Raw genomic sequence first — 144,179 nt, 5'->3', positions numbered from 1 at the left:
AAATTCAGTTCCCTCAGCCTCTCTTCACATGTCCTGTGCTAAAGCCCCCTGATCATATGGTGGCCTTCTGCCAGGCTTGCTCCAGGTTGTCAGTGTTTTCCTTGTACTGTTTTCCTTATTCTTTTCATTGCTGTCATTAAAAATAAAAGACCTTCTTGCACCAAATTGTCTATTAGCTTTACCGTAGGAGTATTTCAACAATAAATTACAAAGAACTCTAGCTTTATTAATAACCAAATAGCTTGACATGATAAATGAATCACTAAGGGAAGAAGAGAAGGAAAGAAAATCCTCAGTTAGTGGATTTCCAATTTCAGTTTTAGTTCTAATATTATCTGAGGCTGTAACAAAGCTCTGACATTTATATTGGCTGAGGACTTAACCCCAAGACAGATCTAATGTGAGTCAGAAGACTGCTTTTCAAAGCCAGAAAAGGATCTGATAGCCAAGCAACCAGTTCATTTTATATTACAGAAGAGATTTGTGGTCTTTTGCTGGATGCTTCCATCATAGCACTGTTACATTTCCTTAAGTTCCTACTGAATACAGTGTATTTTTTTCCAGAAACTAGACTAGTACAATAAATTGAAAAATACAGTTTTTCTTGCATCTTGTTACAGAGATTCCAGTCTGAATTGAAGCTCAAATACTTCTTGAACAGAAATTGTAAATGAACCTAACAAAAACCAGAAAAGTTACTGCTCAAAGATTTTAGTGAAACAAATATGATTTGATGATGTTATTTTAAAATCGTCAATAAGTAACAAAAAAGAAAATTAAATTTTGACAAAGTAAAAATTAAATTATATAGGTTGTAATTTGTTTCCTTTAGAAAAAAATACAGCCATTCACTGCAGTAGAGCATGTTACTGCCACTTCTTGATGTACAAAATATTCTGAATTTCTCCCTGTAAGGGGCTTAAGGCAGCCTCGTCAAATTGTAGGTTTGGGATACAGAATAACAGCAGAGTAACACATACAAACAAGTAGTACAATTATCTGGGTTGAGAAGAGAGTAAGTCCAGTAGATTCAGCAGTACTGGGCTGAAATTAATATCTGGGCACAGAAAGACTTACGCAGCCATGGTTACCAGGCAGGCTGGCAGGAAACAGGCAGGGCTGCTTCTCTGGACCAGAGACTCAGACCAGCAGGTGCAACCGGGGAATCCCAAGTTCCCCAAGCAGACTGTCCTCTGTTATGGCTGAGTCGCAGAAGCATGATCTGGGCTTATCAACTAGTCATCCCATCCCACCTCTGCTCCCATGCTGGCTTCACTCCTCTGTACACGGTGGTTGGATGCTACCTTTAGTGGTGTGCCATCACCATATGGGGCTATAAGCGTGCGCTCCATCACATATGGAGCGTGCGCTCACCAAGTGGAGCTATAGATGTGAAAGGTATGGAGTCACAATGTGGAGAACTGTGAAGCAATACTAGCCCCACACTCCATGTAGAGAAAAAAAAAATGTTTCTGAAGATGACAAAATGTGCAGCTGCCAAAAATTGTCTTTATTTTCAACAGCTTAAAATGAATTTATGAGAATTTAATAGTTTATCATTTTGATTTTTAAAGCATTTTCTATTGGACATGATGGAAGATTTTTGTAACGTGCCTTCTTACTTTCAGTGGCCAGCTGGAAGAAGGAACTGATCAATTTTTCTGGAGAAAAATAAAAGACTTGTAACAGTCTTGAGGCAGAGCCTGAACTTTCACACTTCCGTTTGAAGTTTTACATAAACCAACAGTTTAAAACCACTGTTTAAATGCAACTTCAGAAGACAGGCACCTGAATGTAGACATTTCTCCAAGGCTGGCCAAAAGCCCAGTTTCATAGCTCATGCACAGAGAAGTCCATTTATTCCCATCAACAGTGGTTACGGTTACATGTGCTCAGGAACAATGATACACGTCCCTTCTCCTCTTCAGAGCATTCACACACAAACTTCCCATTCTGCCTGTGTCTCAAAGGAGAAAAATAGTACACAGTTTCCTTTTAAAATTGTAACTATCACAAGAAGATTATGGGGTCTTCACAGCAGGAGGACTCTAGACCAGAGAGGTAGATCTGCTGATTGATCCTGGGTCTGGCCCTTTCTCAGCCCTTCAGCAGAAGACTACTTATTTTTTCCCATCTGGTCTTTTTAAGACAGAGGACCAGCATATAACGTGTCTCCAAATGCCAGACTGAGAACTCCAACCAAAAGGATACTGCAGAGAGATGAGTTGACCTAATCCCCAGATCACTTTTCAGTGTATATGAAACCATCAGCTTCATGTGGTGAGGAGTCTATTCCCATTTGCACATGAAATGACTGAAGAATACCTATGTGCTCCAGCTGGATAAGGGTCCTCATTCTTTTGGACCCTGAACTACCCATGCGAGGATTATGAGCTAGGCTGCTCAATTCTTTTTTGACCAGTGTGTTTCTAAGCAAGCACAGAGGCACAGCTATAAACACCTAGCAGACTTACAAATTACTATATACATACCACTTGAGTGAATCTCCAGCACTAACCACCATAGAAGGCTTCAGGCCAAGACAGAACAGATGCCTTGATATGTGATTTTCAGGCTATTTAAAATGTGTTCATTTTATATGACAGAAGCCCAGATTATTTAAAGAAGCTTTTAAAGTGTCAAAATAGTTTTGAATTCTACATTTAAATGCATATAACTTTTGAAAAAAGAATACCTAGCTTACTAATTCATAGGAATACAGGGCAAACTAGAAAGAACCTCTAACATCTAGTCCATAGCTATTAGAACAATTACTGGGGGTGGTGGAATAGTACAGAAAATGGACCACAAAGTGATGAGGTTCACTTGTTTTCCCTGAATATCGCTTCCTATCAGAGACAAAATAGCAGGCACAGTGGACCACTGCTGACAAAATTTTCAAAATGTGAAGTGACTCATTTCATTTTCTTGTTCTTAGCTCTCCTGAAAAGTTATCTAAAAAGTCCCATCAATGTTTTTGTGACATTTAAGTAGTTCTTCATGCTAGGTACCATTCACTTTCCATTATTTGGAAACCGTATCTTGGTACCTACATTTCAGCAACTTAAGCACAACACTTTCCTTTCATAACAGGCTCTCTATTCCTCAGATCAGCCCAGAAGTCCTTTCCAGCTCCAATTGAGCAATGTGTGACAGAAACACACCCAAAATTCCTGATGGAGCCTCACCAGTTTCTTTACTACAGCCTTAAGAGTTCCCAGCCTTCACTAGAAGCTCCTCACCTGATACACACTAAAACTACACTTGCCTTTTTCTTTACCATATCATTTGGTTTCTCATTCATTCTATCATTGCCTCATACTTCTTAAGTCCTTCTCCTCCCGCAGATATTTTTGTCCTTAAAGACTAATAACAGGAACAACACAACCTTGGGACCTTGCCCTAGTGAATATCATTATACTTCTATTACTGTCTCCTCTAGGTGACCCTATTCTGCTATATGTTATTCTGATCCTCCTCTCTACTGAGGAGCACTCAAAGCTTTGTGTTATAAATAATGCTCTCTTACTTTGTGCTCCAAGGTCCTTAATGAAATTAAATATTAAATTAAAACTCTCTTCAGATTCATCTCTTCCTTTTCAAATAATTGCCAAGATGCTTTTGAAGATTTCATCCAAGGATGTAAACAAGTATTGATTTGGCACACATTCATTTTAAGAAGAACTACAAAAGATTGTGCCATTTTAGAGTAGCACCATAAATGCTGTAGAAAAAAAATTACATCACTGGAAAGGCACTTTTAAAAGACGCAATTAAATTCCTTATCCAGTCTATCACTATCACAGTCACTTTTAAGTACAGGAATTAGGGGACTAGGGCTAGGTGTGAGTCAAAATCCCTTGGAATTTGATGACCAGACCTTCACATACACAAAAGGTGGAGCAATGCTGAGGTGTCATCCAAATAATACCATGAGAAAAAGAAAACAATTGCAAGTTCTTACCTTTGTAGGACTGGAAGGAACCACTAGGCTTTATTTCTGGCAGAGGTCACATATTAGGAGACATGGAAACTTATTCAAGCCCCAAATATTTCCCTCTGCATGAGCATTAACTTGAAGAGAGTTTGTCTATGACATCGGATTCACCTCTAATGTCACTCTTAGAGATGCTGAAATATGAGAGCAATCACTCCCCAGTCGCTTCACTACCGCAAGATACTGACCCCAGTAATAGAGCGCGAGGGATTTCCAGCTTCCCTGATTAGCACAAGCAGAGCATTGCTCCCCTTTCTCTCTGTCAGCACCATGTCCTCCCACGTCCTTGCGCACCTCACAGCCACATAATTATTGTGCTAACAAGCAATATAATCACTTGCATGTCCCAGGGTTGTAGGGACTGCTTGCATGCCCTACATAGACTTCTTTCCCATGCCATACAACAGGCAAGTTTGTCAACTGAAATCAGAGGCAAGCAAAGAAACAGAAAAGAACCCTGCACCAGGATTCTCTTTTCTATTAATGCTTGCAAGAGAATCAGCCACCCACTTCCATGCAGTCTCCAGGGCTGTACGAGCTCTCTCCAGTGAGGCCAGTCACAGGCAGACAGAGGCAATCAGGCAAGGAGCACCAGGGGGGAGCCAAAGGATTCCCCCCACCTCCCCTTGGAGGTTGACATGGTTTAGACATTATCTTTAATGTAAAAATCTCAGTTCTTCACTTCCCAAGGATGACTTACCCCTAGTTACCAATGAAAGGAAGAGAACAACAAAAAAAAATACCAACCCCGCCCTTACCCCCACCAAAAGGGACAGGGCAATTAGATGGTTGCTTGGATACACCAATTAAGGGATGAAATACAGATTTTCTCTCAAGATGGCAAACAGACATGGTTGTTTCTCCACAGAGAGATCACGATATATCTGACCAACTTTAATCTTCAGTCATGATTTTATTCCATGTGCTCTGCAGAGCAGCTTGTTAAAAGAAAAGTTAAAAATAACTGAACTCTGCATTATGTCCTTATCATCTATTAATACCGACTCTCTCATGAAAACGTTTCTTCCCATTGCAATCAGACTAAAAGAGAGATTGACGTGTCTTGCATTCCATTTAGTGTGCATAATCAGTATGGTATTAAATTGATAAATCATTCTATTAGGCACAGAAAAATTCTAATGTAGATTTTTGAAATATAAATACCTAGAATGAGGAAGAACACTTTTCAAGGAGTTTCAATCCATACAAGCTTACATGCCTGCAAAATGTAATAAAAAAATATGTTCGCAAGTGAAAAAAACTGCTGGATCATCCTCTGTCTCCCATACCACAACAGACAGAAAAATGGACATATGATTCAGGAACAGTGATTTTCCCCCTCCCCCTCTCCCTCTTTTTTCCTGATCTTAAATAAACCATATGAAGGGACTCTAATACTGATGACCATAGAAATACACAATTATAATTATGCAAGGACCATAGATCAAGTAAATAACCAGTTGTTTAAAGAGAAATAAAGGTGAGCACAAAAGCCATAGCAATAACAAGGTAAGCGGAGGCAAGGGAGCTGGTAAGAGGATGGCAATTCTGAAGACAAATATGCCTGACGCTCACTGGCTGCCTACCACCACAAAAAACAAGTGGTAAAACAAGGATGAGGTAAGCAGGAAGTGGGGAAATTCATAGCTAGCTACAAGGATTTAATCACAGATATAGAGCTTTAGAGGAAAAAATAAATGAATAAAACGCAAGTTAAATTAACAAGTTTATTTGAAATTCACAGTAACAGAAAGAATCCTTAGGAAAAGGAAGAATTCAGACATAGATACTGTGCAAACAACAACCATTACAGTTCTGAAAAAATTCTTGTTTCTACCATCATTTCATAAGTGTCCATTACCCTTATATTTAAGCCACAAGATAAGACACAAATTACGGAGCAAAACAGGAGGTAGGAATGAAAGCAAAGAATATTGCCCTGCCCTAAAAGATTAAATAATTCTGACAGGAAACACCATTTCAATATATTATCTCTCACAGTGCAAGATTTAGAAAACTACCAGGAAGACATTTTCTAGCTTTCATCCCTGACAAGTCAGAAAGAAATAAAACAGAAAAAAATACCACCCACTTTAACACACATTTCAACTGGGTAAATTAAACTGCATTACACGTGATGGGAGGGTGTCCCCCAGCCTCCGTTCTATGTATGCATTTCAAGATAAAAATAGTAGGTTTGCGCTATCATTAATCTGAGAATAAATCAGGCACAGCAGCAGATTAGACAGCTAAATTGTATTGAAACCAATTACAGATATGTGGTAGTGTAAATCTGCAACATTAAGAGTACAGATAAGATCTATTCATATCAAAAGAAATCACAGTAGAAATTTTTAAGGAAACTTTTTTCCTTTTTCTTTTCTTTTTTTTCCTTTTTTGTTTTAAAGATGAATTTTAATTTTCTTCTCCAAACTCTTGTGCCATGAGAGGACAAGAAATCATGATGCTCAAGACTGAAATAAGAGTGCACTCTATTTCCAAGGAGCCTGATGCACAAGAGAGACAAGGGTCTGACCCTTCTCTCGTTCTTCGTGCCCTGCTGTAAAGCGCTAATGTCAAACGAATGAGGCAAAGCTTTTGGATGCCTAACTAAAAATACATCAATCAGAGACAGGTCAAAGCAGCCATGTGTCAATCTGAATCCAAATTTTCCCATGTTCACCATTTACGTTTTGAGTGCAGGCCTCTGTCAGCTTTACATAACATGGAACTGCTCAGATCCACTGCTGGCTTCTGCGTCCTACTGGGCATCCTTGAAGCACATTGACAGTGCTACTGGTGGGATCTCCTTTGCATAAAAAGTTTAAGTGAAACAAAATAAAGCTGCGGAATCAATTGCACTTCACCAGTGAGTCAGTACAAATTCTCCTGTGATTCCAGCTGGTCATTAAATGAAGGATCAACCAACCAAACATCTACAAAAATTACTGGCACCAACAGGAGTTGCAGCAACTTCACCTCTTCGGAATTGTCCCAGAGACGATAATTTATGGTCAAGTAGCTAGATTATGAAACCAGGCATCTGGAGACCTATAGCCTCTATTTCTGGGTCTTGCACTGACTCACAGCCTGACAGCCGGTGGGTCACATCACCTCACTGTGTCCTGAGAACAAAGGAAAACTTATTTCCCCAACTTCCCACCATTTTCTGAAAATGAACGGGCACCACGAATGAAATTTTGAAGTACAAGAGTCCGGATACTTCTGACATAGTCAATTAATACAAAAGAACATTGCTAGAGTAGGTATCCGTCTTATAATCACATAATTAGAAACATTAATGGAAAGAGAGACTGGAGGTGAAATTAAATAGCATTTCTCGGTTAAAATAAATGCATAAAACTACATAACCAGAATTTACATTATCAAGTTTACTAAAAAATCATATCTTTTTTTCTCCCTGACAATATTTGCTTTCCAAACTCCTCTCTCCCCTTTTTCATTCTTGCTGTTGCAAAACAGATTTAGATTCTAGAGCTAGGGTCATTGCATCATTGCAGTTACTTAAAAGAACTTCCTACCAGGCCAACTTGAGGGACTTTTTTAAAAAATGAATTAACATATGTGCAGTTGCCTGCTGCTCCCAGGCTTTTATTCATGTACTCATACCTCAGGTCTTGTGGGGACAAAATCTGTCACTATGTGCACCTCAAGCGTGCAGATAGTGATAAACACAGAATATGAATCACCAATTAAGTAGAGCTGACATTATTCCCCTGTAAAGCATTGTTAGGCCAAGCAGATGTGAGAACTCACTGGATGATCTTAACCATTTTGGATTACACTTTTTTTAATTAACGAAACAAGACATAACTGATTTCTTACATTCCACATTAGGTTAAAAATAAAACCATGAAGCAAGAAAACACAATTCAGGGAACTGTAAAAAAAAAAAGTCAAAGTAAATGCTGTTGCCTGTAAACTTACTGCTCTTTTACAGGAATTAATTTTATTCTGGTTTTGAATTTTTTTGTGTGTGCCTGATGTCATTTATAACAGTATTCAAGTTATGTGATTTGCAGAGGAAAAGCTTTCTGATTGATGCGTCTGGAAATGATGACTTAAATTGATGTCAGTCAAATATCTGATCCCCAATCACACTCAGATTTCAAAAGTCTAAGTTCAGATTCAGCTTCTACAAGAACTGAAATGATGGATCTCTTTGGCAGCACCTCCAATTCTGTTTCATGAGCCAATGTAAGAAATGAGATAGCTTTGATTATGTGCAAGGGGAGAGGAGTTGGACAAAGACACTTAAAGGAACTAGCCAGATAGAAATGGTCTGGCATAATTACCTAAAAATAAACCTAGTATTAATAAAAGTGAAAATAACCAGAAGATCCACACACATATTTTTAATACTTATTAAAATCCTCTGGCAACACATTAACTCTCTTCTTTAATTTTAGTAATAGCCTGTCTTGACTGGAAGATGAAAGCACTTCTCTAAGAGACTTAGAGGTTTCCCAGTTCTGTTGTAATTCAGAGAGCATCTATCTAACCTCTGCTGAACTCCTGTCTGCCTAACTGACTGGAGATCAAGAGTGAAGCCCTGGTGTTCTGTGCTAAACCTTGAAGTTCAAAAATTTTCTGTGCCATAAAAACAAGAGAGGCTGATGTTTTCTCTCTTGTTGTCTACTCTGATAGGTGTGATCTCACTACTCATTCAACAGGAGCAGAAAGGTAGTGAAGAGAAGTGAGCATCTCTGGGGCTCAGCTTGCATGATCTTTAATTTTTGCTCTCAAAAATCCAAATTTGTCTTTTTCCTGAACTGACAAAGACTGAAATACTCTCTGTAGGCTGTGATGTAAGGTTCTCCCCAAAGACAAACATTAGCCCAGCAAAAATACATTCACTCCCTTTGAAAAGGTCTCCCCTGAAGAGCCTGGTGGTATGTTCCTTGGCTCTAGGAATACAGCATCTTTTTCAACACAAAGGGAAGAATAGCAATAAAGTTTTTTTCAGTTAAATCTTGACTAGCACACTTAAAAGTTAGCTGATGGAGAGCAGCATAACTCACTTGTGGTGAGCACAGTCCTATACTATTTGCCCTTCCGGTGAGCCAGTCTCCAGGGTCTCTCTCTACTCTGGATACTTCAGAATCACCACCTACCCAGCTTCTTTTAGTATCTTGCCTCTTACGTTGCTTCTGAGTTGTTTGTGTTTGTGTATGTGTGTTTGTTTTGTTTCAAATGTTCCTCTCTAGATGGGAACATCTTTGATGTCAGACTCTTCAACCTACCAAGTCTTTCCATCTTGAAAATCAATAGCAGTTTGTTAAGCACTGCTTAATGACATCTTTGGACGGAGATCTCAATTCTCTATAACAAAGTTTCATTACATACTGTTGGGAACCTGGGAGCATTTTCACTACAGCTAAGAAGTCATGACAGTAAATAACATGTTAGACCGAGTTGTGTTGGCTACTATAAATTCAACTCAACTCCCACCTACAAAGCAGAAGTAAAGGGGATAAAAGGATTATCAGCAATTTCTGCTATGAAACACTGTAACTGCTAAGTAAAAGGTCTGCTTAAACTTATTACTTTCTCCTCCTGCCTTTCATTTTTTCCCATCCTACGCCCTCTGTCATCACCTTACTGAAGTTCTGTTTTCAACTTGATTTTAAAAGGCCCCTCAGGAAAGTTCTGCAAAAGTGAGTTTTAGTGGAAATGATAGAGATAGCTGTCATTAGAAGCAATTTTTTTCCGAGAGGTACAACCAGTCTGGTTGGCTGGGCTGGATGAGCACAACTTCACCCCCATGTCAATAACAACAGAAAAGCCCATATGGGAGCAGCGGGCTCCTGCCTTCCAGGGACCCTGTTACCATCCACTGCACCACAATCATCAACCTGACAACAGAAAGCCAAAAGTAAAGAAGGCAAAAGCCCCTATAACAGCAGTCCTTTGGACAGGTGAAGTATTTGCCCACCGGCCTGATGGCAGGGCCCTGCTTTGCTGGGCTGTCAGCCAGCCCAGGGATGCGAGAGCCAGGTCTGCTCCAAGGGTAAAGAGCACCGAGAGGCAGGAGTTAGAGTTGGCACCAAGACTTCATGGTAATGTGGGACCAAGGAAGCTGCGGAGTCTGGGTTAGACCTACCCTACACGTTACGGACTCCTCGGTATAAGTCAGACTTTCAAGGCAATGGCTCTGTAGCGTTACTGTGCTGCAGAGACTGCCCTGCACTGTTGATTAATGCTCCGCGCGGCTGCGCTGGAAGGCTACAGCTTTGTACCATGCCTCACCAAGCACCTGAGAGGTGATTAAGCAGCGGTGGCACACAGTCTGTCATGTCTTACTGATTAATTACAATAGCGCACCTAAAACTTGATTGTTCCCACACAGTTGCTGTTTCTTTCTTTCCGTACGTTGCTACTTCTGGGGGTGCGATACACAACAACTTGATTTCGTACAGAGGGTGCACTGTTTATCATGAGAACATCATGAACTACATACATCAGCACTGCTCATAAGAGAAAACATAGCAGTGAAATGCTTTTTTAAACAACATCATCATTTCTTGCAGCTTCCCTACCTGACAGCTACTATTATTTTATAAGGGAGGTGGCTGGCAGATAGAAACTTACATTTATATTATTTGCGATGGCAATAGGCTTCAGTCCTTTTCTCATTACTTTGTCATTCTCAATTCACCTTGCCATTTCTCAAACAGCAGATTTTTCATCACACGACGAATCTATCCAAAGACACATAACTAGAGTGCCCGGACAAGTCAACGCTCTGCCCACTCAATTTCTCAGTGAAAAATTGTGGGTGAGATCGTGAAAAGCACGTCATGATGACAGTGACTGAACAGGTGCCTTTAAAAGTTAAAATAGAAGACAATGCCAAGCATTCACCTTTTGAGAATCCTGTTCTGTTTAGGAGTCTACAAGGCCAGCCTCCCTCGGCACAAGTACTGCTAGCCTAGTTTTGTAACCTCAACAGCTTTGTGTTTCTCCCTACATTGACACAAAAAAAAAAAAAAAAAAAAAAAAAAAGGCAGCTAGGCTGCGTCCAAGTTAGAAGACAACTTTGGCCTGCTTTGTGAAATATCTGACCAGCTGGCTTTATGACCAAGAATCTCTTTCTGTAAGTTTAAATTAGATGCCATGTACATATTTCCATAGGCCTTGGACCTTACCGGGCATTTTGTAAATGTAATTTAAAAATCAATATGGGCTTTGGAATGATAACACAATTAACGTTAAATTGCTGAGTTATCCATGTCTATTTTATACAAGATTGATCATTATAATTTTTTATGCTTAAATTAGTCAGATAGAGCAAATTACTTTTTATTATAATGGGCAATCCATATGCTTCATTCAACTTGCATCTCTAATAGCTGAATAATGCACCTGCTGTTTAGCTAAACCTAAAAATTAATGTATTTTCTGTGTTCATTTCGAGTTTGTGTCTCAAGAAAAATTATTCTTTTTCAAATACTTCAAGATGGAAATATAACTCTATTGATCATAGAGAAGAATATTTTCCTTCTCTATTTTCTTTAAAACGGGCTATTTTTTTAAAAAAAAAAATTTTAACAATTAGCCTGACAACCTAACATTGAAAAGAATTTATATTTTTAGTGTCATATTGAATTGCAGTTTTCTTAATAGCTTGAGGGGCAGAGGAGGAGATGGGGAGTAAAAGTTAAAGACAAACTACTTCTTTTCCTTTTTAAAGTTTTTGTAAGTTTTCTTTACATCTTCCTTCATTTGGTGTTCTGTTTTCTAGGTGAAAATTGGAGAATTGATTTACTGAAAAGAACTGAGGTGTTTCAAATTGGGAGTTTCTGTCAAAACTACATATTTTCCATAAAAGCAATACCTGATGTTATTTTTTTTTCGTTTTCTTAATCAAAAATGTATTGAAAGTGATTCTATTGACACTTGTGTTTGACAAAAGTCAAACATCTTCCTGGAGTACAGAATGAAAAGTTTCAACCAAATTTGCTAGTAATACGGTGAAAAATCTGGGGCAAAGGAGTAAAAAAAAAAATATTTATTTTGCATACAGCCGACCAGGGCTTCACAGATACTGAGCCCAAAATGGAAATTTTGGCTGCAGCACGGGTAACTGCATTCACATGATTTTTTTCTTGCTCAGCTTAGGAACAATATCAACGAAGATGTCTCAGAATACCACCAGCCTTGCCCTGCACAGAGCCCAGTGAAACACCTCCTGCCCTATTTCCATGGCTATTATCCTTGTGCTAGCTACAGCAAATGCTATTCTTGACTAGGCTTACATGTACAGTAACACCATCTTTAATTGAAAGGCTAGTTAAATCATTTCCTATATGAAAGATAGCCCTTTTCCCCCTGTGTATTGAGAAGAGACTGAGTTGAAGACATTTAAAAATATATCCACGAAGAATCCATTCAGAGTTTTTCTGCTCCTAGAGCGTACAGCACTGACTGCACACTGAGGGCCTGGCATGGATATTCAAGACTTTCTACCTTCAGCACCCTACCTGACGCAGGATCATCAGCTACAGGATGCAAATTCCTGGTCACCAAGTGGGGACGCTAGTTGGATGGGGAAGGAGGAGCTGGCAGAGTGAATAATCACCCAGAGCTGCAGCTGAGAACATCCTGCAAGGGAGCAGTTCTCAAAGCTCCCTGGAGTGTCCAAGGATCCCCAAGGCAAGTGAGCGCTGCAGTTTAGCTACAGAATTTATCCTCACTCAGGATTAGGTCCCAGGGTAATTCTAAGGATCAGAAAACAAGTAAGGGACTTGCAACAAAAAAAGATGGGGCACATATTCTAACATTTATGAATTATTAGCTGAGCAATGCAACACTGTGAAGAACATAATACTGAATGGTTCTGAAATTATTTTCATTATAGATGTGATGATAATATTCTAGGAACCCTTATTATTTTCTTTAATAGAAGAGATCCAAGCAAAATCCAAGGAACTGCTAATTTTGAATGGCGACCCCAAATTTTAGTGAGACTAAAATACAACACGGAAATGATGTATCCCTGATTTTGAGTTCCATAGAGAGCTGAAGTATCTTCCAATTGCATCTGTAACTAGTAAGATATGAAATAAGTTTTGTTTTAAATTCATTCAATTTCCTTTCAATACATTCATTTTGCTCTATGGTCCCCAAACATCTCAGTTTCCACAATTACTTCTTTCCACTTGGAAACCTTGTTTTTGGTAAATTTGAGAGCTCTGACGAAGACGTCAGGTGTTGCTGTGCAGTTACTGCCAGACAACAGTCTCTGTCCAAGCAGGCTGCCAGATATCCAGAAATCCCAAGAAAATGCCCACTATAAATGTTTAAATAAATGGCAACTGTAAGTGTTTAAATTGTACATTGTTATACAAACGAAACCAGCACTTCTGGTCTAATTTAGCCCATGTACAGCTGATCCATGGATATTCTATATGAATCAATCATTTTTAGTGCACCTGCAGCCACAGGTAATCTCAGTACATTCACATAGCACAGATACATATGTTTGTATCTGAGAAATCTTTCCCACTGCTCCACTTCATTTCATAGCCTACATATCTGCTTTTGCCTTGCCTGGAAAAAATCTGTAAGAGAAACTGAGACAAAACCGAGAAAGAAAGACAGAAAGAAAGAAAGACAGAAAGAAAGAAAGACAGAAAGAAAGAAAGACAGAAAGAAAGAAAGACAGACAAGAAAGAAAAGAAAAGAAAAGAAAAGAAAAGAAAAGAAAAGAAAAGAAAAGAAAAGAAAAGAAAAGAAAAGAAAAGAAAAGAAAAGAAAAGAAAAGAAAAGAAAAGAAAAGAAAAGAAAAGAAAAGAAAAGAAAAGAAACCTCTAAGCATGACAATGCTTCCTAATATGCAACTCTATTTCCTTAAAACATTAAAAATTAAATACATGCATATTCTGTATTGCTACTGAGACCAGCAACATTGCCAGTTTATATCAAAGATCTGCTGATGCTCTCAAACATAGCCTAGCTGTTTTCATTCCATCTCACCTCATGTTCATTCAAAGATTGAAGGTAAATAAAAAGGAAAACAGAGGTGCTGACCATTTATTTCAGTTTTCAGGTAGATTTTCCTTCCCGGGGGCAGGGGGACAGACTTTGAAAACACTACAGTTCTCAACTCTCAGATGCATCCATTTCCAATAATAGCACTTTTCAAGAAGTTCAGCTAAGGAACAGTGTTTATGCCTCATGAAGCATGCATCCTCAGTCTCATAGCAGCTTCAGAAAAAAACCAGCTGCATTGTATTAACCAAAAAGGGAACAGGATGGAGTCTTCTCATACGACTAGGGAGAGTTGCCCAATATTCCTACAAAACAACCCTTTATCAAGCAAATACAGCATGACTAGTCCCACAGTAAGTTTTCTGTCAGGTTTTAAAGTGTTCTGTAATAGTGATGAAAGAGAAAGAATTTAGATAAGTCATCCCCCTTTTATTTTTATTAATAAAACCGGGTAACTGCTATCAAAGTAACCATCCAAATTGCATTAAAAAGCTTTCATGTGCAATCATGTTTTGAATGTTAAACATCACAAAGAATTCCAGCAGTGGCAGTAAAGCAGCTATGTACAAAGCTGTCGTGGTTTAGGCTGGGCTGGCCACTAAAGGAACGACAGATGCTCTCTGTTAACCCCTCTCCCTTCCCAGAAGAGAAGGGAGAGAAAATAAGGGAGAGAGACTTACAGGTTGAAAAGAAACTAGAACTACTCCAATGAAATATGAAATTAAAACTATTAACAATAAAAAGGAAATACAATATTAATAAGAAAATAACGAAATATATACAATATATGCAAATAGGTACAAATCCAGTATTGAGCTCCCAGGATGACGATCACGTCACCAGCAGGCACTGGGGAAGTCCCAGACTGGACTCAGCAACAGATGGGAACTGGATTAAGGAACACACAGATTGGGATAAAAGGCAGACGAACAGACAGAGTCCTCCTCGGATGCCGGCCATTGAAGAAAGAGGCTGACCCTTTGATCCCTCAGCTTTTATACTGAGCATGGGGCAGATGGGATGGAATACCCTGTTGGTCAGTTTCAGGTCACCTGTCCCGTCCGCTCCTCCCCGCAGGTGGGACCCCACTACGCTCTTCCACATCCAACCCTCCAACAAAGGTTGCTGACCCAGGTTGCTATAGCAATAAGTATAAGCAAGAGCCTCTCTGCGTACCATTCCTTGGTATTAACTATAAACATCAGGCGTTATCGCTGCCAGAAGCACTGCCTTAAAAAACATACCACTGATTTCAGAGAGTACAGTTAGTTAGAAGGGACGTAACTGAAAAGTAAAATTACTGAAAAGAAAATTGGTTTTGTTCTACCTCAAACGAGGACAAAAACATAGAAAAGATCAGCAGCTGCTGAAAGGACAGAATAAGACTGTAGGAAAAGACTATCACAACTGGACAAGGTCCTGAACTTAGTGTTTGATGAGATAACATCTTAAATTAGTACTAATTTCAAGGAACAGATTATTCGATGATTTTCTTTTTCGTATTTACCCAGTTTGTAGAAGTGGGGAAGAAAGTTTACAGGTATGCAAAATATTTTAAAACAGTAAAATATTAATGAATTATTACCTTTATTTGACATTTTGATTTCTTTTCTTCCTTGAGATAAAAGCAGATTTCAAGAGATTATGAGATTTAGATCTAATTTCTATACCAAATAACCCATTATTCTTTTTAGCACAGGTGCATGCTAGAGGTCAGAGTGAAAGATTTCTTTTGGGCCAACATTTTTACTATGGACCGCTCACTTCTCACAGTGCTTATGGGATTCCAAGTTTGCCGCCAGACCCAAGTTAAAAGAAATTAGATATTAATGTACAAGATACCCAACAACAACCACTAGACAACCAATCCTGCTAATGCCTCTCACAATAATAAATTTCCATTTTTATCAGATTTATTGCCCTGGGAGACTGACACATAAATTGCTACGTCCTCAAAAAAATGTCATCCCCTCCTGCAGAGCACTCATGAAGTCATTTCTCATCCCACCCACACAATCACAACACTGGAAATTTGTCTGCAACCATTAGTGTTACCTCCTAACTGCTCTTACTTCTTCCTTGCAATGCTCACAACTCTCTCCAGATGAGAAAACTGCTGACCCCTTTAAGACCAGCTTCCTACCCATAAGCAAACAAATCAAAGGGCTATTGTGTCAGCATTAGGCACGGTCCCCAAACACGGACACACATCGTGCACTTCTGCTTCCTCCAGAGCTTCTTTTTCTGGCAGGCTGAAAGAACAGCTCATTTGCTCAACGACCTCCAGGTTGCATCCCCTGCAAGAGTTATTCAAGCTCACCATACTTTAAAAATTCCAAGTGCTTACAACGCACACAGAGTTATCACCCTACTGCACTGGAAAGGGTGTGCAGAGTTTTTATTTCAGTAATAATTGAATAATTTCAAACGGCATGGATTTGCTTCTTGGACCTACCAACCAACAGACTATCTTTATGCTTCAAAGGCCATATTTTCTGTTAGTAAGAACTTCCAATCAGGACTTAGAAATCCTTTCTGAATTGCGAAAGAAAATTCTAGAACATCTTCTGCCGGAGGCTCAAATCAGATTTCTTCTTTATTCAAATAAATCAAATACAACCAATTCTAAAGAAACAGACTTATTTCTAATAGATGTCTAACACCTAAGCAGGCTCAGAAAAAGGCTACAAAAGGTAGCATACAGGATTTGAAACACAGACAGCCTGGATTCAGGCTTCAGAACTCCTCCAATGACCAACAGAAGGCAGAAACTCATCCTTATCTTCCTGGGTCCTGGGGCAGCATCCATAGTGCTGAAAAATAATACATTGCTGTCCCATCTGAGATGGTTCCTCACTCAGAAGGGCAAGCAGGTGGCCAAAGAAAGAAGAGGAAAGTACTGGTGTATGTAATGACCTTATTGAGTCCCCGAAGCTACATTTTCTCTCCATGTACACAGCTATTTGCTGAATTAGTCCAATAAGTACCAAACAACAGTAGCATGAGGACAATCATCTTTGCTTTTACTACATAAAATTATGCAGTTCTCATGCTGAATTGCTCAGAATTTGGGCAAAATGTGTTCTTATGAAATGGTTGAAACAACCTAAGGAAAACTCAAATGACACTGGCAAGAGGTGGAAAGTTCAAAATGCACATGAAGAAATTCTGGTGCAGATTCCTTCTCCTGCAAATACATGATGCAAATAGCTAACACAATTAGTAAGCACGGGTCAGTTTTGAATTTCTGATGTGAAGGTGGGATACAGAAGTAACCTTCAGCACTGCATATTCACTCCTGGTCACCAGGAGAATTCTCCCAGTTTGCAAATAATTGCTCAAATATCTACAGTTAAGCTCAACCTCAAGTTGGGCCCTTGCAATATAAAAGAAAAAAAAAAATAAAAAAAAGGGAGTTGTCCAAGCATCCATTCAAATTTTCAGCCATTACAGAATGAAACGTTTGCCTGAAGTACTGAGGCAGGCTCAAACATTCCAGTCCCCAACATCATCTGCACCAATATGCAGAACTTAGGCACTGAGTCACATCCTGTATATAGCAGACAGTCCTTGTTTTTAATTACATATAGGCCTTTTAAGTACAGGCTGTAGTTACTTGGTCAACACTGCCCAGAATTTGTAATAACTACAAAAGCAGTTTCCCAAATTATGAGAGACATGGAATCCCCCTCTTAATTACAGTGCCAGTTGCTGAAGAACTTGCACCCTGAGGAGCATACAGACATCTTAGTGTGCCCACGTTTTGCTCCAGTTTTTTTTAATAAATATTCACACAGTGACTTCCGTATAATTGAGTTTAGATGAATATGATTATGGTATTAATTATGAAAGGTAAGATAACAGGTTAGGAAGCCTAATTAACTCATCAAACTTCAGGTCTAGTCTACAGCAAATTGGCTGCGTCTCTTAAAATTAAACGCTACTGTGGATTGATGCAATAATTGTAAGACTTTATTTACGTGAGGCCTGAAATTAATTGTGCTAAAACTTCCCGGTCACTACAAACAGCAGATCTCCAATGGAACACCTCAAAACTACTGCTGCAGTTGGTCTTTCCAACAAGCCATAGACATAAGGCCTTTAAAATGGAAATGAAATGCAAGCAAATTAACATTAAATATAACGTAACAAATCAATTCTGAGGTCACCATGGCAACTTCCATAACATTAAGCATAACTAACGTGACAAAATAATAAAATATTGCTTTCATTGTAGTCATTCAATTTACTTTATGCTGAATTGTGACCATACTCCTTCCCCAGAAAATTTCAATGAAAATTACTTCTAGAATATAATTTTAAAATCTCTAATTTCAGAAAGGCAAATTGAATTAATGGTCAAAACGAAAAAAATGGATCAGTGTAAAATTATTTTAGGGTGCATACTAACAGCTAGGTAATGTCTAGTTCTGAAAAAAAACCAAAGTAAAAGAGAAACAGAGCCCCTACTCTTCTTTCCCTGTCCTCCTCCAGCAATCTGAACAATAACAATTAAAACCACCAATAACAACACCACATTTATAAGCTAAACTACTTGAATACATCCTATCTGGTTAAAAGACACCTTTTTTGTTCTGATGGACATTTTCCCCTTTGAAGCTCTGCCTGGAGTGGTAGGTAGTGACAGATGCATAGCTGACTGATTTTGCTCCGCACCATTCCTACCTTATCAAAAATGCTTCACACGTTGCTCACACAAGAGGTGAACACAGTGTTTTAGACATTAAAACACCACCAGATATAATCTTACTGCTCTGTCTGAAGTTACCCGATGAGCATCAAATGACCTGATTAGTCCCTTTGATCCCTGCGTCACACTGGGAGCTACTGAGAATTGTGTCTTTTCTAGAGTAACCCTTTCTCTGAGTACAGAATAGGAACTCCTACCCATGGACTAATGTCTATTACTGCATAGCCAACCTCATATTCAGCTGTGGTAGAACATCTTCTGTTTTCCCAAATCCCCAGGTTATCTAGTTCACATTTCTTTTTCACTATTTACCATTCTTCCAATGGCCAAAATTTCTCCATCTGTCATTGGCTTCTCTTTCAGTCACAGGTGAAAGTCTCAGCTTGCTCTCAAAGGTCTTTATAAATTTAGTCCTCAAGTATTTTAATATTCTACATTTTGAATAGAGGCTACATATTTTTACTATTCCTTTTATGTAAAGAGCACAACTGGCAGACCATTAGAAAAAAGACTTCCTAAAAGCAAAGCATAGAAGTGCTTCAATCCATTTCTTTGCTCTTGATAACTTCTCAAGTAGTTACAGATTCCCATTTGGGAAAAGCTGGCAATACAGCTCCTCCAACAGAAGCCGTCTGTCTCTGGGAATGATCTTACAAATGACTAAAAATTCAGAGGAACAGAGAAACCTTCTAGTCATTCAGTGTTTCTTATCCTTAGCACTTTCCTATCAACCACCAAAAGAAAAAAAAAAAAAAAAGGCAGTGAAGGAATAAGGTTTTCATCCAAAGAAGAGTTGGTAGTATAAGAGAAAAAACGTTGAAAGCTTTAAGAGAGCTTAAGAGAAACGTCTTATGCGTATGAATTCACAACTTCTGCAGATATTCCCCAGCTCCTCCCATCACACAGTTTGTGACTGGTATTTCCTTCATGTGATTACATAAAACAGAGCAACTTCGACTGTTCCATTATTTTTCTAAGATCTACTTTAGACTAACAGCCCTATCATCTTATTTTTAAGGATTTACATTCATGCCTAATATTTGCTTAGTATTTCACACACTGATGAAAAACCATATTAATCATTTAGAGCTCTGCTATTTTCAACTCTTCTACTACTTCCAGAATGAAATCAAGAAGGGGATTACTGATTAAAGTGAGTCCAACTTAGTTGGTTTTCCGTCAATTTTTTTTTCATAAATCCTTAGCTCCTGATTTATAGCTGTCAGCATAAGCACCATGTTTATTTCATTTAATATGCAGTTCTCATATACATCTGGCTACACGACTTCTAACAAGGCTGCACTCTTGCTAGACAGTTAACAGTTTACAATTAAAAAAATACTTACAACTTTTACAACTATTTTGCCCTTTTTGTCAGCTGCAAGACTGGGGCTTTTTGGCTATCTAAAAAGCATTCTTAAATATTTATTTTTAAAGCATTACTCACACTTTTTCCTTATTAAATAGTCTGGCCGAAGTGATTAGCCTCTATTGTTTTCAGATTTAGGTGAGAAGCTCTTTGAAATTCCAAGTACATAAACTGTTTGGATTTTATTCTGCTTACCAAAGCCATCTGAGGTCAAGTCTTGATGATTTCTACTAACTTATCTGTGATTCTCTGTTCTGAAAATCAATTTCTCCTTATCTGCTAAGATCGGGTCTCTGTAGCTTTATGCCATGTTAGATACAAAATGGAAATAGAAAGTGTGCTTCAGAGCACTTAAAAACGTCAAGCACGTTTTGGTATTAGCTGTATGAAGTTTCTAACATTATCACCTGAAGAGAAGCCCTGTAGTTATGTAGCTTTTTTTCCTCTCACCCAATTTAATCTGTGATTATAAGGCAGACTGGAGGCCTGAAGCAGTCCCTAAATCATAATCCATCTTGCACATTATCTGTTATGACATTTTTCCATAAGCAGTTAAAGATTGTTTATGCTTCTGACTTGTCAGTTCCTTGAATGTGGTAACGTCTTTTTTGGAAGAAAATATGTACTTCCTAAAACACAATGCAACACTAACACAGGTTTAGGGGTTTTTGAGGTGTTTCAGTCCGCTAGCCCTCCAACCAGACTAACACCAAAGTGATAACACCAAAGTCAAATTTTTGGTTACAAATGGAAAATTAATATTTCTCTCATTTGTAACACAGACTCCTAGTATTGTTGCACAACTATTAAAAAATATTCTCCTCCTCCTCCTCCTTTTTTTTTTTCCATGTAGCCATTCTTATTCCCCACCTCACAATTTTTTTACACTCCATTACATTCCTGCTACCCCCGTAGATACACATTTTTCATAAAAATATAATGTGCTCTGGCACTCTTAATATGGGAGATGGGAGACCATCCCAAAACAGATGGGAGATGGGAGACCATCCCAAAACAACAGCAATTGCCTCTGAAGAGCGTACAGCACCGTCTCGCAGGGCCGCATGGTCTCGTATCGCACGAGTTACTCTGCAACTTGCTTCTGAGATAGCCTGCCCTCTGCCTTTCTTTAAACCACACCTTCACAACTTCACAGGTCTTTGGACCTTCCAGGAGCAGTACCAAGTGGACCTCAGGGAACCGACCTGACGTCTCCACCATCTCTAAACCAGTTTCTGATCACTGCGTTACAGCAACAATTTTGGAAAGGCCACATTGCGTCTAACACTGCAGCAGCAACGACACTTGCCTAGCATCCATCGCCTTGACTTCTTCACAAATTTTAGGAAGTTTTCTCCCTTACACTATCTAGACCTGCTCTGAAATTCTGCATCCTGGAGGCGGCGTGCGCGCCTGGGGTGCCGTGCCTGTAGGAACTCTTGCTTTGACAACATGCCTCTGTGCCAAGCTACAGGCACGTCTCAGCCCAGTATGTGTTTACAAGGTGTATTACAGACATTGCTAGGTGTCACACAGATACAGCATTATGATAAAACATGTTAGAAGACAGACCTACAGAAAAGATATCTTTTTCTTCAATTTATACATTGATCTTTGTGCACCAGATAACTATTATCTGTCTATTCTAGAAATAATAAATGTGAGGTATAATCAAATGTTTTACATATTTATCCACAGAACTCTAATCGACTTTGATCCCTGCCAAGAAGGAGCTGAGGAAAAAAAAAAATTCCATGAAATATCCTAAATTGTGAAAATTTTTTTTTTTTCCCTGTAAAAATAAACTGAGCAATACCACGTTCCTTCAGACCCTGACTATAGGGAGAATCCTAAGAAATCTCTCTTATAGTAGAACAGTTTTTCCTTTCCTTGGGAATACCTACTTTGACATTAGAAGCTAACTTCACTGTACTAGTATGAGCAAAGTGAGGCTTACTCTCTTTTCTGATATGCACTGAAAAATAAGCTACCATGGAGTGATCACCACATTTTTCAAGACCAAGAAATTATTAAAGCTTTCAAAATTTCTGAAGGTCACATCATACACTGACCAAATTTAACTTACGAGTTTGTACTTCACAGTGTTTCGCACACACTATTCACTCAACACTTCGAAAGCATTCTAATATCTAGAAAACAGAAACAACAGCTACATAAAAAAGCCACAAAACCTCAGTGTAGTAACAGGGTTTGCAGCAGTGTAGTAATAGGGTTTGCCCCTATTCTTTGAATCATCTATATTCAAATAATCTATGGAGACAAAAGCATTCCCTTGCCCTGACTAACAATTCTCTCTAGCAGTCTCAACACTATTTCTTTATGATGTGGTTTTCTTATTTCATTCAGAAGACATTATGAAGAGGTATCTGATTTCTTTACCGTTATTTTCTTTATTGTTGATGTATTGTCAATGGACCCAATGTTCAATTCCTTCCATACAGCCACATTTTCCATTGGGGTCCCCCCTTTTCTTTGAGATCACAGTTCTACATTCCAGCTGATTTAAACTTCCACTCTTTCTGCTTAATGATCCAGAAAATAGCTTCTCATTGCAAAAAAAAAAAAAGCTTCTGTGTAGTGTTCACCTGAGGTGCAACTCTTGCACCCTTTTAAATGGTCCGCTGACAGTCCAGTGTTCTTTATAAAAGCAGTATTCACAATTTATACAGTTATTGTGCAAGAAAGAAAAATGAGTACTAAAACTTCATAAAAAAAAAATTTATATGTATGAAGTCAGCATAGAGACATTTGACCCAGTCCTCTCATACTGGACGGTGCTGCCACCTGCCTTCCTGCCTGCAGGAAGTTCTGTTCAGTCAGTATTGATGGATTTTAATAGTTGGTTTTAAATCCTCTTAAAACTGATTGTTCTACTGAGTAGATATTTCAGGCACACTGGACAGCTGTATTAAATGTTTTTCTTTGGGATTTGATTACTTACAGTACATTGGGCTTTAATGCATCATCCACTGTTAACTCTGGTTTGATAGTATCTTGGCTGGTTACAATCCAGTGTTATTACAACATGATTTGCAGGCAGCTGAGAGTAAGCTCTGGATTCTGCTGTGTATTCTATCGGAAATTCAATGTTCCTACGTATCATAGAAGAACAGAAAAATTCCATATAACATACAGCTTTATCATACAACTCAGCTGTCAATAGGAAATATTACCTGAAAATAACGAATAAACATGATACATGCTAAAGTATGGATGTATGAAAAAAAACACATTCCAGCTATAAAAGTCTTTGTCTGTATACAGACTGTTCCAGTGCAGATAACCAAGACAAATTTTATTGCATTAATCCCCCTATTGAAAGTCATTTGCTTGGTTCTAACATTATTAATAATACTGATTATATCTACTGCAGCACGAGGACACTCTGGAGGGAGGGCACCACCACAGTTCACCACTTTCTGATTAAGAGTGCTTCTCCTTACCATAAATATTTTTATCCTGCCAACTATCCCTTTATTTCTCCAGTTCAGTATTAATGTCCAATCTTGAAAATGTTCAGATTTTTTGAAATTTTTTATAAAAGAAAATACTTTTACACTAATTGTTTTCTTTCTGGATACCTGAACTTATGAGAGGTCTAGCATGTTCATGCAGCATTTACTTACGAAGCCTGTTTCTAATTAGCTACCTTTACTCTCAAGTACCGCTACTGTCATATCAAAGGGAAGATAAAATTGATCTCTATTCCTGAGGAGGAACGGCTGAATTTTTATTAAAAAAAAAAAATAATCGTAAAACTTTTATATGTAAGCACATCCAGTTCTGGTTATACCATTTCATTAGATATTGGGCTGCTAATAACATCTGAAAGTCAGATTGACATCATTTTCAAAAATTCTTGTAAAAATACTTTAATCGGGGAAATAATAAACAGGGAAACACCTGTTTCGTTGATAAACTATCATAAAAGTTAACCAATTATGTTCTGTGGGGTTTTACTTAAACTGAAATGATGCTTTACCTCCTAATTTCCAAGAGCACGTTCTCTCCTGTGCGACAGGAGAGAGATTTCTGTGTTCAGGCATCTTGACTGCAGCGCTGCACTGATACGCCACAACTCTCACCATTCCCCAAAGAATAAAACTTCAGATTATTTATATTAAGCTATTTTCAGTGATCATTGATTAAAAATACTTGGTCAGCTTTCTATGATGAGCAAAATCGTAATAAGAACCTATTTCAGGCAAAAATCAATAAAATGTACAGGCAATGAGAAGAGAATAAAGGTGTTCAAGTCCATTTCCATGACAGCTTCCCTGCCTCCCTCCCAATATGATAACAATAAATGATATTATGCAGTTGCCTTTAATTCACTTTAATTTTCAAATGTATTTTACATCTTTAAATTTAAGGACGTTGATAATCTCCTGCCTCCTAACTTGGAAAATTTGTGCTGCAAGAGACATGAAATGGCATTTACCTGGAGTGATATTTCTTGGCTCATACCCTGAGCCATTAAGCTATTGCACCAAAAAAAGGATATAATTGATTTCCTCTGGTTTCATTTTTAAGGAGTCGAATGAACCCTAATTATTTCTCTTAAATAAAAAGCCCGGGCCTTTGAGAAGCTTGAAGTGTAGCTTTTGAGCTGGGAAAAAAGCATCTCAAAACTCCAGGCTGAGGTTTGGGGGACTCGGAAGCTCTTTCAGGGGATTACAAGCCTCTTCTATCTCATTATTTTCCTTTTTGACTAGTTCTGTACAACCACATACCTAAATGTAGCAATGAAATACATCTCAGTATTCAACGATCTGTTTTAAACCCTACCCTGTGATGCCAATGCCCTCCAAGAGCCATGTAGGGAATATAGGAGCTTTAATTAAACACTCTGTCTGTCTATATTGTATGTTGAGATCCTGAAAACTCAGTTTTCCACCCCATTGCGGAAAACGTATGGAATTGCTGCCTGTCTGCTCAGGCTTTGCAGTTCCATGGCCGAATCACTTGCCAGGCATGCGACCACTTAGGAAATAAAATGCTATGCTCAGTGAGTCCCCACAGAAAGCAAAAAGCTTTCTGGGAAGCAAACCAAAAATGTTTCCCTTACTAAAACAATTACACTTCACTCAGAAATATAAAGTAAAAGGAAACCGATAGATGATTTTACATATTCTTTGTCTTACTTCATCACACATGCCTGTCCTGGATAAACAAGGTGGTGGGGGTTCTGTTATAAACTCCTAGACTCAACTACTGGGGAAAAAAAAAAAAAAAAAGGGAATGGGTTTTCTCACAAATTACCACAGCAGGAATCAGCAAAGTAGTAAGGTCTAAAGGTGCTTAAAAGTCACAGCCAAGAGTTTCACTTTAAGTAGGACTTCACGTGAACTTTGAAAAACCAGATTTTTCTGAAACAAACAGTACAGAAAGAAGCTACTCATTCTTCATTCTCTGGGGGATTTACCACCTCTGCAGTTTTAGCAAGCTCCATTCACACTGCATCAACGGAATATTTACAAAAAACAAGGTTGCTAGGTGGTGAAGAGAAAACATTACAATCTTCATAAAACTAGACTTTTTTAATGCAAAATTACTTTGCAGCACTAAAAGCTGTCTACAAGCAGTAGTGCACATGCTCAAATGCAAAATAACTAACCACCCAGTTTTCAGTGTAGATTTCACAAGACAGCGCATCAAAGGAGTGTGTGCGCTTCAAAAAAACAGTGGGAACCTGATATCACCAAAACCCTCCCTCTATGTATGCAGAAAATTTTGCAGAAACACTCACTAAAAAATTCTTTGCCAGCAAATAGCTCCAAATCAGTATTTCCACAAACAGTCTACCTTAAGTGCATGTCAATATTTGATTCCTTTTTCCCTAAAAAAAATAATAAAAATTAACACTTACAGAAATAATAGTTTTCTTTCAACAATCTAGTTTTTCAGAGCAAAGAAATTTCTATGGAGTGAGTGCATCCAAGCCTTAGGGATTGTCACGACTAAACTGCCCCATCCCTTGTGAACCCTGTATTGGTATTAATGAGATGCAGAGGGAGTTATATTAAGATTTCTTCCAGCCAAAAGGGCCTATCAAGCTGCTTTATTGCTCTTGAAGGAGGAATAAGACATATTTCATCGATTCCCCAAAAAGATACATGTGAAACCTATGCGTATTGGAAGTACCGGCTATACTTTATGACTAGGGTAGTATATTAACACCTTGCAGCCCTAAAGAATGACTGCAAGAGGAAGCAGATCTTAGTGTAAATAACGTACTTTCATATTTGTCATTGAAAAGGTCTTCTCCCCTTCTTAGAGCCCCTTCTCCTGACCTTTAAATTTTCATCTGAATGCTAAGTGTTCTGCCTTAACTCACGTTGACACAAACATGCTCAAGTCAGTAAGAGCCGTCTTGGACAAAAATGAAACTTCTCAGTTTCTAGACCACTAGCTTCACAGTGATTTACTGCAAAGAAAACAGTCCAAGAATCTGAATGCGTACAAAACAGCTGACCTGGAGGCCAAAGCAAACAATAAAGATTTTCCATTGAACAGTTTGGCTTTAGCCACCTGTCAGATGTCAGGATCTGCTGAAATTATGAGTCAAATAGCTGCCTATTCAACTGAAAATAGCTAGCTCCTCAGTTACTTTGTTTTCTCCAGAAGGAATGGAATAACTCTTCCGTCTTTCACCTTCCACATTCCTTACAGTGGATTTCCTAGCAAAGGAGGGCCATTGTCTTTTCCTCACAAGTACTGGCATGGAAGTACTTTGAAGTGGGATTTAACTCTGGAGCTGCCCCAACTTGAACAAGCAATTTGTACAATTTGTACCAAATCGTTTCCAGAATTGCCTTCTAGCCTGCGTCGTTCTATGCTTCTACTTAGATTTACAGGTAGTAGCTGTATCAAACATTACATAAATCTTTCACTTGGAATCTTTCTAGACTCTGCTATCACCTATATAACCTTACAGATACATATCTTACCCTACCTATAGTATCCTTATAGTGTATGTACTATATGACCTCATATGGTAGAAAAGATTTCAAATATTTTTCATGTCATTTATGGGACTCTTCCTGTCTTCACGTGACAGTAAAACTACCTGATTTGTCAGAGAGACGGAGCTCAAGGCCAAGAAAGCACATTCCTCCACAATCCAGTCATACTTCGCTCATTTGTTTGCTAACAGTTTACACTTGCCTTCCATATTTCATCCAGAATAATTTGATACTAGCTGGCTACAAAAGAAAAAAAAACAAAAACCACACCAAAAAAACCCACCCACATTATTACCACTCTGATAGTACTGCTCTCATCATCTCTAACTTACACAAAAATTCACAGGTAAATCCAATGCTCCTAAACAATTTGGCTTTGATGGTGGAGACTTCAAATACTGTTCACTTGACTCTCTGAAAGTGAGATTTGCATGACAACAGTTGTCAGCCCCTTTATTAAAACTTGGCAATTTACACCAAATTTGAAAAAGGAGCAGAAATTAAAGTTTAAGGTTTCCACTGGGAGGAAAAGCGATGATGTGATTCATTCTAGCTAGCCTTCGTGGTTGAAGACAGCAGAGAGACCAGGTGATCAACCAGCAACTACACTGCTTCGAAAAGCCACAGCATTTACTGCCTTTTGCAGTCAGCAGCTCACATGAGGGTAGGTAAGGGAAAGAGCTGAAAATACTGTAACAAGGAAACAGAGGACACGGAAGGTAATTGGGGGATTAGACGATATAAATGAAGACCACAGAGATTTGTGAAGAGGTGAACATAAGGTGGTGCACAGAGAGAGGAAGAAATTGTAAACGAGATTAGATGGCTGCAGCTAGTGTGCATAGGATAAACTGTAAAAGAAAGCATTCGTTTCATTACTCTAAGATTTATTCATCAACTTTTTGTCTAATTAAATGCAGAAACCAATACGAAGTTTCTGCATCTAAGATGTGTAAAAATATATTTATATACATACACGTGTGTTTGCACGTAGATGTGGTAAATTCCTCCCACTGTTGGCAACATGGAAATGACAGCATATTTGATGATCTTTAGGGATATATGCATGTGTAAGATTTTTCCCCAAAAAAACCCAATCTATAAATACACTACAAACAGTGTAAAACAGGTCTGAGCCGAGATACAGAGCCTGCATCACAATGCAGGAGATTTAAAGTCACAGTGGAGGTAGCAGTTTGTTCTCATTCCTTCCGCTCGGAGTCGAAAAGAAAGATTTAGAAGCCTAGTAACTTTGTAGGATGCTAGGTAAAGAACTACAAAGTGGGGTGTTAAATAGGTAGTAAACATGAAGGAAGAATAGTTAGGGCCATTCCATAGCATGTCTATGCATTATTTTGGAAAAAAAAAATAAAATAGCGTATTGTCAAGACATTTTCTTGCCAGGGCTGAGGAGGCTGTAGGTGCATTGGTCTTCTGTAAGAGCACACTGCATTTCCTACAGTTGTTGGTTAGTGAAGAAATACTCTAGATAATAAGAGCATAGATAACAGCTGTGTTAGACGACTTCTGTCAAAAACCTTGTTCTTAGTAAGTTAACACAACTTTTAACGTGTCTATTAAAGTCTTAAAAAGTCTTTAAAAAAAAAAAAAAGAGTATTTCCTGAACAGCAGAAACACTAAGATAATGCTGTATGGCAAGGATCACTTTAAAGGAATAATATCTCAACATTCTTGTAATTACACCAAGGAAGGAAGGAAAGGCAATCGTACAAATAAATGAGCACCTTCAAATTATTAAGCAATTAAAGCAGCAGCAACGTGCTCAGCTTCATGGAAACAAGTACTACAAACAAAGACAGCTTTACAAATGTGGAGTTCAAGTCACAATTTTTAGCTGGGATGTAATTGCACATACATTATTGCAGTTAGATTTGTTTAATCATTCCTCTTTTCTGCACAAGGTATCAGCGGGATTAGTTATTCTTGCACCGAGCTTCTTGTTATCGTGATGGCAGATGCAAACACCTAGAAATTTGGCTTTGTATAAATCCTGTCAAGCAGCTATTGCTGCTATCTCTGCATTCCAGGACACACAGCACAACCAGCGAGTGAGCACTTTACAGTCACACTGGAGCTATTTCACAGAGAAGAACTAAATAAAGAACCTCCCAGCTCCAGATTCTGGGCCTCAGGTCTGACCTCTCTGCCTCCTTCTCCTGTGAATTCTAGGCTGTCCCCGCTATTCATCAGGATAACAGCCTGGAGAGGTGATCAATCCAAATGATACTGTATTTTACAAACATTCTCCTTTGATCAAATTGTTACGACCTACAGGTATCTTCTCTTCCTACAACAGCAGGATATCCTGACTTTAATCCTTCATTTCTGGTCAAAAACTACTGTTCCAGGAAAATAAATCATCACGGGAAGACAGCTGACTATTTAAAAGCATTAGATCTGTTTGTTCCTGAAGACTGATGCGAGGTCTTCTGCGCTGCCACCCACAATCCATAAGGCTGGGTGTACAGTGCTTTGCAGCATCGGCGTGACTTTGCAGTCTCTCCCTTCGAGTCACCTTGACTTTGTTTTAAACACATTGTTTTACTTTTTGCTTCCCTATCACCAGTATAAACAGCATTTAGAAAAAAAATGATGAGCTAAGGTAACTGAGCAGCATAAATAATAGCACTGAACACTTCTATTGTATAAAGAGATTCCAACCACACAGTCCAAATATTTACAAGCCAGGATGAGTCAAAGTTAACTTTTCACAGATACCTCTATAAAAGGGCAGTTTACAGGAAAGATTTGAATACTAAAAAAGTTCCATCCTTGCCAATTGTGTTTGGAACAGACTGTGCATGGGGAAAGTAAAACTCTTGGAAAAAACAGAAAGGTACTCACAGCATAATGCAAAGATGTACAGCAATTAAAAGTCACATTGGTATTTGAGAGGGTGAGACAGATTAGACACCTGGAAATATACTTAATAAACTGAAATTCCAAGCAGAATTGTTTGACCCGTTTTCTGGCTACCAAAACAAGCCACCTTTCCTTGTGTTTCATCAAAACTGGAACCATTTCCAACTGAGCTTTACATAAACAAAATTTTATCAGAATAACTCTGAATGATTACAACGAATGTTCTCACATGTACATTTTGCAATTGATTTAGCATCCTCCTTCCTTCCTCTGAATGCTATAGCTAGCACCATAGCAATCAAGACTGCTTGCTATAAAATTTACCAGGAGTAGGGCATCATCTTTGTTGGCATATAGAAAGGAGTTCTTCCAGTCATTATTGAAAGACAAAGCCATAGCTGTTGCCACACAAAGAAAGGAAAACAAGCAAGAAATAAGAAACAGGACTGAATACCTTTCAGGGGTGAAAAAGTCTTGTGGGAAAGCAGAAGGGAAACTTGCTAATCAAAGCCCATTCAGAACACCAGCGGGAGCAAGCAATGTTTCATTTAATTGAAGAAATAACTTTGTTATTTCTTACCCAAATAAAAAAAAAAAAACAACAATGCAAGTGACTCAAGACTTGGGGTTCTCCTAGGACCTGCTACTTGCTTTGGTTTAAGCAGCAAAATCACTCACCGAACAGCTCCATGGGAAATTTCTTGAATTTCATAATGAGCAGGAGACAGGCAATGAGGTGGCACAAGGTGAGACTGTAAGGCAATTTTAATAAATAAATTATTGCCAGGATTACACAGCAATTACTGAAAATAGAAATTTAGGAGGCCAGACTTACAGGTGTGGAATCATCAAAGCAATGCAGGAAGTCACGGGTTTGAGTTTTGCATCAGGCATACAGATGACCCTTTTGCCTTACTTGGGAAGTAAGACACAGTAAAAATAAAAAAAATCTCACCCATGTCATGGGTTTCACGACATGTGCTCCATTTAGAGCTTGAATGATGAAGGAAGTACATAGGCAAGTAGAGAAATGACATAAAAGTTCATAAAGGTAGCTCAGCTTTCAAGTTTAATTTCATGAGTCTTTTTCTTTCCTGGACACTACTGATGTCAATACTTTCAAATATGTAACTCAAAAACCATATATCTATGCTGCCCATGCAACCATTGAACTGCTGATGAATTACCCTCAGGCACCAGATGCCTTTATCAACTTTTTTTTTTTTTATCTTTTTTTAATAACCTGCAGGAATGTACTTGTGTCTCAATATCTTCTTGTACAGTCTGCGTTAATAACCCTGTCATCTGTTTGTTGAGAGGTATTGTATGATTTTGATATATAACTATATATCATTATTCCATATCACAACTTTAGTGAAATATTAAGTTTTTAAGATAGAGTGTATAAACCAAAAGTCATGTAATCCTTTCATTCGTGTCTCTATAACATGAAAATAGCAGTCAACTTAAGACATATGCTTTTCAGTTTTCGTGTTAAGTATACAGCAGTAACTCTTCGTTCAAAATACTATTTTTAATCGTTCTTAAAGATAAAATGCAGTTGTCCACCTTGTACTTAGCACAGAACAAACACATGGTTAAACTGAATAGTATGAAAATAATCTGTTTTTAACGAATTATTTCACTCTGGCCAGGAAAGATCACTGAAATATGACTGACTGGAGAAATTAGGTATGGCAGCAGATGATGGCAGACACAAGTCTTCACAAGCACTGACTTGCTCAGAAGGTTTTAGCACAGGGCTTCAGTTATCCACTCTCCTAAGAAAAAGAGGCATCGGTGGTTCTCAAGTTGTCCACTAGATATTTTAAACAGAAGACCCAGATGATTTTTACTGACTGCAAAACATCAACCAATTAAATGCGTTCTTCCTTGGTTACCGGCAGAAGGCATCACTTTTGAAACACCATCACACACAGCTCCTTCGCACACAGGGCAGAGCAACATAAAACATTGCTAACATTAACTTGCATTCACTCTGCCTACTATTTCTCATGCATTTTTTCCTGGCATAAAAAAAAAAAAAACTTAATTAAAATCTGAAAACATACCTAGGTAATTGGTAGTATGCATCTGTGCAAATGAATCTGGAACGGCCTTGTCTTTTCATATGTCATCTACTCTGTGGAATATTTTGTAAGTACATCCCCACAAGTTTCCTTTCCTATTTAATGATCCACTCCTTGCTTTACACATGGGAGCTGGGAGATTGTCCTTCCCTGAACTCCTAGATCACATGTGCTCACTCAGTACTTCACATCTGTTCTGAGGACTTTTTTTTTTTTTTTTAAACTTTAGTTTTAAGGTCATAAAGCCAAAGATAAGACAGTTTGAGTAGGAATTTCTATAAATCTTTCAAAAATTTCTCAAGGTTCCCTCACACTAAATTAGCTTTCTTCTCCCCAATGATTTAATCTGTCGATTCAGTATCCTTTGAAAGAACTAGGTCAGGGATACCCTGAGTCCAAACCACAAACAGCAGATATTCTTAATGAAACAGTTTGCTGAAGAATAAAAGTAATGGGCAGAGCTCTTCTGTCGTAAGTTCATTTTCTCCTTTCTAAAAAAAACAAAAATCATCCAATTTGTCAATAATGCATGACAATCACTTACACATTTTGTACATATCTTATGGGGTGGAGCTGTAGGGATGTGAGGAATTTTGAGCATACGCCCCTCTCGTTAAAGTCACTGGAAAACCAAACTCACTCATCTTAAACATAATTTCACACCACAGTGAGAAACAAACAATGCAGTTATTCACAAAAGACTTCTCCTCTCTTTTCTAAATTGTGTTCTGTAAGATAAGTAAGTTTATTAAAATGCCAGTCCCAGAGGAACTACAGCCTACGTTAATACTTAAAGACCAAAGTTTTTCTTTTTAAAACCGGAAGAAATCTGTTTATCTCAAACTCAGTTATACAAAAGCCATTAACATTTGAAAGTAAGAGGTTATTTAAGAAGTTGCATCTCACATGAATGTGGAAAACCTAACTTCCTAACTTTCCATGTCAATTTACCAGATCAGCTATTTCAATTTATTGTTATTTATACTGAGAAATCTGTTTTTAATCCTTTACTATTGTTGGCTATCCAAGAACAATACTAACAACAAAAAGAGCTTCCACCAAATCAGTGAGGATTCTCTATTAAATTAGCCTCAGACTAAGAATCATATTCAAAAACCACATCTTGTTAAATATATTTTACTCTGACTTTATTCAGCAGGGAAAAAGCCATGCCTGGCATGGAAAACACGACAGAAGACCGATGCAAGTAAAATTGTCACTTTTAAGCTGTTCATTTAAATTTCATCATCTTCTGTCTACTGTGCCCACAGACGACAGTGGCGTTGCCACCTAGGAAAAAGTTGAAAGGCAGCAAATTACTCTCTGTAGTACTTCACGGGATGCTTTGTCAGGTTGAAGCATGGAAGAGAAGACCATAGCAGAGGGGCAGATACCCCCAGGAAAGCATTCTCAGCCTTACAAACTACAATCAGTACCATCATTTCACTTGAACTCTGCTACAGAAAATATCTTGCTCTTCGTATCAGGCCCCCCAGTGAGTTTTACAACACCAGAACAGATTGTAAATATCAAATTATTACTTGTTGCACCAACTGGCATTATATTTGATTAGTTCCAGTTTTAATTGCTTTCTCTCACGTAGTTTCTCTTTTGGGGCACATCCCACTTGCTGTAGGATTATTCCAAAAGTAGTTCCTGCACATCAAGGCTTTCCCCAGGCGTTTTCTTTCATTTGCAAGCTCTGTCTACGCTGTCAAACTCTGAACTCTTTGGTTACCAGAGCTTCCAGGTGCTGCAGCTCCAGTTTGTCCACCACGTTATCTCAGTAGCAACCGTGACACATGCCAGGTCGAAGCTGTAACAGATCTGGTCTGTCGCAAACGCATGACAGAGCCCAAATGGGGACAGGCAAGCCCAGCGCGTTCAGGACACACCTCACACCACGCGGCGCACCTCTGCCATGCATAAGCAGCGTCCACACGTGAACACACCTGGTTCATGGGCAGAAGGAACAAACGACTCTCTTTGCTACAAGTCACTCAGGGCACAGAAGTGTCAAATGTGCAAACTGAAAAAAAAACCCACTATTACACTGATTGTCCCTACCCTCCCTCCCAATATGCCATAATAATTATCAAAGGAGCATTTCAAATTGCCTATAACTTTAGGAGAAGGAAAGAGGGGGGGAAAAAATGAAGAAAAAACAAAAGTAAAAAAAAAAAGTATGCACAATAGCTTAACAAGTGCATCAAAAGGCCCAAAGCAGTGGTCCCAACCTAATATAAGATCGGCAATATTTAGCAGAGAAGCTGTATTTCAGCTCCCAGCACAAGGTAATGATACACTTATGATACCTACGCTTGAAAATCAGGTATTTTCTCCTTTACAGTTTCACTCACTGATACAGTTTCCTGCAACTTTACAACCTTTACAACCCTTATTAGGCAAAGGAAGGGACATTTAGCTTCCTTTTTGAAGAAAGCAATGATGATTCCCATGTAAGATGAGTCAGTCCCCAGGCTGCATAAATGAGTTAGTCCCTTAAAGCAGTCATGGGACAGGACCCAAGATTCAAGATCATTTACTGCATCGATCGTAATTTTTAAACTGCAAGCCTTGCAGAGTTAAAAACTAAATAATCCTCTGCTCCGCAGTGTAAGCACTCATTGCCTTCTGTAACTGTTAGACAAATCCATTGTGCTCATTCCCTTCTGCAGGTTGTTCACATCAGGAGATGGGCACACGCTTCTCCAAATGAAATACTCTGACTCCAGACAGAAAGTGTTATGACTGTAAAATTGTTTAGAATGAGAATAACGGATCAAGATGTACGTATGGTGTGCGTGAAGGAAACAGTCCAAGTAAATTGACAGTAATTCAGACTATGTATTTCAGAAAATCACTGTTATTTTAAACTTGAAGGTTGATCATTTTGAATACAAACCAATCCAAGTCAATTCATTAGGAATAAAATGAGGTTTCCTATCACCTGGAGGAAATGTGCCTGTCCGTACAGAAGATGTGTGCAGGCCGGATGATTTCTGACACCCATGGCACGTGTTCCGGTAACGCACTGTAAAACTCAGCCTCAGGAACTATGTTCCTGTATACGTCTACAACTGGTTAAAAAAAAAAATAGCAATAATCACCCAGATTAGGATTGCCAGGCTTTATCTTGGACAATAACTGGCCTCCGATGCACAGCCAGCCATCGGGGAGGAGCTGTACAGAATTGGAGAGATTTTGCTGAGACAGAGAGGGAACCTTTTACATCCACTGGGTCCCCTGTAGGGCTCAAGGTATTTTCGTGACCTGTGTTCTTAAAAACGGGTGTAACTCAGTTCAGATCCCCTTCATTCATAAATGATGATCCAATTAAATACGTAATCCTTTTCCAGCAGGATTCTACAGAAGATTTCAGCTTGTGGGGTATTTACTCTATCCTAGTAATGCAGTATCTAGATGCTTTTTTTTATGAATCTTAAATACAGAGTCTTAAATACTTTTAATTTTAAACTGAAAGTAATACTCATGTCAGAAGGAAAGCAAATCGTAACTTGGATAACACTGAATTAAAAAAAAAAAAACAACAACTCCATTTTCAACACTAATATCTGTAAATGAATACTTTAAGGAGGCTGAGTCAGCTTGACTACCATGCTTGGGTTTGGTAGGTTTGGGGTATTTTGTGGAGGAGCTGTGACCTTCCTTCTCCTCCACCTGTGACCCCACAAACATCTGAATGATTAACATGAAAGATTCTCTCCCAGCACGCTGCAGTACAGCACAGAATACTCCTATGGTAACTCAGGCTCCACAAAACTAACGGGAGTTAAGTGCCCATCAGGGAATAATACATAAACAAATACAAAATACTATCTGAGTATTTTGAAGACTTCAGCTTTGAAGCGTCCTTTTCTTTTCACAGGTCAAACTCAGAGGAAGTATAAGCAACTTTAACCTGCTAATTTAAACAGCGTTACAGGACAAGCGTGTACTACATGCAAACTACTCTGATAAAGTTTGGTCTATATACCCTACACAGGATTCTGTCCTGCAAAGCTAATCCTAATTAAATTAAGCATCTACTTCTAATCACACCAGAATCCACTTGACCATTTTACTTTCCAAGAGAAAGGGCTACAGCATCAGAGGAAATAATTGCCAACTTTTTTAGTGATAGCTCTGAGACATGTTGATTGTCACTAGCATCGCCAACAAGAAACTTTCCAGAGCTGAAAACTTTTAATTTCCGCCAGTCTTCCCTGAAATTCCTCCCTTCAGCAGGCACACTAAGATCATTCAGAGATGCATTTATCACACCTAATGATCTTCTTCCTGGCATTCAAACTTTCTTTCAGCTTGAATTGGCTTTCTTTGAGGAATACAGATGTGACTAAAAAACAATATATCTGTTCTCCACAAGAGATAAATTAATGTGAAATCAAATACTATTGTTGTTAAGCTGTCACATTTACCAGCATCCTCATTTCATACTTTCAGGATCTGGGTTGGATAATAATCTGAATATAATGTAGTATCTCTCATCCCGTTCTTGCAGAATACTAACGCGCCCCATTCACAGAGCAGCGCAGGGCATATGTAAGTGCATGCTTTGTGGTTCTTGCAATTTCCAAAGGCTACCGAAGAAAAGAGACATTCCACTGGGAAATGTCTTTGTGTGGACAATATCCTATAAATTTCTGTAGAAGCAGTCAGGGAGCAACCCTTTTTATTGCTTTTAAAGGGCTTTGTTCACTGCAGCCAGAAGTCTCCAAGTGATGGTATAGAAAGAGATTAATTGCCTCATCCGCTCAGGGGGTAATTCCCTTTTGGGTAGTACCATAAAGCTTGGAAAGTTTATTGATGGAGTCTGTGTTTTTCCATGGAAACACTGCTAGTTTCTTTGCGATGGACTTAATCAGCTGAACAGGGTAATTTCAGACTGGCATTTTACTAGTTGGAGGAGTTACAAGCTGCAGCAATCTTTCTACATCAGGAATTAAATTTCCCTATTAATCTACATATGACTGTGTAGTCAAGTCTTTCATCAGTGAGTTAGGTGAACTTAGAGGAAGTTTCAGGGGTTTAATGAAAAGGTAGTTTTCCTTTCACTCTAGACAGGGTTTGGGATTTTGGTTTGGTTATTGTATTTGGTTGGGTGTTTTGGTGGTTTTTTTGTGGGGAGAGGGGGATTTAGGAGGGTACTTTGGCCTTATAGCTGGTCTATAGCTATAATTTTGTTAACTTTGAAAAAGAAATGGAAAATGGTATATAGTATCTGTAGCAGAGTTGAATCAAATAATACAATCCCTTTTTTAAATTTTTTTTGAGCAGAGTATTGAAAGATCTGAGAATCGGTGCAAACCTCACCAGCCTCATAAGCGAAATACCCCACCCCTCTCTCATTCCATGGGTCTGATCAGCTACCACAGCTCAGCAGCTTTGCACACATCGCCATCAAGAAATTGGAACCAGAGGTCATTGCACCAGCTCAAAACTAAATAAAAAACGAAAACAATAAGTCTAAGTATTTCTCTGTAAATCCTTTATCTTCAAGCAAATATATTTTAAATATGTTAACCAATTTCCTTGTGCAATGCAACAAATTACTGCAAGTTCACATTAGAGAAACAAGAGTTAAACACCATTCCCGATAACTAGAGAGCAACTGATCTGTTCAGGACAGGATAAAAAAATGACAACATTATGTATTACATGATCAAGTCATCTTCATTTATGGTACTATCAAACTGCTGCGTAGGTTTTCCTGCACTGTTGGACATGTACCGCAAATGATGATTTCTGAAGAGATCGCTACCTGCAGGTAGCAAGCCAAATGTATTCAAGATTCAGGCCCCTTCTTTAGCCTGAAAGTAGCATCATGGCCTAATAACCTCCACCTAAATGGCTTCAAAAGGGCCCAGTGGCGCTAGACTAGCTCCATAGCAAACATTCTGACTGCTAGGTAAAAGAAAAACTTGGAAAAATTTGCATTTTACAGAAACCAAGCAAAGCATATTCGTCCTTAAGCACCAGGAAACACCTTAAGATACCACATATGGGTCTGTTGTTCAAGATTATTTTTGAAACTATGTAAAGTACAATGGCTTTGCAGCCTGACTAGAGATCAGCATTTACTTTTGTAACGGGCTATAAGTATTCAGGCTTCATAATCAGGGGTAAGATTGACTCCTGCTTTCTAAGCTGCTACTCTTCGACTGATGAAACGTATCAACAAAATCAGCATACATCAGGAGGTCTTATACTCCAACTAAGCTCCCCTGGCCAAGTTCTCCTTCATTCACCACTGAACATGTTATAACGATAGACCAGTGAATAGTTAATAGAGTTACATAAAGGACAACAGCAAGGGAAAGCCTTGGACTTTCACCCTTTACTAAACTCATTACAACTCTCTGAAGTGGATTAAAATAGCACAGAAAGCACCTTTGATCTTCTTTCAGTCACAGAAATGACCTTTGAATTTTATTGTGTTTACAATAATCTTCTATGCAGATGGGTGTGAACTTTAGCTAAATTAGTTTGACCTATTGCAAATAAAGAAAAATGATTTGCATTTAATGTTTCTTCCTGGAAACTAAGGGCAAAAATGAAACCATAGAGCAGCATACCTAGAAAACACTTAAACGCTTTCTCTTATTCTACAATAGGAATACGCAAAATTCACCACAGGAGAAGAAAGTGGGAGTTTAAATCTATCTATCCTATTTGTAATAGCAAACAGGATACAAACTGGCAACTTTAGAGCTAGAGCTTTCCTAAAGCTTCCAAGCCCCAGAAAGGGAAGAAACACTTTTCTTGCATGAACTCTGCTATGTAGGTAGAGAAGGTAAGGGGAAGAATCGAGCCAATGAAAAAACCACTGCGGTTTCCTTGCCGATCACATCAACCAACAGAAACTTCAGTTGCAAGGAAAGACAGAAGTCATTCACTTCCTTACTTTTTTTTTTCTTATGCAAAATTCCAAATTAAAGGCCTGCTTTTTAAATTAACATATCCTATTAATACACAGTAAAGCCTTTTCTTAGCCAATATAACAGGAATGGTACACCACTGCAGCCGTACAGAGCAAATCTCTTCTGAAGTGCACTCAAAACCTCTAAAACAGCGATTTTGGAAGTGGGATGGGCAGCACCCCAAGCACTTTATTTTTCATGTTTTTCATCCCCTGACAGAGTTCCACTACCCCAGTGCAAACTACAGTGCGAAAATAATTTCTCCTTATTTCTTTAAAATACCATTCACTGCACCCATACACTCACATACAGGCTACCATCCAAAGACACAGGTTGGCAGAAGCTAGATGTATTTATTAGGAGAAGGATTTCTCTCTACCTGCCCTGCTCCCACATCCTTCCCTGAACGATCTTCTTTTGTCAGAGACCTGCTATTAGGTTTAGACAGAGCTTTGGTCTCCTAAACCAGCGTATGCATATTCCAGCCCACATTCCATCCATCCCTCGCATCTCTTTGCCTGTCATCACATATCCCTCAGGGGGGAAGCCCCTGTCTGGATGCAGACAATACTTCCTCCTCCTGCTGCAAACCTGTCACCATCATCATAATGTACCATTTTAATGAGGCCAAGGGCTTCTCTGTAAGTCTAAAAGCTTTACAAACTTTATAAAAGAGAGTAATTATGCAGTCTAATCTAATGCTTATAGATGCAAATGAATAAAAACTTTATTGACACTCAAACTGCCCTCTATAAACTATCCAGAATTCTTTAGCACTGAACACTTTTGGGAAATCCATGCAGGAGCTGAGATTTTTCACAGTCATTATTTCAAACTGCATTTACGCACCCAGGAGTCCATAAATATTTGGATGAGAATTTACTTCTCTATAAACAGGTCTACAAATTCCTATCACAGCAATCCACTTACACATAAGTAAGACTTTATGCAGCTCACTGCGACCACATCTGAGCACCTTTCCCAAGTGATTCATTTGCTTACTATTAAGAAAGAATAATAACAACCTGTAAAATTCCTCATATTCTGTATGAGAATACAAAACTTACAGATGTGGACTAACTGATTACAGAAGTATCTATCTCATGAAATACACAAAAAAAAAATCAAGAGGAAATAGTGTACTATTATTATCAAAATATGCAGCTCAACTGCTAAAAATATGCCTGCCTTCGGAGCTGAGAAACACAACTGTCAAATCAAACCACATGAAATACATACAAAGTACAAACGGCAGCTTGATCATGTTGTTCCATACTATAAAGCATTCTGAAAGTTGAAGGGGGAAGAAAGAGCATATTATTGGTACTATATTGCTACTATAGCTTAAGTGATTGGTGTAAGCACTAAATACCGCCTTGTCGCACATTGTACTCATACGTTCCTCAGCACCAGGTGCTTTAACTCTGCTCTGAAAAGTCTGAACTATTGTTGGACGTGCAGGTTACTCTTCTCTGTTATTTGCAGCGTTCGCAAACATTCTCAAAGTGAGAAGAGAGAAACGGAACACAGGTCTCCGCATGTCCAGCAGTATCAACAGATATGAGAAAAACTTTTGCAAGGCTGGATGTTTTCTCCCCTGCACAACAGATTAGCGTGCATTTACATGTATGCAGAAAGTTGTATTTGCTCAGGTGAAGTTTAATTAACAGGTATTTTTCCAAGCCTAGTGCTACAAAAGACAAGTTTCTAATGCAACTTCACTTTCATTGCAGGATTGGAAAAAATCCAAACAAACACAGAGGGAGGTAAAACAAGTCCAGGTAGAATTACAGTCATTGCACAGGATTAAAACAAAATTTTCCTACTATTTTCCCCCTTACTTCCTCATAATTATTAACTATGACTATTGAGAGTGCTGCACATTCACTGAACAGTTTCCTAACTTTAGGATTCCTTCACTTTAAACCATAGCGTTGTCTTAGCACTGACAGATGCCCTGTGGGAAAATTAGATTGTTACCATGAACCTCCTGACTCTGTCAAAGAGCCATCAGACACTGCTGAGTTACACAGCATTTGGACAGGAGCCAAAAGATGATCATGTACCTACAAGAAAAATAATCAGAACATGTGAAACTATCCACCCGCTGCCGTGGACAAGGAGCTTGTACTGCAATTCTTCTCTCGCTGGAGCAGAAGGGATGGCGGAAACCTTAACTACAGCAGGGCATTGCAGGTAACTAATCAAAGCAGAGAAAACCAGACATATTTTTTTTTGTGAAAAGGAAAGGAACAAGACGGACAAAGATGTATTTTTTAAAAAAAAAATAATAAAATGTATTCTTTAATCGCACTCTTGTATTGGGCCTGGCTTGGATGGAATTAACCTTCTTTATAGCTGCTCACAGAGTGCGTGTTTCGGATCTGTGACTAAAACAGCGTTGATGACACACCAGTGCTTTGGCTGGTGCTGAGCACTGTTTCCACAGCATCAAGGCTTTCTCTTTTTCTCACTCTGCCACCATTCCCATCCCTCAGCCTGCAGACGGATGAACTGAACTGGCCAAAGGAATCTTCCATACCATGTGACATTGCTTTGCAATAAAAAACAACCTCAGGGCTTTGGTCTTCCAAGGTAGCCATTACTCGTAGACTGGCTGGGCATCAATCTGCTTATGGGAGATGATCAGTGATTGCCTTTGCATCATGTCTTTTTTCCTCTCTCCTCTTTCCTTCACAAATTAAACTGTCTTTATCTTGACCGTGATTTTTCTTGCTCTTTATCTTCCAGTCCTCCCTCCTGTCCTGCTTGGGGTGGGAAATGAGCAAGCGGCTGGGTGGGTGCTTAGCTGCCGGCCAGGGGCAACCCACCACAACTCATTTCTAGGGGAATAACAGCTGGGGTATAGTGTGGGTGAGAGAGGAAGATGGAAGGGGAAAGAAGAAAAAAAATAGCGGATTGTTGCAAAGCCCCCGGGGTTTTGAGCAGTAAGAAGTAATAGTGTCAAGAGAGAGATCAATGTTAGTGGCATTACCTTCACTCCACTGAGCTTGACATTCTTTAAACATTTCTTCTCAAGTACCTTAGTTTTATTCCTGATTTACATTATGCATTAGATTATAAGATTAAGTTCTCCTCCTCCTTTACTTCCTGAACATGAGAAGAGGGAGTATATGAAAGTAAACTGATTATCTTATCGTATTTCCATGCATTGAAAAATTTATCATCGGGAACATTTAAGTTCCATTAGTCTTTTTTCTACTACACAGTAATATGTTAATATTGTGTTTATAAAGGGAGAGATTCATCATTAAGATACACCAATTAATGCCATGAAATGAAAGATTTGCAGTTGAAGGAAGTCCAACACTTGGTTCCAGTTTGCATGGGCAGAAACTGCACCGGTCATACATATTTTTATGCTTAAAAAATTAATTATGAATGGCTAACCAAGTACTTCATTGTACAGGCACAAATGAGGTATTTTTTTAAATAAAATTACAAAAAAGGAAGCATGCATTTTGTGGTTAAAAGGTGCTCCAAAGACAAATAGAAAATTTGCGAGAAGCAGTGCCAAAGAGGAAGTCATTGTCTCAAAAATTTATGAGCCTTCCTGGGTCCGTAATAAGTCCAAATTTGAAACTGTCAACTATCAGACGTGTATCAAGCACATGCAGCTCTCATGAGGCCCGTAAATTTTATTAGTTTTTACTGATCACAATATAACATACAAAGACAGCACAAAGTACAGCATACTCCAAGTTTAAAGCAAGACTGAGGAAGCCAGTAAAATCCCTCAGTAAGTAGAAAAAATGAAGTCCATATTTCTTGCAAGGATTTTGGAAAATGCATTTTGGAAAACTGGTTTTCCAGTATAATGGCTTCCTTTTATTCTGAATAAATTAATCACTGTAAGCGGGAAAGGGATGTCTTTTTAAGCATGCCAAAACTGTGCCGACTGAATAAGCAGAAAAAATTGCATTATGTTTGCAGAAAAAGTAACTGACATCTTAAGTCTGATTAAATATATAAATGAGCTAGATTTCTCTGAAGGTACATGGACAGCTGCATCTTTTCTGCATTTCATAATGATAACAAGCTAATATGATAAAAAAGTTATATTTATACCACTATTTGCAAAATAAAGCCCCTTGTTACAACTTCTTCCAATGCACTATGACACTTACACCCAAAAATGGCTAATGATAACAGTTTTCAGAGACAGATAAATATAAAAACCTTTATTATTTTATGCTGCATGGAGATGTCTATAAATACTTCCTGATCAATAGTTACAAAAATGAAGCATTATTTTTGTTAAAGCTTATTATTTTTGTTAAAGCTTTGTTAAACCATTGTGTTTCAAAGCACATAACCCTATATAAGCTTTGATTGCAACTACAGCGTAGAGCGCGAGACTTGCAGAAAGCATAGTCGGTAACCTCTTGCTACTCAAGTCAGTCTTACTCAATAGTTTCGTTTTCAAGGCCTTAGTTTAATCTGCTTATGGCTTAGCCAAATGTAGCCATTTGGATATTCCAGTTAAATTTCCAAAGGTAAGATTTTTTAAACTGAATTACAAAGAAAAAATAGTCCAAGTATTGTCAACAGGGATTTAACATAACATGGGTTTGCCTTCACAACAGAAAACTCCTTGCCTCCTCATCTAGTGGAAAACATTTCTTCAGTTTTTGGGCAAGTTATACATCTCAGATTTCAATCTTATAAGGGTTTAGCAGATACTTACAGCCGTATCGTTCAAAAATTCTGCACGTTATACTAGGTATGTTTTAGAGCTGCAGCATCCCACGACAACTGTATCTGAACCATACCTGCAGCAAACAAAATTGGACACGGGGCTTTGGGGTTCATCTCCCTCTGGAGAAGACTCCATCCTACACCCCAGATAAAAAGGAGGCAAGGAGAGAGACAGCCTGCCCTGAACTATCAATGCTCCCCCCTGCAGGAGCTCGGGCAGCGTGGAAGCAGCAGTTTGGTGGCATGGCTCAAAGGCAGAGGAAGAATGGGAACGGATATAAGGCTCTAACAGGCACTTAGGGATCTATATCAAAAGGGGGTTTGAGGGTAAGGTAGGGCAGATGAGAGAAAGAAGGAAAGAGCAGGAAGAAAATAAAAATCAAGCAGTACTTTCTCTGCAGCTAAAAGGGTCATTTAGTTTATGGCTAACTCTCTCCAGATGTTAAACAGCTCTAGAAATAAGCAGCCGCCAATGCTCTCGCTGCACAGGCCTGGGCACGTGCCCTCTCTGCGGGAGCGAGCGCAGCTCTGCTCGGCTCCAGAGCAGGTGGGACCATCACTGCACTGCTGCTCTCTTACCACTTGTCACCCCGTCACTTACCTGGCCGCTCAGCTGCATCAGTCACACACCTTTAGCGCAGCAAGGCTGACAGAAGTGCAGTGAGCCATACAGATAACGTAATGGCAGATAAACCTGAAGATAAGCCTCAAAAAACATCCAAAAAGTGACGACTACCTTATAGTCACAGCTGCACAGTATATACAAAACAAGAGACGGAGGCAAGATAAGAAATGTTAAAAAAAAGGATCACTAAAACTTAATTGGCAGACTGAGATATAGAAGGCTCTAATTTTTCCTTCCTCTGAAGGCATGTTTGCCTTATTAGCTGTATTGCATTCCCTTCCCATTTCACTGCAAACCCAGCCAGATGGATAAAGATACAATTGCTCATATAGTTGCTCATTTTTGCAAAGAGATTTGAAAAAAAAAATTCAAAAATCCCACACCCTTCGTAAATTGATTTGAAGCGTTAAGGGTTACATCACCCTGGCATCTTCACATTTTCTCTGCAGCAGAACGGGCAGGATAAAAAAAGATGGATTCCATAGGATATTTACAACGTATTAGTCTATGGCAGACTCAAATTTCCTGAGATTTATACAGAGTGATGGCTCTTACTTTATGAAGGTACTGTATTTTTAGAAAGTATTAATGAAATGTTTTGATCAGTTTAACACCCTTTCCATCTGCCAGAAAAAATGTCAGTTCATTATAAAAGTAGCTGCCAAAACATGTCTTTATGGAAAAATATTTGCCAACACCTCCCTGCAATGGATGTAACCTTCCTCCCTCTGTAATGGTTATCTCCACATTGGTTAAAAAACAGAAGACAATCTGGGTAATGAAGAAATCTGAGAAGGAGCTGTCTAAATTCTAGCAGATACACCAGATATCTAAAAGTGGTCTTTACATTTCTATTGTTTTACAAGTTAATCAGTTTTCTTGAAGGACTTTTTTTTTTTTTCCTCACCTTTCCAAAAATCCACTCAAATATAACAGACCCCAGTCCTCCCAGTCTTATCTGCCTTCTGTATGAAAAGCATCTGTTGACACTGGGGAATGATAACATTTAAGATAATAAATCACACTGGTCAATAACCAAACCCTGAAAAATCAGCACAGTAAAAAGGCACCCAAACTATTAGCCCTTGTTTTGCCTGCATTTCTGCAGACAGGTCTTTGCAACTTGTGATGCCAGATCTTGGGGAACTGTGAACCAGCTGAGGATCAGAATTTAGGGATCACAAATGGGAAACTGAAACCAGGTAGCTTCACCTCCCAAGAGACTAGCAAGCTGCTAAGCAAGGCCTTTCTCAATCAATTTGGGATTTACGCACCCCAAATCTGCTTAAGTTCATTTAAAATTCTCCACATGATCATCGTCAGGCTACCTGAGCAGAGTTTAGATTGGTCCTCATCTCCACTTAACTGAACTTTAAAAAACAAAAGCCAAAACCAACAAACAACAAAAAAAACCCACAAAACACCACCCCCTCCAACCCCCCAAAAAAGACCCAAATGAAAACCAACTACACAAAAAAGCAACAACTAACCCCTGCCTCCTCCAACGTAATCTCGATACACCACCAAAACTGTACCTTGCTAATAAACAGGCAGACCCCTGAATAAGAAAGCAGAAAGATGGGCTGGGGTTCACGCTCCTTCCTTTTTGAAATAAAAACATTGCTGCAACCCCTACAAAAGCCACAGTTTCACCGCAGCGTTTGCATTCCTTCTGGACATTTGATGAGTAGGAACTTGGTTTCAGCCATCACTTACAATTTGCTCCAACGGGTTTACAAGTGTTTTAAGTACACCCCTTTCAAAAGACAGTGGGGAAGAAAGGCACCCTTCCAGATGAACCTGCAGCGCATTCTCACACCACCCAGAATTAGACACACAAGGTCGGGACGGGGCACGACTGCCAAAATAGCTCAGCCATCTTTAAACATGCACAGGTCAATTAGTAATTTTCTTTTCCCAGTCACAGACCCAGCACTAGAGTCCTGTGTCCACATGTGGGGTCTCCCTTACCTTATCTATAAAAGATACCTCCTGCAGCTTTTATCCATTGTGCCCATGCAGCAGTGCTGGCACCTGACAGACCCTGCGCTACCCCCAGCAACCATCACAGGTTAACGAGAGGCAGACTGAACGCTTGATACAGCATTTGCAAATAAAGACGGGGGTCCAATTACTGGTTTCCACTGATGCGGCTTGGACTTTAAAGTACCGTTGTTGTCTGCAGACCAGCTGGGAGTGTCAAGCTTGCAAACAGAGAAGCTATAAAGGCATAAAAGAGAATAAAGACACAAGCAATACTGCACTCACCAAAATTGCAGTTCTCGGAAAACACGAGGTGGGGGGGGGGGAATAAATCTCAAAAATAATGTTTCATTTTGACATTTTATTTCAGAACTGGCCTCATTAGTCTTCAGTAGCTCTCAAACATTTCAAACTTTGGACAGAAACATTATTTTTTTTATTCCTTTTAAGATTTTTCTTATTCAGGAAAGCTGAGGTTAGCATATTCAGCTAACTAGCCCCCTCCACCCCCCTTTTTATTTTTTAGGTTTTATTTATTCTGTTAGCAGTAGTTGCAAGCTCAACCTTTCCTTACCCTTTCCAGATGAACCTTCTGTTACAAGATGCTCTAACCCCACAATGATGCCCAGCACCTGAGATTGCTTGAGGTACTTGCACAATTCCAAATACCTCCGATAGCCCTCCCAATAAAATAGCCTACACCAATTATTTACTCTTAATATATTATTTTCTCATTTCTTGTAATTACCGTAGTTGTACAGTAAACTTGTGAGTTTACTGTATTATTATTGTGTGAGTTCACCACAATAATCTCACCAGAATTATAGCAAAAAGTACAGCTCCACAGCCACATCCTTCTGCCTCTTCCACTTATTTCATCGGCTACGCACTCAAAACCAACTCCACATTACTTCTTGGATTCACCCCATACCAGGGGGACCCCAGGTATCACCCCCCAAGGTGCAATTAAATACATTAAGCGATCCTCACTAGTTTTCCTTATTTGTAGGTGGAAAGGCATGAAAAACAGTCAATATTCCATTTTAATTGGAAAGACTGGATTTCAATTGGAAGTTACAAAAGACCACCAAAGACTGGAAGTCTAAATTGCATGAGAGAAACTGAAAGTATAGTATCTTCCCAATGCATACTCGTCACTGATATTGCAGTACCTGCCATCCACCACACACTTTCATACTTTCGGACATTCAGGATCAATTTCTAACAATTTAAACTACTAACAGCCTTATGAAAAGCACTGTTACCAAATATCAGGTATCTTAAATGTAACAGTATACTAGTAAGTTATACAAAATGACTGTAACATAACGTGGAGAGTTTATAAGTCAATATGCAGAAGTATTCTTTTCCGAGTGATTGGAAATTCACCATATAATTACATTTACGCCATATAATGCTTACAGAAAAATAACACAAAATCCAAAGTGTAGAAATATCTTGCTCCTGAAATAGACACTAAATTTTTGGTGTGCTTTTATTTATATGTATACACAGACATAAAAGGAAGTAAAACTATGAAATTAAGATACTGACTTTGTATCTTCGGTGACTTCAGATAAAAACCACAAGGCCAACAGACTCTCACATACAACCTCCCTGAAATATATTTGCACAGAGACTATCTCACTAAGAAAGAGAGGACATAAAACGACCTCATATTCATTGATACCATAAAATCACCATGAGCCTGTTGTAGGAACTTCTCTTTAAATGCAAGAGAGAGTTGTGGATGACCTGATTGTTTCTTTGGAGTTTCCCTTTCATCATCTTTTTGTTGCTGATCTTTGTTGCCTGCAAAGATGAGAAGCATAGACTATAATGAAAATAACAAGAGCAAAATACTGCACAAAAGGATAAAACAGGAAACATACGGGGTAAATAAGAGAAGCAAAGGAACAAGAGTGATACGCTCCAGAAACAATCTTAACTCTCTATATTCTACTTTACAAGGGACAACAGGCCCCACAGAGGGATTTAGCTGCCGATGCCCCAGTACAACCTTTGGGTTTCTTTAGTTCAGTACTTTTTGCAGTGAAACACTGTCCCCTGTGCACGGATATCGAGCCACTGATACTGACAGCAGGGTTGTAATACAGTGGGTTTATGGCCTGTGATATAACCTTTTTCCTTCAATACTTTTATTTCATCCAGGTTTTAATAGTTGAAATTCTGAATCAAGAGAGTCCACACCTTCCTTTTTTTTTGCAAATGTAGCCTTCTGACTCTTTAAATAGGCTCTTAAAAATTACTTGATTCCTATTAAGCCTTGAAACTTACAATGCTCATCAAGAAAGTATTGTTTTTCTTAATCTTTGAAGAGATAGTTCTTATCCTCCTGACTTTGGTGAAGAACTGCTTAATCATTACTAAGAAATTAATATCCCAGATAGTTTCAATATTTAATTTCAAACAACTTTGCTCTTAATACAGAAAAGCACCTCATTAAAATGGCATCAAGCAGTCAGTATATGCCATACAGCCTATTTATGAACATATACCTCTGACATTTGAACTGTGGACAAAATCTTTCACCCTGCAGTTTAATCACCAAGTATCTTCCTTCAAGAAAGGACTAGCCATGTTTAAAAATTCTTATTTTCATATATGTTTTGGACAATGATCACAGCCCATCAGATCGCCCTTTCTAACAGACTACCTTCCAGTAATTTCACTTCCAATTTAAAGCAAAACTTCCTATAGATCATTTCATTGCCAAAAAGGCACAGCATCTGAAGATCATTCATATCTGGAAAAAACATTACAAGAGAACTGGAGTAAAATTTGGACCTGGAGTTACCTGCAGGTACAGATGCAGCGCCTGGTTCAGAAGAAACTTAAATCATAGCAGCCTGATGAATACTGAAAGGTTACGATGGGGAAAATCTTGCTCCACTCTTAGCTGTCTACTGAACCTTTTATTTGATCCAAATATATTTTATGTTATGATACTTAGAATGTTTATAGATACAGGTTGGAGCATTCATATAGGCTCCAAAATAACAAAGGCAAATGACCACCAAATAAGAAACTCGTAGTAAAAGAACATACAACCTGTACGTAGGCTAAGCCAGTATGAACATAGACCAGAGTAGGTCAATTTGAAAGCTGCAGAAAACCATCTGCTCCTTTGCTCTGCTATACTGGTCAAAACGCAGAAAGAGCTAGAAACAGGGATCGGGATGGGCAGCATGCTAGGCTTGTCAAAGCACCTGACCGAACAAAGGACTGATTGCATGCAGCAATTAGGAACCTATAAAAAAGCAAGTGGTGAGGATGGGAGAAGATAAAACAGAAGAAAGAGGGGTCCTAAAGACAACAAGAAATACCACAAGGACCTGGAGAGCCACCAAAGAATCAGCCTCTCCAGGTTACGACCCGCTTGCTTTCATCGCACTTTGCTCATTTTACTAAATGCTAAGACTATGCCGTGTATCCTGCTGGCTTTGACAATGAAGTCAGCGGGGGAGGCTGACAAAGCAATACGTAACTCTATTCAATTGCTTAAAATTTTTGCAGCGAGCCGGGCAGGTTGCACCCGCGCTATAGGGATTGCTTTGCCAGCTTCCTTCAGGCCGCAGCCGGTGAGCAGCCCAGGAGCGGTCCCCGGGGGCTGCGGAGACCCAGGCTGGGGAGCGCTCCCGCAGTTGCCAACCAGGGCTATCAGTCCTCACTCTGTCCACACCCTTGTAACTTGAGTGTTGGTCTTGACGCTTTTTTAACAAAAAAAAAAACCACCAGCTGTCCCCAATGTCGTCTACAGAAATAAGCTGCAAGCAGGCAGTTTCTCCAAGCACAGACATAAAAATAATAAAATCTCTGCTTTAAATAGGAGCATGAGCAAATCTGCAGTTATTATTTTAAAAAAATAACTTTGTTAGCTTTTGTGAAGACTATTAGGACTTCCTTTAGTTATAGATGATGATAAATACACCTAGGTGTGTCTGCAAGCAAGCGTACACAAGACATAATATAGCTTGAAATATAATTCAACATCAGAGCAGCATGTCTTTTTCTAAAGAAAAATTGCCCTGGATTTCATGAATGTGAGATTTAAAAGAAAGCATTTTCCAGCAAAATATTCTTGTTATAATCAAAAATGATTGATTTTACTACACAAAAGGTACTGCTGTTTCCCTTGGGGGGGTTTGAGCAGTAGGAAGACTATAGTCTCTTTGAAATGAAGCAGTTGTTTAGGTTTTCAGGGTGTTGGTTTTGTGTTGTTGGTTTCTGGGTTGGGGTGTTTTTTTGCGGAAGCAAGTACAGGTTTCTCTGAACAGGGTGGCATGACTGCAGAGTCAGACCAACTGTAATCTGCCTGATCCAAGATCGTGCATGATTAGGTTGGATAGACATTTTAATTTTGCCTTCATCTATTTCTAGAAGCAGCATACAAACCTTTTTTTTTTTTTTTGTTAGGACAAGGATGTATAAGATGTCATCATGAAGAAGATAGATGGCCCTCGGATTTTTGTGTTTGATTTTAATAACAGGGCTAAGGGCTGCGAGTTACATTGTTTAAGTGCTACACTATTGAACACGGAGAATTAGACACAGGTCTGTCTAGAAATCAAGGTTATGTTAGGAAGCAAAGTCATACAACTCAAAGTTGACTTCCTCCTTTAGACACCCTTTTCCTTGCAGCAGCTCCTCCTCCTCCAACTTGGTTCTCACAGCCTCTTCCACAAGTGTTCTGCATCTTCTGGTTGGTGGTGTCTGAATCGGGACCAGCCCCAGTAGATCATCTCAGGGTGCAAACGCATCACCTCCTTGTCTTGACACAAAGGATAACATAAACGTTTATACCAGAATTTTAAGCCATAGTTTAACCCACAGATCATTCTCAGTCGTAAGCACAGGGGACGTCAAAAAGAGGCAGACTTCCCTCTTCCCGTAGCAGTCCCTATTTCATCAGACTGTAGGACATTTATGGGCTGAATTTATAATACCTCCGTCTTCATAAGAAAAAAAGTTTTCCAGGAGGAAAATCCAGAATACACAGATCCAAATAAACTCATTAAAAAGTTACAGTTGTTCTTTAAAGTCTAAATAACTAACAGATGAGTTCTTCATTGCTTAATACAGATACTTTATCTTTTTCAGTTAAAACTCCTCAGCTCCTCTATTCAGGTTAGATTTCAAAATTTACTTCTCTCTGGGGTAGCCTGGCTCAAGAGTGGCTGGTACCTCAGTAGAGTAGACATTATAGGAAAAGACAAAGCAACAAGCCATAATCTTATATTTGATTGTAGTGAAACCAATTAAGCAGTAAGTCACTACAACCTATGCCACTTCTGTGGAAAGAGAAGTGCATCAAAACATGTACATGAAAGTAAAATCTAGCAGCAGATCAGACTGTGAAACTGGTATTTACTCTAACTGCAGGTGGTTTAAAATTACAGGTTTTAAAGCTATCATTTGGAAACAAAGCAAAGACTACTATCATTGTTTTGCATCAGAGTTTTATAGGACTGACACGTCACCAGCAAGTGAAGAATGTTTGCTTTAAAGCATATCAAATTATAAATGCAAAGCAGCCTACAAATCATGAGAGGGAGGGGGAGAGGACACAAAAAGCACATGAAGCCACATTTGGCACCTCATTATCTTGTATTTTAAATACAACTGCAGGTCCTAAGAACTGTATTTCTTTTAGGAAGCTAAAACTTCACTGCAGAACTGTAGCTTCCTCAAGGAACCTAAGACTAAGATGGGCCCAACTGAACACTTGTAGATTGCCAGATTGACCTTTTTTTTCCTGGAGGTAAAAACCCAGACCCCAAACAAGAGCAAAATGTATCTCATTGGACAGTCCAGACTATGAGACATTCAAAAGCATGACTGAAATGGAAAGAGTTAGATGATTTCTAGCATTACAGTTTGCAGATAGATTAACAGTTGCCCCATTTTCCTCCGAGTACGCTGAATACTTTCTATTGGGGAATAACAGGTCCAAACAGAAAAGCAATTCTTGCCACATTAACAACCACCAGTAGGAACGGTGGCTCTGTGTTGGCACTTAAAAGACCAGAACTCAACTGAGTTTATTAGCTGTTGGGAGTAAGAGACTGTAACTCTCCAGAAGAACCTGTGAGAAAAAAAGCTACCAAAAAAAAATTATCTTAGAATATGACTGCACAATACTTTATGAATATATATTGCTCTCTTAATTTCCATACTGACAGTGAAAGTGAAATGCATAAGTAAGATATGCCGGTAGTAAGAAATTACTGCTTTAATTATATTCATATTTCTTGATTATGGCATTTGCAAGTCTTCCCATGCCAGTTGCATTCCAGTTTTAAAGGTTAGACTTGGGAAATTTGAGAAACATTGGCACAAAATCGCAACGACACAACACAATGAATGACAAAAATGCATAACTAATTCAGATTTAGTCTCTGCTTAATTCTAAATATTCCCAAGTGAGAAACTGTTTTCCTCAAAACCAACAACAAAAAGAAATATTAGGGTCCTAAGTTAAGATCACTGTCTGTAGTAAAGATCAGGATCACATGCGGATTCCTGTTTGCATTCTGTGTTTGTGGCTTGGCAAACGAGTAGATTTCATTTTTTAATTTCAAATCCAGATTCTCCTCTCAAATAGCATCCTTTCTGAGTAGCGCCATCAAGAATATTTTAGGTGCCACTTGAGCATTTCTGTAACTATCAAAATTATCTTGAGAATACAGTGGGGAGAATTAATCAGAATTCAGCTTAAACTTCATTATCAATGGAAAAAAAAAAGCAATTCAGCTGTAAATAGATAACATTGAGAAGTCATTGCTTGCGTATCAGGAGAGGACCCATTTGTCTGTTCTTCTGGGACTTGTGGAAAGGAATCAGTATTAACTTTTTTTTTTTTAATCTGAAAAGTTTACTTTATCGAAAAATAAAGATCTCTATACAGCTCTGATATCAAAGGCTCCTGTCTATATATCCTGTTATTCTCCTTTTACAGATCAAGACATGCGCCATCTATGTAACAGGACACTGTTAACGTTAGCCATTAATAGTATACAATACAAATATCTGCCCTATGTGGCAGGACAGCAGCTCAGAATGAATTCTCATACCACACTGCCCTTCTGCAACAAACCTAGAGGAAAGCAAGCCTTGGGAGCTGCCAGGGTTGCATTTAAGCACTGTTAGTGGCAGGCAATGTTCTTTCGGTTACCAGACACTCAGCGTTTGCAGCTCCACCAGGTACCCCCTCATTAACTTGCTTGGGAGAAAAGGAGGAAGCAAAAGCTCAAACACAACTTTTGTCCCTTAGTGTGCATCTTTAAGTAAAGTTTGTTAAAAACGTACTATAGCCTGAGTACTGGCCTTCTACTTTGAATCCAAGGCCATTTCAGGTAACTTCTACATCAATCTGCTGAGCATTTTATAGTTGAGTATAAACTACTGTAGAACAAGGCCGAGAAGGCCAAAGGTTAGCATTCCTCTGCCTGCCTTCATTAGACAGGTAACTTGCAATGAGACAGCTAACTCAATACCAGGGACAAAGGGATAAGACCGATAGCTAAAATAGCAGAAGGATGTCTTGGAGAGTTCTTTTAAATGTCTTTAACGCTGTTTGGGTGAGATATAATCCATTGTTGAACATTCTGAGATTGTTTGAGTAAATTCTCCAAGTTATTCACAATAAAAATTAGTGAACGTGGTGGGAGATGACCAGAAAGATAACCAGATCATAGAATCATAGAATCTTCATGATCGGAAAGGACCTTTGAGATCATCGAGTCCAACCATACACACACACAAAAAAACCAACCAACCAAAAAAAAAAAAAACCCACCAACTACAATCTCTGCCCTTCAGAGCATGCCCTGAAGTGCCAAATCTAGGCGTTTCTTAAATACCTCTAGGGATGGTGACTCAACCACCTCCCTGGGCAGGCTGTTCAGATGACAAGAAAGATGACCGTCCAGACGAATGAAAACCAATAAACATTTCCTCCTTTTAAAAGAAAGGTTTAGGAGCAATACAGGTATTGGAGACCAGCCATATAAACTTAAATCCATAAAACAGATGGAAGAATTTTGAAGAACAATAAAGTTTAGAGAATGTGGTTTTATCAAGAACAGTCATTCTAGATTAGCCTAGTTTACTTCCACAAAACAAGCAACATATCTTTAGAATGTGGGAAAACCAACTTAAATCCTGTCTCTATCTTAGCAAAGTCTTGGTGTGGTCACATTTTAAGACCTGCTCAAAATTCAGTCATGACAGTATGTCCTCCATGAGGCTATCAGAAAGAACACGCATAACAGACTGCAAAAATACGCTAAGTATCTACCTATAGCACAGATAAAACACAATGATTTATCACAGATGGATCTGAAGAGGTCTGTCCTACATCCAACAGCAGTTAGTATTTTCATTAGTGACATTAAGGGTTGAAAGTACATGGGAAAACAGAACAATATTAAAATGCAAAAGGATCTTAAGTTGAAGTGTCTAGGAAAAAAACAAAAAACAAAAAAAAACCCAAACAAACAAACAAACAAAAAACCTCTGTGCCTTTACTAAATTGCAAGTGCAAGGAAGTTTTAGTCTCAAAAGCAATAACTCAGAACTATTGGCTAGGCGAAAGCCCCTTAGGATCAAAGGTTATAATGGATCCCAAGATAAACCTAAAGTAATGTGTCCTATGACTAAAGAAGTGAATCAGCTTGACAGGATACACGAAGTGAAATACAGTCTAGAGGACACTTAAGTTAATCTTTCCTTTTCAACAGGTATTATAAAGCTTCCAGAATGGTAATATCCAGTTTGAGGTGTCACATCTCAAATAAAAGGAGTAGTTGGAAAGAGCTTAACCCAGTGGAGCAAGACTGTTGAAAGGATTTCAGGGACATACTCTGTAAGGAAAGAGAATATACATCACAGCCTGGGAAAAAAAGGAAGTCTTTCATACATCTCTGCAAGAGAATGCATTTTCCAGTCTCAAACACAAAAGAAGGGAAACCTGAATTTGAACTGGAAGAAGGGAAATTTAGGTTAACTCACTAGCTGAACAATTAAATATTGGAACAGCTTTTCCAAGACTGTTCTTGTAATATAATCTTTGGGGCTAACTAAAGCAATGAGACAAGCATTTAGCTCAGACGAAGTTTGTTTTCTATTTTGGTAACAGCTGAATGCAGGCTTGCAATAAAGACAGCAATACACATCTTAAGAGCTCCTTTTAACAGAGTCTACAACCTTGGCAAAACAGTTTATTACGTCTTTGTAGCAACAAGGTTGTTGAGCACAGCATAAGACTTTCTTGGGCTTAAAAATCTCAGTGAATTTTTTTTTTTTAATGAACTCAGTTTTCTGTAGAATCTGGAGTTAAATATAAAATGTATCTAGAAAGGGTATGTTTCTCCTGCTTTTTGTCAAAACGGCATACCCAAATACCACCCAAATCTCTGCTGCCTACAGCAGAAGACATTTTTGAAGTTTTCTCCTGCCATGCTGTCCCCAGCAGTCTAGCTGTGCGTGAAGCTCACCACAGTCATGACAACTTCCCCTGCTTATCCATCCTTAAAAAATGAAAAAATATTACAGCATCAACAGAAAAAACTCGTCCCCCATAGCTTGACAAAACTCCCCATGAGTTCAGATCATTTTTTAGCCTGTGACTGACGCTTTCCTTAGTACAATTCACATAGACCTTTACAGGAATACTGTGATAAAATTTCTGCAATACTCTTAATGGGAACAGCTGCTCCAGTGAGCAGACAATAACAACATACAAGGCCCAGGATGCCTGATCTCTGCCGTGCCTCTGACTTGCCCCCTAGGGATGCTGAGCAGCTGGACATCCATAGATCTAAACAGCCACTGCAGCTTTTAAAGAAAGGAATATATGGCGCCTCTCTGAAAAGACCTCTCCTCCCCCAATCAAGATATTCTGTTGCCGTCGAAAGTGATAGCATCCCCTCCCTACTCTCACACTGTACCACCTCACTAATATTTGTATTTCTAACAACTGGATTTTTTTGCTAATGTGTTTTCCATTTTTTGAGACAAAACCCAACAATCACAGTTTTTATTTTACAGTTTTGTTTTGTTTTTTTTTTTTTTACTCGCAGATCTGCTTGTTCATAGATGCCATGCTCAAGATCCATGAATTTAAAAAATAAATAAAAAATAATTATTTTTTTTTAACTATAAGCTTTAACATCCGGACCAAGAAGCCCAGAACATATTCAGAACTGTAACAGCAGCAGCTGAGAAACTGGTATGCAAAAGGCATACCATAGGGAAAGGCTTCAAAGCAGCTACATAAAATAAAGAGACAACTGTAAAACTTCAATGCCATTTTGCAAAGTCAAATAATAGCATTTACAAAAAAATAGTATGTGTTCTTACGGACTTCTCGTTCAGGTTGCATACTTTGGGTTAAACTATCCTTATGCACATCTTCACAACATACTCTTACATCCAACATCTATTCTGCATATTGCAACAATCTATTAGAAACAAGCAGGACAAACATACCAACTTAAAGTTTTGTCTGTTTTTTAAAGTCAAATGATTGCTTTCCGATAGTACTTTCACACCAAGAAGTCTGGGAGAGAGCCTCAGTTTGGTTTTATTTTAAATAAGGGCTTTGCTTCTCTCAATTTTATGATTTGTATTAAACTTCAGAGTTTTAATACTCCCAGACCATTTTCTCGGGAACTTTATCCCCAGCAATTCTAGTGATAACTTAATGACAATAAAGTTATCTTGAGCACTGCAAAAGCAAGTGGAAACTCATGGCCAATTCAAGAAAATAAAGTGTTATCAAATGCATATTTTAGCCTCCATCTACCAAATAGCTTAAAGACCTCTGAATGCCAAGCAAGAGGCTGAGATTTAGCATAAAAGACTGATGTTTCATTCATACCACGCAGAATCTTATACGAACAGAAATATCCAACAGCAAAAAGCTCATCAATTGTGCCGTGCTAATAGAACACTGTACCTTATTAAGCAGAGCAATTTAAATCAAAACTTTTAGGAATGAGATGAAATATTAAATAAAGATTTAAATTCCCAGTCACTATGTATGCTTTTTTAGCCAGTGAGCAGCTACAAAAATACGGATTAGTAATAAAGAAAGAAAAAAGACAGACATGCGAGTAGGCAGCCACTTGAAAATGAACTATATACTTCAGAAGTAGCAGATGAAATATATACTCTGGATTTCAAAGTATGCATCTATTTCAAATCTTGCAGCAACTTTAGTTACTGCAAACATTTTAGTGCATATCAGTGTAATATTTAGAAGAATTCTGATATTATGTAAACAAATGTACACACGTTTATGTGACTTTACACATTTTTCAAAGCACAGACTGTCTTATGAAGGTCTGATACAATTTGATATACACACAATTCTGTATTACATCTACATTAAAATAAAAACTGCTGCCCACTGAGCAATGTGAGCCAACTATAAAATATATTCTTCTATAAAATGGAAGTGCTTTCTATCCTAAATAAAGAAGCGCAGGAATTAAGTCAAACAGACAAACGCCTTAGTGGAAGTGGCCCAGCACAGAACGCTGTGCCTACACCACCCACGGAGCTGAACGGATCCCCTGGAGCTGAACGGATCCCCCGGATACTCTGCCATGCGGACTCTTCTGCGGGGCAGGTGGAAGCAGCACAATCAAAAGCCCCATACTGTCAGGGTGAGCACTTTCGTACTTAATTTTTTTTCTACACGCTATCAGAAACTATTTTCAAAAGGCTTTTTTGAAGTTCCAGCTTGCTTGCGAGCAACAAATCCTCAGAGAACAGGATTGCAATCATGTTCTATGGGGTACCATGTCTTTGAAAGCCCTTTCTGAGGGGAAAAAAAGGAAAGTTTAGCTTACTTGTTTAGAGGAAGGCATGCTTATTCCAGGTGCCACACAATTTCTATTGTCTATGGAGACAGTTTTTCCTTTGACTGACACCTGACGTGATAATCTACAAGTGTTTTGCCCCCCACCCCCTAAAATTGAGAGTCAATGTGTGAAACAAATAACAAGATATAATAATCCCAATACAGTTTACAGTTTAGTCCACTCATTCATATCTCATAGCTGTAGTAACCTTCTGCACAGCACCAACCGAGAAACGTCATCTGTCATCCAGAGTGACAAACCATTCTTTAAACATATTTATTATTAACAGGCAACATCATACACATTTTTCAAAGCATGGTCACTCTATATATCTTACTCAGTTGAGTTCACACTTCTTTATCAATTACCCTTGCACTAGACATTGCATGACAAGTAGAAGATGAATGGAAGTAGTAAAGCCAAATTCTATAAGCTAGACACAGCACAATGCCCTGATGAATACATAGAGAAAGATAAAGACATTATTTACTTTGGAAGTTAACAGTAACATTAGAGTAACATAGCAGAATAGCCACGTGCCCTGAATATACCTTTAATACAAGCCAGCTGTGGCATCCTTCTGGAGCTCAGTGGATTGTTTTTGCGGATTAATTGATATTCATTGCAAGTTCAAATGCTTCCTACAGGGCTGTATTGCTGCAGGATATACTTGAAGTGAAGCCTTTATAATCTCAGAATGAAGTTTTTAAAAAAGCACTGTTTTGTCAGAAATAAATTATAACATGAATTGAAAGTTTATTCCTAGGAGGTTATGGTACCTCTAAGACATTAGAAAGACATTAAATGACACTTTAAGAACGCAGGTTTACTACGGAAAGGCTCTGTGTTTTCTTTTTTTAATCTTATTAAAACATTATGTACTATACGGGTCAAACTTGCCTTGATAATTACTAATGTCACTATGCACCCTACAATCTTTAAGTAAGTAATTTCTATACCTATTATACAAAAGAATATGGTGGGAATGGGAATGGGGTTACTGACAAAGCAACAGCAGTTGAAAATAAAAGAAGTCCTGAAAACGAGGCATTTAAATCTTCTGGAAGGTTAGCCCAGATGTAATACAGTGAATATACCAGAATCCAATGTTCATAAGATAAAATAATGGAAATAAAGAAAACTATTGATTCTGTTCACAAGATAAGCGTTACACACACTCATCTACCACCCACACTCTTCAGTGGGAACACTGCCAGACACAGAGTGATAATATATGAATATTGAGTTTAATAAAACAGAGTATTTCTGTTCTTTTGAGAATGCATGTACACAAAGGGTTGGAAAGATGGGGGAGACAGCGGGCAGAGGGCAAGTCCACATGCAACTAGGCATAGGGGAACAATCAAAATGACCAAAAAAATTTCTCTGCTAAGTCATCTGTTTTTATTACACAATTACCATATTCAGAAATGAGCTTAAAATCTTCCCCACCTGTTTCAAATAAGCTCTTTAAGCCTGTCTAAATCATGGCAAAATCATCTTCATGTACATGTAAAATGAGAGGGATGGCATCTTTCTTTGGTACACTGAGGACAAGCTGATCTTCGATAGTCTCACTGCCACCCAGCTGTTCTCTGTTTCCAAGCCAGAACATGCCACCGGGACATGCTGTTGGTCTCACACCTACCTAGCTCTATGCACTGTACAACTGCTCCCAGCACCTCCATCAGCATCTTCTAGCACTCTCCTATCACTGAGTGCTCCTAACTTCCAAGACTCTGAATTCATTTTTGCAAACACTGCACGGTGTACGGAGCTTTCCTAACAATGACATAACAATTACAAGCATAATAAAGTCATATTTTCATTCTATAAAAGCCTCTTTGTTCATCCCTAGCCTTTGCCTTCTTAGTAAAATTCAGAAAACTAATCAAAAGTACTGAGAACAGTATTAAGCTATGAAGCATGAGTTAAAGAAGATACATCAAGATAGCAGGAAAGTGAAACTGTTTTAAAATAATGCCTCTGGTCTAACTCTCTGGTAGTGTTTCAGCACAGCTCACCGCTCTATTGTTTCAGTGGATCTCCACACTAGTAAGACACCAAGTTCCACAGTACCAGAAGCCATTTAAATCAGCTATCTACAGAAATGCTAATGACGTCTTAAGCAAGAAGGTCTAGACAGCCAGACAGCCTAGACATCTTAGATCACTAAGATGTGATCAGGTCCAGGTAGGTATTTGAGTAGGTGGTAGCCTTCCCTTCTACTTATTCCACCTTTAGCACCTCAACAGCACTCCGACACCTTTCAGCTTATACGTGAAAGACAGGAACATAGTGATTGATTAGCATTAGTATTACCCTGGGAAGCTATTTTAGGACGTTCTCCCAAACAAGCACATTGTCATTCATCTGAAAGTCAAGAGCAAATGTTATTAGCATACTTCCGAGGCACTATTTCCTTGCTGTTACAAGCTCTCCAAAACTTAGAACGCTATTTGGGTAGGACTTCGAGGAAGTTTGATATATAAGTGACTGTTAGAGCATATTCCTCTCTTGTTACTCCAGACAACAACCCAATACTTTGTGATACGAAAACACAAGCACCATATTTTCTGAATCATTTAACCTCTACATCAAAATAGTCACACACAGCCTCCTAAATAGTTGTTAAAGCCTCATTTAACAAGAGACAGAAAAAACAGAGTGACCTTGTTCTGAATTACTGTTAAGTACAAATTTTTACTGTGCTTCCATCTTCTCACGGTATTAAGTTGTGGCACACAAGTGATGAAAGCACAAGGTTTTGAACTGAAGTTTTTAAAATGAAGATGAACCAATAGTTGAGCAAAAAAGCTGGACAGTGTTAGTTTACAAACAGAAAGAAATAACCAAAAATTCAGCTCATTGGAACATTATGCAAGCTTTCTTCCTAAAGGCTGTATTGTCTCCACTGGAGACACCTAGTACACTAAGAACCAGTGGTTTACTGAGCACATGAGATACGTTGCGCCCATGAACAAAGCATTTCTAATAGTATTCCTATGCTCCAGCAGAAAAGCTGAAGTACTTTATTTTGTGTAAAGCCAAATGCCAGTGTAGTAAATATCACTCTTGCATCAGCATAATTCTTACAGTTCTCGCTTCCCAAATTACTTGCTGTCTTTTGAACAATCCTAGAAAAACCTTCTGGAATGAGCACCGTGTCAGCCAGCTACTGTCACCAACACTAGTTAATGGCACAGCTGGTACAAAACTTTGTCTTGTATCTTGCATACCTTGAGCAAGCCGTGACAGCCTGCTTGGCTGACCTGAGCAGCCAATTGCTGTGCTCAGTCTAACCCCTTCAGTAGTTTTGACAGAACAGCTCTGCAAGATGGAAAGGGAAACTGGATTAAAATCCAGGCACAGCTGTAGGCAAACAGTGCTACACCTAAACATCACCGTCTGGCACAAGTCTTATTACAGCACCAAAAATAACAGATTTCAGAGGAGAGCCTGTACATTTAGGCGACAAAAAAAAAATCTGTTTATACAAATATTTCGCTGTTGAGAGTACTTATTTTGCAATTCTCTTCAGACAAAGTACAAGTTGTGTCTTGCATGTATGTTCCGTGCATTCAGTATCTTATGGTCCTTTACCATTCCAAGGTGATACAGTAATAATTTACTACATAACACTGCCTTCGCACACTTGTTGTACTATAGGAGGTGTAAGCACAGCATTTCTATGTGAATTTCCATCTTAAGTTAACAAACCCTTCACCGCATTCATTTTCATTTTACCGGAAGATTAATGTAGTAACATACTGCATGACAGACAGTCTAAAATTAAAGCATTACAGTTACTAAACTGCCTTGTGTGATAAGAAAATCTCCATGGTGACAGGAAAATCCCCTTTGCAGTATTATAGCTAGGCATTAAATTTAGCACTACTTATAATGTGACAGCCATTTAAGCAACAATAAACCATACAAATACATGTACCTATTACACATGGGGGAGGCAGGCACAGTCACAAACACTACGGAGCTTCAACTATACAGTCTACAAATCCTCTCATTTTGCTAGATGCTCGGTTGTTTTCATTTTATACTCGGTGTCCCAGTAAGCCTGAAAAACACTAAGTTCGTAAATACCACCAAACTCTGTTCAACTTTGAACGGGATAAAACCCCTCTGTAATGCCGAGGGAGATCTTCACTCCCCGGTGTTTGCTCAAACAGCTCCACTCTCATAGCCAGCGCTTCTGAAGGGCAGAGCCAAATTATTTCTGCCCAGCTTCACATTTCATAAGAACTTTGTTTTATACTCCCAATTTAAACATGATTATATTTGGTGTTTGGCTGGATGTACCTCACTGAAAATTGACTTTTGATTTAGCGCAATCATTTTAACTAAGCACAACACTAAACGCAACCTGTGGTTCACACGCAGGTGGATTAAGTGCAATACCACATCAGCTAGTAATATGATGTTAAGCCTAAATTTAACTTTCCATGTTGGAACTTTAAACACATTAATTTCTCCATGCACACAAAATCATATACGTAGCTACGTTTGGCTTTTTCTTGCCATCACAATCAATCCTGAACTTCTGCAGAAAAGCAAGCAACTTGTTCAGGAAAGATTACCATTTGTAAGCAGCACACAGAGTACAGGTTCTTCAGTTGGCAGCTAGAAAGAAATAAATTCTATGAGTCGCACTAAAAGTAGAAGACTACCTTCTAAGTTACCAATTGTCTTTCATTTTTAAATAATCCTACTTAATGTTTGGGTTTGGTTTGTTTGTTGGTTTTTTTAATGCATATTACTCATTAGAGGAACAACATTCCTTTTGCTGTGTTGTCATAAATACTGCAAAGATACTTAAAATTATACCACTCCGCCCTGCCAAATGGAAATGCTAAGAGTTGTATGCGTGTTTACTGAGGTTACAAACCAAAGCAAGCATTCATCTACCTTAAGCCGATATTACAAGCACAGAAATGCCTCAACATCGGAAGTTCAGACACTAGCTTCAAGATTAGTGTTTCCAAACCTTTACATTGAAGACCCGCTGTCATGAATAGGTCTTGGTTAATGTTGGCTTTGCACTGAACAAACCAACCAGCATCCTTGTCCTAAAGATCTCACAACCTGCATTTCCTCCTCATTCACAATGTCCTAAAAAACAGCTGTCAAAAAATCATAATTGGCATTGCTTTTTTTAATCAGCTCTTCATTTTTACCCCATCATGATTCAACTAGAACCACACAAATTAGCGGTTCCCTACATCGCAGTGTAATTATCACAACTAAGAAACGGTTTTGAAAGGTAAAGGGATTGAAGTTCCAAGTTCTCGGCTCCACGAAGGTAACTTTTAGGATGATTTGTTTCAAAGATACAGTTAAAAGTAGGGTATGGAATCCTCAAACGCATTCATACATCTTCAACCCTCAACGTGATCATAGCTATAATTAATCTTTCTATATTCAGAATTAATTCCCTATGTTCTGTGTGTCTATTAAAGCTTGTCTTTAGTTTTATATATTATACTTGCCTCCCTCTCAAAGTGAGGAGATTTATTATGCTCACTTGTTGAAAGACTTTCATTGTTCAGGCTATTAGTTTGATTCATCCTCAAGTTTTTAAAGGTCAGCTGCAAACCCACAAACAGCTTGACAAACAACCAACCTTTGTAGATGAATATCAAATTTACATGATATTATATCATTCTCATACTCTTGTAATTTGCAGCAATCTAGTTCATGGCATGTCATTTAAAGATACGTAGGTCCTGAATTATTCATGGCTTCAAACCACCAATAAATTGTTCAGAACTATCCTCCTTCCTTGGATACCTGTTCCCATTTAAATAATTCCAATTTCAAATCATCTATTCAGAATTTAAACTGATAACCAAGATCACATCTGAATTTGAATCTGTATTTCTCAATTACAAAGTCTCCAATAAAGTAGTCCAATAAAAGATACTCAAGTTATCTAGATATTGATCATGTAGCATAAGCTACTTATATATTGATCATGTTTTATTTAGATTTGGGAGAAATAAGAGTGTAGAATTACTGCAGCATTATAGTGGATATAATTGTCTTTTACATTTGTGTGTACGCACATATACACCCTAAAAGCAAAGACACTGTTTTCCAGTTGATAGCCATTTAACGTAACTGTCGGGCTCTTGGTACCAGTGGTGATTAGCAGATCACAGGAAGTGGTGTCAAAGACCCCATGAGAATGTTCAGCTTACATTTCATGACAACTGGAGTTTAATTTAGGAAGAAAGGGATGTGACGATAGTGAAAAAGTTAGCCCCGTGCCAGGTTTGCATCTCTGATCCCAACATGAGTCATATGCTTTACCTTGCGTACTCTACAATAAGTAACTCATTCTATCTTTTCTAGCATTTTCAATGGGAAAGCAATAATCTTTTCTCCACATATATTGTCTGTGAAAAACAAAACAAGATTTTACTTCTTTGATATGTGGCAGAAATCACACAACACCTGTATATGTGCTTGCTACAAAGGCCCCAGGTAAGAGTAAACGGAAATTACTCATCGAAAGGTATCTTTACCTCTTCCATGAGGATGGAATCAGTTGACTGATATTCAGAACATTTACAACTGTTTATTTTTGAAAATGAAGGGCCTTGCATCTGTACAGTGATTAGTATTGCTCATAGTACTTGCTTTTTGTTTTCAGAAGTCACTTGACTAGTTTCTCAGCATTGCTGAATGCATTATTGATGTCAGCTATTGTACGTTTGTGGTTGACATCGATCACTTCAGAATCCTTTGAAACTGCTGTATTTCTTCAGTATATAATTGATTTCTTTAGACATTGCAGTGTTTAAAAAAAAATAATGAAACTGCCTGAAATATCCACAAAGGTTCTACCAGCAACATCATCAGAATGGTTTTTGGAAGTCACGTAACAGAAATAAATGCATGAGCAGCCCTGAACTCTATCCAATGAAGATTTTAAACACTAAAATAAGCCACGGGGGCAAATATACGGCAATAAACGGCACCTTTTCAACCATCCTTCACATTACCTTTATATGAAGAAACTCATTACTTCCAAAAGAAATATCACTATGGAATTTCCTTGAAGATTCATTAAAACCATTGTACTTGTCATTGACCTTCTTTTAGGTTTGTAAGTGTTTGCAAGTGCTCTATCACACCCCTAAAAGCTAGGTTGTTACGAAACAGAAGGAGAGGGGCTGGAGAAAAGACTATAACACATTGATACTGCCATAGTTCATGTGCTATCATTTGGGGAGAAGCCTATTTTTGTGCAGAGAAATTGATTTCCATCCCACTTTTGGGTCTCTCAGGAGCATACAGATGACTTGAATTTATAAATTTACTAATGCACATTATCTCATGTCTCCCCTTTAAACTGCATGTTTTAATCCTATTCATTTTGAAGCAATCCTGGCACATAGTTTCCATGCACGATAACTGCATAGCAGCTTTTATGGAAAGCAGAAACTCGTTCTCATTTGCACTAGGAATATTTCCTAACATAAAAGGTAAGCTCAAAGTTCTTTAATTTCTTCCATAGCAAGCATTATCTTCCAAAATTGATTAAGTTTATAGGAAATACTTGGCACTCTACCACTTTTTTTCCCAATAATACAAATTGCTTCAGTTACTGTTAATTAAAAACAATAATAATGTAGTGTCATGGGGTTTTGAGTTGTCAGTTTTCTAATTGTCAGAAAGAGACCAAATTACTCTACCATTACCAAGTTAGCACTGATACCAATTATAGGCAAAGATTACAGCATCTAGCTACTAGATGATGCCTTTAATATCTGGTAACAAGATGCCAAAGTCGAGCTGGGGCTTCTAAATGATGTCACTTGCCTACAGTTTTCTTTCCGCGTAAATTCCAACCACAGAAGAGCTGGCTGTCAAAAACAAAAATACAAGGGTACCAAAAAAAAAAAATGTGATGCCATTAAAGAAGCAAAGCTGTGATCCTATTTTCATTCACATGCTAGGCTTCCCACCTGGAATATCTGTCTGCAACTCCAGCTTGAGAGGAGATCAGCATCTCAAGGGAGATGCAGCATGGCCATGGAGCCAAAACAGTAAGAAGCACCAGAATTAGCCTTCAAGACAATATGTAACATTTTCAGAAATGAAAACTTTGGGGTTGTGATATTATTTGTTTTATTCTTTTGCAGTAAGAAGTAAAAAATAGAGAAAAGCGGGCAAAAGGACAAATTTTCTAATAACCTCCTCAGGTAGGTCAGCTGGTCAAGGATACTTTTATTGTTCCTTTATTACAGGAGAAAAACCTTGAGTTGGCCTTTCAAATCTAGCAAATGTTGGCAGAATACTCTTGGCTAGGTACTAAGGTTATTAATGATAAAAATGTATCCTGAGGCTCGGGCAAGTATGTGCATATATTTCAAGCTTACTGCTGTTACAGAAATTGGCAGCTCTCAGATCCAGCTGAATAAAGACTATCACTCTCCTCCAGTTCTTTCATTACGAGACTCTCCAGTTCCATTCCTTCAAGGCTTTTAAACCGTCTGTTCTCCACACAACATTTTGATATGCTCCTTTGACAGCTGCATTATTATTGTAACTGCCCCATGTACCCCTCCCTTCTTCCTTTAAAAATAAAATAAAATAAAAAATAATCAGAAGTGCAAAGAACACAACTTTAAGGAAAGAGGTCGCCTTGGAGCTCTGTACAGAGAAAGAAGACATTTCTGGAAAGCCCCATCATACTGTCTGTCTGCAGGCTGCTGCCACACCACTGTCCTACCCGCTGTTCCAATTCCACATCCCGCTTGCTTTTTTTTTTTCCCCAGCAGCGGTAGAACTAATAGAGAGAGCACTCCTGGCTCAGACACAAGCAAGTTATCATGATCTTAATGGGTTACACTGCCAAGCTGAAGTAGCCATCTGCCTGCATGCTTTTAGCCCACTTCAATTACGAGATAACACAATTTAGCTTAATCTTCAACGTAAGAGCAAAATGTGAGATAACATGACTTAGCTCAAATCTGAAACTAAACTACATTATCTCTCAATTTGACAGGCAAAGCATGCACCCAACTAATGGATAGCAAAGGTTAGCTGAAGGGAGGAAACTTGTTAAGCCATTACAACTCAATCATGCTAATGAAAGGTTTAATCTAATGTGCTTTACAGCGTATCTGCAGCCCTAAGTGCAGTTAAGGATGCATTCGCCAACAGTTACTCCAGCTCAGATGAGGCACAATAATTCACAAAGCTGTGTAGTTCATTTGTGATGCTTGATAGATCATATAACATTTGTATAAGTAAACTGGCCAGATTTTGTTCTAGAGTAAGTTACACCAACCTGAACATTCAACCACAGACAACCCTCCTTTTTTGAGGAAGCTACTAACCTATGGTTAGTAGACTTAGACCTAGCTTGCAGAAGATTAATTTCGTCTTTAAATCTGGAGATATTGTTTACAAAGCAAACAAAAAATACATCCAGTTTTAGTGTACTTAGTACATGGTTCCAGAGTCAAACCCAGCGTCCACTAAGATTGTTGTGGATCTCCATCACATGCTGAGACCATACAAAATCAGCTATATATGAAAGACACGGGTGACTATTCAATTTTGAAAAGAAAGTGGTACCTGTAAAAAATTACCATTTTTATTTTACACATATCCACATTTAGTAAATTCATGCCTCAGCACACAATGATGCGTAACACACTTTGTTCCAAGCAAAATGATCCTTTAAGAGTTTTTAATCTGAATTTTAAAATATAACAAAAAAGGCAGCTCCTCTAGTATTAAGCTGCTGTGCCTGAGAAACAATTACATTTCTTTCAAACGGCTGCTATTTGCTCAGATACATTCTCTGTGCTTACACACCTGAAACTTTCCAACAATACTACATCCATCTTCTTGCAGTGAAAAACACCACAACCTATTCTAGCTTTCTGATTGCTTAATAATAGGGCAAGACTTTCTTTATTTTTAAATAAATGGTAGTGTTCTTGACCAGGCTTACCCTATACTTACCCTACTGACTTCAGCAGAGGTACAACAAAGATAACTTTGGTCCATTATGCCAAAGTGATTTGGAGCCAAATTATGATGAATTATCAGGCAATGGGAGTTAAAAGAGAGCCAAGGCTTCTGTTCAGAATGCATACTAAGGCCAGAAACCACCAACACGAATTACTACACTTGCTCAAAATTCCACTGATTGAGGATCCAGATAACCATATAAAATAATGCATCTGTGTACTAACATCTTTCCATAAGAACATGTAGCTACCACTTACAATAGTAGCATTAGCATCACATTTTCCCCCAATTTTTATTTAAAACAAACAAATGAACAGAACAAAAAACTGTGTAAAAAAAAAAAACCCAAACACCAAACTTAAATATGTATGGGTAACCAGGAACATTCCCTTTTCCACCACAAGGGGTTTGCTTTAATCAACTGTTTTCATTCTAATTTTGAAGTAGATATATGCAACTGTACCAACCTTGTAATGTCACTTATTCTAACCTGCTGACTCTTGTTGGACCAAAACACATTTCCTAAGCATGAAATATTCAGATTCCTTCCCCCTGCCCCCCTTTTCTGCTCAGGGTGCCTCAGCACAAGCTCTTCTGCCATTCCTCTTCCTTCTCCCACATATAATAATCCTGCAACTTTATTCCATTGTTTTCTCTTCGCCTTTCAATTGAAATTGTAATGGTGTAGTGCAACTCTCTTAGCAAAAGCTCTCCTCTTCTTCCTGTTTTCCTAAGTGTTTTCTTTCTGCATAAAACTTACAAGTTTTGGAGTCAGCTCACTAAGCACTCCTAACAATTAAGGCATAACAAATGAAAACTGTGCAAAGAAAGATGCTGTTATAGAGTAATTATTCTGTATTAGCAGTGTGTGTGAAAGCATAAGCAGCCTTTTGTGTTATTTATTCTTTTATTTACAAAATACAACTTGTATGCTGTATTGTTCCATACCATAAAATTTAAATTTATAGCCTCCATTTCTCATATTAATCGCCCAATTAAGAGCTCACAGGCTGGCTTGGTATTACCTGATCTACAGTGAAGACCAGACTGTTTCATATCGTGTTCAGCACTGGAAACACCACTTGGGCAACTGCACAGGCAAGGAAGCTGCTCTGCTTTCGAAAAGAAAGCAGCCCCCAAAGAGGACAAAAGTACATCATGAAATTTCAGGATCTTTTTCAGCTAACAAGGAGCACACCCAGGGACAAATTTTTTTTCCCCAGTGGGTATGAAAACACTTCCATGCCCAGCGTTAATTGTAAACTATTATAAGTCTGACACTAGGCAGTACATCTAGACTTTTCCAGTTAATTGATTAAAACTCTACCATTTGTCTACATGACTACCTTCTCTTTGCCTAATAATGTGAAACATTTTACAGTGTAGTACTCTTCCCAAGGCTGAAAGCTTAATCCAAGTAATGAGCAGCATTCATCACACTCCAGCAGGGACAGTCAAGTTTCAGACAATGGAACCAATTTAAGTTTGTTTAATAAGCATTTCTGGTGAACATGAGTGATTTTCTTCTTAGGTACAAAATGACCAGGTATGAGCATCCACTAGATATAATAGATACATATTTTGCTGCCAGACTTCCTCAATTAACTCAAGGGAGGTGAAAAAAAGCGGCCTTCAAATATAGCTGTCATGCACCAAATGCATTTGCATAACTTACAATTTTAATATACAACAATTGGCCAAATTAAGTTCCATCTTGTCAAAAATCATTTTGGTTTACAAAAGCATGGCTGACCTTGGGCTAAGTAGAGCAGCTGCATTTCTTATTGAATGCTCCAGCCAGAACGGATGTCCTGGCAGAAGCAGCACTAGCTTGGGATTCAGTAAAGTCATTAAAATAGACCGCATCTCAAATAGTTTACAAACATCCAACATCCATCTCAAAGACCACATCTTTGTAACGACAGTCTGCTTTTTCCCCTTTACATACTCCACAAGCTTTATGGAACTTACCAGTAAATTTGCCTCTTCTTGCTTCTGTTTCTACACACAGCAACATGTTTACACCCAAAGCTTTACGTAGTATTTGCAGTAACAAAGCTTAAAAGCACATACGAACAGAGAGGGAAGAACCCTCTTGAACACATCCCAGACAAGGAGTATCTTTATCCCTTAAATGGTTAACACTCACCATTCCACAACGCATTACAGTCACTTTAGAAAAGTTCCTTTTATCCCAAAACAAAATCTTCAACGTATGTTCATGCATATGTACCTTTGCAAGCATTATGAAGATCTTCAGAATTCTACCGCTTATACCTGTATTCACAGGTTGCAGAACATGTGGCTTGACCTATCCAAATATTTGATTACCCAAACTCTTCAGTGATAGCTGCTAGATACCCAAGAGTTTAGTGGAGGAAAGCAAGTCACCCATCTCCAACAACTAAATACAAATTAAAGTCAGGGTTTGAAGGTAGTCGTAACCCTTACTATAAAGGTCTCTTAAATCCTGGAGGGTTGAGCGGACATTAAGAAAGAAACCATCTCACACACATTTGAGATGAATAAAACCAAGCAGAGGCTTGTCCTCCTAAAGGACAAAATATATATTCCAAAGGAAAGACTATAGAGTAAACTACAACACTTGTTTTGGTAGCATTAAAATAAAGAGACGTAAAACTGGCACAATCCAATTCTAAATTAATTATTTGACTGTCTTACAGAAAAAATGATTAAAAAAAGCAGTATGCAATCAATACATGCTTCTATAAAGCACAAGCAATCACAGTAAGAGCCAAAGTATTTTCACAAGAGGCAAAACTTTGGTGCAAAGCTGATACAGGAATGCTACATAAGTAAAATGTGGTAACATGGATTCACCAATAGCTTCCATGAAAAGGAAGTTTGCAGCAAATCTGGAAACTAATCCTCATGCTCTTAAACACAGAAACAACATCTCTTTGGTCGCAATCATTTTTAAAGGGACTAAAAACACTTGAAAACACCAAAGACTAGTTCTGCTTCGTTTGTCCAAAAGACAGAACTCAGGCCAAATTTACTGCATTGTTGTGTTACAATCGATGTTGTCCCTTAATTTTTCTATATTACCCCTTAAAGATCTTCCAGTCCCTCTAAACTGAGGAAAGTTTCTAGTAAAGATACAAAGTTCCTTAAACAGTTAGCACATTTGTTGGTTTTAAGCTATAAGACCCACAACACTATTCTTTCAGAATGCCTTTTCAATTAAATCCCTCATGCCAAATAAATCACATTATTTGTGATCATTCTACAGAATGATCAATGACATACTTAATGATGACATTTAAAGTTGATTTCACTTGAAAACAGTTGTCACATTTTATATTTATTGTCTACAGATGATTTCCACATCATGTGTCCTCAGTTTTCAAGTGTAATTACTTTTCCCTTACTGCTCATAACAATAAGCTACCAAATTCAAAATTAATCTTAAAGGATAGCTTCTACTGGATTTGAAGATACAGACATGTAACACTTAAGGCCTTGGAAAATAATACAGCATCTTATTTTTTCAAATTTATAGTTGTTTGCTAGATAGGACACCAGTGTTTAGGAGATTTACAGTTGAAGAAATTTACAGGGGACGGACAAAAATTTACTTCTTCCTTTAAGTGAACTGATGAATCAGAATTTTTGTTTCACCCTTGATTTTATGCTGGTGGTTTATCCATTCTATAATATAGCCTACAAAACAAGAAAAGTTTAAATATATACATACGCTAATCACCCTTTTAGCCAGGTCTAAAGAGAACTAGGGCTGCTCTAAAAAGCACATCGAATTACAGCATGGATTTAAAGGGTAAGATTCTCTCAGTCTAGCCATAACTAGCTTTCTGAAACTTGATCATAGAATACAATATGCTTTTTTCAATGCTTTGCAAATATTACACAAACACCATGCATTTTATGCATCCAGTTTTTCCACTAGGTCTTCTGCAGCTGGATACCAAGTCAACAAGAGCTTTGAATTATATCTGCCTAGACCTTTTCTCCCCGACGCTAAGTTCCTAGAAACAATCAAAAGGCTTTAAAAAAATATAAATTAAAAGCCAGATTTCACTAGATTAGGCTAGAATAAATAGCATTGCAAAACAATCTAAGCAACTAAGATAGACAGCAATAGTAAGGTTTTAAATGCAAGTCTTCCCTCTATACATTGTACCTAGGGCCTTGCTAGTAATGACTTGAGTTACAAGAGAACCTCATGAGGTCCCTCTGCTTTTATCACCCCTGAGGGTCCCTCATCTATTCCCAGTCCCTGAGCTGGCTGGCTGGCTCCGTTTGTCCCTCTCCCCTCAGACCTTGAGCTCACAGATCTTTGAAGTCTCTGTCCCATTCCCTGCCAGCATCCAACAGGCTTTCCCACAGCATACACAACTGCTTCCCACTCTCCCAGAAAGGTCACCTGGCCCAGTTACTCCAAAGTAAGCCAACATACAGACCAAGACCAAATCCCATCCCTCCAGAGGTGCACAGTGACCTACAGAAAGCTCTCTGTACAGCCTGTGCTGGAAATTCTCGTAGGGTGAGATTCAGGACTTTATCCACATCACTTAATGTTTTAAATATGAAAGCCTGTCATTCACTGCCAACAAGCGTTTCATATAAAACCAGAGTTAACTACCTAGAGACAGAGGAAATTGCTCAGCTCTCAAGGGAAAAATGCGTTTCCCTTCCCAGCACCACCAATAGAGCTAAACACTTGCAATATTTCTATTGATCTCAACAAGACTTACTTTCCTTCATTTACTCAGAGCAATTATATCTTCTCCTTTAGGAATGTAATATCTGACTGTAGATACTGAGGTGCTGATATTTTGACCAGATACTTTAATTAAAATCCCTCAAAGCTTATAGGTAAGTATTAAAGCACATCAGCTTATGTGAATTTTTTATCTACTCACAACCTATATGCTGCAGGTAGCTATGTTCAGCCTGAACCAACTCTGCATCAAAACCTAACTGCCTCTTTACTGTGTTATCTCACAATTCAATGAATTAACACGTAAAGCAGAGACAAAACTAGTCATTTTTGCAGATATACAAGTATGAAGGCAGAGGACCTATAACATAGGTCAGGCCCAGGCAGGTCCCCCAACAGGAGCTGAAATGAGGCCCCGAGTCTCATGGGTGGAGTGGAGGTCCCAGGTGAGGCTGTTCAGGGCCGTTAATGCCCATTAGTGCTCTCAAGGCACTGATCTTCAGCTGCGTATCTATCAATCAAGTAGGGTTTCTTTTCACCAGAGAGTTTTTATAAAGCATACTTTTGGGTTACTTTTTCACAAAATTGTTTTCCTTAATTCATAATTTCCTATCTTTGTTCAAGGGGAAGAAGGAGCTTCTGCTAAAGTAAAAAGGTGTACTACCTCTTTATCATCCACAGAATGATAGAAACCTTATTGCTTTCAAAAAAAACCCTGTAACTAACACAGAAATTAAATCCACCACAGCAGTTATAATGTAATGACACAGTGTAATAAATTTCAGGTGCTACACAAAGCAGCTCAGGTCATTAGAATCATTTTTCATAGCTTTAATTGCATTTTTTCATTTAGTCCAGGTCATCAGTATATCTATCCACGTTTTTCTCAAATGAACTGCTTCTACTGAAAATAGATAGCTCAGAGTTGAGCTTAGACTTTATTCACCTTTTGTATGGATCAGCTGTTCCTCCATGTATGCCTGAGTCACTGCAGACACCTGCCTCTCCCTCCATAGGCATTTCCAAACGAAATGAAAGAGAAGCAAACACCAAGAAATCAAAGGTTGATGAGCCTTTTGGTTAGCCCAAAAACCATTACTGAGCTTCCTCTTCTGTTGGTTCCTGCTCAATCGGGGTTAGTGCTGTACAGCTGGTGAATAATGACTCATTTATGAATAACAACCTTGCTGTTCTTCACAACTGTTAGTAAAAAGTCACTTGAGCTTTGAAAATGTTGCTGTTTCCTTTTCCTCTCTTGTACTTTAACGTTTAACTGATGCAAAATGCAATTCAAAAAGGTGTTTTATTTTTTGGTACGTAGTGGAAATCAAAATGGTATTTGGTTTACAATGTAATTACTAGATAAGAGAAGGTTATTCTACCTGTTTTCCTATAAGCGATGAACATGCTGTCTGTCATAGTTTATGTAGTGCATTTTAATTGTGCGTATTTTCAAACAAAGAAGAAAAGAACAAGCAGCAGTTAAGAGGTGAACTTGTAATCAGTAGAACTGTGACAGTGTAGTCTCTGTATATATAATATTGAGTTTATTGCACGAGGATGGTATGCTATTGTAAGTCTTCTATGTCTTTATTTTATCTGCCTTTGAACATGGCAGATATTCACCCCTACAAGGGGGTCTACAAGCAAGAAAACGGGCCAACGGTCATGAGTATGTCATGGTTTTAGCTTATTTGGTGTGTTTTTGCAAGAGTAATTCAGAGTTTCTAGCTCTTTTCACGTGAACTAGAGATACTAACAAGCATTTTTCCTGTACAGAAATCCCTACTCTGAGTGAACGGTAGGCACATCTCATTTTGGCACAAATGAATTCTACATTTCAAAAGAATGGACTCTTGAAATGGAGGTGTCCTCCAAAATGCGGAACTTTAAAAATATACCAGGGATAAAATAAATTTAGGATCAAAATGATTAAGGTTACTTATTTCTGAGGTGAATGTAATTAGAGCTAAAATAGATAATTAGGCATAAACATCTCTACACAGCTTTCAGAAACAGAGTGATTTTGGCATTTATTTTAACCCCCCCAAAAAATAATACCACATGCTATAAGACTGTGTTCCAAAGCACGCTTACACTTGAGTAAAATTACTCATAGTAATATGTAGGTCACCATAATAGCAGACATAATAAAGGTTAACAGCATAGAAGCTCAGCATCACCCAAACCAGCACACTTAGAAAAGGCATTGCAGTGTGCTGTATGTAAAGTAAGGACATTTCTGTGTGATCTGCTTAATTTCCATGCTTTGTATTGGTCTTCACCTACACAACTGGCTTCCTATCTCATGCGTTATGTTTGATACAGGGGCCTTCTACAAAATGTCAATAAAAATTAATTGCTCAATAAAACATAACCGTTTATCTGTTCATGTTCTTCAACACAAGGCTTTGCCTACAAAGACAGACAATTACAGGCAAAACAGTATGCTAGAACTACTAGGAAAGGCACACATCTTGCATGTGGTACATATAAAAAAAAATAAAGTTCATTATTTTATGTTTATTAGCCCTGATTATAAAATCAGGCATTCGTGTTTGAAATGAGTCTCTGTAAGGATACATGTGGCTGTAACACCTTCATAAGCAAAAAAGAGGGTGTCAAAGTCTTGTTAGGCCTGGTTGTTATTGCTTCTGACTTGAAAAGGAATCTGAGTCGGGTTTCTAAATGTTCATGAATTCTCTCCCATGCCACCCACTTTGCCCTTCCTCTACAGCAATGCCCCTACTGTAGTAAGAATGTAAGTAAAGGTAATAACGCTTCCCCTAGTCTCCTGAGATAGAAAAGCACTCTTTTCATTTGCTACCCATAGTTTGTTATAACTGTATAGAAGTATTTTGGGAAAGACTTCATAATCCTCATGCAATCCGCACCAACCCAGGTTATCTCCACTCTCTGAAAGTACCTCAATGAAAATGCACGGAGCCCTCATGTTTCCCTTTACAGGAGCAAACTCATCAAGACCTCATGCTCCCAGTCCTCACTGAACCTATGAATCAGTTGTGCTTACTGAGGACACCAGGAACACTTAATTAGCCCAGGATTTTAGAGACACAGTATGAGGGGACCGACCCAACCTTGAGGAGAGAGCATCCCAGGCAGGAAGCGTGTCTCTCGGCAGGCAGCTCTTTCCACCTTTAGTGCACCGACCTTAATTCCGAGTAATAAGTCTGAATTATTTTTTTTTATGAGACACTCAATATAGCTTAACATAGGCACATGTTCGCATAGCCTGTCTTCATTAACCTAAATCTCCTTTCCCCTCTAAGAGGTGGCTGTGTTTTCTGCAACATCAAAATGCCACAATTTCTCAGAGAGCCTGTGAAAGTTAAACTAGGTAGTCTCATGACAAAGCTGTCAGTATCTGGCTGTGTTAGTGAGACTGCCATCCTTCTTGCATCCTCCCTGAAATACAACCTTACCTTTTTTCAGTCTTTTGATACAGTTTTAAACCATATCAGAAAGATAATTCTTTATAATTCCAAATGTTTTAATTGCACTGTCACAGACAGACCAGGTTCATAAATTCCTTCTATCGGAATATTAAAAAATAGCTTTCTCCCTTTCAAACGGCAGCAGAAACAAGATAACAAGAGTGAATTAATTCCTACTGCAAAAGACAAACATAAGTCTTCCTTTTCCCACTGGAATTTTGAACACATTAGTTTGCTATTCACCCAGGAATGCCCCCCGGTTTTGCACTCTCCATCCTATTCTTTCAACTAGAAATGATGAAACATTTGTAATAAATACATCCCAAAAAGGCAGTTTATTGTTGTTAAAATAATTGGAAATCTACATTTCATCACTCATTGACATGTTTCTTATTATCTGTCATAGAATGCAGAAAGTTACATATTTATGACCAAACCTGGCAGTGCTCTCCAGATTTATACACCAAACACAATCTCCTCCAATTTACAGCTTCAGTCAACACATTTAATACAGTGCATACATTTCCAATTATTCTTCCACTGTAGCAAGGCAAATACCAGCTAAGATGCAAATTGGCTGCTAAACATACAACCCAATCCCGCACCCAGAGCTTTCGTTAGATCACTCTAGAGAGGAATTTATAGATCAAGTTAGCTGACTAGTAATTGACTTATTTTAATTTTTTATAGGTACATTTTGCCAAAACCAGCAACACATCTGTTTCAGCTAATTCAAGGTAATTCACTTTAATTATTATTCAGTCTGAAATGACTCAGCTGTTTCAAGGAGTGCTCCTTATGTACACTGTCTGTGGGACTAATCTCATAATCAACATCAGAAAACTCAGCAATTCAACAACCAAACTGTTCAGGCATTGACAGTTTCTGAAGGTCTGGTCTTAGAAATAACCAAAACCTATTGGGAGTGGGGGGATCTTCACTGTATCAAAACGTTAATATTAGAATATTTTCTGTAAAACACATATGACAGTATCAACACACCAATTAACATGACCACTTAAGAAAACTTTTGTCCTAAATATTAAGATGTGTATTACCCAGATAGCTGAACTGCTCCACAATTGTCTCTGGCTTTCCTCACCCAGAGCAATATTTTATCACTTCTGTCTACTATATTCAAAAAGCATGGTTTCCTGAAGAATACCTGAACCCTGTTCACTTCAGTATCAATTCATAGTATTGCCAGTATGACTAGAAATATGGGAGCAAGGTAGGGAGAACAGAAGAAGCACTGAAGTTACCTGGAGATTTCGGTTCATTATATCATAATTCAATTACACTTTGCTTAGATTCAAACGATTGTTTTAAGAGCAAAATAAATAATGAAGAGTTAATAAGATGAAAGGAATACAAGACCCTGAGTGGCAACCAATCAGGAAAGATTCCTACTCTCAAAGCAAAAGTGGATTTTTGTGCTTCAGAACAAAACAAAAATAAAACTTACAAGTGTGCTTTTTCCAATTGTTGCTTTTCTCAGTTATCTCTTCTCCAATATACAAATATTTTTGAACTTCTTTTGAACCAGAACATCTAGGCCCTTCAGCAGATCAGATGTTAATTTCAGCAGCCTGAAGACATATTCTTAACATACAAGAGGTACTCGTTAACACCATTAAAACCTGAAAGATGCTTTTATTTGCCAGATATTTCAAGATACATTTCCATTGATAGACTGTAATCCTCATGTAAGAGTCAAAGCACGTCAAACTGATACAACTGCCTTGCACTTAAACCTTCCGATTCATACAATTCCCTTCAAAGAACTTGGCTATATTGCAAGGCAAATCCTTCATAAATCTAGCTGAATCTTTTTTAGCATTTGTATGATAATCTGCCTTTTCTTACTTAGGAATGTTTTGTCTCTCCTGTTTCACTGACAACGAAAATGATATTTTGAGGTAGCTACAAAAACAGTTACAAGTGCAGCAACCTGTGACTCAAAACAGTTGTGTTTTATTCCCAATTCTTTCAGTGACCTTCATGCAAACTAGGGCAAGTCACATCAAATCTCTCTTTTCTTTTGTGTGCTCTCTTGATTTATGCTTCTGGAAGCTCCTCTGAGAACAGACTTTCCATGTACCTACCAGGGTCCCAATGATGCCTCACTCTCACTAAGGTCTTCTGGGTCTTTTATGTTAGATTCTACGCATTAAATAATGAAGAGGAAATACTATTTGTTTGTGGTTTACTAATACACATGGGTGAAAAGTGTTAACTTTTCTCCCCAAAACAGCCATAATTTTCAGAATCTGATCATGCAGGACTGCCACAGTCAAAGAGAGTGCTCAATGTGGAGGAAAGATACTTAAACCCAAGCAGTTAATGTCACTGCCCTGAAGAAGATGTCATTGTATGAAATTTAGAAATACAGATTAGGAAAAAAAGTAAACTTGTTTACATCTCTTCTTCCTGCCCTTGAGGGTGCAAGTAAATATTACAGCGTAAAGACACAGTCTGAGATTCTGTTTTTACTCTGGCACCAGAAAAAAAATCTAGCTTTAATTTTTTTGTCACAATGCAGTGGAGTTAAATAGTTTCCAAAAAATAGGAATGCAACCATTCCTTTTTAAAACGATGTGGACTGCTGTACAAATGTTTTGATCTCAGTTAGGGAATATCATGATTGTTCCCTAAAATTGTAACAACTTCAATTTTTCCTTTACTCAACCCTCAGACTACAATTTCCAAGGAAATTCTCAGCTCATCTTCATTAAAGCAAACTATGTTGCTCTTTGTTTTCCCCATTTCTTTGTCTTACTCAGGCTGAATATAATTTAAGGCATCTCTTGAGATAGCAGTAGCAGGGGGAGAAGAAACACAGGCAGAGAAATCAGAGAAGAAATGAGAGAGAAATCTTGCTAAATTAACTCTGTCCACGGAAAAGCTCTGCAAACAGTTATATTCTCATCTAGGCTGGGAAGGGAATATTACTTTTTGTACATAACACAATAAAGCAGTAAAATTTTAAAATGCACTCGACACCTCGGTACTGAATTTTCTGTTATCAGGTACAATTCAAGGAGCTGAACTGTTTGCCTAAGGGACATATCAGGTTTTTCTGTACCAGTGTTTGATGTATTCTTTCCACTACCTGTGGGAGACCTGGTTCAGAAGTAGCCTCAGAATCCTCTCTAATTCTTAGGCTCAAAATAAGCAAACTCTTACAGATATGTTTAATTAATGGGTCCAAGAACACTGAGTCTAGATTAATATAATAAAAAGAAACTACTGAAAGCAAGATGTAAAGACAACTGTGTTAAGGTAATTTAAGCTTAGTGAAAAGCTTGGGTATTTTCTGAACAAAAGAAAGCAGTTGAAAGCCATTTTCAGTGAACAGCTTAAGCATCAAAATTGAGAGACAATTTCAAATAGCATCACTTCCTCCACCGATATAAGTTCAGTGGCTCAAGCTTTAAAAAAGTGAGCTCCTCCCAGAGAAAATAAATGGTAATCAGCTGACATCTGATGTACGGAAGGATTTGTAAAAAAGACACAACCAGGCAGGCCTAAAACATTTTAAAATGTTATTTCAACAGAGTCATTTTTGTTAACAAAGGAGTCGTGATACAAAATGGAGGATATTTCACAACTGTGAAGATTTTTTACAAGTCTGGGGCAACAAAAAGTGATGAAATTTGGCTCAGGCAACTGCTCAAAGTAAAAAGACAGGAACCCAGGAAAAGGGACCCGGAAAGACTGCTTCAGGAGTGCCTTGTTAGCAAGGAACTATGTACAGGGTTTTGCTCAGATAGCAGAAATACCAAATGAAGAGGCAGCCACAAAGCTCATCCAGGGCAGCCAAGAGCTGGGACGGCGAGGTGGAGCAGCACAAGGACGCCGCGGGCAGGATGAAGCAGAGTCAGGCTGCCTGTGGGAGAGGTGGCCAAAGAGCTTGAACTGCAGAGCCAGCTGCTGCCAGGATCTGGCCTGGGGTAGGAGACACCACAGGGACATGAAATTCACAAACTGAGAGAAGGCTGGGGCCAAAGCAGTGGGAAGCAAAGAGCAGCCCCACTAATAGCCTTGCCAAGAAGATTGTACCTAGTTTTAGATTTCAGGAAAGCAATTTTAGGGATGGCAAATCATCTCATTGCACTGTAAACTATCCTGTTGCCCTTCCCCCTCGATAAATTACTTTTCATCAAATCAATCGATTCATGTCTGAAAGTGGAAAAAAGATAGCTAGCTTACTGATCTCCAGACAGCCCAGTTTAATTTCCCCAAGCTTCTGGGGAAGGCTGAAGCTGGCATTTATTAGTGATCCATAAAATTTCAATTGGGTATTTTTGCTGCCAATCAAGTCCTAGACTAACTTTCTTTATTCCCAAATTCACGCAGTGAAAAGAGATATTTGATTCTTTCTTCAAACTAAAAATAAGGCCCTTTCACTGAAAAACAAATATTGCGACAATCTAGACAGAATTTGAGCATTTTTACTTTTAAACCTTATTGCTCCTGGTCACTTAAAATTCCTCTTCTTTACTTGCTCCTATGCCCCTTGGGGTTGAACAGCCCATGGTGCAGTCTTGCATTCAAGCTTGACTGAGATCTAAAATAATACAGCGGGAGGGTTGTTTTCTTTTGTTTTCTTTTGTTTTCCTTTAACCAAAATGCTCTTGTGCATAGAAGCCCTGGTAAGCATTTTCAGACTAAGACTAAAATACCTGTTCAAGACTAAATACAGCATAGGAGAACCTGCTGCTGTTTCTCAGCACACGGTGTTACATTCCCTGCTTTTGGCAACCACCCTGGAAGCGAGGAGAAATAGGTTCTCTCTTCAGCTCATTGGGATTGAACACCTCATACTTCCCCGGTGATCACCCAGCACCCTCACCTGACCTAGGCAGGCACTTTCCACTCTTCTTTTTAAGTATTTCCACTGTGCCAATGAGAAGTTGGTGCCTAGCTGGGAGCAGGTCCAGTTCTCCAGCCCTTATGATCAAGAACAGAGAATTTGCAGCTCCAGATCCCTGCATAAAATCACAGAATCACAGAATAGTTCGGGTTGGAAGGGGTCTTAAAGATCATCTAGTTCCAACCCCCTGCCCTGGGCAGGGACACCTCCCACTAGACCAGGCTGCTCAAAGCCCCATCCAGCCTGGCCTTCAACACTTCCAGGGATGGGGCATCCACGGCTTCTCTGGGCAACCTGTTCCAGTGCCTCACCACCCTCACAGGAAAGAATTTCTTCCTGATATCCAATCTAAATCTACCCTCTTACAGTTTGAGGCTGTTACCCCATGTCCTATCATTACACTCTACCATTAAATGAAACTAAAGCAAAGTACAGTAACTTCAACAGGTGAAATGGAAGTTGCCTCCAAAATAGTCTATATTTCTGAACAGACGAGGAGGGAGATTCTGCAGCAAAAGAAATTGATCTTGGATCTCTTTCTCTTGCTTGAGAAACTTTTTAATCCAGAGGACCTGGAAAGGAGAGAAACGGCAGTCTGGCATTTGCCCCTCTAGTCATGTTTTAGAAGACAATATATTCTTTTATTAAGATAATGGTGATGGTTGCTTACTTTATGGAGATATTCACAGGTTGTGAACTCTTAATGTTGTGAAAATACATCTTCTTGCAATCTTAAGTGAGTTTTCAAAGCCTTAAAGAGCGAGCCTCAAAAGTAGTTCAAGGAAGTTCACGTGCATTGTCCTATGGACCTTAGGCACCTCAGGGCACTCGAAAACTTAGCTTTAGTTTCTACCTCAGATACCTATCAACTAAAGTCTGCAGTTTTTACCTTTCATAGTGCTAAACCTTTGTTTGTTTTAGGGTTTGCTTAAGTGTGCCAGGAAGCAGTGTGATCAGGCTACTCCACAACAGGGGTTGAGCTGGGAGCTGAGGGTGACCCAAGCGCAGGCCATGCCTTCCCTGATGGGGCAATGCCTGGGCCAGCAATGGTGGCAGACTCTACCAACAGCTCAAGGATCATCAAATTAGGTTTGTCCTATCTCTGCCAGTACTAGCTTTCTTAACAGAAATCTCTGAAGCCAGAGTTGGGTCTCCATACCCCTTATTACCATCATTTAGGAATGAGAGAGAGAAGAAATTGTGTAAGACCCCGTTCCCCAACCCAACTCTGCTAAACTAGCAACAGGGTGATAAACATGTATGTGTACAAAACCTATCCAAGCTCTTCATACTTATTGGATCTGTATTGCTAGAGTACCTCCACGGGAATACAGAAACAAAGTCTGCTAAGCACTCAGAAGGAGGAGCAGAAGTGGATCTTTGGTTGGCTGACTGTACTGGATATAAGGAGCTTCCAACATCTTGTCCAACACCCAAAGGCTTGCGTAGAAAATTAAGGCAGAATAGGTAATAACAATAGAATTTATTTTTTTTAATAGTCTTTAGTAAGCAACTTGCTCATCTAACCACCAAAATAATCTTTTTTCACAGGTGTTATTCATAATCCTCTGTGAGTCTTTAAAGGCATTTCAACATCTTTCATTATTTACACAATGGTTCTTGTTACAGTCGGGTATAGGAATAAACTACAGATAAAATGGAAGCCTACGGAGTAGTTTTCAGACTCAGGCTTCTTCTACCATCTCCACAGAGCACTGGTAAACTACTATAGTGGAGAAAACAGGTCCCTTCCAGTCATTTAAAATTGCTCATATTTTAGGTAACAATATTGGCCCTGAAAAACAGGAGGCAAAATAAAAAAACATAAAATAGAGACAAAACACAGAATAAAGAGACAATCGTGAAGAAGTAACAAATGTTCTCGCATTTGTATTCATTTGCAGAGGAATGAGATGTAGGAGTGGTCTCTACTGAAAAAGAAAACCAACAGTGAAAGTCATAATTGTAGTGGTTCTCTTGCTGAAGTTGTGGGAAGAAAAAGGCTTTCAACAGAACAGTCAAGCTTTACAAATTACATAGTTCAAATGATAAACAGGAGACAGTAACTCCAAGAGAAATCATCCTGGGCTGATGTACCACAATCTGTTTAATATATACTAGATAAACAGATACAATCACCAAAAGAAAAGACTACTTTTCCACTCCACCATTTCATAGCCCTTTTGCAGATGTCTACATCAAAGAACTGTGAAAATGGCTTAAAATTTTCTTAGTACAAATGACACAGTAGGTATGTGTGATTCCTCACTGTAGAAAGGCATTCAGTGCCTGCATGACTGCTTTTCAATGGCATCCAGTTGACTTGCAGCTGTCACTATTTCAGCTGGGAAAGAGTTCATTTTCTTTCTAGTGATTGCTGTGAAAGGAATGTCAAGAGTGCATATTGTTTTAGTTGTTGCTAGATGATGTTTATATTTTTCAAGGCCTGTTTTCAGCTTCCCATACAAGCTGAGAAGGCGCATAGACAGAACAAAGAAATAGCCAAATGGAATGTTTCATACCACAGATGTCATGCGCAGTATATAAATGGGGGTTGGCTGAGGGAAAGGGCCGGGGGGGTGGGAAATCTGCGATCACTGCTTGGGAAGGTATCAATTCACAACGTGGTGAGAGTGACTTGCGTCATCGTTAGTATTGTTGTTGCTGCTGCTGCTGTTATTTTCCTTTTCTATTATTTTTCTGTTAAAATGTCTTTATCTTAACCCACAAGGTTTTTTCCCTTGACCTTTCTCCTATATTTCTCCCTCTTCTCCCTGCCCTTCTGGGGTAAGAGGGAGAACTGCACGAGCGTCTGCATGGTCCTAGCTGCTGGCTGGGATTAAACCACGACAACTATCTATTCATTTGTAGGAAATACTTATCCTAACTTTAAAAACCTGTAAAGATAATAAAGATGCATTTTAAAATATTTTATTGGCAAGCCAACAAAACGAACACTGAAAAAAATATGGGTTTTTTATATGCAAAGACAATGACTTGAAAATAGAGGTAAAGGATTGCAAAACTTGTGTATTTTTTTAACTGAAAACACAAATAGTTCGTATTTCAGCTTGCTCAGTTGAAACTTAAATGACTGTATGTTTTGGCTGTAATAAAAACCCTTCCTATATTTTTTTGTTATGATCACTACTGTCTGAATAAAATTTGTACACAACCTCTTACTGGTCTTTGAGAGGACAGTCATGCTTAAGGGTATTTTGTAAATCATACAGTGGCTAAAACATTATGTGTCAAAGCTCATGGGCTATGAAAACCAGAAATACCTCAAAAAGTTTTTATATGTCCGTATAGAGAGATTGGTAAAGAGATTTGCAGGTTAAAAATACATCCTTAAATGAAAAATAAGTATTGAGTTCTTTATGTAGGTGTTAGCAACAAGGAGGCTTTGCATAACTGACTGTACTTTGGAGGTTATCTGTACGCAAACAGCATCAGTAACATTTCTGCCTTCTTGTATAGCCTGTGAGGGGAAGTTTGCTGACATGTCTTTCTTTAGATCAGCCACGTGCCGAGGCACACACAGACAGCCTGGTGGTTGCAACGCTGTTAGCCATTTTTACAACAGAACAGTTCTGATATAAAATCATTTCTATAACATTAATGGATAACAGTCCTGGGAACTAACAATAATAAAATGAAGCTATACTCCAGTAAAGATCTCTAATCTTTACGAAATCCACCCCCCAAAAAAAACCCCAAATGCCTATTCTTTTTAAATGACATTTTTTTCTTTTTTTTTTACTGATTATTATTGTAGTTATTATAATAACTATATTATTAGTTGACATCACAATAACTTATGTCAATTCCTATATCAGTATAAACTACCAAGCTAACTTAAAATTACATTTAAGCACTTCCCACTTACCACCTATATTGCCTGTATTTTAATGAAAGAATAGCAAAATGAGGGATATTTTTTTAAAAGTACCAGAATTTGTTGAAATAAATTTATAGCCACTTTTTAAGGTTCAGAATGATTTTTTTTTTCCTAGCTTAGGTAGTTTATTTCCAGTCAATAAATGCTTTAAAGTTAAAACAACAATTGGAAACTGAAGAACTGAGAGCATGTTTTTTTTCAATAAAAAGGTATTTATGAGGTAGATGTGACAAGCTGAATTCTACTAGTTTTAAGATCTTGAATTACACAGAATATTCACAGCTTTACGGCTTAATAAAACACTGTCTTTTCAGTGCAAAACACTTTCAACTCTTCATTTTTTCTTGCATATTCATCTTTATCTTTCATTAATTTTTTTGTTCAAGTAGTTGCTTACTGATATTTTTATTTCCATTCTCCTCTTAAAGCAATTCAGTGCGAAGTAAGAATGAAATAAAACTTCTGAAAATTAGAAGAAGCAGGGTTCATTCATAATATAAACCTATCAATAAAAAAAAAAAAAATGTTGGTTTTAGCCTTGTATATAAGATGTCTGTAGATATGCGGAGAAAAACTGTACCACATTCATTTAAACTTTATATGCAACTATTCAGCAATTTAGCAATAAACCCTAATGTTTCCTTGAGGGAGGAGAGGGGAGCAAAAAGTAAAAACTAAAAAGTTGATACGTAATCAAAACTTGTGCGTGTTCCTCAATCTGTGGGTAAAGTAGGTGGTTTAAGCTGCTTGGGCTAAGTCAGTCCTCACTAGTGATCTATCTATGCTTGGAGTTATGCTTTGATAGTGGCACATATTTCAGCCTCTGTAAGGTAAACTCCAGGTACCTTTCTTGACATACGTAACATAATGTGCTGTGTTGCTCATTTTTTACTAATTTATTTCATATGGTAGATAAAAATATTTTTTTTAAATATAAAAAAAATTGTTTAGTCTTAGTTTTCCAACAACTACAAACAATTCAAATTCCATGAACAGGCAGAACATGCAGCTACATATGACATTCAAAGAACTCAATTTTTTTAGCAATCATTCAAATATTCCTCTGACACAAGGGACTCTGCACGCTCAGTTGCAAGGCTCTGTGGAGAGACAATGTTGCTTAGAGGAGGATACACATGAGCAGCAGGGTCGCCTTCCTCAACTGTGATTAAAATCAGTTCCTTAGAATGAATTACTCCTTGGGCTTAAGACATCTGAAATGAAAGCTTCTGTGTATGCTGCCTGTTTCCCTGCACGATATGTTCTCTGCCTTGTTTCTATAATGAAAGCAACCAGTTACGTCTGCTGCCATAGACAGCCCAGATCTCTCTGAAAGGCTGTTTGGATTATATTTGCAAAAGCATGTCTCAAACCAGCCACACAAGGTAGAAGGCACAAATGCTCTTTCTACCTTCACCCCACTAAGTTTCAGCCACTTTGTCAAGCACCTTTTTTCCTTATCATTGTCATGTGGGAAAATGCAGATGTACAGAAGTATCTGCCAGTAAGTTTTACAAAAACCAAAGATTGACCAGATGGTTACTCAGTAAAGAACTGTAAATATCATTAATTTTGAAAGATTTAGTGTACTCACAGACTGGAGTATAAACGCATTAGGATCCTAATGATATTTTATTAATATAAAAATAAATCTCCTTGGCAGCCCCACGCAACTTTACACTGTCTACCTGTATTCTGTGAATGCAGGGGAAAATACAGTGCAAGTAAAGTGGAATGGAAGGGACTCTAGTTTTATACAGTGCCTTTCATATGTGCGTTTTTAGCTAATGACATCCAAATGTGCACCTGAGAGCATCATCTGACATCCTTTGCCAGTCTCCTAAACCATTTGCCTGCAAGTATTTTTCATTGTGTCATTTATATGCAATTCTATTAAATAAAATACATTTAATGGCCTGCTGACCGTTTTACTTTTGTATGTGTCAAAAAAGATGTATTATAGTAATTAAATTGTACTTGTTGGGCCCAGTTCCTACCTATATTTCTGGGCTGATCTAAAAGTATGTGAACGACAAGAAAGAACCAAATGGTAAATAACGAGTTAGTGTGTTTATTCTAATTAATATAATTACAGATTGTCTGTACCTCAACTATGTTTCAGGTCTTTAAATGAGTCTCAGTTACAAATGGAAATCAGCAGCAGTCTCTCCATCAATTTCAGGTTAAACCATCTTTTCCTGCCTTCCTGTGTCCGAGTGCCTTGACATTGACTACCTTTCCCCAGGAAACAGCTAAAATATTTATGTGAATTATTCTTTTCTAAAATTTAGGTGCTTCTATCCCTCTCCCCCCTTAAAAAAAAAAAAAAAGAAAGAAAAAGGACAGTTAAGAACCAAAACAATCACGGAGCCCCCTGACTGTTGTTGGCCAAACTGCCTTCTCCCTACCCTGACCATTTCCAGACTTTGTTCCCCTGGAGCACACCAAGATGTGACACCTAAACCCCAATCCCTGCGGCACCCTATGATAAAATTTGAGTGCTCTGTACCACATCTCATTTCTCACTCCTGCACATGCTGCCACAGTCTCCTGAACCTCCTGTATCCTCTTGAGCACTCACGAGCCGGAGATGGCTGAGAGGAGCTGGAGCATCCAGGCACACAGAAATGCCATGGGCAGCAGGATATGGATCATGAGAAAGCATGACCCAGGAGCACACCAAACACCAGCTGTGTCTCACTGGGCTACCAGCCGATTGCCCTGGCTCAGAGATGCTGGATATGTGCTCTGAGATCCTCCCGGTGTGATCACACCCACAGCCAGGTACGAGATGTCCCAGGCCAGGCTGCTGGCTGACCGGTAAGAACAAAGACATTTGCTCCTCAGATCACAAACTCAGGGCCACCAACACACTTGCCTTCTCATGTCAGCACCAAGATATAGATCATAAATGCATATGCCACAGAGGTTATTAAATAAGGCGTGTGCAAGGGGATTCAGAGGGCACTGGAGGTGGAAAGGGGATGTTGATCATGCAGTACTGACTAATTTAGGGTACTCGAACGTGCGCGTGGTTCGTGCTGCAGGGGAGTGTGCCTGGAGGCTCTCTGTTTCTCCTGAGATTTCTCCCTGACATAAGAACTGAGGTATCCTCCAAGCTACTGCAAAGGCGCTGTAAGGACTGTACAACACAGCTGTGATGAGGATACCACCTGGATGGTATAGGAGGGTGTAGATACAGTCACTACATCTCATCTTTTTCACATCAATCTCAGGGCAAAATTCTTCAGTTCAGAATTTCAGAAGTATCCTGGTGATACATACACAAGTCTGTGAATATACTGCATGTATGCACCCCAAAGGCTTTTTGTACAAGTGGCCCAAATGCGTACACATGCTGAGAACGTTGCATGTACAGTGTGGATGCATGCAAAACTGTGCATACTTCCCCAGTAGACACATCTGAAAGAAAATAATCCCTTTTATCATCATTTTCTAGAAAATATTCTCATGCATTAAAACACTGAAGAGATCTCTTACTTTCATTTGTCTCATATCAACACCTGTTCCAACAAAGATTAGCACTTTAACACAGAAGTACATAAATCCAGCGTGTGAATCCATTTGTGATGAAGCAGAAACGCTCACTGTAGATCCATTGATCCACACAGGTTACTTGTGCTGCTTGATCTAGTGAGAGGAGTTTTGACCTTTACAACCATTTCACTTTGGAACAACTCCTACAGTAGCTTCTAACTTGGATTATCTTTAAAAACACTGTTTCCACCATACATTTCCATGTCTCTTAAACTTTTGTTAGACCTAAGGAATAAAGACATAAAGGAAAATGGAAGAGATAACCCTTTACCCACTTGGAATGTTATTCTTTCATTCACTCCACCCTTCCTTCAACTTCAGATAATGAAAATCCAGTTAACTCACTTCATTCTCTATTCCTGTGTGAGAGAGAAATGTGTCTACTGGAGATGCTATGGAGTCCTCAGAAAATGGAAGACATTTTAATTCACTTTATTTTCTGATCTTCTCTGAGTGCTAGTTACTAGGCTTTTCAGAGTTGTCCTGGGATTCACAGGATCACAGAACCACAGAAGGGTTGAGGCTGGAAGGGACCTCTGGAGGTTATTTGGTGCAATCCCCTTGCTCAAGCAGGGCCACCTAGAGCCAACTGCCCTGAACCATGTCTGGATGGCTTTTGAATATCTCCAGGGACGGAGACCCCACAACCTCCCTGGACAACCTGTGCCGGTGCTCAATCACACTCACAATGAAGAAGTGTTCAGAAAGAAAGAACCTCCTCTGTTCCAGTTTGTGCCCACTGCCTCTTAAATTCATGTAACTGGTAAAGGAGAAGGCATAAACTTATGTTTCCCTACTGGGACTGCATTCCATAATTTAAATTATACTCCAGTGTTATTGACCACTCCTGTTGCAACTGCAACAACAATGAATCCAAAACATATGATGCTTGAGTTTGGTAACAGATCTCTTCAGTGCAGATTTAAGAATATTAGCTTATAAAGAAGCTTCCAGTGAGAGGTTTTTGGAAAACAGGTTAACTAAACATTTTAAGTTCTTTACAGTAAATTTAAAATATCTCCAGTGTTTGTTTTCAAATTTGATTTCCAACAGATAGTGCCTTCCTCATGATCTGCTATCTCTTTGGCTGGCTTTTCAAACTCTTAGCTTTATCAAATGCTGTAGAATTGGGCAATCTAATCAAGTCCTGCATATCTACTGGGGGAGAGCATCCAGTTAACTGCATCAAGAAAACATTTGGTTAGAAAACATCAGGAAGCAGAGGAGCAGGTCTGCCCTTCCAGCAGGGGAGCAGGGGACACAAGGCCACCAGGCAGGCACTCACCCCTGGACCGCAGCCCTGTGACACCCAGCCAGGCAAGCAGTGCGGGCTGGGACCAAGGGCTGAGCTTGCAGCAGCCCCTAAGCAAAGGGGGAGTCCCCCTCACAGCCCACTCCCACTCAGATCCCTCCTGCCCACAGGGACTAGAACCCATAGCTGCCTCCCTTGGGGCTGGCCAGGCACCAGGGCCCAGCAGAAAACTGCTGAAAAATGTATTTTCCTTGTAATAAGGAGAATAGAGAAATTCATGACTACGGAAATGGCTCACGATGTGACTCACGACCATTTTCTCCTCCTAACACAATTAAATGGAATTCACAAGGGCTTGCTATGAGTTTTGTTTACAAAATCTGGAATTGGAAATCTCTGAATAAGATGTACAACATGAGAAATTTGCAAAATGGTGACATGATAGGCTGCTGACTAAAGTTAACATACAGAGTTCCTTGTATCTATTTGCCTTTGTGTTTTATTCCTGTTGAGCCCGTTCACAGGCCTGCCGCCTCTCTGGTATGGTACTTACGCTAGAATTTACATCTCCTGCTTTCAGGTGGTGCCTGCCTTTCCTTCATCTGCAGTATAAATACTGTGTGTGAATTACATATATAAAAACATACATAGATAACATGCATTCTTTAATGACCACATATCCTCACTGATATATAGAGTTCTCTAGAGAATAGTACTATACAACTCCAAGAAACTGTATCACTTCTAGTTTAGAGCCACGTGAGGACCGTTATCAGGAAAGTATGCGTTTTGCTTTATATTAAAGTAGTTGCAAGAGAGAAAACACAAATTGGGAGTTGTATTTATATTCTCTCCCTTCAAAAATAAGGAGCAAATGAACAACATACTCAAATATTACATACACAGAGGAAGTATTTTTTACATTTTACTTATAAACTTTTTAAACTAACTTCTGCAACATATGAATTGATTCCAAGACCTTAGGAGGATTCTGCAAGTATTATCCACATATATCAATAATAAGTACATCCAGGAGTGTAACAAAGCAAACAGGCAAGCAAAAAATCCAACAGTTTTCACCCAGGTCACCTAACCTTTCAAACATCAACTCTTCTGCTGATCAGGTTTCGGAATTATTTTAAACACAGAGATAACAATGCTTTTATGTATGCTAATAGACTTTAAAAAATTGTTTCCAGACTACAGTATTATAGTAATAAACTAGTTTATTAAGTGAGCATGCTCTCTTCAGGCGGTTCACCTCATCTGCATTTCAATCTTCCATTTAGTTGTTCTATTAAGACAGTAAATATATTTGCCAGAATTCTACATTAGAAGATAATGTCAGGATACTTAAATTACTAAATAAAAGCAATAAAATGTAAAAGGTAGAATAGTAAAACTAGAAGTTACTGACACTGCTTTTGTTAAACTAAGAAAATACAATCTTTGAAGAATAGTGGCAATTATAATACCTAGCTCTTGAATAGTCTTTTCAACCAGCAGGTCACAAAGCACTATGCAAAGCAAGTCAGTGTCAATACCTTTGCTTTTCAGATGAAGAATGCAGGTCAGAAAGAGAAAAGTAACTTCCCAAAGTTGCCCCACATGTTGACCTGGCCACGCGAAGGAGTATCTTGAGTCTGAGTACAGTATTAAACTAAAGAGGCCATGCTGCTTTACCGAAGATATGTATGAGGAAAAGCAAACAGAGGCAGCTATAATGACTGGTATGCTTTCAGATTCAGCTTATCATGCTATGAGTTTAAACTCATTTCACTGTCCAAAATAAAAACAATAATCAAATTTTTTTTACTGAAGATGTTATGAGGATAGTGTCTGCTCAACAGAAAACTTGCTTCACACATATCGTTAAGTAACTAACTTTATTCTGGATACATTGTGCTGTGAAACATCAGGTACTATTACCAAAGAGATCAGCAAGGTTGGTAATTACAGTAAGAAAAAAATGGCATGGGTTGGTCACAGAAAAGCTAATAATTATTCTCAGAGCTACATGGAAACTATCAAGAAACCTGTAGGCATTATATAAAGTTCACGATTGTAGGGAATCTCTTCTTACTACAATTACTATTATTAAAGAAAATGGACGATCTGCATACAAGATATTGAATTTCATCAAATTGACTACATGGAATAGCAAGGGCTTTGCTTGCAATGTGCCTACGCTGTCATTTTGGGAAGCTTAGTCCTTATTTGCTGTAGGTATTTGTTACACGTGAGGTTGTGATTAAGTCTCCGTTCAAGTTCTCCTTGTCAACTCTATCATATTTATTTACGCATACAATATCAAATAAATAAATATAACACATTATTTTTACAATACATACCAGTACATTTTTTGTTCTGCTTTTAAATCTGTGTATTTGGGGGAAATTTTCTGTCAAATATTGTCTGGGAGTATACCTTAACACTTTGGTAAATGACAAGTTGACAATGCAGACAAGATGACTGTCTTTGGTCTTATGACACCAAAATGGAAAGACATTACATCGAAATGCTCCAGAGACCAGTAGACACATTTTAAAAAAAAAAAAAAAAAAAAAAAAAAAAAAAAAGATGTCAGATAAGCCTACTAAATCCTGAATCCTGTGAAAGAAAAAGCCATGGCTTTCTGGAAGAAAGCATAAAATGATTATCATTTTATTCCAGACTTTCCATAGTTTCGTATCAGTGAAACTGCTGGAAGGAAGAAGAAGCAGCAGCTAACATGTAATTGTCATTTCAGCCATGCAGTATAAAAAATATGACTGAGCCCTTTAGACAAGGGAAATCTTCTCTAGGAGCCTTTAGGCAGAGGGACCATTATGACTGAATCCTTCTGACACATGCATTAAATCACACTGCTCATTGAGAACAACTGCTGAAATCTGTCAGGGAAGCCAGGGCTTATCTCACACATTTTGTAGTACGGACTGGGTACCATTTCCACCGGCTTCCAAAAGTCTTTCTGCACCATAACTGAAAGGTTAAGGCTCTTTGAGAACCATCAGTAAAGCATTTCCCTAAGAACATCTCTCCACCACATTTTGGGGAGGGGTTGTAAATGACAAAGTCAAACATACAAATTCTCTACTTGCCCAAGACGCAGATCTCTCCTCTTGCCATGGCCTGCACTTCTACCTTCTTAAGCACAAACTCCCTTCTTCTTCCAGAAAAATCAGTATTATAGCAGCACTAGCTGACCATTCATGGGGGTAATGATTTTCATGGGGTCACTCTACTCACAGATGAGTAACAACACATGGCCTGGATTTTTCTGTCATCCAATCCACTTTTACCTTAAAGGAGATCAATACAACACTTCTCAGTCATCACAGCAACAAACACCAACTTGTAAAAAACAGGGATCTAGAACGATGTTCCCTAGTCATCATATCACATATGAGACAACTGCAGCAGTTGTTGCTTTCTGGCCATCAATAGGGAAATTGCAAGAATTTACAAAACCTCCCCTGAAGAAACTACCTTTTCCAGTCACTTAACAACTTCATCATGCAACACTATATAGATACGTTATGTCAAATTCATGTACCATAGCAAAGGCCTATAATCTGTTTCAATTATCTTTGTGTGGATACAGAAGGAAAATAAAAACAAAAGTAAAAGAGGAAGAGTAGATACGTAAAATCAGAGGTAATGATTATTTTAGGGAAATTATAATAGAGAAATTGTCTATAATAGCAGAAATCTTACCCCACTTGCTAATGAATATAAGGTTACTAGCTCATATTCTTCTGTTCTATCGTTGATACTCATCATATACAATTTTACATGTTATTTTATGATAAACACCACAATAACTGAAACAGCTAGTATTAAATTACACATAAACACATTCCACTTAGGAAAACAGCATCTGGCATATTAATTGCAATGTAATTTAAAGTAAGGGGTATTGCTGTATTCAATGCTATACTTTAAGAATGGGAGAGGAGAACCAAGCCCTACACACAAAAAAAATGCCATTTCACCTATTTGCTGCTGTTTAGGAGGTGACTATCATCATCTCATTCAGACCTTGTGAACCCCTCCCCAGAGATCCTCAGACACAGCCAGCTTTCTAAGCTGGGGGTCATAAGTGGATTTCAGGCCACCTGTACACACTGTCGCAGTTCAATCACAATGTGTACCTTGGTCAGGTTTAGTAACACTGCATGACATCTTTAATGATAAGCAGATAGCCTAATGATGAATTTCATATTATAAGGCCACTTTAATTAATAATGCTTTAGCTCATTTAAACACCGATGATTATATTGATCTTCGGAACAGCAATTTTCACTCTTATTTTCAACCTCTCTACTTCATACATTAATTCTTCACAGCAAAGTGTTTCACTAATATTGACATAATTTTTTCTGACTAGTATTTTCAAAGATACCTACAGCTGTTAAGTGCCCAGACTCCTATAGCTGATACTGAAGCACTCAGTTATAAGCTTTGAGAAGCCCAGCCCAGAACATCACGTAAAATTAATTGAAACTCCCATAAAATTTACTTGAAGTTATCATCCACCAGTTGTAGAATATTTGTAACTGACAATGCCACTACTACTTTGTTTTGTGTGAAAACAAATTTTTATTTACATGATTTTATCCCATTACATTATGACAAATCCCTGGCTCTTACCAAAAGCCCCTTCATGACAAAACCGTATCTTTAGTCACTGCTGAAGAAACAGTGAGAGATTCCTCTCGGGATCCCTTTTTAAGCAGCCATAGCAAACTAGAGAATTATTGCTCATTTTCATTCTTGATGTTCTTCATGGCCTCAGGGAATACATTTGTTCATAATCATCTGTCATTAATAGGATATTAGTGCCTCATTTTCTTAAATGTACATACTGTGTTTCTGCTCCCCCAGTGTCTTCCTGCACAGTGCTATGCAGCTGTAACGTATAGTGTCTCACCAGCTACCGTAACACAGAAATAAATAACACTCCTGTGTAGCAATGCCATGCAAAGTCAAATTCAACTAAGCCTTAAAACAGCCTTTGACTTCCTGGCACAATTTTTCATCAGCAAATTGTTGTGCATGTATTTTTGGCACTCAAAAAATGTCAGATTTCCTTTAAGTTATAATTTTATTGGTTTAGTTTAAATATATGCCACCTACAAAATGGCTGTACCTCTGACGATGGGAAAAAGCTGCACAAGTCATTCCTATTACGTTTTGCAGACAAAAAGCATGGGTTACAGACTAATGAACAACAATTAAAATGATTAGATGCAGGGTTTACGATACTATCAGAGCATCTGTGATGCTACTGTAGTGTAGATCGCTGTGCTGACCTTTTTGCCTAGACCCTTTCCATTTGCTGTGCACTGGCTGGTTTCTCCTCTCCTCCCCAATTCCCTCCTGGAAACTGGAGTGATGGTACTGCCGTCAATTCAGTGCTCCAGCAGCAAGGAGTAATTTTGTGCACTCCTTTTTCCTGTACCTTTTTTCCCCTTGCCAGTAGTGCTTTTCCTTCTCTGACAGCAGCAAATGTGAAGTTGGCAAAGGGGCCCTGTGGGGCATACATGAGAAAAAGAGCTGTGCTGAGATGTATCCACAGCTTGTATCTTTGATCTTACCAGCTTTTGCCTTAAAGGAGATCAATAGGACACTTCACAGTCATCATAGCATCAAATACCAAAATGTTAAAAAATAGGAATCTAGAGTGATATTCCCAGATAAAGCCTTAGTATTTCCTGCTAAAGCTGATGTGAGCTGAAGTAAACTCACTAGTCATATCTACCTTTTCTCTTTAAAAAACATATATAATAATTTCTTTATGAAATGTGATTATCTTTTTAAAGATAAAAGGAAACTGGCATATTCAATATCCAAACTTATCTATTCCTGAATTTCAGTCTTAGATTAGACTTCACTGAATGGTGCAGAAAGGAAGGTGATAACAAAAAGTATTAACTAAATTAAATGACTGAAGGTGGTGAGAAATATAAACTAACCACGGAAGACATTTAATGCATATTTCTTAACTGGAACTATCCAGCCAAAAGCTCCACAGTTCTTGTATTCTTACATCCAAGAATTTAGAAAACATGGATAAAACAGTTGTAATATCTTCAAATAGCAGTTGCAAAATAAACAGTTGCTAATATCCTCTTTAAGGTTATAAACAGTGCCTGGTCTCTCTCCAGATGCAACTGCAGTGTGAGTGCTCAACACCATCAAGAAATAATCTATCGGGATTTCATACATAACAGTATACCCACAACTTGTTCCCCAGTCTTTCCTCCACATGAGGTAAAGAAAGATTTTTCAAGGGTTTTGCTATAGATATTGATGTATTAAAACACTGGGTGAAAGACCATACGGGGGTCCAAAGCTTTATATACGCTTCTTCTGCAAGGCACTGCAAACTTTGACTTTTAACAGTTCAGACCTTCTGCTGAGGATCAAACAGCATGAATACTTTCCATTCAATCTTTGTCACTTTGGTGTGACATGTTTGCATAAATCCAGTGGGTTAGAAAAGCCACACAAAATTTCTCACACCAGGTATAATTCTATCCTTGATTTTTGTGAGGGCTTTAAAACATCCTTGACTCTTCCAGAAAGTCTTTCGTCAGAAGCACTAGGCAGTAAAGACCCCAAGAATGACATGGAAGCCAAAGCTGTCTTTTCCTATCCATCTAAGTATAGCCATTTCAGAGAAATTTGGGGGGGGTTTTTTGAAGGAGAGGTTGAAGCTGTCACCGATACACACACTGTTGTTTTCCCTTCAAGGCTGCTTTTGCTATTAACGAATCTGAAGTTATCTAGGTGATTGTATAACCAAAAAGATTGTACCAAGACTTTGGAGGATTGCCCCAAGGGAGCAAAAAACTATTTTCTACAGATACATCAGGGCTAGCCATCTGAAATAGCACATAGTGCATAGAAGTCACAAAGTTAGACTGCAAGCATTTTTCCTTTCTTCACCCTCTCCTCCGCCCCTTTTTTTTGCTTTTAATTTAAAGTGAAAAAGGTCAGTTTGAAATGGCTGGTAAATCCAAACCCAGATGCTAAATTTCCCTGACTAGAGCAGCTGGCAGACTTGAGCTACTGGCAGTCCTCACCACTTCTGGAGAGACAACTCCATAAATTTAAGGGTAAAATTCTATCTGTGATGTGGCAGCCTACATTTGTCCAGAACGATTCCTTGTTAGAGAAAAAAAAGAAAAAAAAAAAGGAGGTTCTGCCACCTTCCCTTGCCCTACTCTTCATAAATTCCTGATTTCTAACTTGCTATATTATTAATAAGTTCTTCTAATAAGGAGGAATATTAAAAAAATATATATCCCATTAAACTGTGAGCAGTAGCACAGCTTAATGTTTTTATGGCACCACCTTCCTAATAAAGAAAGCAAGGCTCTGTCCTTTTTCCTTCCCATTAGAGGCATTATCCATATGGTCCTGCAAGGGAATAACTGACCAAAGGCTATGCTTACTAAAGAGCATGCTGAAATGACCATCCAAGAACTTGCAAGCAGCTGACTCCCAAGTGAGTGTGAAGGAGAAGAGCACACATTCACACTAAGTCTGAGCTGGTCGCTTCAGGCTGACTCTTGAGAGTCAGTGGAAAGACCTTTAAAAATACCTGCCTTCAGCGGAGCAAGGACATCACCTGAAAGCATCTGCTGCAAAAGAAGCCTGGAGTAATGATCTCAGCTTTTAGCATTTCATCTTAGACAGCTCAGAGCCAAAGATCCTCCCTGGAATCTGTCCATCCTCCCTCAGACTCTTCCTCCTCCCCCAGCCTCCCCTGAATCTGCAGTTGTGCTCCTGAACTGGTGGATCAAGTTTTCAAGTTATGCCACCCTCTCGCTATCTACAGGGCTTTTAAGATATTTGGGGCTGTAATACCCATAAATCTCTGTAAACACTGACCCAGGACTCCAGAGGAGGCTGCAGAGGTGGTGGAGAAAGGTCAAATGTGGCCTGCATCCATCATTTGCCCCTTCAGAGAAGGTGATGAGGTTCCTCTGCTTATCAAAAGCAGGGCACAGTGAATCTCTCCCACAACCATACTTTAACCTCTCACTTGCAATTGAAGATATGCAAGCTATTCCACTTCTACCAGTTGTTTTTACACAGAACTCATTCTGACAGTACAGTAATGAGAAACAGTATGAAACTATAGATATGGAAAGGAAGAGTGATGATTTAATGGACAGTAGTGATATTACTATTACCCTCATCGACAGAATAGATATATTATAGTGTAAGAAAGGATTCATTCTTTTTATTGTCTTCAAGCAAAAGTTTTATCCTTTATTTATAAACCATTCACCCAATATTCTGAATGCCATATAAAATAATAAAGAAACACTGCCTGTTAGATAATCTCTTCAGAGTAAGAAAACAAGATCACAAAACATATACTTTAAAAAAAAAAAAAAAAGAATGAAGCCACAGAAGTTTTACCATAACTAAAGGACATATGGCAGAGGAATGCTAATTTGTACCAGAAGAAGAAGCAGGTGACATTATGTAATTCTTTTATTTACTCTATGATTAGTATCCCCTCCTATATGGTAAATGTCTTCTGTTAATTTTCTTTGTTGTGCAAAATCTTATTTAATTTGCTTCCATTTTGTAAAGAAGAAATAATTTTCAGCAGCCAAGAACCTAAAGTGAGAATTTTTAGTGGGAGAACATTTAATAACTTCTGTGTGTGAAATTGTAGGGCAGAACTCAATGTCTGTCCTTTAAATAAATTATTAGAGAACAGTGTGAGTGACTCTCAGTACTTTCAGAGGTGCCAAATAAATATAAGGTCATATTGTTTTTTCGTGAACAGGAAATAGCTCATTGAAATCTTGAAGTGAGTTTTTGTAATATCTTATTAAATTATGTAATATCCAAACTAGAAAAAGAGTGCATTTTAGATAAACATATAATATTGCAAAGACAGATCTACGCAGCATAAAATTACTCACGATATTAAAACACAAGCAAAAGAGTTAGACTAAAAAAGTCAGTGAATATTAACCTGACTAAATCTATACTGACAAAATATTTGTAAAGAAAAAGATCAGTTAAGTAATTTGGAACTCTGGAATAGTCTCAAATATTTTTTTTTTGTCATTTAAAAGTACATCTGGAGAAGTGGTCAGCTTCACTACTAGTTTTAAAACAGGCTTAAGAATCCTCCATTCCTAAGAGAGAAGACTGAAAAAACATGTTCTTTCTTTCTTTGATCCTGTCAAGCCACACAGGTTTATAGCTTAATGAGGAAGCAAAAGGTCCCTCCTTGCTCATCTACGCTATGAACAATGAACATTTGTCACTGAGAAGTGACAAGCAGGTCCAGCTGACGTTATTCAGTTTGCCCTATCTCTCTTAGAATTGCTGACTGTTTACGAAGGTGTCTTTGATTAGCTACCCTTCCCACAACTAACCTTCCTTATTACTAGGCATCTGATTTATTTTACTTTCTCAACCTGTGGCAAGGTTGCTTCACCACTGCTCATTCCCAGCAGAAACTCAAGCCAGAAAATGGCTCTTGCTGGTTCTGGGCCTGCCAGAATGCCACACACATTCACTCTGTGTGGCAAGAAGTGCACTGTCACATACCAAAACGCAGCAAGCCCTGGAGACTCCAGGGCAGGCACGTAGGCTGTGCAATCTAAACCGATGCCTGAGAAACGTGCTGAAGGAAGGAAATTTGACAGCAGAGAAGATATTCAGCAGAAAGGGACAGCAACCTCTCCTCAGATGAAGGTCATGCAGATAGCCAACCTCAAAAAACTAAGCAACACTGGCTTTGGAATTAGGATAAAACAGGACCATTTATGTGCTGAGTTAGTATACGTCTCTTCCAGCTTTTCTAGGTATCACGGGAACCCAAAAGCTGTCTTCTAGAAAGCCCTGAGACACATGTCCCACGGTATAATGAAGTCAATAGGTCTACATTCAAAAGGCTTATTATTAACATGCAGAAAACCAGGTATGCAGGTAGCATTCCTTTAAAATGACAGTATGATAGTCTATTCTGCTATACTCACATCTTGAAAACGTATCAGTTTGATTTCATATTACATACAAATGGAGCAATTCTTTCCACTAAGAAAGGGTGGGGTTTTTCCCTGTATTTTTAGGCTGATTCTCTAATGAAGAGGGAGAATGATATAATGGCACTATTTATCCATCTGTCAGCTTTCTCCTAATACTTTTTACTCCCTTGGCCAATTTCAATAAACATGACTGAGGCAGAGGTCTCCAGGATGAGAAACAGAGGAGTGAGAGAAGGCAGAGAACTGAAGTAGTGCCCTATGGGGAGCAGAGGAGAGAAGAAGGGAGGGGAAGGAGAAGGGGTGAGCTCTCCGATTCTCCCTCTTGCCCAGCAAGACCCGCCCCCACGGTGCAGACTCAGGCAGAGGACCTGCGGCTGGTGGTTTGGCTGGATGGGGAAGGCAACTTGGTAGGAAGGAGGAGAAATAATAACAGAAAAGGTGGGAGCTACAGCAAGGCAAAGTGTAGGTATGCTGAGAAGGGTTAAAGGAGGACACAACAGGGAGCTCGGATTACTCGGCGGGGAGGCAGTGGACAGGACAACAGTCAGTCATTAATTCTGCTGCACTTGAAATGATTGGGTTTTAGGAGAGCTGAAGAAGGGAAGTGATTTCACCTTCAGGCCGACTACGCAACAAACGGGATGTTTGTCTATTAAGGAATTAACAGATGAGGATTTAAGAGCGCAGGAAGTTTACCACAGAATTGAAAAGACGTTCGGAGAAGTCTCACTGGATAAACTTCCTTCTCTGCAGAACGCACTCTCTATTCCACCGATGCCCTCTGCAGAAACAAACCAATTGCAGCCCCCACTCAAGCACACAAAAATATAATGAATCTTTTCTTTTCCCAATTGCCACCTTCTCTGATGAACAGAACTATCACCTCTGGATAAAGGATAGGGATTTTCTGAAATATGTCCTTGAGGTAATAAATGTCATCCTCTCTGAAAAGCAATCTCACCTCAAGATAACTAAATCTTTTTTCCATTTATCAAATATCAGAAAGATAACTATCCTTACCCGCTATTTAAATTCCTCCGCAGAAATTGAATTCGCGCCTCACGAATAAAGACTGTTGCAATTATTTTCTCAAACAGTAAGCACCATTCCAGTTTAAAAAAAAGCAGCAAGGGTGAGAGGAACGGCATAGTCTGCAGGCCATTTGTGTCTGTATTTTATACTCTAGAGGAACTCAGCGATTGTTTTTTTTTTTTTTTTTCTTTTGTTTTGCCTTTTTTTTTTTGGGGGGGTGGGGGGGAAGGATCTTCCCATCAACTGAATATTATTCATTAGCAAATTTGGAATGCAGTTCTCAGGTCTGCCAAAATTCAGATCAAAATAAAACAGGCTTATTTATAGCTCTGGCCCGCATTTGCATGTTGTAGGTGTTTCAGGTGTGTTTGGCTAAACATCACATATGTTTATGTGAAGAAAAGCAGTGATTTAATTCCACTCCAAAACTCCACACACAAAAATCAAAGCGACTGGAATTATACAAGCACTATGGTGATCTGAGCACCACGAATCCAACACCATGACAATTTTCTCTGACAAGAAACGAAGAGAATTCTTTTCTTATTCTACAGTCAGTTGTTTCAGAGAAAACAGTGATAAATCATCTCTAATTCCACTGACATAAATCATTAAAAACAATCTATGTTCATTGTCTGAAGACTCAATAATGGATCTACTTCAGAATATGCTGTCTCAGAAAAATATAAGTAGAAAGGATGTGTGTTTCTGGTTTTATATATATATTTCAAACTGTTTTTCTTGAACGTTATGAAAGAGTTCTTTGTTTTGTTAAGGTCGAAGCAGGTAGCAATTGATGGAGGTATTACATAAATTGACAAAAATCCCTCTTTTTTTATTCTCCATTCCTTTCCCTTCTCCCCCTTTTAAGTGCCTCAAAGTCTGAAAGGAATGCAAGTTCTCCCCTATGAGCCACTATTTGCTCATACAAGCCTGTTTCGGAGCTATGGCTTGCAAAGGCTTAGGCTACTCCAAGGCCACACGGCCTCTCCCAGCAGGGTAAGACTTTCCCAGAGCTAGAAAAGAAAGCCTGGCCTTTCTGAAGGCATACCTACACCTCACGCCCTCTGTTTTAAAATGATGCTGTGATATTTCCTACTTGGTTGTATAATTGCATCTGAAAAAAAAAAAACAAACAAAAGTTATTTCTGTGTACCTATAGGACATTTCTATAAGAATGACAACAGCTAGTCAGGTTGAATTACAGAGACTATGGGATTATATGGTAACAACATAGATGTGAGAAGGTACTGCAGGAAGGATGCTTCTTCCCTCATACATGGAAGGGAACGTAACTGGGACGTCTGACAGTGGGTCTGGATTCTATCTACGTTTTTTAGCAGGTCTAAGCTGTAGCTGGTATTTAATTTCATGTGGGTATCCAGCTAAAGAATAATACTGTGTAGCTATTTAATTAATCAGTTATGTTTTACAGACAGACCATAATACAAAGGTCAATACTATATCATAACATAATGGTCAATATATCGATGATGAGAAATTTCTCATTAATAACATGTCTGATTCTTCAGGTGTGCTATAATTGTAGGTTTTTTTCAGGCTTGTAGGACAGTATCTTTTTTCTTGCTGTTTTGCATACATTACCATTATCTCAAACAGCATATTGGCTTCATCTCTGAAGTTTCAGTCAGCTCCTGTGGCGATATCAGCAGCATACAAGTGCTTTTAATAAGCTTTCAGAAAATGTAATGAGGAGGATGATTTCTCTTCAGTTCTGCTTGGCTCAGTGCTAGAGCACAACAATGGGATGTCGTCAGAATAAAAGTTTGAATCATGATGTCTCATTTGCTTCCTTTCATTACTGTTTGGGGGAGGAGGGGGCTGTTGTGACAGCTGGTCAGTAGTGATTCAATTATATGCTCCATTCTCCGGACTTCAGTTCAAGATGTCCTTTGGCAAGATGAGAAACTGCCTGATGATAGATTTAATAGCTAGTATTTGATAAAGTATGCAAAAGGACATGACTGTTTTTCATATATTTCTCAGGCAGCACACCTCTGAAGGTGCACTATGAGCTCTGGAACATCCATTTCACCAAAGCTTCCCATTAAGCCTAGTTCTCCTCTCCCTTACGTAGTCAAAGTGATTTGCAATACCACCACCACAGCCCTTGGTGTGTGGAATTATATAGGTCAAAATGAGAGGAAAACCAGGCTCAGAAGTGCTAAGGACTCAAACAGATTTGTCCTGATGTAATGTTGCTTTGGTAATGGTCACGTCTCAAGCAAGCAAGAGAACTTGTAAAGTATGAGTTCCCTAAAGATGCTCATATCAGGCCTGTGATTGTACAGAAACGGACACAAGGGACCCCCAAGAGCTCCAATAACGTCGCTAAGCTGTGATGCCTTCGGGTGTCTAGGGCAGGTGAGCTCTCTCATGACAGCCTCTCTCATTTCCGTATCTGAGCATGCTAGACTATGCAGGGAAACAATTTATTCAGCCTTTGAGGTCAAAGAAGCTTGGCTGAGAGCTCTCCCACCCATCTCAAACGCAGAGAAAACCAAAGTCAGTCTTCTGAAAAACCAAGACAGCGGAACAAATGATGAGTTAAACCGATATATCTGTAAGCAACAAGAGATCTCGCTAATATTTTGCGGTCTATGCCTACCACTTGTCTTTCCCTGATCCCCCTGGAACAGTCATCTGAATACAAGGAGGGATAGCTGCCAAGGGAGCCTTCTCTGCAGAACACTTCTACTCACTTCTGATGCAACAGAGTTCATCTTGCATAGCTGGGAGATTCAAGCCTTAATCTGTTCTGCCAGATTTTCCTGAAGGCTTTAAGATGACTGAATAAACGATTTAGAGCAAAGACATTTACTATCTTTTTAGATACCTTTTGCAAGCACGCTAGAAATCTATTTTATGAGGAATATGACATACATATTCTCATGGAAATATGCTGTCAGCATTAGCGGGACAAAATCATTCCATTAAAAATCATAAAGCAAGAGACATCATTATTGCAGGTCACCAGAATATGTGTGAAAAAATACAGAGTTATTCTATTTTGCCCTTCCTTTCAAGACAGAAGCAACTTAGTGCTGCCATTACGCTTGGCAGTGTTACATGAAAGTAAAAGCTTCACTTAATTCTTAGTTTAAAAAAAAACAGAAGAATTTAGTAGTTATCATATAACTCTACCAGAGACAAGTTTACTAACTATAATATACTATACTTGGTATAGCAACTATACTATAGAAAAAAGTACACTCATACTCGTTACAATATAACAATATTTAGCTAACAGTGATTATTGAGCCATCTGTTTCTGACAATATTAAGGAACGCAACCAGTTTCATAAAATCTTCTTTTAAAATAGCACCTAGAATTAAAAGTGTAAGGGAAATAGGCATCACAGCGCTAGAAAGCTGCAAAAGAATTTTGTTACCATGAGCTCGTAATTTTACAAAACATTACTACAGATGTTTGGCGTACATTTTTCTTATCTAATCTATGCCCAAAAGTCATTTGCACATTTCAGTGAGATTTCTTGGGGAGGCTAACTTACTGAGGGAAAATTATGATTTATTTTCATTAAACCCCACTAACTGGGTGGAAAACAAATCACATATAGCTAAAATTTGAAAAATGGTGAACAAATAACTAGATACAATGGAGTGAGGACAGCGAATTGTGATATCTACCATGTGTCATCACAGTATTTTGCCAGTTGTAATTTAAATACACTTAATTATGATTGTGTCTTATGGCAGGAGCCACTTAGGTGTTTTTTTAGCAGGAAGTTGGCTAGAAAATGTTAAGTTTTTAAAAAAATATGTATTTTTTTAATGTATTGGTTTTTAATATTTGTCCCAAAGTATTTCTAAAAGTAAGGATAAAAAAAGGATATCCTAGGGAAATCTAACTCCACTGTTGTGAAAATGCTAGTCATCTTCTTAAACAGAAGTTCAGGGCATTTATTTTTATTAAACTTCTCTCTGTTCTGAATATTCAGTTTTATTGCTCTTTTTTACATAAAGATTGTATTTTTAGCTGGTGTATCTCAGTGTTATGTTAACACCATCTTTCTTATATTCAGTTTTATATAACTTTGATTTCTCTTTACATGACATTATTTCTGTGGAATGGTTAGAGTAATATCAAAATGACTCTTTAATCATTGGTGTTTAGTTCATTATTTTCATATCACTGTGATGACTCCTCAGGGAAGCCGACATCTGTCAGATGTTCACTTTTCTGAAATGTGCTTGTGTAATATTGCAGATATTAATTTTTAAAGCAGGACAACAGTGTTTACTCTCACCATTTTCTGCTTTATAAGCACAAGACTTCATCGAAAGTTTCTACTTCACCATACCTAGTTTTGAGCTACTGTGATATTACAGAAAGAGTTCTGAAGTGGTCGAGCATAAAGCAGAAATTCTCCAGTAGAACAATTATTTATAATAGTCCTTCCGGTAATGCAGAGCATACGCCTCGTCTCGGGAAATAGTCCTTTTAAAAAAAAAATAAAAATATTGGTTTCCTTTACTTTGCTCTGATTTAAATTTTAACTAGAAGACTGAAGGAATGTTTTCCAATGTACAAAACTTTGGGACCAAAAAAACCTGTCCTCAAATCACTCAGGCAATATGCTTCTGCTGTTAAATTTTGTGCTTAGGATATGGCAAAAGGAAGTGAAGTGGCTGATGCTCACAGAAATGAAGCCATCAACAGAGCCCTTGAGTGTGCTGTTGAGGCACCTGGGAGCAGTTCTGCTTACAGGCATACTGCCTCGAGCAGTAAAAACAACTGCAAAAACGTCCTCAAAGAAGGTTGTATCAAATGTCCTCAGAAAAGAGTTTAAATTCTAAAGGCTAGATATGCTAACAGGAAATAAGTCATAACGAAAATACTGGCACTAACTAGTTTGCCTTCTTGCATCACAAACAAGGAGGGAGTAACTGGTTTGCTTCTTCACTGTTTTGTACTTATGGCTAGTAATACCATAAACAGATCCAAATGACATAGTATTTAATACCAAAGCCATAGGACACGACTCCAAAATAAGACACTACATCATTTGCACTGAATGTTTTATAATGAAAAGCAGATACGCACATGTTCATCTGCTGATACACACAACCCCTCAATGAGCATCACAGGTTCCCGCTTCTCCCAGCAAGGACTGGCTTCTGAGGCAATCTGCTGGTGGCGAGATGGACAGGCACCACTGCTTCTCTACCTATTCCTAGCTTTGGATGTTATGAGAGACAGGATCCCCTGATCTACTAGTATACAGGAGAAATGTAACTACACAGGAACTCAAAAGGTAGGGAAGAAGATCAGGTGATGAGTTTTTCCCCTCTGATACATCACCCGATCTCAAGGACAAGCTGTCAACGTTTTCTTGTGCTTAAGAGTAGAGGATGAACCTACTATGTTTGTCCTCACAGTGCTACAGATCTTTCAAGTCTCACATGTTATGTCTCATTCTCATACATTTAGACTCTACCTTATGCTCTCCAAATATCTTCAGCACATGCATTGACCACGTTGTTTACTGGCCTCTGAGCCACTGGTGTTGCATATGATAAATCAACAGATACAGACAGTTCATACTTGCTAGCTCTTTTACAAGTACAGATGTTGCACAAAGCTGGCCTAATTTTTTTCCCCTAAAATCTGTTTTACCTTCTTTACAAATGAACGCTAAGATTCTTTTATGATTGCAAGCATCCAAGGAAACAGGGATTTAAGGCTAAACTTTACCACCATGTCAGTCAAAATATAATCAGAGACATCCTTTGTCAAAGGCCCCAGCAGGACAAGGCTAGTACCCCACTGGGACATTGGGAAGGGGGTTTGGTTTTGGTTTTTTTACACTATTTTTGACACTATGCAAAAACAGTTCTACATGTACTATTAAAGCCTCCTAGCCCATAGCACAACCTCATCCCTCTGTATCCTGTATCACAATTGACAATATACAATATCCAAAAGTTTAGAGTAATGGCATTCTTTCATAGTCATGCTCAACTGATGATAACAGCATAAAACTAATGAGACTGCAGAATAGCTTTTAAATAAAATTAATCAAAACTCTACGTTTCATTAAAGAATAGCCTTTATGCAGCATGTGTGTTGGGAGAAGAGCTGTCAACCCACAAGAAGTTTTGAAGAATTACATTCCTTTTTCCAAATCTTACAAGAAGCCTTCAAAAATGCATGGAAAGATATTCCTTCTGTAACGTATGTTTTACCACACAAACTCATCCACAAGTCCATCCAAGTATATCCTCACAAACTGTTGCATCAGGAACTAAATAACATAACTAGATGATTGATTTAATCTTTAAGAAATTGAACTTAATTTATGTATTAATAAATGGCAACAACATTGTGAAGTTCTCTCCGCAGCACTCTCCGCATTCTGTATCAAATCTAATGATTGGAAAACACGTTACCAAAACTGCGATCCCTTCCACCCACCATCCAGATATAAACATGCACTCACATGCTCAACAGAATACGGTTTATGAAGAGCTTTCACTTAAGTAAGAATGAATCAAGTGAATCAAGGATTCACATAACCATTCAACAAAATAAATTATTCCCATTACAGTCGCCACTTCAGTCAAACCTGAAAATGAAGCATTTAACCTGTTATAGAGACAGGAAAATAGTCTACACCTGGTTTTGTTTAAGTCTTTTTCTTCAAATGATACGCTCCATTACAGAAGCATACTCCTTTCCAACAAAAAAACAAAACAAAACAACCAACTAACCCCAACACATCTTCTGGAGAGGAAAATTAATCTTTGCTGCAAAACATGTTTTCTTTACAAGCCTTTGCTCAAAAATATTTTGTTGCTGTGCATTTCCTACAAAATCTTCTGGAACAGATACGTAAACTATCCGCAGTAATTGCTTGAGCCAGTATGTGATACCTAAATGAGATTAAAAATAGGTGTAGTTGGAAGAACATCAAGCAAAATGTAGAAAATATTAAAATATGTAAGTTCAGTCTTTACCACAGGGTGAAGGCATCTAGAAATTACGTGTAGATCAATTTAATGTAGAAAACCCTCCTGTCTGCTTTAGCTTCCTGTAGAATTTAAATAAGGCAAACTTTTTTTTTTCCTGGAGAAAAGTAGAAACACTTGTTGTATTCAATATTGGACTCTTTCCAACATTTACCAAGAAGGGATGCATGGGGCCTTACTTCAGCTAAACTCTATCCTTCAAAGGCAAAGAAAAGAAGGGCCAGACAAGTTCACTGATTACAGAATTCAAAACTATGTTTAAAAAAGAAAGTGTATTGAAAGCTTTTCTGCAACAGTATGTTTTTTCCCAAAGGAACAAGGACAGCAATAAGAAATACAGTACGTTAAAATCAGTAGCTCAGAATTGCATGAAGTATCTACCAGAGGGCAAAAAGGTATGTATTTGACTAAGTTTTTATAATAATTGATGCTTAAATGAATGTGAAAATGGAGAGGGGGGAAAAAAAGCACATTCAGCTAAAGATTTTTTTTTTCAGAGAAAGGATGCCGATCAGTTGTAGCCAGGGACATGACTGAGGATTCCTCAGAAAGGACATGAAAAGGATTCCTAGCTGGTGTCACTTCTTTCACTTTCTCACCATATCTGTTACTTAGCCATATTCCGTGTGTCCAAATTAATAACTGACTGAAGTATTCTTAATGCTAACAGAATGAGATTCTTAAGACATTACATGAAATATTGTCATCTCTTGTGGTATCTCCCTAAGCAGTATTTGGACCAACAAGTTTATCTAATTTACCACTGTGTCTCACATGGGTACAAAGCCGATTAATTGATCTTTACACATTAAGCTAAGAGACTTCAAAGAAAAAGGAACATAGTATTGGATGGAAAGCTATGTTTGATACTGGCTGTTGTCTTAGAAAACAGGTCCCAGCCTCTTCATTTTCAAAAGCGTGTGGCTAGCAAGGACTCACTTTTATATATTGAGTGCATGTGTAGTAGAAATATCTGTATCTATCAAAATGAAAGTGCTTCATATAAAGAGATCAACCGTATTTGTGTCCACTGAAAATTTTCTTTTATCTATAGCAGTTGTTTGGGACTGCACACTGAGGAAGGGGGCAAAATATCCTGCCTTGACTACAACACAGTTTGGAAAGTTGGGCTGACAAAGGATACTGCCCCTTCTAAAAGGAACAGTTTTAACCCCCCACTTTCCCATTTTTTGGATGGGAGCAAGTCCAAAAAATTAGAGCTTTTCCCCTACTTCTCCTTCCCTAATCCATCCCTTTTCCCAATTATTTCTCTTCCCAAGGCAGAAGATGTATGCCTATAGCTCTTCATCTTTGAGATGGCAACATTCAGTTTTGCGTGTGCTGTTAAGACACGAGCCAAATCCAAAGAGCAGTAAAACCTCAACAGATCTAGCTTGGGTGCACTTGTAAAGCAGTGAACGAGACAGAAACAGCCCCTTCAACAATTGTCCTTAGGACTTAAAGGAACAAGAGCAGGACTGCTCTAATTACATGCTCAGAGTGTTCACCCAAGATCCCTCATTGAATAAATCCTGCATAGTGCCCTGCCAGGAAGACTCACATTTAACCCTGTCTGTCTAGAAGTGGAAGCAGCTCCTGGTTAAAGCAGCAACCGTGCATTTTGTTAAACACAGCTTGCACAATTTCAGATATTTCCAAGTGTGACAGATTGCAGGTGGAAAACAGGGAGACAGGGCTTTAGGTGAGAAAGCACAGGGAAAATAGTCTTTTTAGATATGATGCAATTTTACAGAGAGGCTCTGGTTTTATAGAGAGGGACAAATAACTTCCCAGTCGCTAGTGCACATCTGTAACTTCAATCCAAATTTGCAACCAAAGACTAGAAATGCTTTCTCTAGTTCACCAAACAGATAAAATTCCAAAGTACCTCTGAATGCAGGAAATGTAACAGTTATTTCAACATTTTACCAGGAAAAGATACTAGACTTCCCTCACTTTACACCATCTCATCAGGCAAAAGTCTCAGCCTCTTCAGTACTCTTCTATTCAGTGAAATATCCTAGATAGGTGGGACATTCATTCTATCGTGATTGAGTTGAAATGATGATACTTACAGGACACAAACACTTAAAACAAACAAACAAACAAACCCCTGTAGTTTCTTAACAAAACAAAAAATCCCACTTAGTTTCTAGAAATCACACTGCTAGGAAGTGCCATTGACTTTTACAGAGGTTTAAACTTAATGCCTTACCACTTTTGAAAACAGGACCTGGACTTCTAATTGACTCAAACACATTAGGAAATTTTACAGAGGGTTAAGCTAGATATCCACTATTTTTTTTTTTCTAATTGACATGCTTCTCAGAACTATTTTAGGACTTACACCTCTTGGGTTCTGACTGAATATTTTATGTACAGCATTGTTGTGAGCCCATTAATCATCATTTTTGCTCTATTGCTCCCACCTGGAAAGAATGAGCCTGTAATTGAAAAGGCAAATTTAGCATTTATATTGGTAATAACACAGTTTCATTGCCATTCTCCTCAAAAAGAATTTGAACATTATGGTGAACCATATCTCATTGATAAGTGAATGGAAGGGAAGTAAAGCTTTCTCATTACCAGGCCCCCGTGAGCGAAGTCATTTGTTTGTTGAGCAGAGCCTTCTATTGTGTTGTAACAATCACTTTTACTCCCAGATAGGATAACTCTCTGAAGCGGTACCTGAGACATACACGTGATCTACACTATCAGAGGAGTAACGCAGTGTTGGCTGATAAACTAATCTCATTTGCTGTGCACCTGATACTTCATTCATTTTTTTTTTCTTCTAATAGTGAAAGCCATGGACTCTGATTCAAATAATTTAACTCAGCAGAATAAATTACTTAAATCCAAGATGAAGTGTGAGATTATAAATTTATTTTAGAAACTTCTGTTGAAAACATAATGCTGTGCTTTTGAACAGAGTTCCCTCACTTTATTTCTTTGTTTTTACACCATTTCATCAGGCATGTCATCAGGTATATATGTATGTTATTCTAGGATACCTTTTCAGGCTAAAAACCTTTAGTAAACTCCTGAATCACACTGTGATTAGGAGAAGGAGATATTAGGAGGACAATGAAAGAGTCTTCATTTATCATAAACTACAGCTAGCATTTAAAGATAAGACACGTGAAATACGTGGATCATTGGAATGGATGGATCATTCTCTGAAATTATTGTATCATAAAGTCAACAAAACTACAGACTGCCACAAAGTGGTTTTGCTACTTTTCAGTACCCTATGTGCAGACTAAATTTGTATGTACACCTAAACTAGCAAAACAATCCAATCTGTACCTTTAGTTACAGGAAGTATTTTCTGAAGCAGAATGGACTTTAAAACATGTCGGTGGCTAGGATTATGCTTGAGTGATTTTAATTTTTTTTTTCCCACCAAGCTGTACTTGTCATTGGTAAAACCCCTTTTTGTTATGTAAATAGTCCCTATACACAGTTGTAACCAGGATACTCGGGTATCTCTCACGAATTCAGAGTCGAGAGTAATACACATTGCAGGGAAATGAAAAAAAAAAAAAAAAAAGTAATTCAAACATAACTGTAAAGCTTCTGTGTGTTCATATTTAAACAAAAAAAAGAAAAACAAACCAAACAACCACATACAGATTCCAATACAAATCTCTGTTTTGCTGAGCCATCCTCTGGTTTTATTCATTGTACAGGTAGAATTGGGCCCCCTGACTTCAGACATTGATCAATACGCCAATATACTTGATGAAAAAGTCTTGTGTCCTGAATATGAAATAAAACGATCCTGTCAAAGAAGGGAACAGAAGATTATACTGCTATACAACTCCATTTTTCTAAAGAACCTAAAAGGTGGTGTGGTTTTTTTCTTTTCCCTGGAGAAAATGAATAAAAAAGAAAATCTGTTATGCACACAATGCTCACCTTTGATACCTTTATCTGCTCACAGAAGCAAGAAGTGGACACAGTGTCTCACTAGTCATGGTTATCTGGCCTGCAGAACAGCACTGTATTTCAAGGCACAGAGGCTGAAGCCACTCTGATAAGTAACCAGCCTCTTCCAAATGCACTGAGTTGCTTCAGGCAACCAAGCTTTTATATCTACTCATGGCCACTAAGTGACCTCTCTGCATGCATCTGGCAGGTACCCCATTCATCTGCATGAGATTTTTTTGGTGCTGTCCAGTTCCTGCCTCACTTTCCTGGGCACTGAAGAGAGGAAGGACAAATATTGAAATGCTGTTCATATACCAGTATTCAAGCTGTGCCATTTGTTGGGCATCACTACGACTCATCTCCTCCATCAGCTGCCAGTCAGAGTTTTATACGTTTGGGTAACGCAGCTGCACACTGGACAGCGGAGATGAGTAGTTGGGGTTTTTTTGTTTTTGTTCGTTTGGGGTTGGGTTTTTTTGGTTGGTTTTTTTTTTTTTTTTTTTTAACCGAGCTTCCCACAAGTATGCTTCCTTCCTGAATGCTTGGTGCTGGCACTACCTGAAAACAGACACTCACATATCCCAAAGAGAAGCCAATAAATCCTGTATGTAGCACCTTTTCTTACGCCTCAGAGGGCACTGCACGAAGCCATGCTTCAGTTGTCTCTGTTGATTTTATTACCCTGTTGGGGAGGGCTCACCACTTTGCTCACAGGCACCTTTATGCATTTCACAGTCCTAAGGTTCAGCAACAATCATGCCGATGAGGGTATCTACAGTCTGATCCCTCTTCCTTTGTGACCGTCAGGACCAACAGCTCTTTTCAGCCTTCTCACTTTTTTCTATTCCAGGCAAGCCAACAATTTTGACTCTCCCATTTCACTTATAAGCCTCTCCTGGCTAAAAATGCCCATCCATTTCACACTCTTCCTCCTCTGATCACTACCCAAAGAGGTATCCCCATCCCACAGGACAAAGGGTTTGCATGTCACACAGCACTTCTAACTGTGCACAATGTGACTGTGGCAAGTAGGAAAGAAGAGATTAATAGTTCCATCAAAGAAAATATATGCCCATCCTGATGCTATGTTGTCTCACCCTAGGCTGCATGCTCCAGACTCCACCTGCCCTAAGTTAGGTACCAATGTACTAGGTACTATAACGAGAACAGGCAGCCTGACAACTGCATCAGCTCAAAATGTGGTCTGAATCTCCTCTGAAACTTGCAACTACCATTCTGGTTGCCAGATGCCTCTAATATAGTTGCAGGCGCTGATGGTTGTTCTCTTTGCCCACTCCTGAGTCTGGCTTTCCACATGACATTACTGACATTCACGCTCCTGACCAGGAACACTGAATTGCTAGTAGTTCTCTGAATCATACTCCATGTGCCACTCCATCAAACCATGTAAAAAAGAGCATCTGTCATTTGTTTCAGTGGTCAGTCCAGCCCAAACCATGGCATAACTGACCTAAGCCCTTACAGCTGGGCTTATTCGGAAAGAACCTTTCTGGTTTTGAAGAAATTCCTTTGTGGGTTTCACTCCAGGTTTCTTGGGCTAAATCAAGATTTCTTAATCACACTTATGAATACCAGTTAATTACCAGGAGATACCAGGTGTGACAGCCCCTCTGCAAGTGTGTACAGTGTCTCAGTACTCAAGTAAATGGATTCAAGATTAACTTATCCTTCCCTATGAACCTCTGAAAATTCTCTGCAAATACACAGAAAGACATATTAGCAATCCATTTTCATATTATGATTGTGATTAAATTTTCTAAAGTCTTCCACTTGCTCCACCTGAGAATCATCATTTTCAAGTAAAACTCAGTCAGAAGCACCTTATCATCCTTTTAAAAGCGGAAGCAAAATCCTCCTGGACAAGTTTGTATTATGAGAACAGCTGCAATATTAAGTTGTTCACAGGAAGGTAAAAGCCATCACATCTACAGATGTGAACAAAGGTACTAACATCCACATGATTTCCAAAGTATTCCTCAATAGTTTGAAAGGCACACCAGAATGATAACATGACTGCAAAAGATTCCGCCCCCCCCCCTCCCCAGGCATACTGTCTTTGGAAAAACTATCCAATTCCTTTTTCTCATCTGCCTGTAGCAACCGTAGTAAACTGCTTAAAAGTAAATCTGTAAACTACATTTATTCCATATCTTAAAAGTGAGATTTAAATATGATTTGATGGAACAAAGCTCTCCTCTGTCCATCTGAGGTTTGTAACGTAATTCTGCATTCTTACACAGATCACAAAATGATGAACCTGCAAATCTAAATAACACCGTGAAGAGCAGTATTCATTAATGAATCAAGCCCAGGTGATAGGTAGGTATGCTGAAAAGCACTTAAAAAATCAAGCCAAAGAAGTGTTGTGAAGAAATTTTAGAATTCCCTCCCAACCACAGCACTAATGGGAAAGTGACTGTACACATTTTTGTAAGGCATATTACAAGTGATCTGCCCAGTGTGGGATCAGATTTTTTTTTTGTGCTCTTCCATCCTATTTACTCACTCTCTGATGAAGATACTTCATAGAGAATGATCACTTGATGTCTATAAAACAGTACAAGCACTACGCTACTTTCATTTCAAGGAATGCATTTCACTACTGCTATAAGGTGAGAAACTGTTTTTCATCCTTGGAGAGGCGGAAAAGGATCTATTTTCAGACATTTAAAAAAAAAAAAAAGATTATGACAGTCCTGAGCTGTCCTTCTAGCCACAAAAGTTCCTTTGCCTATGTAAGGTGCTGAGTTGCAAAAGCTACTAAGAGGAGTAAGTGTCCTAGGCTACTAAGTCAGTTTTGACACTTAAAAAGATAATCCAGACAGATCCTCAGGGGGCTTGAGGAAGAAGTCAACAAGTTGATCCTCCTATGGAAGGGAAATAACAGCAACTCTTTTCAATAGCAAAAAGCCTCCTTCTTGGTCAATCCTCAAAGGGGATAATCCTCAGCTAATCTATGATTTTAGTATTTAAAGCACATCAAGAGAAGAGAGCTACGCTGAAACAATCCTCTGGTAGAATGCATCAATCCAGAAAGCCTGAGCCTGCAAGCATATAATTACAAGAGGAATATGGCTAAATGTTGATACTAAAGGCTACCTGTAAATAATTCTTGTAATTTGTATTCAGGGGGAATTCAGCATTCCAAGTAGCTGTAAAACAGAGCTCTAATATTCTTACAGCAATTAAAAACATGTAACCAGCCTACATAAAATGCTGGAAAATAAACAAAGTTTTTCTTTCAGCAATGTGCAGCCTGAATTTGAACAGTGAAGTCAGTTCTTTTAAATAAGTACTAAAGCAACGTCAGTGTCATTGGTCCTTTCTGAGGGACTCCATTAGAAATCACATTAGTGAAGGAAGAAATAGAAGTACTGATCTGCATTGTCCAGCTCAATGTGAACTGATACCACACCACTGACAAGATGATGCCTTGACTTTGTCATCTTGAAGTCTGCAAGTGGTCTAGGTTACACTTAGGTTCTGCTTACAGACTCAAATCTTACTTGCTTTACTTTCTTCAGTAATCCTGTTCCTCAATAGGACAAGTGGGGAATAGTTACTACATGTTCATTATGTTCCAAGCAGTCCTTTAAAGTCCTGTAAAAAAAATTAGCAAGTGTTTCATTCCACCAAATTAGTGTATATGATACAAAACATTGATTCAGAAAACCAATTTTCACAAATCGTTTTCTCTTTGCTCTTTTAACATTTATCAATACTTAATAATGAAAACATGGAGTTTCAAACTTATTTCTGTTTCAGATTCATGGTACAATTTTAGTCCTTATTGTAGAACGCCTTAAGGATGATTTTAAAGTAAATATTCCAGCACATATTCTTCATTTGTATGTCAATATCCACTAACCCTGTGGATACAAAAACATCGTTTTTCTCTTGTAGATTCCTCATACAGTACCTTGCAGAGATGCTACCAAAATCTTTTCTACTTGCTTTACACTACAGCTCTTCAGTACTTCTGGTGCAGTTAGCTACCAGCTATTTTTCACTCCAATTTCCTTGAATCCAAGTGAAAAAGTACCAGAAGTTTAAACCATGCAATTCAGTTGCCTTGCCTAATAATAATATTCCTAATTATTATATATTGTCATTCCTAGTACCTTTTTAGATGGCCAACCTAATGGACAAATTTTATGATAAAAAAAGCCTAATTGACACCTTCAAAAGGACAATTTTCCTCTGTATTAGATAACTAGTAATACATTTTGCGCCTGACCTAGGTTTGTATAAATTTTACCAGTTTTAGTAACTTAGTCAGAAGGCAGCATTCAGACACATATAAGGATAATCCACACTCATTGGAAAAAAATATTAAAAAAAAAAAACTATCAGTATACTTGTCAGCATCGGGAACAGTAATATGAATTCTCTCACACACGCAGCCCCCTGTGCTTGTCCTACTAACATTTTTTTTTTTTTCCCTTATTACTTAAGCTGACAGCAGTTGGCTGTTGTTCCAAGCTCTTATTTCCCTGACAGCTTGGCTTTCTTATCTGGTTACATTAAAAATGAAGACTTGGTTTCCAGCTAAATGAAGGACTCCATTGGGAATTCCTCAATCATACTGATACTACCTAACTCAGATAGTTCCTTGTGGCATAAACTGAATTTCCATCCATTTGGGTGCAAGAACTTCAACCAGCCAAGCACCCAAGACATTTGTTCAGCAGGATTTGGCACCAAAGAACACAACTGCGTTCACTGTTCAGAGATAAAGGACTGCTACGCCCACAAGTTACAACACCTTCACAGGCACAAGAATGAGCCCCCCCTTCAGTCTTCCATCCCTTCCTGGTCCATGCCAGAAAGGAAAACACAATAAAGTTGTTTCATCATGGACGCACACAGAACGCACAGTTGGCTCACAAAAGCGCAGGTTTAAGGTAATTTCGGAGCTTATTCAGGTATTCCTGTCATATTATCTCATTAGGTCACTTCTCAAGAGGCTAAAGACCATATGGAGAAAAGCTCTAGGCAGGATGGCACTGAAGCTGAGGATAAAAGCTCAGGGGCCTGGCAGAGAGGGCAGGACAATGGGGTCAGAACCATCCTTTCCCATTCAAACTTCAGTTTCCCTCCTGGGGTAGCCAGCTGACGCATGCCAAAGTGGAACCCATCTCCTTCTGATAATTTAGACAGCGTGGATGAACTTGCCAAACAGGGAGATTATGACTGTCCATGTGAATCAGCTGTCACTCTGGACCCCTGTGCAGAACAGCCTACTAAAATTGCAGCCTTAGAAATGTTTATGAAGGAAAAAAAAAAAAAAGCAAGATCCAGGATATGAAGTGGTCTGCTTCCCTTCCCTCTCCTTCTTTTGATGAAAAAGCTGAAATTTTAAATAGGATTTGGGAAATGAACGTTTGACCAAATTATAAAAGGCTCCCAGTTTCAGCTCAACATCTGTTGCTTCCTTTGAGAGGTTTGGGGAGTTGTCAAGGGTTTTATTTTTTTAACTGAGCAGTTTAATGTTTTTTAAATTGCTATTGCTTTATGATATTGGTATAATTTAACACATTAGGATGGTATAATGACCAGACACTGCATTGCTGCTTCATAGAAGAATAGGACACAGCTGCCTGTGCTTTGTGCAAGCAAAGCACTGAAAATAATAGCCTTGTGATGAAAGCACATTGAGCTGTTAATCACTTCTGAATATTCTGTGCACAGAAATATTCTTGAGATATCTGAAATTAGACACAAGAGGCAAGAGAAGGCGTCATTTTTGAGTAGCCATGTGACAACTATGGCCATCTAACCATATACATGTAGAAATTGCTCTAATTGAATCCACAGTAGCAAGAATACCTAGTCTTCCTCTCTTCGCCATATCTGTCAAACCCACAATTTTCATTCCAGAAGAGTAAGTCCCAAATAGTACAGAAGATGATGATTCAGATATGCCAGTGTTTAAAGGATATAAGTTTTTTAGATGACCCCAGATACTGCAGAAGGTACAAAGGTGTAACATGAGATATGCATCCCAGAAGAGACAGCTAAAGAAAAAAAATTAAAAAAATCAAAGGGTCTGAACAGATTCAGAGACAAGAAAGTACACTTTCTCTCTATAGCTCTGCTGTGAAATATTTCAAACATGAAGTCTTCTCCAGACAATTTAACCTTCTTTAAGAAAGTTAAGGCAGAATCCATCTTACACTGATCAGTCTCTTGTGTGCATTAAAAAAAGAATGGTTTGGACAGAGAGGAAAAATAAAGCTGTGTGTAAAGGACAAGCGTTCATTAACATATACCTGTTTATTGGAATAATCTGGAGACTTAAGATACAGAACATTAGAAATGCCCTACTGGATCACGCCAATGGTCCATCCTACCCAGCATTTGGTCCCCAGTAGTGGTAACCGCAGATGCTATTCACTGAAAGCATGCAAGCCTGCCCACTCTCTGTTGTCTATCCCCTCCACACTTTCCTAGCACCCACAGCATGGCTTTGGTTTTCCTTTTGTGGGTTTGTTTTTTAAGTGAGGCTTCTTAAAAGGTACCCTCCCTGATTACTCCCATCAGTTTAGGAACATACTGCATGTGAGTATCTATCCCAATTACTTTTTTTTTTTCCAGCCTGCCAATACAACCTGCCTCCTTATCCTCCCGTCACGTGAAATTCCCAAAGCTCACTGCTGGATGAGGACAGTACTGTCTCTTATCCATACTGAACTGAACTGCTAGTTTCCTTGAGAGGCCCCTGGATGTAGTTCTGTGGGATCTGGTAAACAGCATTCAACACTGCCCTCGTGGTTTTTGAGCCTCAGTCACATGTCCACCTCCTCAGGCCTCTCCACTCTAAACTGAGCACTCTTGTCCTTTCCTCATAGCATAACATACCTGTTCCAAGCTCTTAACCAATTTAGACACTCTTCCCTACCTGCTGTACCTCTGCTACATCCTTCTTTCAGTCACAGGCAACACAGTCATGCTAAAAGACACAGGTCCTGGGTGAGGGCCAGCAGACCAGGAGTATGTTTGCAGAATAGTAGCAACCTGGGAAAACACTAGGTTCCTTGGCGCATGCTATCCCACATCCCTTCCAAACACCAGACTGACAAGAGTGAAGGAATGGGAACTTCTGTGTGAAGAAATATGCATATTTCCCTATTTTATGTAACAAAATAAACTTAAGGATGGGGCCATACAGGTTCCCTATCCTTTAACGAGTCATAAATGCTAGACTTCAACACATCAGGTGTCTGCATGCATTGCTATTTCACGACTCTCAAAAGTTTTCCTGCTGTTGTGATCCTGAAAGCATGATGAGATGAAGTGGCAAAAATAACGTCTCAAATTAAAACCCTGCATATCCAAATTTGTCTTGCCTGTGGGGTGAAGTCCAGCTCAACTCCACAACTTGCCATCACACTCTCATTTGATACCTTTCCCGTAGTAAGTCAGATGACTAGCCTCATGTAAGTATTTTCTCATAACATAGCCTCTCAGCTTACTATCATCCCTGATTTCTAATATTAGTAAGACAAATTCATTAGGGGAACAAAAGTCGAGTCCCACGGCATGGTATCTTTTCTGATACTGGATTTTCAAGTCTTAGCTTGTCCTTCTTTATGGGAGGTTCTAAAGGATATAATAAAGTAATATCAACTTTTCCAAAAAATTACAAATTAAATTGACTAGCACACAATCATTTGCAAATTATTCAAATGCATTTGTAATACACGGTTTGAAATTCATGCTGCATTACTCAGTCACCCAGCTTATTCATACAGGAGTAATGAAGCTATCATCTGACTTGCATATTAACTAGTCCAACACAGATCCAAGTACACACCTGACTTTCGCCTAGCCTTTTTAGATCGAGCTGTAAGTTTCAAGCTTTGGACCAATTTAAGAGCAAGGTGATTTGCAAAACTAGCCACCAGAGCCCTACTTGTAGACTTTTATAGCGTGCATGTAATTAAAAATTTGCTTCCAGCTTTGACCATTCATGCTTCAAAAATGTATTTTCCACACTTTTTGTTAGGAAAAAATATTAAGCATTTTTGGACAAAAGTTGTTACAGTCAAATTAAGATCAGCCTTCAATTCAAAATCCACTGGGCACGTTGTAATAATTCTGAAGTATAATTGAAATTTGGTGCTCCTGAAGTTAAGTTTCATACTTAATTCGAAGTAAGCTGCTTTCCATGTTGACTACCACACAAAGAAAAATAGATACATTTGAACTAAAGTGAAGGAATGATCAATCTTTATGTTCTTTATTAAATTTGGTAGTTTGGTCAGACTCTTCATTGATTTTCAGAACAACAGCTACCTGTTATGTGATAATCAGCTTACATTTACCTTACTGTTGGCTGTAAATTTCACGCAGAGACAGAAGTCATGTATGCAGGCCATTTCTTGGAGGTATCTAATGACAGCATTTGATTCAAAGTAGAGTGCATGGAAGAAGTTGTAACTATATACAACTAATCAAAAGGAATTTAGGCTTTGCACATTTTTGGCTGTTAGAACATTTCAGAAGTTCCTAAAATGACAACATGAATACAAAACAACTATCGAGTTACATTCTTATAAGGCTAGTAGATCTATATTTTGCTGGCACTAAGCAGACTGTACCACTGTGTTCCAAATGTTTGTTTTGCTCTACTTCATCTAATAAAGCTGCTATCAATGTTTCCATCCACAACACATAACATATTTGGAAAAAAAAACCAACAAAACACATCAGCAGATCTCACTGTGGCAGTTCCCAATTTATGGTTTACAGAATACTATTTTGCTTGCAAGATCTGATGATGATAGTCTCAACTACAGGAAATTAAATGGCAGAAAACAAAACCAAGAGCATTGCTCAGAGTGTTACTGGCTCAGCATTGCTGCTTGTGAAACAAAGGAGCATGAGAACACTACTGCAGAAAGGATTAACTCATACACTCAACAAGGTATCTCATACGTATCATTGGGTATAGAAGAACAATATTCGGATATACTGCTTTTGTAAATATTTTGCTGTTGTAATTCAGAATGTTTTGCTGCCAGAATACTTTGCAGTGAATGGAAACCACTGTTAGTAGAGGAGGATTTACTCATGAAAGATGGGCCAGGTTATTGCCTGAAACAATGACTCACAAAATCAATGTAAAAGGCAGTATTATTTACATCAAGGGCATTATCAAAGATCCCTTTGTCTTTTCTAATTCTTTCTTTTGTTTTGCATTTAATCTTTAATAGACTGAAAGGCATGCTTCATTCATGTGGGGGTGGGGGGACAGGGACAGACACAAATGACAACGCAAGAAGTAACTCCTGAGATTTAATAACAACAACCCAAAGCAATCACCTCCAGAGAATACACTGACGATATCAGAAATTTCATCCCATGATCATAGCTGTGCTTCTAAGTCAAAACTGCTGCCAAAGTTAGGGTTTGTTCTAAAATATGGCTATGAATAAATGTCATTCTCACCATAGCAGAAATGAGTCTGGTATATATGGGTCAAGCTCTGTCTGTTACTGGATACTCTGCAGGGTACATCAATAACAGACAACACTGGTAAGAACTTTAGTTTGGTTTCACTCCATATTTAACAGGGACAATGCAGAATGTCACCATCTCTTCATAACTAGGCATACTACTGCATTTGTGTATCTTTTATTCAACTAGCTAGCTGTGACATTAGCATGGACTTACACAACAAATGTGGAGAAGGGTTTGACCTAAACAAGTTATAAAATGCAGGACACCAGAGAAAACCAATTCTAAATGAAGAATTTCTCTTTGCTGCTACAAATACTAAAGAGCATCTCCTATTCATTAAAGATAAATGCCACTTTTATTCAGTCTGCTTGGCCAATAAGAACAAACAAATACATTTTGTGGCAACAGTTTATAACTTTTTTGTTAAAACCTAAAAGACTCTATACTCCTCTTACAAAACCTGAACAGGCCAGTTTCCAACAGACTTTTCAGATTTATCCTTCTTTTTTCTGCCCAGAATCATTTCATTTAAGTCAGTTTCAAATCAGACAGGTTTTCTTTGCATATCATTAAAAAATAAATAAGAAGTTACACCTTGTTTAAAAAAGGGTGCTCAGGCAGTGAAGAAGATTATCTAACTGCTTTGTACAAGCTGCTGTGCTTTGAGTCAAAAGGAATATAGGAGATTGCACCTCTGAGCCTAACTGATCATACAAAGCTCGAGGAGCCCTTGTGAGAGAAGGACAGGGCTCAAAACCCAACTTTTGACAAACAGGTCAGGCACCTGCAGCGTAAGGACAGACCAAGTAGCCTCTGAGCAGCAAGGAAACACAGAGCTATACCTTAGAAGTGATGGAGTAAAGATTTTCCTGGAGACCTGCGTTGTGTTCATTCTCTTTAAAAAAAAAAAAATGCCAGACATATCACAAGTCTGAGAGAAGGGATCCATTCTGCAGATTTCCTGACATAAAAGCAAGAGATACGAAGGCAGCTTAGTTAAAACCCCTTTTTATTTTACTGTGTTGCCCTGAAGACTTGTGTTTCTGCATTTTCAGTTTTATCTTAGTTTGCATTCAGATAAAACTTAGCTTTAGAAGCTGAAAGCTTCCCTGTGGTTTTTGAGGAGCCAAACTAATCTCCAGTCTTTGGGCTATGTGGGAAGCCTGTCACAGAACCTCAAAAAGCATAGCTCCACAGGTCATGAAGAAGTCATACACTTTGAGTGAGAGAGTTGTTAGAAAACACAGGAAGCAGGCGGTGGTGGCACCAGAAGCCTCTTTCAATTTGGCATCCTCTGCATTGGGACATACGTTCATTCATATATATCCCCTCTTGCATGCTCTGAATCTTACCTCCATTCTTGCATAGCAGTAAAGCTTAAAAGAGAAGTTCAACCACAGATGAGGATATCCAGCCTGATGGTGCTGAGGTCTTCTCCCTTTAAAGTGACATGGAGTAGATGTTGTAACAGGTGATGCAGTGTATGATCTGATACTTAGAAAAATAACACCTGCAAGCCTATGAGGTAAGAGGAAATAAAAATTGCACTGGCATTTCTTAGTTTCTGTATTTCTGTTGTTGTTTACTTATATTACATATAAGTAAACTATTACCCTTTTTGGATTGCCAAACACCTATCATTCTTCAGGTTGTATTTCAGCATACGTGAAGCTGACAGAGAAGTAAATTTATCCAGACTCACTGAGTTTAATGAGAAATCTGCTTGGTAATTCCATAGTTGGTGGGGAGAAGACGAGGGTTAAGCATTTGATTGAACAAAAAACAGTGGCAGCAATAGAGCATTCATTGCATCCTTCACATCCACATGTGCTTCCAAGAGTATTTTTAACATTACCTTTTTACTAGTATCATGGAGAAATACATACTTTGTACATGTCTGATTACAGATTCCTTAAACTAGTTTGTTTGCATTGCAGCTGGGTGGTTTTGTGGTGTGTTTTGGGTTTCGTTCCTCCCCCTCCTCCCCCCACTTTTTCTGCCTTGCAAATTAGCAAGCTATCAGCCAGCTGTGAAAATTGCTTCTGGAATTCACCAGATGCAGGTTTTTAGTTTAAAATCTTCTTGATTACCCACATGCACAGAGTCCATTAGCAGGAGGCAAGTGTTACTCTGACAAGTGCCAATGCCTGTCTCTCAAGGGTGAGTGAGGTTGAGCCTATGAACAGGGTACCAGCCCAACATGGAACTGTTCAGCCAGCATCCGGAAGAAAAACAACAGCATTTCCATCCCACCCCCCTGCTCTGTGAAAATCTGCTCCTGCAAAAGGGTTAGTGGGACAGAAACAAGTAAGTATTAAGTGTCAATTATATTGTATAGGCAAGCACTAAAAAGGAGAAAATGGGGTCAGTTGTTTTGTAAGAGAAATTCAAGTTTCAGCTTTTTTTTTTTTTAAGATAAAACAATGACACGGTTAATGCTAAATTAAAGCCAGTATTTCATATCATTCAGTAAGAGCTTCAGTTTTGTTGCAACAAAAGCATGGATGTATTAAAAAAAAAATATCAATTTTTCATTAACAAGATGTAGCAAGTTGACATGTTTTAAATCCAACGCTTATTTCTTACCAGACCTAATTTAGTGAAAGCTCATCGACAACCCCATAGGAGAGCGTGCTGCCTATGAAAACTGTGGGTTGGGCAGGTTCGCGTTGCTTGAAAAACAACTCCTGCACCCCACCATTTGGGGAAACAGCTTTGGGTTTTCTACTGAAAACCAGGGTGGTATTCTTTTTTGAAAAAGTACTTTTTTTTTCTTTTTTAACAGAACTACTTAATCTTTGCCGTTACCAAGAAAGAACTTTCCAACCTTGTGAGAGTAATACAGCGTTCAAAATGAGATCCCACGAGGTGAAACCATTTGCTTTGAAAACCTGTAAGGATTTCTTCACAAAAATCATGGAAAACGCAAGAAAATGAAGAGTCAGAGCGCCATTTTTAAGCCGTACCTGGAACCCCTGGCCCAGAGAGGGCCGGGCCGGGCCGAGCAAGGCCCCGCCCGCCGCCCCAGCCAGGAGCGGGGCGGCCCCGGCCGCGGCCTCCAGGCACCGCTCTCCTCACTGGGCTGGTCTCTCGGCTCCGGGCAGGGCCTGTAAGGCAGGGGTGGTGCCCTCCGGGCCGGTAAGAAGTTGCCGGAGGAACGGCGCGGTGCAGCCCCGGGAGAGGTGAGGGAAGCGGGGAAGGGGAGGGAGGGTCTGTCAGCGGCCCCGGGCCCCCTGCCCTGCCGCGGGTCGGGCCGCAGCCGCGCCTGGTGGGCCTCGCTTCTCCCCAGGCGGTCGTTGGCTTCTTAAGTCTCAAGAGACAAGAGGGAGGAAATAAGCGCAGCCTCAGGTTTCCAGCTATACAAATTAGGATGACTATGTAATTGTGGTTATCCACTGGTCTTTTAGCAATTCGTTTTTTTATAAAAGAATTAGAGAGAGAAGGGCTACGAGTCGGGCAGGCACATACACTAGTAACAGCAGAAACACGGGCACTCACCTGCTAAGCTTCCGCTGTCCTGAAGGCACAGGGCACTAGGAGCCATATCTGTAACAACCTTGCAGTCACCCCATCACGGCACCTCACAGATCAGCAGGTCAAACACACGCCTCCCCTCAGCCTGTGCCGCCATGTCCTTTACAGCTTCCAGCTAAAAGCTGCCAAACAAAGGCTGCCCACAGCTATACACCAAGAGAGCAAAAACAAGAGGCTAGGAAAACTCTCTAGCTAGCACAGGGCTCATACTCAGGAGCATTTCCTCTTGTATTCAGCACAACCAGCTGATACTTGTCAGGGCCATGGGGCACTAACAAGCCTAGATGGCCCCAATCAGATTCACCTGGGGTCTCCCCCACACCCATGGGCCCAGGAGCTCTATTTAACCTCTGCCAGGAAGCCTTGCTTCTTGTCTGAGTTGTGTTAAAGGGTTGCTGGGTTCTGGCTCAGCTACAGCCCCTACCTGGCCATGGAGCACTTTGATCCTGGTTGTTGACTTGCTGCCTTCACATCAGCCTGTCTCTGTAGCCCAGCCTGGTGGTTGCTGAACCCACCCTCGATCTCTGGTTTGATCTCACACTGACTTCATCACTGTGACGTTTTCTTATAATCTAAGCTTGTGGTTCAATATGGCTGTTTCCTCCAGGTCTGTTTTGCCTGCCTTGTTGAGAGGGGTGGGACAAGCCTAAGCTGGTGAGGTTTGTACCCTACAGGCTCTGAGGTGCCCCTTAGCTCCTGACTTGCCTTCCCTTAGGCAGCAGCCATAAACTCGCTGCTTTCTGGTAGTAACCTGCTGTACAAACCTCGTATTTGCTATTGCAGCATATTGCTTCCAGGTGTGGCACAGCAGAGCTATTCCATACATTGCTGGAGCTTACCTGTGAGCCAGCTGTGCTATTGTAACAGGAAAGTCATTTTGTTATGACTTGGTTGGGGGAAGCTTGAGGGGAGGACTGCATATTTATTCAGCTCCTTCATTTCTTTATGCAACATACTGTAGTAATACAAATTTTACTGAGAAATATACACTTAAAAAAAGCCTCACAATTTCTGTGACCTTCTTAAATAGCTCTCAGTTTCAGTTCTAATGGTTGAGATCAGCTCATGCATTTATACTGCTCCACTGAGCTAAACAGGAGTGCATTAATGGTTGTGGAAAGTAAGATTTTGTATATCAAGGAGCAATAAGTGTGTAGGGGACAATTGCTATAGGGATAGTCCAGACTGTCTCTGTTACCAGTTGTTGCTAGCTGGGTCTAGAATGCTATGAGGGGAAAAAAAAGTCATCTTGGTATCACACCTCAAACAGGACAAATACTGAGATAGTATCATGGCAATTCCCAGAAAATACAGGCCTTGATTGTGTAAATGTATGCCACAGCAGTAATGCAGCATGCTCAGTACCTCAGGGTCTTGCTAACAGTGGTTCCTTCTGCTAGTACTTCTAACACATCTTTATTTTTTAAAAAGGGACTTAAAAGCGTGTAACAGCATGCTGAATCTGTCCTGGCAACAAAACACTTTTATATCCAAAGTGCTTATTTGCCAGGGAAGGTAAACTACAATCATATGGTCATATGTAATATGACCACACATTCCATAAAATGAATACACACGCTGCTGCATCAACAGTTAGAACAAAAGTTTCAACTTATATCAATATATTGCCTTCAGTTGTTTATAACATATGGCACCAGATTTCTCATATTATATTGGGCAGCCAGCCCTTACTGGTTTGGCCAAATCCTGTCCCAGGACTGCCAACCAGAGCTTTTCTGCACACTGTCTGCATAGCTCTACAACATCTGCTTGGGCTAGCTTCAGTATCAGCAGTAGTCCTGTGCCATTTTATTAAATTCTTCAAGGCAAGTGGTCCGCATTTCTTTTAGACCAGATGGAGCCTAACATGATGTAGTATCCCTCACATTTAAACTTCATCCATTTGATAGACTTTCCAGCGTAATGACCAACATGTGAGGCCCATTGTTACTTCTTTTGTGTCTGTTGCTGCTTTGGCATGGTATGCTATACCAGCCGGAGAGGGAGCTGGTTAATGGAACCTAAAATGTTCTTCAGTTCTCTGCACCAAACTGCTGGAATCCTCCCATACCCAATTTACTTACCCAGGTAAGTGAACAACATAGCTGTAGGGCTCCTTACGGGCAGGTAAACTTACCTGAGCAAATAGAGAGGAAGAATTAGGGCCCCTCTTAGCTTGCTTATGATGAGGTGGATCAAAACTCTGCTTTAGCCTTTATCTTCAGGTATGCAGCCCCAACCTCAGTCCCCTTCGATACTTAGTGCTGTTAGAGGCTAACTCAGTCACAAAGGAACATTTTAGCTCTACCATGCTTGTCTTCTGCTTCTGAAAGTTCATGCAGTTGATGGAAACCTGGTGCGGGCTGTTGTTTCTGACCATCTCCCTGTGCCCAGGTAGATTCTCAGGGAAATGGAATTGTTAATCTTGGATTTTCACGGGCTATAACATATCTTCCTGCTTAATATTGAACGCTCTTTGTAACTGCAAGTATGTAAATTATATGCACAAATTCTGCTCTCAGGTGTTGAGTCTGAACAAAACTCTACCATTTCCAGTCCAAGCAGTTCCCATGTGCATCAGACTAGGTGAGAACAGGATGTGCCCATTGAATTTGTGCTGCTGATAGCTGCCATCCTACAACTCTGCTTAGTGGGTGAAAAGTGTGGGAGGTGAGGGTTCTCTTAACCTCAGCAAGCTAAAATCTGAGACTTTTTGGACTGACTTTTACAACCTCTGTCCAGCTGAGCTCACTAAACCAACTTTGAGCCTGCCTTGCATTTTCTGCATCTCGGTGAAAGAGAATTTTCTCAGACCACAGGGAACATCAGAGCGGGCTTTTTCCCTGTAAAGCAAAAAATGCACATTGGAGAGAGGCTTACTATACCACTTCAGATAAATAGAAGTCATCTTAGCCTTCAACTGATTAAAGCTAAAATTTTGGAGGTGAAAGGCTTATGATGAAGAGACCAGAAAATGTCATACAGCCATAACTGTAGCAATAGGATTATTTTATCTTTAGAATTAATCTGATAATTTTTATGTATTTCTAAATGTTATACTAGTATTCACATCTCAGGGCGCATTTTCTGTGGGCAGGCAGAAATGTGGTACCTCATTTGTCCAAAGTGGCCTTCTTTGTGCTAACTTGGAGGTTACTCAGCAGCTCACCTTTGATAAATGAATACCAGGAAGTTCTCGCAATACCATTCTGTTCCAGAAATGTCAGCTGCAATTTTCCATAGATTCAACAGCCCTAAATGGTATTGCACCTTCTGGCTGGTAAATAATTGATATATGTCTGATAAAGCAAATGGAGCAGGGAGATTTCTGTATATATTATATATACAGGCTGCTGTATATTTTCTCAGGTTTTGGCAATGCTAAACCGATTAAGAAATATGTATTCACTACAAGCTCAAGCAAGTCATACATTCCACGCGTGAAAGAAAATTAATTATACTCTCAGAATGAAGCAATTCAGAGGGTTAATTTGCCATTGTGAATCTCGTGATTCTGAGAAGCCAGTAGACCACAAAAACTTTATCAGGAGTTGTAATTGTTCCTACCATATATCTAGGCTTTGTTTGTGTAATATACACAAATAAAGTAAATGTTGGAAGAATTAGCTTGCAGCTAATCTAAGCGCTGAAATGTGTTATATATGTGGTATTTTTAATCCAGTTATAATGATGAAATTATTCCCTTAGTTTCTTAGTACTTCTTCTCTAAAACTGAGATACTCAGTTGCCCTTGCAATTTAAGAAGGCATGAACAAGAGTTAATGGATACCCCTCTGTAGAAGATCTTCCTATTGCTATATCTACAATAGAAGTTTTAAACACTTTTGAGTGCCACAGACAGAACACATATACAATTTCACCACCTCTTTCATTTACTTTCTGTCTTTACGATGTATTGTAGAACTTAAATTCAACACAGGAGATCTCCGGTGTTGTAATGCCAGCAGTTAAATCTAGGAGAATTACTTCTACATTAAAAATTGGTGTAGAATGAAACAGTAGTATAAAATTAACTGTTGCCAGATTAAAATGCAGGACTGAACAATTCTAAATATATGCTGGCTTGTCTGGAACTCAGTTCTGTTGGTCTTAAATCTTCAGCACTTATCTTTCTGTAACAAATTTAGGAGAAATTAACACATATGTTCCTCAGACTGAGTAGAAAATGATTATGTGGCATTCCAGCACTTCCCAGAATGTCACTGTCACTTGCTGTGTGCATTAGCTGCCGGATGAATCTGAGGGATCTCCCTCAGACCAAGACTTCTTAATTCCCATACTTCTGTGACTTCTGCATGGGACTGCTGTACCTCTGCTCTAGTACTCCCACCACCACAGATACATTCGCTTTGTTATCTAAAATAAGGTATTCTGGGATATATATGTGGCGATCTGAAAACTCAAACGATGGTGGCTGTGAAAAGCCTTTGTAGTTTCCACCCTCAATTCAGAGCACTTCATTTAAAACAATTATTAAACTGCATGTAATGGAATTTTCAAGTTAAACTTATGTATTAAGTGCTGAATCCTACAATTCTTTTCCTACTTCTACCTCATTTTCATTCATCCTCAGTCTTCACTAATCCAAATCAATGTTATTTGGACTGAGAAAGCACATTAAGAGCTATCCTGACAAAACAAGAGAAAATGCTGTACCAATTCAGTTCTCACTTACACCACTGAAAATGTGGTAGTCGGAGTAAATGCTGTGATGACAACTTAGAAAAATCATCCAATTTCAGAACAAAAACAGTATGATCTGAAGATTTTTATTTGCTTGTATGGAGTCTCTGCTTTGTCAACTATTTATGTGTTATACATTACTGTATGAGTTATGTCTGATGCAATAAATAATCCCCCGAGATTATATTATCAATGAAAATCAATAGAATTTGCTTACAGTTTTTTTTATGTGGGGTCAGGTTCTCAGCAAGGTTATAAGAAATGTTCATTAGTGGCCTTCTGATTATCATCAGTTTCAAAATCCACCTTAGATATGTGACCATGCTAATAACACCTAAGTGCATAATCAGTTATTAAAAAAGGGCAGTCACATTAAAATTATCTTTGAAATTTGGACAAATACTTCAATAAAAATGTTTTCTGCCATTCACTAATCTTGAGACATCCACACATTTAGAAGTGGTAAAAACACTAGATGCTAAGCATTTTGCTGTATTATCTGTTTCTGTATTGAGCTAATTTGAATTTACAGTAAGGCAGTTTTGTTCATTTTTGAAAGCCAAGGTATTTCTTATGTTATTTCACAGAATCCATTCTTCTGAAGGGTTACCATGCAGTCAGTTCTGAAATGGCTAACATTACATAAATTCAAAGAGCGCGAGTCCCATTTTCTTTCGGGTTTTTTTTTTTTCCAGGCAGATTAAAAAATATATCTTCAAATAGTTAAGCCAATGATATCTTTATATCTTTGCCAAAAGTGCTAAACTGTCCTTTTCTCTGTATAGATATAAAAAGATGTGGTCTTGCTGCTGGTGATATTTGCTCTGTGGGAAAAAAGCTGAAATAGTGTTCTAAACGCAAATAGAGTACAGATGACTTGGGCCCTTTGAAAATAACTCTCTCTGTATTGATTCACTTCAGGAATAAAAGCCTACAGGACTGATTGAAAGTCAACCACAAGCACAGAGGAACCACTGCAGATTTTTTGCACGAGTGGCTTGAAGACTCTAATAAATGTCAGATGCAGATAGCAGGTAAGGAGAATTACCCAACAGCTGTGTATTCTCCAACCCCCCTCCCCTAACCTTTTTTATTCTGGCTTCTGAAGACATTCAGTTTAGTTTAAAATACCCTCTTCCTTTGGTAGGTGAGGATTTTAAAAGTGAGGATGGAGTCCCTGTTTAATAAAGTGAGATAAAAAGAGAATGGTAACAAACATTTTAAGAAGACTTCTACTAGTGTTAAGGGGTAGGTATTTGCACTGCCTGAATGCAGCCAGCAAATTAAATACTTTGGTTCCTTGAACGTACCTCTAATGGAGAAAAGTGTGGATTTTTTTTTTTTAAGACTTAGTGTGAACCTAATTGTCTGACTCACCACTTCAGAGAGAGCACATTGTCTCCAGAGCTTTTTGTAGAAACATTAATTCATCTTAGTTAATATTTAGTATGAAATCATATCTTTTTAAGTTTCCAGAACTAGCCGCTTGCTAGCCTGTTTGCTTTTCCCAGTGTAGGCACAGTTAAAGTCTGTCTGTACCATTTCACAGCGTGAGCATACAAGCATACACACCCATGGGACCCTCACATTTCTGCCCAACTGGGTGTTCTGTTGAAAGACTGCCAAATACTAGTGGCTGCGCATAGATATAATACAATAACTATTGCTTAAAACAAAGGGCCTGATCCAGCTTAAATACTTTTCAGCAATCCAAATAGCCTGCTACGGGGAAAGTAAGGTCCAAAATCCAACATGAGACTTAGACTGAGAAGGAGCTGACTGCAGCAGGACACAAGGTGTAATTTTTGTGTGTCTGAATTTAGAAAGATAAGGTTTCCTGCTTCTCCGAGTCAAGTTTTATCAAGAAGATTTTAATATTTTTCGTGATCAAATTCAATTTGGGATCTTGCATAAAGGGCTGAGAACATTGTCAGTTCATCCCTGATGCGGATTTACTGGTGGACAGTATCCTGCCTGTTCGTACAGCTGTCTTCCATGGAGGGGGAAGCTGAAAGTGAGGCATCAGTTCACCTGAATTTAGACAAATACCTGTTTGATATAACGATGTTGTCTGCCCAGAACTGTATCATCTGGATACCCTAAAACCAGCAGATAATAAATTCAGTAGATTTCTTTCAGGTTTTGGCACAGTAGACGTCAGTGTTACAGACACATCAGCCAGTATTAGAACTCCATACAGGTTTACGGTGTGAGCCCAGCTGAAAAAAAGTTTTTCAGATAGAACATCTTTGTTTCTAGTTCCTGTTGACCACAGGTTGATAGAACAAAGTAACAGTGCCTGCTAATATATATAGTTTTTAACCTACTAAAATTAATCCAGTAGCACAGCTCAGTTCCTAAACTGACATCATAAAACCCATGTCAAATTCAGCATCACTCAGCAGGCAGTCAAAGTACTAAAGGAGCACAAGGGTCTAACTACCTTTCTTCAGAGACACCACTACTAACACACTTTACACTGCCAAATGATGGTTTTAGTAGTCACTTTGAATGTATGTTTATGTTATTTATAATAAGATATATTAATTATGCAAGCATGGAAATTAGAGTCTTTTCTCTAAGAGTCAGTTGAGCTTCTTCAGAGCAAACCGTGTACACAAGAAACAGTTACAAAGCACAACATTCAGGCTGATTTAGCTTCTGTAGCAAATAAAAACTTGATTTAATAAAAGGGGTTTAGTGGAGCAAACCCTCATCCTTGAATGGGCAGCAAAATCTGGCAATTTTTCCAGGATCATTAACGGGGCTTGTAAGCAGTACTACTGAAAAGGAGAAGAAAAGGGAGGAGATTGAAAGCTGGCTGTTAAAGGATGCAGTCTCTTTTGGATTCCTAGCAAGGCAGGCTCTTCTGATTGTGTATCTGCTTAGTCTGATGGAATTGCTGCAGACTACCGAAGATCAAGGAGAAAAAAACCCCAAACCAGAAACCCAGCATTAAAATTAGGTGTTTCAACCAGCGTTTGCAATTCTGCTATCCCTAGGGAGAGTATGGAAACAGTCACATTTCCCCATGCTAATGACCACATTCAGAGGCTGATTTAGAAAGGGAAGACAAACAAGGTGCCTGAAGGGTATTAACATTGTTGGGGTACAGAAAGAAGTGATATTAATTTTCCAGAATATGTAACCTGTTGTTTCATCAGCAAAAGAAAATACAGCAAATGAAAACTTACCTGCCACTGGTAATGAAAGTATGACAGCAGTGTAGATCCAAACCCAGTAAAACCTGTTGTTAATATTCAGGGCAGACTTCAAAATCAGAAGGAAAATTGGTGAATTTCTCTGGGAAGAGAGACAAGACCTTAGGCAATGGAAATTGAAAATTCAAAATAGATTAAAAGGGATCTCTAAAGTTAAGAGGAGAGTGACCTGACAATCCACTGCTTCCTAAAGTGAAGCAGCCCCTCACAACCTATTTTAAATTAACGTTACAGAGTACAGTCAAAAGCTGCCAATTCAGGAAACTAAAGGAAAGATGATGAATTTCTTGAAGTATTCATTTTGCCTTTAAGGAAAAGTTAAATTGTACCAGATAGGCAGTATTTGCGGTAAAATACTGCATTGAATTGTTTCAAAGTCAGCCTATACAGTGCCTCTAGCAACTGGTAGCATTATTTTTTTGTGGTCTTTAGCTCTGACTGGCCACAGGTATATTGAAAATTCCAGACACAAAAGCAAGCAGCGCTTGCGCCTTTATGAAAGGGCACAGCTCCCATTCTTAAATAGGAAAAATATCTTTGGACAAAACAGTGAACAGTTTCACAATGGCACTATATGTTTCACCCCACAACAGACATTAAGCTTTGAGCAGCAATGTTACTGCTTGCAGCTAGCTGACAGATGGCCAGCAGCTGAGAGGAGAGGATGTCTCTTGGAAAAGGGATGGTAGCTGCAGGACTGAGAAGTGCCCTGATGGGATTTATCATCAATAAAGAATTGGTAGGTTGCTGCCAGATCATGACTCTAAGAAGGAATAAAAAGGAGGATTGCAAGAATGGGGTGTGAATATCCCATTTTCTGCCTGTTACACAAAATAGAAGAGCTTTCCTTTTTGCTGTGAAACTCAGCTGGTAGCTCAGGGCGTTCAGGAGATACTCTAGCCACTAGGAATTGCCTTAGAGGAACAAGTAGCAGCTGAAGTGCAGAAGCAAAGGCAGTTGCTGATCACTGTGCTGCTTCTGCAGTGATTGCAGAGCAGGACACATTCTATGGCGTGACAACATTAGTAGGAGGTGATGTAACAGCAGCATAAAAGCAGGATCCCTGATCGATCTTATTGAAGGTATGACAGCATTTTGGCTAACCACTTTATCTTTGTAGAACACTGGGCTGGTGATATGAAGGAACACTTACTTTATTGTTGCACATGAGACTCTTCGGTGTCTATGCTCCTATTGCCTTTTGAGAGAGGGAGGTTTGTGGGGGGAAATGAAAAAAATATTGAAGGAGAGTCATGAAAGCTTTAAATGACAAATCCACTACCCACCTACTGTAGCTAGCTGGCTGACCAATAACAACTGGGATAAAAAGATGGCAGGCAGAGGCCATCCAGAAACTATTATCTGCAGACTGAGAGAACAATTTTAGTAGCAAAATCACAACACCAGTAAGTACTGACTGTGAAAGAGAGGGCAGTACTCCTCTTTTCCTCCTCTTTTGAGCACCTGCATGTATAGTAATTGCTTTTTTAAAGCACCATCGTTATCATCAGAACTTTGAGCACAGGCCACTGATGAAGATAAAATATTGGAGATTTGATCTTCTATGGCAGTCCTCTGTCAGGGAAGGTTCCCCTCCCTATCCATTTCCCATGAACAGTAATTTTGCTTAAAATTCAGCACACACATACCAAAGTGTTATTAAAACGTTTCTGTCTGAGCAATGCATCAGAAAGCTGCGAAATGTAGGGCTGACAAAAGGAGAAGATCCATATATGAGCCAGTGACAGTAATTGTCAGGTTTAATAAGGATAAAGGGTTGTATATTATATTCCCCATCTCTGTTTTCCAAAGAAAGTAATAATCTATGTGATTTTTGCTGTATAATTCTGAAGAAATAGGCTTGTTTTTGTAACTTGGTAATCATGAGATTTATTTATTTTTACCATAAGTTCTTAAGAGAGTTCTCAGAACCATTTTTATCTCTGACAAGCTACAGCAATATAAATTAAATGCCTCTGATATATGGTGTTCTGTGATTATAACAAGAATGAGTTGTTCTTGCATAATTTTTTTCACATTATGGATTTTGTCACAAGTATGATGTACCCATATTTGGATACATGGTTTAGTTTACGAAAGACAACAGTAAACATCAGAGCTTTCATTTTCTGATATTCTAGTATTTGTTTTCTCTCAGAATTATCGGCTTCCTGAGGTTTACCCGTAGAGTAGTAGGCCAAATGCAGTAATATTCTGAAAAATGTGTTACGTGGGAGAGATCCTTGCTTATTATGTATCAAATATTAAAATAATGAAGCTACCTTCCTAAACCAAGACTGTGACACTGTATTTCAATGCAAAAAAACCCTGTTCATTAGACTGGTGTGTCTAAAGTGTAAAACTGCTTCAAAGCAATTGTAGTTTTTCTTCTTTATTTTCAAGGTAGAAACAAGTTTTCTTACCCTTACTGATATTGAATAGCACCGAACACCATGAGGAGATCCACTGATCTCTCATTTGTTGTTTCCCATTGAGTGTTACTGTGCTTGTTGTGCGGTGCAAGAGCACGCACACAAGCTGGTGCTGTAGAGCAGCTGATGTAGCGTAAACCTTCACGCCATCTTATTTCTCTGGTAACTTGTGGCAGCAGGCAAAGGGGCTGCTGTTTTTCAAAGTTTCAAATTTTGAATGCCTGCCTTGTGGTGGTAAATTGATGACACAGGCACAGAAGTTTTTGTAAACAGGAAAAATTTTAAATATTTCTTCTGTTTCTTTTTTTCCCTTTCTTAGGAACGATTTTCAATCTGAGAATCAGACTTCTGTGAGCAGTTTAATTGTGACACCTGAAAAGTGAGGCATATGCAACACCAGGTGGGCCGGCCAGTTTCTTAGTCAGATGTTTCATCTGTTAGTGTTCTGCCTGACTCTTTATATTTACCGTATCTGCTATTCCTTGGTCTTTACCTTCTACATTTGCAGTTTTTAACAATGAAAATACTATCCTTAATGAAATTCTCCCTTTTGAAGCGAAGTCCAAATTTGTTCATATGGATTTTCTCCCTATGCATACACTACAGATGAAAGAAATTTACTCTTAAACTATCAGTCACATTTACAAATGTCTCATATGTGCATTTCTTTTAAGTGCATTGACTTCAATACAAGGCAACACAGCCCTGTGCTGAATGAGTCTGAAAAATCCTAATAATATCAATTTCTACTTCTCTTAGGAAATTGAAACATGTCAGTTCACAAACACTTCCTTATACACATTTTGAACATTCACTGTCAGTGCGCACATCTGTAAGTCAAAAACTGGTTAAAGGCCAACTTTTAAACGGAGAATTTGACAAGTCTAATGTTAATTACAGTCTTGACATCCTTGGGCACCCAAAAAGAGGAATGTGTGCTTCACTGGTAAAGCAAGAAATGCCAAACATGAAAAAACACACAATTCACGAGTATTTACATCATGACTTTAATAAAAATACATCAACCATAAAGTATACAGTACTAAGCTAGCTGGAGAAAAAAAATAAATTTATTAACATTACTGTAGTTGTTATGTGACCATCATGTAGAATCGCAGGAAAAACTCACTTCTGACCCTAGAAAAGAACTTTACTGTAACAAAGGAATCTCATTCTATCCTTTCTTTAACTCCTAAAGCTTGAATGCTTTGTAATTAATCCAAAACCAATTTGAGCAAATAGAATCAGCTCTCCCTGAAAGGAGTTCAGACTGGGATCTATATTAACAATAAAATAATGATAACACAAATTTATCTCATTTTTTAGGATATATATTGCAAATGGCATTTGGTGTTTTGTCTCTTAGAGGTACGTTTTTCAACTATATGAACCTATTAAAAATAAGCACAGAATTTAGCATATTTTTATACTTTAAACCTATAAAATAATGGCAAGTTGTATTAATTTCTTTATTCACTTTACACAGTATATTTTTCAAGCATCACAATCAAAATATATGGGGTATATTATAGCATTAATTTAGCAGCGTATAACCAGTTTTGTATGTTTAAGTTGGTAGATGTTTTCTCCTTATTTCACTGAGTTATACCAGCATTAAATTGATATAATATAACAGTGGATGTGTCTCAGAGATTATACACCGTTTATTGTGACTGTATGCTAGATAAAAATCAGGGAATTGAAACATTTATGTTCAGAAGAAAACAACTCAGCTCTGATAAAATGAAACTCAGCAAATTTACTTTTGTAGGAAAGCATTTGTTCCTTTCAAAAATGTCAAAAAGTGAATTACACTTCATTAATCAAACTCTGAGTGATTCCCAATTAGTTTCCTACAGTTCTTCTACAACAGCTCTTTCCATTATTACGGAGTGTGAAAACAATAAGCAAAAGAGAATGACAATACATAATAACCTGGAGAAATTCAAATGTTATACCTTCATAAAACTCTCTCTCTCTTCCTCAAGCTCTGAATGCTTACTTATATAAAAATCCAAATTTAGGTTTGTGTACACAACCCAAGTAACATCTATTCAGAATGCCTCTGGTAGCTTCCATGAGTGAAGGGACTGCCAGGTAGTGACACAAAGCTCTCCCTTGCACCTGTGAGATGCTGTAGGATGGGAAAGATAAAACACTTTTCATTTTAACTAAAATCTTAGCTTAAATGTGTTCTCATTTCCCTAAGCAAAAATATCTCTAGGATGGAATTCTGTTCTTGTTCATGTTCATCCTGCTGTTACTCACTCAAACAGTGCTGTTAAAACCAGTGAAATTACAGAAATTGACCTTCAATATTTTCTTTTCTGTCCTGTAGGGAATTGAGACATTTAATCTGAGATAACAAAACAAGCCAGGAAGTAAAAATATAACTCATGAAAGTCAGTACTTCCCCAAATGATAGCTAAGCTGAAAGAAATAGAGAGATTTGCAATATGGGGCCCATTTTTTCTACTGCATAAATGGAATTTTTAGTTATTCTTTGTAGAATGTCAGCTCTGTCACTATAGGAGAAACATTTCCAGAAAGGAGCACTATAATTTCTTTCTCTGTGTCAAATGTTACTGGTGTCTCCCACGCGTGAAGATCACTGATGCACTCATTTACAATTGCATCTCACAGATTTTGAGAGTACTCTGCAGATATTTTTGCAAGTGCTACAGCAAATGATGAGCAGAAATCAGTTTATTTGTTTTAAATAGTATAGTGTGCTATTATAATTCCATGCATTTACTTTTTATTTTTCTAAAGGCAAAGACAAAGTAATTCTCAGCAGTTCTGACTTGCTTCTCTCTGCTTTTCTTCTTTTAAAAAAAGAAACTAAAAATGATTCTGTCATGAATATAGCCTATCTGCAGAGTATTTCTGATTCTCAATGCTTAATCATTGCTGCCTTAACCTTTAGCTGATTTTAACAGAAGCGTCCTTTGCACTATTGTTCTGGTTCCTGTGTTGGAACAGTTAATTACTGTATGGACTGCATATGTGCTTGCATCCAGAATCTCATCTAAAAGTAGCATCTGGAAATTCAGCTTGCTTGCTTTCGTATTTTGTTCCCTTTACAGGAAACCTTTTCTATCATACCCATATGTGCAGGCAACTTTGAAATCTCTACATCATTGACAGCTGCTAAGTGTAGGGAGGAGGTTGCTGAAAACACGTGCATTGTAAGACATGCAGAACTTCCTCACTAACCACAGCTCCTTGCTGAATAGTGTCTCCTTGCTGAACAGTTAACGATGAGAGGCAGAAATATGAGTGAGTTGAGCCTACAAAAATAATCTGAAATGTTCAGTGAAAAAAGAGTGGTTTATAAAATATTAGCCTTTGACCATTGTAAGATCCACATTCAATAAAAATACGATTCAGTCTGCAAGCTAAAAAAGACAAAGGGATGATGCGTTTTACCATAAAACTTGTTTGCATTCCAGTGCAGTGGTTGTTGCAAGGCTGAGGTAGTTTTGTACGTTTTTCTGCTTGCAAATTTTTCCTGCTTGCAAACCTTAAGAGGAGCATATTTGACAAACATAGGTTCAAACTGGTAATAAGAATTACAATCGGTCTCAAGGGAGAACTTCTGTCAAGAACCAGGATTTCTGCGAAATTTCGGTTAGCCACTCTTGACACTTTTGCACTGGAGATGTTAGGACCAAAGTGTGATCAGACAGTAGCAAGATCAGTCCTTTCAAGGGTTGTGAGCTGAGAGGAAAGGTATCAGTCTCTTTTCCCAAGTAACAAGTGATAGGAAATGAGGAAATGGCTTCAAGTTGCTCCGGGGAAGGTTTAGATTGGATATTAGGGAAAAATCTCTACATTGAAAGAGTTGTCAATGATTGGAACAGGATGCCCAGGGAAGTGATTGAGTCACCATCCCTGGAAGCATTTAAAAGACGTGTAGACGTGGTGATTAGGGACATGGTTTAATGGTGGACTTGGCAGTGTTAGGTTTACAGTGGGACTCAATGATCTTAAGGTTGTTTTCCAACCTTAATGATTCTGTGATTCTCTGTGGTATGCTGCTGCTGCTGCACTTAGGTGAGTGAGTTGGAAGCTTCTCAGGCCGGAGAGAGAACAGAGTAATCTAAAGTTTCACCTTACAGCTCCAAGTCTGACACCAAGGTATTCTTTCATCTAACAGGCAAAATCACAGCAAGAGCTTAGAGATAAATTCAAGACATAGTAAAGGTTTATATTTAATTTTTAACAAATAATGAGGGCAACTAGCTTCCAATACCTGTTTACAGGACATAAATGTTTCATCTCTGGGAGACTATGAATAAGACTGGACTTCTTTCAGACTCAGATATTCCTGGTAATATTCTCTATGAAAATCTTTATCCTGAGATAGCCTTCTGGTATTTATGTTTCACGTCTTAAGCATACAACTATCCTTCTGTTCCATACTTTGTAATACAGCTTGCCAGGGATGTTTAAACTGCATCTCAGTGTTGAAAACATTTGGTTTCTCTAAGCAGTCACAGACTTTCACAATTGGTAGAAAATCCATGCTTTCCCAAGGAGCTCATGTCACAGTGTCACAGTGCAGCCACATGGGCCACCAGGAGTCCAGAAAGGTGGTACTTACCTGCAGCCATCTTAAATTGGACTGCAAGTTAGTATTGTCATGAGACCTCTTTAGCCTGGTATTCCTTGTCCCTGCTTCCTCCCACTGGCCCCAGGAAGTGGGGAAACCCATTTCATAAAGTATCTTTATTATGTGAAGCTCTTAAAAAGTTCTTTTTGATTGATGGGCTCAGACGTATTAATAAAAATCTAAATTGTTTCAAAAACTTAATCCTGAAAATTCTTTTTAAGTGGAGGGTTTTTTAGCAAGCACAGTGTAAAGCAAGGCTTGAGCCCTCTATTCTGCAAAAAAAGGTATGGACCTTAATGCAACAGTGTCTGTCAGAAAGCAGGCTGATTTGGGCAAGCATGATTTTGTGGCCTCCCCATCTGCCAGTGGTCAAGGATGTGCTGAGAAATGATTTTTCACTGAACAAGCTGACAGCTTCAGGAATGATTTCATTCTCTGAGATCTATAACCACTAAGCAGATCAAATATAATTCCTCAGAATAAGCAGAGAATGATTTAGGAAGCAGAAAATACTATTAAATTCCTGATGCCACTAGAATTTCTAGAAGCCGCCACGGAAACAGCAGTGAGCAGGAAAGAGACACTATAAACACCATCAGTCTGAAGAGCTCCAGTAGCTCTTTCTGGGTGGTCCAAAGCCAGCAGCCATGTGTGGCTTTCAGGGCTGAGCATAAAAGATTTGGCTGAGTTTGCATTTTTATAATTTGAATCCCTTTCATTGCAATGGTAGGCTTGAAAATGTAAAGCAGTCCTGAACACTCAAGGTTTAGCATGGGTATGTCCTAATTATCAGTTATTCCAAATCTCTACTAGCTGCCAAAAGTTAGGATCCTGGGGACATGATGTCCTACACAGCATGCTCAGTGTGTTTTCCATAGGGATGGTTTCTTCATTCAGCTAAAGATCCTGGCGAGTTCTCCATCTGTCTTAGAAAGGAGACAGATGCAGCCACATATTTCCACTGCAGTTTAATCAAGTCATGCAGGGTCAAATGGCTAAAAGTGGTCACTGTTTTGGGTACCCAACATTAAATAAAAACACTTAAAACACTTTTCATCTATTCCAAACTAAAAATCTGGCAGAAGCAGGGTCAAACCTGCAGGATGCTGAAAGCTTTGACCTTAATCTAGAAAAGCACTTTGGCTCTAAACTAGCATGACACACATGACAGTGCCTAGTAATGGCTCACCTGAACTGGAGGATATGCTTTTAGGGAGAACAGGCAGAGAATTCTGCTGTGTTGTTTCTGATTATATTAATTATGGTTTTGTCCTCTTTGCAAGGATGCGTTAGGCAAAACTGTTTTGAGAAGTGCTGCTTTGCTTTAAAGGAAAAAAAAACAAAAGTGAAGATGGGGCAAGGTTTGACAAGTTAACTCAGGTCTTGGTATTTGGAAGAGCTAATGTTCATCATCTGAAAGCCCCGAATAGTTGTCTCTCCTATTATCCTGTGAAGTATAAGTAACAGTATTAATGAAAGTGCTTTGATTCTAAAATACATATTTCTTTTGAAGATCTCAGAGTATCTCTCAAAAAAAGTAAGTAGAGCTTTAAAACTTTAACGTCTGCATTAGGTAATAAAGATCATTAGACTTTTTAAGTAGAGGAAATCTGTAACAATTTTGCAGGAATTTTTGCCTGGAAATGGTTTCAGCCAGGGTTGCAATTAATTTTCATTTAACTGCAGACAGTGAGGCAAAACTTAAGGATCCATCACTGGATTGGAAGCCATCTTTCCCTGGTCTTCCTTGGTTTCTGGGACTTTGTGAAATTAGTTTTATCTTTTACACTACAAGTCTGTAGAAGTCCATGAGACATATTTCATAGAACGTATGGTTTCTGAAAAAAAAAAAATTCATTTTTTTCAGGGAAAATTTGCAAAAATTGTTTGTTTTTTTCTCAAACAAAAACTGGGAAAAGATCTTGATTTCAGGTTGTTCCCCTGCATGGAAACAGTTTGCTTGTAGGACCTAATCAAATGCATTTGTTCAGCCAATTCACTTGAACTTTGGCAATGCCCAGTAGGCAGTGTTTCATGTTCTCATTTTCCCATATGCTATAAGCTTCCTTGCCAAACTATCCCCACCTATGAAGGAAAATTTCAATCCGCAACCATGTCTTTATTTCTTAACTATGTTGCTGTCTGACCACTTTTTTCTAATGAATATTAAACTTTGCCCTGAGACTGAAAGACAAACATATTGAAACATTAATTTGTATGTGATGTTGGTTTTGGATGTTTTGAGTGCAGTGTCCAACAGCATGCGCTGAGTAACAGAGCTTGCAGTGTACTATGTGAAAGGCATTACAAAGCTACAATTCCCTTTCTCTCTGTGGAGTCTATAATCCTTAGCGCTATTTAATTTTAGTATACCTGTTTATAAAGTTATTTAGAACCTGATAGCAATGCCTGTGAGCTTAAGCCAGTTTTCACAGAACCTAGTGGACAAAGTGGAGGTAGGACTTGTGAACTGAATGGTCCCACGTAAGTGATCAAATAGTTTCATTTAATTTTATTCTGGTTCTGATGCCTAGGAGCTTTGAGCATGAGAGGATTCGACAACAGTTTTATCATGACCTAGGCCAGAAAAGTAGGCGCTAGCCTTTGCTAATGGGAACCATTGAAAAGAACCACATGATTTTGGCAGAAGTAGACTCAGTTGTAGTATTCAAAAAGGATAATGTCTGGAATTAATTCCGTATCATAGAATGGGACTCAGTCTATAAAGGCACAGCGTGGTAGCAGCAGCATAGCTGGGCTGTTTTTCAGTGCACTAGTGATTACTTACAGACACCTACACAAAAACACATCAGGTGCAACTACAGAGTTAGGCAATCAAAGGGTAATGCTCAGTTTATAGGCAGTTGTGCAGACTGAATTCTTTCCTACTTATTTTGTCCAGTCCTCCTTGCCATGACAGGAGCGCCAGCAGGGTATGGAGTTTCTGGCTGCATTCATATAAACTCAAATCCGTCATCATCTTCTAGTGTTACTATGGAAGACTGTCCAAGTTTTCCTCTCCTGATATCCAGCAAAGAGGGAATAACACAGAGTCCCAGCACTCTGTAAAGTGATTAAACATGGAGAGAATTTCTTGGATCAAATATAAGCAAGATACTTTGCAATAGCCTTTCAAAAGGAAAACTGTTAGGAGACCTAAAATGCTGGAAAAATGTCCTTGAAAGGCATAGTATTAAGCATGGAAAGAATATTTAAAATAATTTTGATCAGATCTAGAACTGCCGTGTGGAAGATATAGTACTCAAGTACTAGGCCACTGTACAGAGTACAGTGTACTATAAACGCAGTATCCAAGGGGCGTTTTCCTAAGTCTGAGGTCTAAAATGTCCCTCTCCAAAAATGAAAGCTTTGGGTAGGAATGAAACTATTGGGTATTTCTGGTGTACAAACCAAGTGCTAGATAATGCAAAGGAGAAAGAAGAGAGAAAAAGGAAAGATAAAAGGTTTGGAACAATATGCTAGTCAGTGCTTAGCAGATAATAATGTCAGAAAGACTTTTAAAAGAAATGTTAAAAATGTGAATTTATTTTTGTTCTGTCCCTCTTTTAGAAAGCACCTAATTCTTTCAATTAATTGATTTGAATGACAGTTGTAGACAGCTAATGAGCTACAGATGTCCAACTCTATAAGCTGCAGTCAGGAAAACAGGGCTTATTTATCAGTCCTTTACAAGGGGAAAAAAACATTGAAAACTTTTTATCTGTTCTTTTTAGTTGTGTTTAGTTCCTTCTAACTTTGCAAAAATCTTTAGCTCCATCTTCAGAGCAGTAACGTGTATGCACCTTCAAACCAAAGAGGTAGGAATCTGTTAAGCATATCACAGCGCACTGGGAAGTAACACAGCACAAACGCTTTGAAATATCATTGAAAACAAGAGAGAATTTAAACCAAGTATGAGAAAACTTTGAACTACACCACTTCCCATGGATTGGTCCTGATTCTGGCAGGTACTTGTGCTAAGTTGGTTTGGGGACTTCTTGTATGGCTTAAATATACATGTGTCTAAATACTTCCTGAACAAGGGTATGTTTTACCCACGTGCGCATAAAAGGTCAATGAAAAACTCTTGGCTGGGATTGGGGGGAAGGAGTAGGGAGTGCAGTGAAAAACAGTGATCTGTTTAACCCGGTAAATTACTGAGTGCTGAGCTGAGTGGCTTAAAGCTGCTGATGAAAGTTGACACTCGGCTGTTGATAGC

Source organism: Chroicocephalus ridibundus, chromosome 2 (genome assembly GCF_963924245.1).
Source record: "Chroicocephalus ridibundus chromosome 2, bChrRid1.1, whole genome shotgun sequence".
In the NCBI taxonomy this organism is placed as follows: Eukaryota; Metazoa; Chordata; class Aves; order Charadriiformes; family Laridae; genus Chroicocephalus; species Chroicocephalus ridibundus.
Note: the sequence above shows the minus strand (reverse complement) of the source record.